Below are 143,829 nucleotides of genomic sequence, written 5' to 3'. Positions count from 1 at the left end.
GAAGCTTTCTTAGAAACTGCTTAGTGTTCTGTGAATTCATCTCACAGAGTTACATCTGTATTTCGTGGATCTCTTTGCTAGCCTTTTTTCTGTGGAATCTGAGAACAGATATTTCGGATCCCTTTGAAGACTATAGGGCCAAAGGAAATATCCTCCGATAACAAAGAGAAAGAAGCTTTCTGAGAAACTCCTTTGTGTTCTGTGAAATCATCTCACAGAGTTACAGCTTTCCCCTCAAGAAGCCTTTCGCTAAGACAGTTCTGGTGGAATTGGCAAAATGATATTTGGAAGCCCATAGAGGGCTATGGTGAAAAGGAAATATCTTCAGATGAAATCTGGAAAGAAGCTTTCTGAGAAACTGCTCTGTGATGTGTGACTTCCACTCACAGAGTTACATCGGATATCGTGCATCTCTCTGCTAGCCTTATTTCTGTGGAATCTGAGAACAGATATTTCGGATTCCTTTGAAGACTACAGGGCCAAAGGAAATATCCTCCGATAACAAAGAGAAAGAAGCTTTCTGAGAAACGTCTTTGTGTTCTGTGAAATCATCTCACAGAGTTACAGCTTTCCCCTCAAGAAGACTTTCTCTAAGACAGTTCTTGCGGAATTGGCAAAGTGATATTTGGAAGCACATAGAGGGCTATGGTGAAAAAGGAAATATCCTCAGATGAAATCTGGAAAGAAGCTTTCTGAGAAACTGCTTGGTGTTCTGTGAATTCATCCCACTGAGTTACAATTGTGTTTCGTAGATCTCTTTGCTAGCCTTCTTTCTGTGGAATCTGAGAACAGATATTTCGGATCCCTTTGAAGACTATAGGGCCAAAGGAAGTATCCTCCGATAACAAAGAGAAAGAAGCTTTCTGAGAAATTTCTTTGTGTTCTGTGAAATCATCTCACAGAGTTACAGCTTTCCCCTCAAGAAGCCTTTCGCTAAGACAGTTCTTGTGGAATTGGCAAAGTGATATTTGGAAGCCCATAGAGGGCTATGGTGAAAAAGGAAATATCCTCAGATGAAATCTGGAAAGAAGCTTTCTGAGAAACTGCTTAGTGTTCTGTGAATTCATCTCACAGAGTTACATCTGTATTTCCTGGATCTCTTTGCTAGCCTTCTTTCTGTGGAATCTGAGAACAGATATTTCGGATCCGTTTGAAGATTATAGGGCCAAAGGACATATCCTCCGATAACAAAGAGAAAGAAGCTTTCTGAGAAACTTCTTTGTGTTCTGTGAAATCATCTCACAGAGTTACAGCTTTCCCCTCAAGAAGCCTTTCGCTAAGACAGTTCTTGTGGATCTGGCAAAGTGATATTTGGAAGTCCTTAGAGGGCTATGGTGAAAAGGAAATATTCTCAGATGAAATCTGGAAAGAAGCTTTCTGAGAAACTGCTTAGTGTTCTGTTAATTCATCTCACAGAGTTACATCTGTATTTCGTGGATCTCTTTGCTAGCCTTATTTCTGTGGAATCTGAGAACAGATGTTTCGGATCTCTTTGAAGACCATAGGGCCAAAGGAAATATCCTCCGATAACAAAGAGAAAGAAGCTTTCTGAGAAACTTCTTTGTGTTCTGTGAAATCATCTCACAGAGTTACAGCTTTCCCCTTAAGAAGCCTTTCGCTAAGACAGTTCTTGTGGAATTGGCAAAGTGATATTTGGAAGCCCATAGAGGGCTATGCTGAAAAAGGAAATATCCTCAGATGAAATCTGGAAAGAAGCTTTCTGAGAAACTGCTTAGTGTTCTGTGAATTCATCTCACAGAGTTATATGTGTGTTTCGTAGATCTCTTTGCTAGTCTTATTTCTGTGGAATCTGAGAACAGATATTTCGGATCTCTTTGAAGACTATACGGCCAAAGGAAATATCCTCCGATAACAAAGAGAAAGAAGCTTTCTGAGAAACTTCTTTTTGTTCTGTGAAATCATCTCACAGAGTTACAGCTTTCCCCTCAAGAAGCCTTTCGCTAAGACAGTTCTTGTGGAATTCGCAAAGTGATATTTGGAAGCCCATAGAGGGCTATGGTGAAAAAGGAAATATCCTCAGATGAAATCTGGAAAGAAGCTTTCTGAGAAACTGCTTAGTGTTCTGTGAATTCATCTCACAGAGTTACATCTGTGTTTAGTAGATCTCTTTGCTAGCCTTCTTTCTGTGGAATCTGAGAAGAGATATTTCGGATCCCTTTGAAGACTATAGGGCCAAAGGAAATATCCTCCGATAACAAAGAGAAAGAAGCTTTCTGAGAAACTTCTTTGTGTTCTGTGAAATCATCTCACAGAGTTACAGCTTTCCCCTCAAGAAGCCTTTCGCTAAGACAGTTCTTGTGGAATTGGCAAAGTGATATTTGGAACCCCATAGAGGGCTATGGTGAAAAAGGAAATATCCTCAGATGAAATCTGGAAAGAAGCTTTCTGAGAAACTGCTCTATGATGTGTGACTTCCACTCACAGAGTTACATCGGATATCGTGGATCTCTTTGCTAGCCTTCTTTCTGTGGAATCTGAGAACAGATATTTCGGATCCCTTTGAAGACTATAGGGCCAAAGGAAATATCCTCCGATAACAAAAAAAAAGAAGCTTTCTGAGAAATTTCTTTGTGTTCTGTGAAATCATCTCACAGAGTTACAGCTTTCCCCTCAAGAAGCCTTTCGCTAAGACAGTTCTTGTGGAATTCGCAAAGTGATATTTGGAAGCCCATAGAGGGCTATGGTGAAAAAGGAAATATCCTCAGATGAAATCTGGAAAGAAGCTTTCTGAGAAACTGCTTAGTGTTCTGTGAATTCATCTCATAGAGTTACATCTGTATTTCGTGGATCTCTTTGCTAGCCTTATTTCTGTGGAATCTGAGAACAGATATTTCGGATCCCTTTGAAGACTATAGGGCCAAAGGAAATATCCTCCGATTACAAAGAGAAAGAAGCTTTCTGAGAAACTTCTTTGTGTTCTGTGAAATCATCTCACAGAGTTACAGCTTTCCCCTCAAGAAGCCTTTCGCTAAGACAGTTCTTGTGGAATTCGCAAAGTGATATTTGGAAGCCCATAGAGGGCTATGGTGAAAAAGGAAATATCCTCAGATGAAATCTGGAAAGAAGCTTTCTTAGAAACTGCTTAGTGTTCTGTGAATTCATCTCACAGAGTTACATCTGTGTTTCGTAGATCTCTTTGCTAGCCTTCTTTCTGTGGAATCTGAGTAGAGATATTTCGGATCCCTTTGAAGACTATAGGGCCAAAGGAAATATCCTCCGATAACAAAGAGAAAGAAGCTTTCTGAGAAACTTCTTTGTGTTCTGTGAAATCATCTCACAGAGTTACAGCTTTCCCCTCTAGAAGCCTTTCGCTAAGACAGTTCTTGTGGAATTGGCAAAGTGATATTTGGAAGCCCATAGAGGGCTATGGTGAAAAAGGAAATATCCTCAGATGAAATCTGGAAAGAAGCTTTCTGAGAAACTGCTTAGTGTTCTGTGAGTTCATCTCACAGAGTTACATCTGTATTTCGTGTATCTCTTTGCTAGCCTTCTTTCTGTGGAATCTGAGAACAGATATTTCGGATCCCTTTGAAGACTATAGGGCCAAAGGAAATATCCTCCGATAACAAAGAGAAAGAAGCTTTCTGAGAAACTCCTTTGTGTTCTGTGAAATCATCTCACAGAGTTACAGCTTTCCCCTCAAGAAGCCTTTCGCTAAGACAGTTCTGGTGGAATTGGCAAAATGATATTTGGAAGCCCATAGAGGGCTATGGTGAAAAGGAAATATCTTCAGATGAAATCTGGAAAGAAGCTTTCTGAGAAACAGCTCTGTGGTGTGTGACTTCCACTCACAGAGTTACATCGGATATCGTGCATCTCTCTGCTAGCCTTATTTCTGTTGAATCTGAGAACAGATATTTCGGATTCCTTTGAAGACTACAGGGCCAAAGGAAATATCCTCCGATAACAAAGAGAAAGAAGCTTTCTGAGAAACGTCTTTGTGTTCTGTGAAATCATCTCACAGAGTTACAGCTTTCCCCTCAAGAAGACTTTCTCTAAGACAGTTCTTGCGGAATTGGCAAAGTGATATTTGGAAGCACATAGAGGGCTATGGTGAAAAAGGAAATATCCTCAGATGAAATCTGGAAAGAAGCTTTCTGAGAAACTGCTTGGTGTTCTGTGAATTCATCCCACTGAGTTACAATTGTGTTTCGTAGATCTCTTTGCTAGCCTTCTTTCTGTGGAATCTGAGAACAGATATTTCGGATCCCTTTGAAGACTATAGGGCCAAAGGAAGTATCCTCCGATAACAAAGAGAAAGAAGCTTTCTGAGAAATTTCTTTGTGTTCTGTGAAATCATCTCACAGAGTTACAGCTTTCCCCTCAAGAAGCCTTTCGCTAAGACAGTTCTTGTGGAATTGGCAAAGTGATATTTGGAAGCCCATAGAGGGCTATGGTGAAAAAGGAAATATCCTCAGATGAAACCTGGAAAGAAGCTTTCTGAGAAACTTCTTATTTTTCTGCGAATTCATCTCACAGAGTTACATCGGTGTTTCGTAGTTCTCTTTGCTAGCCTTCTTTCTGTGGAATCTGAGAACAGATATTTGGGATCCCTTTGAAGACTATAGGGCCAAAGGAAATATCCTCCGATAACAAAGAGAAAGAAGCTTTCTGAGAAACTTCTTTGTGTTCTGTGAAATCATCTCACAGAGCTACAGCTTTCCCCTCAAGAAGTCTTTCGCTAAGACAGTTCTTGTGGAATTGGCAAAGTGATATTTGGAAGCCCATAGAGGGCTATGGTGAAAAAGGAAATATCCTCAGATGAAATCTGGAAAGAAGCTTTCTGAGAAACTGCTTAGTGTTCTGTTAATTCATCTCATAGAGTTACATCTGTATTTCGTGGATCTCTTTGCTAGCCTTATTTCTGTGGAATCTGAGAACAGATATTTGGGATCCCTTTGAAGACTATAGGGCCAAAGGAAATATCCTCCGATTACAAAGAGAAAGAAGCTTTCTGAGAAACTTCTTTGTGTTCTGTGAAATCATCTCACAGAGTTACAGCTTTCCCCTCAAGAAGCCTTTCGCTAAGACAGTTCTTGTGGAATTGGCAAAGTGATATTTGGAAGCCCTTAGAGGGCTATGGTGAAAAAGGAAATATCCTCAGATGAAATCTGGAAAGAAGCTTTCTGAGAAACTGCTTAGTGTTCTGTGAATTCATCTCACAGAGTTATATGTGTGTTTCGTATATCTCTATGCTAGCCGTATTTCTGTGGAATCTGAGAACAGATATTTCGGATCTCTTTGAAGACTATAGGGCCAAAGGAAATATCCTCCGATAACAAAGAGAAAGAAGCTTTCTGAGAAACTTCTTTGTGTTCTGTGAAATCATCTCACAGAGTTACAGCTTTCCCCTCAAGAAGCCTTTCGCTAAGACAGTTCTTGTGGAATTGGCAAAGTGATATTTGGAAGTCCTTAGAGGGCTATGGTGAAAAGGAAATATCCTCAGATGAAATCTGGAAAGAAGCTTTCTTAGAAACTGCTTAGTGTTCTGTGAATTCATCTCACAGAGTTACATCTGTGTTTCGTAGATCTCTTTGCTAGCCTTCTTTCTGTGGAATCTGAGTAGAGATATTTCGGATCCCTTTGAAGACTATAGGGCCAAAGGAAATATCCTCCGATAACAAAGAGAAAGAAGCTTTCTGAGAAACTTCTTTGTGTTCTGTGAAATCATCTCACAGAGTTACAGCTTTCCCCTCTAGAAGCCTTTCGCTAAGACAGTTCTTGTGGAATTGGCAAAGTGATATTTGGAAGCCCATAGAGGGCTATGGTGAAAAAGGAAATATCCTCAGATGAAATCTGGAAAGAAGCTTTCTGAGAAACTGCTTAGTGTTCTGTGAGTTCATCTCACAGAGTTACATCTGTATTTCGTGGATCTCTTTGCTAGCCTTCTTTCTGTGGAATCTGAGAACAGATATTTCGGATCCCTTGGAAGACTATAGGGCCAAAGGAAATATCCTCCGATAACAAAGAGAAAGAAGCTTTCTGAGAAACTCCTTTGTGTTCTGTGAAATCATCTCACAGAGTTACAGCTTTCCCCTCAAGAAAACTTTCGCTAAGACAGTTCTGGTGGAATTGGCAAAATGATATTTGGAAGCCCATAGAGGGCTATGGTGAAAAGGAAATATCTTCAGATGAAATCTGGAAAGAAGCTTTCTGAGAAGCTGCTCTGTGATGTGTGACTTCCACTCACAGAGTTACATCGGATATCGTGCATCTCTCTGCTAGCCTTATTTCTGTGGAATCTGAGAACAGATATTTCGGATTCCTTTGAAGACTACAGGGCCAAAGGAAATATCCTCCGATAACAAAGAGAAAGAAGCTTTCTGAGAAACGTCTTTGTGTTCTGTGAAATCATCTCACAGAGTTACAGCTTTCCCCTCAAGAAGACTTTCTCTAAGACAGTTCTGGCGGAATTGGCAAAGTGATATTTGGAAGCACATAGAGGGCTATGGTGAAAAAGGAAATATCCTCAGATGAAATCTGGAAAGAAGCTTTCTGAGAAACTGCTTGGTGTTCTGTGAATTCATCCCACTGAGTAACAATTGTGTTTCGTAGATCTCTTTGCTAGCCTTCTTTCTGTGGAATCTGAGAACAGATATTTCGGATCCCTTTGAAGACTATAGGGCCAAAGGAAGTATCCTCCGATAACAAAGAGAAAGAAGCTTTCTGAGAAATTTCTTTGTGTTCTGTGAAATCATCTCACAGAGTTACAGCTTTCCCCTCAAGAAGCCTTTCGCTAAGACAGTTCTTCTGGAATTGGCAAAGTGATATTTGGAAGCCCATAGAGGGCTATGGTGAAAAAGGAAATATCCTCAGATGAAATCTGGAAAGAAGCTTTCTGAGAAACTGCTTAGTGTTCTGTGAATTCATCTCACAGAGTTACATCTGTCTTTCCTGGATCTCTTTGCTAGCCTTCTTTCTGTGGAATCTGAGAACAGATATTTCGGATCCGTTTGAAGATTATAGGGCCAAAGGACATATCCTCCGATAACAAAGAGAAAGAAGCTTTCTGAGAAACTTCTTTGTGTTCTGTGAAATCATCTCACAGAGTTACAGCTTTCCCCTCAAGAAGCCTTTCGCTAAGACGTTCTTGTGGATTTGGCAAAGTGATATTTGGAAGTCCTTAGAGGGCTATGGTGAAAAGGAAATATTCTCAGATGAAATCTGGAAAGAAGCTTTCTGAGAAACTGCTTAGTGTTCTGTTAATTCATCTCACAGAGTTACATCTGTATTTCGTGGATCTCTTTGCTAGCCTTATTTCTGTGGAATCTGAGAACAGATGTTTCGGATCTCTTTGAAGACCATAGGGCCAAAGGAAATATCCTCCGATAACAAAGAGAAAGAAGCTTTCTGAGAAACTTCTTTGTGTTCTGTGAAATCATCTCACAGAGTTACAGCTTTCCCCTTAAGAAGCCTTTCGCTAAGACAGTTCTTGTGGAATTGGCAAAGTGATATTTGGAAGCCCATAGAGGGCTATGCTGAAAAAGGAAATATCCTCAGATGAAATCTGGAAAGAAGCTTTCTGAGAAACTGCTTAGTGTTCTGTGAATTCATCTCACAGAGTTATATGTGTGTTTCGTAGATCTCTTTGCTAGTCTTATTTCTGTGGAATCTGAGAACAGATATTTCGGATCTCTTTGAAGACTATAGGGCCAAAGGAAATATCCTCCGATAACAAAGAGAAAGAAGCTTTCTGAGAAACTTCTTTTTGTTCTGTGAAATCATCTCACAGAGTTACAGCTTTCCCCTCAAGAAGCCTTTCGCTAAGACAGTTCTTGTGGAATTGGCAAAGTGATATTTGGAAGCCCATAGAGGGCTATGGTGAAAAAGGAAATATCCTCAGATGAAATCTGGAAAGAAGCTTTCTGAGAAACTGCTTAGTGTTCTGTGAATTCATCTCACAGAGTTACATCTGTGTTTAGTAGATCTCTTTGCTAGCCTTCTTTCTGTGGAATCTGAGAAGAGATATTTCGGATCCCTTTGAAGACTATAGGGCCAAAGGAAATATCCTCCGATAACAAAGAGAAAGAAGCTTTCTGAGAAACTTCTTTGTGTTCTGTGAAATCATCTCACAGAGTTACAGCTTTCCCCTCAAGAAGCCTTTCGCTAAGACAGTTCTTGTGGAATTGGCAAAGTGATATTTGGAACCCCATAGAGGGCTATGGTGAAAAAGGAAATATCCTCAGATGAAATCTGGAAAGAAGCTTTCTGAGAAACTGCTCTATGATGTGTGACTTCCACTCACAGAGTTACATCGGATATCGTGGATCTCTTTGCTAGCCTTCTTTCTGTGGAATCTGAGAACAGATATTTAGGATCCCTTTGAAGACTATAGGGCCAAAGGAAATATCCTCCGATAACAAAAAAAAAGAAGCTTTCTGAGAAACTTCTTTGTGTTCTGTGAAATCATCTCACAGAGTTACAGCTTTCCCCTCAAGAAGCCTTTCACTAAGACAGTTCTTGTAGAATTGGCAAAGTGATATTTGGAAGCCCCCAGAGGGCTATGGTGAAAAAGGAAATATCCTCAGATGAAATCTGGAAAGAAGCTTTCTGAGAAACTGCTTGATGTTCTGGGAATTCATCTCACAGAGTTACATCTGTGTTTCGTATATCTCTTTGCTAGCCTTCTTTCTGTGGAATCTGAGAACAGATATTTCGGATCCCTTTGAAGACTATAGGGCCAAAGGAAATATCCTCCGATAACCAAGAGAAAGAAGTTTTCTGAGAAACTTCTTTGTGTTCTGTGAAATCATCTCACAGAGTTACAGCTTTCCCCTCAAAAAGCCTTTCGGTAAGTCAGTTCTTGTGGAATTGGCAAAGTGATATTTGGAATCCCATAGAGGGCTATGGTGAAAAAGGAAATATCCTCAGACGAAATCTGGAAAGAAGCTTTCTGAGAAACTACTTAGTGTTCTGTAAATTCATCTCACATAGTTACATCTGTTTTTCGTACATCTCTTTGCTAGCCTTATTTCTGTGGAATCTGAGAACAGATATTTCGGATCCCTTTGAAGACTATAGGGCCAAAGGAAATATCCTCCGATGACAAAGAGAAAGAAGCTTTCTGAGAAACTTCTTTGTGTTCTGTGAAATCATCTCACAGAGTTACAGCTTTCCCCTTAAGAAGTCTTTCGCTAAGACAGTTCTTGTGTAATTGGCAAAGTGATATTTGGAAGCCCATAGAGGGGTATGGTGAAAAAGGAAATATCCTCAGATGAAATCTGGAAAGAAGCTTTCTGAGAAACTGCTTAGTGTTCTGTTAATTCATCTCACAGAGTTACATCTGTATTTCGTGGATCTCTTTGCTAGCCTTCTTTCTGTGGAATCTGAGAACAGATATTTCGGATCCCTTTGAAGACTATAGGGCCAAAGGAAATATCCTCCGATAACAAAGAGAAAGAAGCTTTCTGAGAAACTTCTTTGTGTTCTGTGAAATCATCTCACAGAGTTACAGCTTTCCCCTCAAGAAGCCTTTCGCTAAGACAGTTCTTGTGGAATTGGCAAAGTGATATTTGGAAGCCCATAGAGGGCTATGGTGAAAAAGGAAATATCCTCAGATGAAATCTGGAAAGAAGCTTTCTGAGAAACTGCTTAGTGTTCTGTTAATTCATCTCACGAAGTTACATCTGTATTTCCTGGATCTCTTTGCTAGCCTTCTTTCTGTGGAATCTGAGAACAGATATTTCGGATCCCTTTGAAGAACATAGGGCCAAAGGAAATATCCTCCGATAACAAAGAGAAAGAAGGTTTCTGAGAAACTTCTTTGTGTTCAGTGAAATCATCTCACAGAGTTACAGCTTTCCCCTCAAGAAGCCTTTCGCTAAGATAGTTCTTGTGGAATTGGCAAAGTGATATTTGGAAGCCCATAGAGGGCTATAGTGAAAAAGGAAATATCCTCAGATGAAATCTGGAAAGAAGCTTTCTGAGAAACTGCTTAGTGTTCTGTGATTTCATCTCACAGAGTTACATCTGTGTTTCGTAGATCTCTTTGCTAGCCTTATTTCTGCGGAATCTGAGAACAGATATTTCGGATCCCTTTGAAGACTATAGGGGCAAAGGAAATATCCTCCGATAACAAAGAGAAAGAAGCTTTCTGAGAAACTTCTTTGTGTTCTGTGAAATCATCTCACAGAGTTACAGCTTTCCCCTCAAGAAGCCTTTCGCTAAGACAGTTCTTGTGGAATTGGCAAAGTGATATTTGGAAGCCCATAGAGGGCTATGGTGAAAAAGGAAATATCCTCAGATGAAATCTGGAAAGAAGCTTTCTGAAAAACTGCTTAGTGTTCTGTTAATTCATCTCACAGTGTTACATCTGTATTTCGTGGATCCCTTTGCTAGCCTTATTTCTGTGGAATCTGAGAACAGATATTTCGGATCCCTTTGAAGACCATAGGGCCAAAGGATATATCCTCCGATAACAAAGAGAAAGAAGCTTTCTGAGAAACTTCTTTGTGTTCTGTGATATCATCTCACAGAGTTACAGCTTTCCAATCAAGAAGCCTTTCGCTAAGACAGTTCTTGTGGAATTGGCAAAGTGATATTTGGAAGCCCTTAGAGGGCTATGGTGAAAAAGGAAATATCCTCAGATGAAATCTGGAAAGAAGCTTTCTGAGAAACTGCTTAGTGTTCTGTGAATTCATCTCACAGAGTTTTATGTGTGTTTCGTAGATCTCTTTGCTAGCCTTCTTTCTGTGGAATCTGAGAACAGATATTTCGCATCCCTTTGAAGACTATAGGGCCAAAGGAAATATCCTCCGATAACAAAGAGAAAGAAGCTTTCTGAGAAACTCCTTTGTGTTCTGTGAAATCATCTCACAGAGTTACAGCTTTCCCCTCAAGAAGCCTTTCTCTAAGACAGTTCTTGTGGAATTGGCAAAGTGATATTTGGAAGCCCATAGAGGGCTACGGTGAAAAAGGAAATATCCTCAGATGAAATCTGGAAAGAAGCTTTCTGAGAAACTGCTTAGTGTTCTGTGAATTCATCCCACTGAGTTACAATTGTGTTTCGTAGATCTCTTTGCTAGCCTTCTTTCTGTGGAATCTGAGAACAGATATTTCGGATCCCTTTGAAGACTATAGGGCCAAAGGAAATATCCTCCGATAACAAAGAGAAAGAAGCTTTCTGAGAAATTTCTTTGTGTTCTGTGAAATCATCTCACAGAGTTACAGCTTTCCCCTCAAGAAGCCTTTCGCTAAGACAGTTCTTGTGGAATTGGCAAAGTGATATTTGGAAGCCCATGGAGGGCTATGGTGAAAAAGGAAATATCCTCAGATGAAATCTGGAAAGAAGCTCTCTGAGAAACTGCTTAGTGTTCTGTTAATTCATCTCACAGAGTTACATCTGTATTTCGTGGATCCCTTTGCTAGCCTTCTTTCTGTGGAATCTGAGAACAGATATTTCGGATCCCTTTGAAGACCATAGGGCCAAAGGAAATATCCTCCGATAACAAAGAGAAAGAAGCTTTCTGAGAAATTTCTTTGTTTTCTGTGAAATCATCTCACAGAGTTACAGCTTTCCCCTCAAGAAGCCTTTCGCTAAGATAGTTCTTGTGGAATTGGCAAAGTGATATTTGGAAGCCCATAGAGGGCTATGGTGAAAAAGGAAATATCCTCAGATGAAATCTGGAAAGAAGCTTTCTGAGAAACTGCTTAGTGTTCTGTGATTTCATCTCACAGAGTCACATCTGTGTTTCGTAGATCTCTTTGCTAGCCTTATTTCTGCGGAATCTGAGAACAGATATTTCGGATCCCTTTGAAGACTATAGGGGCAAAGGAAATATCCTCCGATAACAAAGAGAAAGAAGCTTTCTGAGAAACTTCTTTGTGTTCTGTGAAATCATCTCACAGAGTTACAGCTTTCCCCTCAAGAAGCCTTTCGCTAAGACAGTTCTTGTGGAATTGGCAAAGTGATATTTGGAAGCCCATAGAGGGCTATGGTGAAAAAGGAAATATCCTCAGATGAAATCTGGAAAGAAGCTTTCTGAAAAACTGCTTAGTGTTCTGTTAATTCATCTCACAGTGTTACATCTGTATTTCGTGGATCCCTTTGCTAGCCTTATTTCTGTGGAATCTGAGAACAGATATTTCGGATCCCTTTGAATACCATAGGGCCAAAGGAAATATCCTCCGATAACAAAGAGAAAGAAGCTTTCTGAGAAGCTTCTTTGTGTTCTGTGATATCATCTCACAGAGTTACAGCTTTCCAATCAAGAAGCCTTTCGCTAAGACAGTTCTTGTGGAATTGGCAAAGTGATATTTGGAAGCCCATAGAGGGCTATGTTGAAAAAGGAAATATCCTCAGATGAAATTTGGAAAGAAGCTTTCTGAGAAACTGCTTAGTGTTCTGTGAATTCATCTCACAGAGTTTTATGTGTGTTTCGTAGATCTCTTTGCTAGCCTTCTTTCTGTGGAATCTGAGAACAGATATTTCGGATCCCTTTGAAGACTATAGGGCCAAAGGAAATATCCTCCGATAACAAAGAGAAAGAAGCTTTCTGAGAAACTCCTTTGTGTTCTGTGAAATCATCTCACAGAGTTACAGCTTTCCCCTCAAGAAGCCTTTCTCTAAGACAGTTCTTGTGGAATTGGCAAAGTGATATTTGGAAGCCCATAGATCGCTATGGTGAAAAAGGAAATATCCTCAGATGAAACCTGGAAAGAAGCTTTCTGAGAAACTTCTTATTTTTCTGCGAATTCATCTCACAGAGTTACATCGGTGTTTCGTAGTTCTCTTTGCTAGCCTTCTTTCTGTGGAATGTGAGAACAGATATTTCGGATCCCTTTGAAGACTATAGGGCCAAAGGAAATATCCTCCGATAACAAAGAGAAAGAAGCTTTCTGAGAAACTTCTTTGTGTTCTGTGAAATCATCTCACAGAGCTACAGCTTTCCCCTCAAGAAGTCTTTCGCTAAGACAGTTCTTGTGGAATTGGCAAAGTGATATTTGGAAGCCCATAGAGGGCTATGGTGAAAAAGGAAATATCCTCAGATGAAATCTGGAAAGAAGCTTTCTGAGAAACTGCTTAGTGTTCTGTTAATTCATCTCATAGAGTTACATCTGTATTTCGTGGATCTCTTTGCTAGCCTTATTTCTGTGGAATCTGAGAACAGATATTTCGGATCCCTTTGAAGACTATAGGGCCAAAGGAAATATCCTCCGATTACAAAGAGAAAGAAGCTTTCTGAGAAACTTCTTTGTGTTCTGTGAAATCATCTCACAGAGTTACAGCTTTCCCCTCAAGAAGCCTTTCGCTAAGACAGTTCTTGTGGAATTGGCAAAGTGATATTTGGAAGCCCTTAGAGGGCTATGGTGAAAAAGGAAATATCCTCAGATGAAATCTGGAAAGAAGCTTTCTGAGAAACTGCTTAGTGTTCTGTTAATTCATCTCACAGAGTTATATGTGTGTTTCGTAGATCTCTTTGCTAGCCGTATTTCTGTGGAATCTGAGAACAGATATTTCGGATCTCTTTGAAGACTATAGGGCCAAAGGAAATATCCTCCGATAACAAAGAGAAAGAAGCTTTCTGAGAAACTTCTTTGTGTTCTGTGAAATCATCTCACAGAGTTACAGCTTTCCCCTCTAGAAGCCTTTCGCTAAGACAGTTCTTGTGGAATTGGCAAAGTGATATTTGGAAGCCCATAGAGGGCTATGGTGAAAAAGGAAATATCCTCAGATGAAATCTGGAAAGAAGCTTTCTGAGAAACTGCTTAATGTTCTGTGAGTTCATCTCACAGAGTTACATCTGTATTTCGTGGATCTCTTTGCTAGCCTTCTTTCTGTGGAATCTGAGAACAGATATTTCGGATCCCTTTGAAGACTATAGGGCCAAAGGAAATATCCTCCGATAACAAAGAGAAAGAAGCTTTCTGAGAAACTCCTTTGTGTTCTGTGAAATCATCTCACAGAGTTACAGCTTTCCCCTCAAGAAGCCTTTCGCTAAGACAGTTCTGGTGGAATTGGCAAAATGATATTTGGAAGCCCATAGAGGGCTATGGTGAAAAGGAAATATCTTCAGATGAAATCTGGAAAGAAGCTTTCTGAGAAACTGCTCTGTGATGTGTGACTTCCACTCACAGAGTTACATCGGATATCGTGCATCTCTCTGCTAGCCTTATTTCTGTGGAATCTGAGAACAGATATTTCGGATTCCTTTGAAGACTACAGGGCCAAAGGAAATATCCTCCGATAACAAAGAGAAAGAAGCTTTCTGAGAAACGTCTTTGTGTTCTGTGAAATCATCTCACAGAGTTACAGCTTTCCCCTCAAGAAGACTTTCTCTAAGACAGTTCTTGCGGAATTGGCAAAGTGATATTTGGAAGCACATAGAGGGCTATGGTGAAAAAGGAAATATCCTCAGATGAAATCTGGAAAGAAGCTTTCTGAGAAACTGCTTGGTGTTCTGTGAATTCATCCCACTGAGTTACAATTGTGTTTCGTAGATCTCTTTGCTAGCCTTCTTTCTGTGGAATCTGAGAACAGATATTTCGGATCCGTTTGAAGATTATAGGGCCAAAGGACATATCCTCCGATAACAAAGAGAAAGAAGCTTTCTGCGAAACTTCTTTGTGTTCTGTGAAATCATCTCACAGAGTTACAGCTTTCCCCTCAAGAAGCCTTTCGCTAAGACAGTTCTTGTGGATCTGGCAAAGTGATATTTGGAAGTCCTTAGAGGGCTATGGTGAAAAGGAAATATTCTCAGATGAAATCTGGAAAGAAGCTTTCTGAGAAACTGCTTAGTGTTCTGTTAATTCATCTCACAGAGTTACATCTGTATTTCGTGGATCTCTTTGCTAGCCTTATTTCTGTGGAATCTGAGAACAGATGTTTCGGATCTCTTTGAAGACCATAGGGCCAAAGGAAATATCCTCCGATAACAAAGAGAAAGAAGCTTTCTGAGAAACTTCTTTGTGTTCTGTGAAATCATCTCACAGAGTTACAGCTTTCCCCTTAAGAAGCCTTTCGCTAAGACAGTTCTTGTGGAATTGGCAAAGTGATATTTGGAAGCCCATAGAGGGCTATGCTGAAAAAGGAAATATCCTCAGATGAAATCTGGAAAGAAGCTTTCTGAGAAACTGCTTAGTGTTCTGTGAATTCATCTCACAGAGTTATATGTGTGTTTCGTAGATCTCTTTGCTAGTCTTATTTCTGTGGAATCTGAGAACAGATATTTCGGATCTCTTTGAAGACTATAGGGCCAAAGGAAATATCCTCCGATAACAAAAAGAAAGAAGCTTTCTGAGAAACTTCTTTTTGTTCTGTGAAATCATCTCACAGAGTTACAGCTTTCCCCTCAAGAAGCCTTTCGCTAAGACAGTTCTTGTGGAATTCGCAAAGTGATATTTGGAAGCCCATAGAGGGCTATGGTGAAAAAGGAAATATCCTCAGATGAAATCTGGAAAGAAGCTTTCTGAGAAACTGCTTAGTGTTCTGTGAATTCATCTCACAGAGTTACATCTGTGTTTAGTAGATCTCTTTGCTAGCCTTCTTTCTGTGGAATCTGAGAAGAGATATTTCGGATCCCTTTGAAGACTATAGGGCCAAAGGAAATATCCTCCGATAACAAAGAGAAAGAAGCTTTCTGAGAAACTTCTTTGTGTTCTGTGAAATCATCTCACAGAGTTACAGCTTTCCCCTCAAGAAGCCTTTCGCTAAGACAGTTCTTGTGGAATTGGCAAAGTGATATTTGGAACCCCATAGAGGGCTATGGTGAAAAAGGAAATATCCTCAGATGAAATCTGGAAAGAAGCTTTCTGAGAAACTGCTCTATGATGTGTGACTTCCACTCACAGAGTTACATCGGATATCGTGGATCTCTTTGCTAGCCTTCTTTCTGTGGAATCTGAGAACAGATATTTCGGATCCCTTTGAAGACTATAGGGCCAAAGGAAATATCCTCCGATAACAAAAAAAAAGAAGCTTTCTGAGAAATTTCTTTGTGTTCTGTGAAATCATCTCACAGAGTTACAGCTTTCCCCTCAAGAAGCCTTTCGCTAAGACAGTTCTTGTGGAATTCGCAAAGTGATATTTGGAAGCCCATAGAGGGCTATGGTGAAAAAGGAAATATCCTCAGATGAAATCTGGAAAGAAGCTTTCTGAGAAACTGCTTAGTGTTCTGTGAATTCATCTCACAGAGTTACATCTGTGTTTAGTAGATCTCTTTGCTAGCCTTCTTTCTGTGGAATCTGAGAAGAGATATTTCGGATCCCTTTGAAGACTATAGGGCCAAAGGAAATATCCTCCGATAACAAAGAGAAAGAAGCTTTCTGAGAAACTTCTTTGTGTTCTGTGAAATCATCTCACAGAGTTACAGCTTTCCCCTCAAGAAGCCTTTCGCTAAGACAGTTCTTGTGGAATTGGCAAAGTGATATTTGGAACCCCATAGAGGGCTATGGTGAAAAAGGAAATATCCTCAGATGAAATCTGGAAAGAAGCTTTCTGAGAAACTGCTCTATGATGTGTGACTTCCACTCACAGAGTTACATCGGATATCGTGGATCTCTTTGCTAGCCTTCTTTCTGTGGAATCTGAGAACAGATATTTCGGATCCCTTTGAAGACTATAGGGCCAAAGGAAATATCCTCCGATAACAAAAAAAAAGAAGCTTTCTGAGAAATTTCTTTGTGTTCTGTGAAATCATCTCACAGAGTTACAGCTTTCCCCTCAAGAAGCCTTTCGCTAAGACAGTTCTTGTGGAATTGGCAAAGTGATATTTGGAAGCCCATAGAGGGCTATGGTGAAAAAGGAAATATCCTCAGATGAAATCTGGAAAGAAGCTTTCTGAGAAACTGCTTAGTGTTCTGTGAATTCATCTCACAGAGTTACATCTGTGTTTCGTAGATCTCTTTGCTAGCCTTCTTTCTGTGGAATCTGAGAAGAGATATTTCGGATCCCTTTGAAGACTATAGGGCCAAAGGAAATATCGTCCGATAACAAAGAGAAAGAAGCTTTCTGAGAAACTTCTTTGTGTTCTGTGAAATCATCTCACAGAGCTACAGCTTTCCCCTCAAGAAGCCTTTCGCTAAGACAGTTCTTGTGGAATTGGCAAAGTGATATTTGAAAGCCCATAGAGGGCTATGGTGAAAAAGGAAATATCCTCAGATGAAATCTGGAAAGAAGCTTTCTGAGAAACTGCTTAGTGTTCTGTTAATTCATCTCACAGAGTTACATCTGTATTTCGTGGATCTCTTTGCTAGCCTTATTTCTGTGGAATCTGAGAACAGATATTTCGGATCCCTTTGAAGACTATAGGGCCAAAGGAAATATCCTCCGATAACAAAGAGAAAGAAGCTTTCTGAGAAACTTCTTTGTGTTCTCTGAAATCATCTCACAGAGTTACAGCTTTCCCCTCAAGAAGCCTTTCGCTAAGACAGTTCTTGTGGAATTGGCAAAGTGATATTTGGAAGCCCATAGAGGGCTATGGTGAAAAAGGAAATATACTCAGATGAAATCTGGAAAGAAGCTTTCTGAGAAACTGCTTAGTGTTCTGTTAATTCATCTCACAGAGTTACATCTGTATTTCGTGGATCTCCTTGCTAGCCTTCTTTCTGTGGAATCTGAGAACAGATATTTCAGATCCCTTTGAAGACTATAGGGCCAAAGGAAATATCCTCCGATAACAAAGAGAAAGAAGCTATCTGAGAAACTTCTTTGTGTTCTGTGAAATCATCTCACAGAGTTACAGCTTTCCCCTCAAGAAGCCTTTCTCTAAGACAGTTCTTGTGGAATTGGCAAAGTGATATTTGGAAGCCCATAGAGGGCTATGGTGAAAAAGGAAATATCCTCAGATGAAATCTGGAAAGAAGCTTTCTGAAAAACTGCTTAGTGTACTGTTAATTCATCTCACAGTGTTACATCTGTATTTCGTGGATCCCTTTGCTAGCCTTATTTTTGTGGAATCTGAGAACAGATATTTCGGATCCCTTTGAAGACCATAGCGCCAAAGGAAATATCCTCCGATAACAAAGAGAAAGAAGCTTTCTGAGAAACTTCTTTGTGTTCTGTGAAATCATCTCACAGAGTTACAGCTTTCCCCTCAAGAAGCCTTTCGCTAAGACAGTTCTTGTGGAATTGGCAAAGGGATATTTGGAAGCCCATAGAGGGCTATGGTGAAAAAGGAAATTTCCTCAGATGAAATCTGGAAAGAAGATTTCTGAGAAACTGCTTAGTGTTCTGTGAATTCATCTCACAGAGTTACATCTGTGTTTCATAGATCCTTTTGCTAGCCTTACTTTTGTGGAATCTGAGAACTGATATTTCGGATCCCTTTGAAGACCATAGGGCCAAAGGAAATATCCTCCGATAACAAAGAGAAAGAAGATTTCTGAGAAACTTCTTTGTGTTCTGTGAAATCATCTCACAGAGTTACAGCTTTCCCCTCAAGAAGCCTTTCGCTAAGACAGTTCTTATGGAATTGGCAAAGTGATATTTGGAAGCCCCCAGAGGGCTATGGTGAAAAAGGAAATATCCTCAGATGAAATCTGGAAAGAAGCTTTCTGAGAAACTTCTTAGTGTCCTGTTAATTCATCTGACAGAGTTACATCTGTAATTCGTGGATCTCTTTGCTAGCCTTCTTTCTGTGGAATTTGAGAACCCATATTTCGGATCCCTTTGAAGACTATAGGGCCAAAGGAAATATCCTCCGATAACAAAGAGAAAGAAGCTTTCTGAGAAACTTCTTTGTGTTCTGTGAAATCATCTCACAGAGTTACAGCTTTCCCCTCAAGAAGCCTTTCGCTAAGCAGTTCTTGTGGAATTGGCAAAGTGATATTTGGAAGACCGTAGAGGGCTATGGTGAAAAAGGAAATATCCTCAGATGAAATCTGGAAAGAAGCTTTCTGAGAAACTGCTTGGTGTTCTCTGAATTCATCTCACAGAGTTACATCTTTGTTTCGTATATCGCTTTGCTAGCCTTATTTCTGTGGAATCTGAGAACAGATATTTCGGATCCCTTTGAAGACTATAGGGCCAAAGGAAATATCCTCCGATAACAAAGAGAAAGAAGCTTTCTGAGAAACTTCTTTGTGTTCTGTGAAATCATCTCACAGAGTTACAGCTTTCCCCTCAAGAAGCCTTTCGGTAAGTCAGTTCTTGTGGAATTGGCAAAGTGATATTTGGAATCCCATAGAGGGCTATGGTGAAAAAGGAAATATCCTCAGATGAAATCTGGAAAGAAGATTTCTGAGAAACTGCTTAGTGTTCTGTGAATTCATCTCACAGAGTTTTATGTGTGTTTCGTAGATCTCTTTGCTAGCCTTCTTTCTGTGGAATCTGAGAACAGATATTTCGGATCCCTTTGAAGACTATAGGGCCAAAGGATATATCCTCCGATAACAAAGAGAAAGAAGCTTTCTGAGAAACTCCTTTGTGTTCCTGAAATCATCTCACAGAGTTACAGCTTTCCCCTCCAGAAGCCTTTCTCTAAGACAGTTCTTGTGGAATTGGCAAAGTGATATTTGGAAGCCCATAGAGGGCTATGGTGAAAAAGGAAATAACCTCAGATGAAATCTGGAAAGAAGCTTTCTGAGAAACTGCTTAGTGTTCTGTTAATTCATCCCACTGAGTTACAATTGTGTTTCGTAGATCTCTTTGCTAGCCTTCTTTCTGTGGAATCTGAGAACAGATATTTCTGATCCCTTTGAAGACTATAGGGCCAAAGGAAATATCCTCCGATAACAAAGAGAAAGAAGCTTTCTGAGAAATTTCTTTGTGTTCTGTGAAATCATCTCACAGAGTTACAGCATTCCCCTCAAGAAGCCTTTCGCTAAGACAGTTCTTCTGGAATTGGCAAAGTGATATTTGGAAGCCCATAGAGGGCTATGGTGAAAAAGGAAAAATCCTCAGATGAAATCTGGAAAGAAGCTTTCTGAGAAACTGCTTAGTGTTCTGTGAATTCATCCCACTGAGTTACAATTGTGTTTCGTAGATCTCTTTGCTAGCCTTATTTCTGTGGAATCTGAGAACAGATATTTCGGATCCCTTTGAAGACTATAGGGCCAAAGGAAATATCCTCCGATAACAAAGAGAAAGAAGCTTTCTGAGAAACTTCTTTGTGTTCTGTGAAATCATCTCACAGAGTTACAGCTTTCCCCTCAAGAAGCCTTTCGCTAAGACAGCTCTTGTGGAATTGGCAAAGTGATATTTGGAAGCCCATAGAGGGCTATGGTGAAAAAGGAAATATCCTCAGATGAAATCTGGAAAGAAGCTTTCTGAGAAACTGCTTAGTGTTCTGTTAATTCATCTCACGGAGTTACATCTGTATTTCGTGGATCTCTTTGCTAGCCTTCTTTCTGTGGAATCTGAGAACACATATTTCGGATCCCTTTGAAGACTATAGGGCCAAAGGAAATATCCTCCGATAACAAAGAGAAAGAAGCTTTCTGAGAAACTTCTTTGTGTTCTGTGAAATCATCTCACAGAGTTACAGCTTTCCCCTCAAGAAGCCTTTCGCTAAGCAGTTCTTGTGGAATTGGCAAAGTGATATTTGGAAGACCGTAGAGGGCTATGGTGAAAAAGGAAATATCCTCAGATGAAATCTGGAAAGAAGCTTTCTGAGAAACTGCTTGGTGTTCTCTGAATTCATCTCACAGAGTTACATCTTTGTTTCGTATATCTCTTTGCTAGCCTTATTTCTGTGGAATCTGAGAACAGATATTTCGGATCCCTTTGAAGACTATAGGGCCAAAGGAAATATCCTCCGATAACAAAGAGAAAGAAGCTTTCTGAGAAACTTCTTTGTGTTCTGTGAAATCATCTCACAGAGTTACAGCTTTCCCCTCAAGAAGCCTTTCGGTAAGTCAGTTCTTGTGGAATTGGCAAAGTGATATTTGGAATCCCATAGAGGGCTATGGTGAAAAAGGAAATATCCTCAGATGAAATCTGGAAAGAAGCTTTCTGAGAAACTGCTTAGTGTTCTGTGAATTCATCTCACAGAGTTTTATGTGTGTTTCGTAGATCTCTTTGCTAGCCTTCTTTCTGTGGAATCTGAGAACAGATATTTCGGATCCCTTTGAAGACTATAGGGCCAAAGGAAATATCCTCCGATAACAAAGAGAAAGAAGCTTTCTGAGAAACTCCTTTGTGTTCTGTGAAATCATCTCACAGAGTTACAGCTTTCCCCTCCAGAAGCCTTTCTCTAAGACAGTTCTTGTGGAATTGGCAAAGTGATATTTGGAAGCCCATAGAGGGCTATGGTGAAAAAGGAAATAACCTCAGATGAAATCTGGAAAGAAGCTTTCTGAGAAACTGCTTAGTGTTCTGTGAATTCATCCCACTGAGTTACAATTGTGTTTCGTAGATCTCTTTGCTAGCCTTCTTTCTGTGGAATCTGAGAACAGATATTTCTGATCCCTTTGAAGACTATAGGGCCAAAGGAAATATCCTCCGATAACAAAGAGAAAGAAGCTTTCTGAGAAATTTCTTTGTGTTCTGTGAAATCATCTCACAGAGTTACAGCATTCCCCTCAAGAAGCCTTTCGCTAAGACAGTTCTTCTGGAATTGGCAAAGTGATATTTGGAAGCCCATAGAGGGCTATGGTGAAAAAGGAAAAATCCTCAGATGAAATCTGGAAAGAAGCTTTCTGAGAAACTGCTTAGTGTTCTGTGAATTCATCCCACTGAGTTACAATTGTGTTTCGTAGATCTCTTTGCTAGCCTTATTTCTGTGGAATCTGAGAACAGATATTTCGGATCCCTTTGAAGACTATAGGGCCAAAGGAAATATCCTCCGATAACAAAGAGAAAGAAGCTTTCTGAGAAACTTCTTTGTGTTCTGTGAAATCATCTCACAGAGTTACAGCTTTCCCCTCAAGAAGCCTTTCGCTAAGACAGCTCTTGTGGAATTGGCAAAGTGATATTTGGAAGCCCATAGAGGGCTATGGTGAAAAAGGAAATATCCTCAGATGAAATCTGGAAAGAAGCTTTCTGCGAAACTTCTTATTTTTCTGCGAATTCATCTCACAGAGTTACATCTGTTTTTCGTAGTTCTCTTTGCTAGCCTTCTTTCTGTGGAATCTGAGAACAGATATTTGGGATCCCTTTGAAGACTATAGGGCCAAAGGAAATATCCTCCGATAACAAAGAGAAAGAAGCTTTCTGAGAAACTTCTTTGTGTTCTGTGAAATCATCTCACAGAGCTACAGCTTTCCCCTCAAGAAGCCTTTCGCTAAGACAGTTCTTGTGGAATTGGCAAAGTGATATTTGGAAGCCCATAGAGGGCTATGGTGAAAAAGGAAATATCCTCACATGAAATCTGGAAAGAAGCTTTCTGAGAAACTGCTTAGTGTTCTGTTAATTCATCTCATAGAGCTACATCTGCATTTCGTGGATCTCTTTGCTAGCCTTATTTCTGTGGAATCTGAGAACAGATATTTCGGATCCCTTTGAAGACTATAGGGCCAAAGGAAATATCCTCCGATAACAAAGAGAAAGAAGCTTTCTGAGAAACTTCTTTGTGTTCTGTGAAATCATCTCACAGAGTTACAGCTTTCCCCTCAAGAAGCCTTTCGCTAAGACAGTTCTTCTGGAATTGGCAAAGTGATATTTGGAAGCCCATAGAGGGCTATCGTGAAAAAGGAAATATCCTCAGATGAAATCTGGAAAGAAGCTTTCTGAGAAACTGCTTAGTGTTCTGTGAATTCATCTCACAGAGTTACATCTGTGTTTCGTAGATCTCTTTGCTAGCCTTATTTCTGTGGAATCTGAGAACAGATATTTCGGATCCCTTTGAAGACTATAGGGCCAAAGGAAATATCCTCCGATAACAAAGAGAAAGAAGCTTTCTGAGAAACTTCTTTGTGTTCTGTGAAATCATCTCACAGAGTTACAGCTTTCCCCTCAAGAAGACTTTCGCTAAGACAGCTCTTGTGGAATTGGCAAAGTGATATTTGGAAGCCCATAGAGGGCTATGGTGAAAAAGGAAATATCCTCAGATGAAATCTGGAAAGAAGCTTTCTGAGAAACTTCTTATTTTTCTGCGAATTCATCTCACAGAGTTACATCTGTGTTTCGTAGTTCTCTTTGCTAGCCTTCTTTCTGTGGAATCTGAGAACAGATATTTGGGATCCCTTTGAAGACTATAGGGCCAAAGGAAATATCCTCCGATAACAAAGAGAAATAAGCTTTCTGAGAAACTTCTTTGTGTTCTGTGAAATCATCTCACAGAGTTACACCTTTCCCCTCAAGAAGCCTTTCGCTAAGACAGTTCTTGTGGAATTGGCAAAGTGATATTTGGAAGCCCCCAGAGGGCTATGGTGAAAAAGGAAATATCCTCAGATGAAATCTGGAAAGAAGCTTTCTGAGAAACTTCTTAGTGTCCTGTTAATTCATCTGACAGAGTTACATCTGTATTTCGTGGATCTCTTTGCTAGCCTTCTTTCTGTGGAATCTGAGAACACATATTTCGGATCACTTTGAAGACTATAGGGACAAAGAAAATATCCTCCGATAACAAAGAGAAAGAAGCTTTCTGAGAAACTTCTTTGTGTTCTGTGAAATCATCTCACAGAGTTACAGCTTTCCAATCAAGAAGCCTTTCGCTAAGACAGTTCTTGTGGAATTGGCAAAGTGATATTTGGAAGACCGTAGAGGGCTATGGTGAAAAAGGAAATATCCTCAGATGAAATCTGGAAAGAAGCTTTCTGAGAAACTGCTTGGTGTTCTGTGAATTCATCTCACAGAGTTACATCTGTGTTTCGTAGATCTCTTTGCTAGCCTTATTTCTGTGGAATCTGAGAACAGATATTTCGGATCCCTTTGAAGACTATAGGGCCAAAGAAAATATCCTCCGATAACAAAGAGAAAGAAGCTTTCTGAGAAACTTCTTTGTGTTCTGTGAAATCATCTCACAGAGTTACAGCTTTCCCCTCAAGAAGCCTTTCGCTAAGACAGCTCTTGTGGAATTGGAAAAGTGATATTTGGAAGCCCATAGAGGGCTATGGTGAAAAAGGAAATATCCTCAGATGAAATCTGGAAAGAAGCTTTCTGCGAAACTTCTTATTTTTCTGCGAATTCATCTCACAGAGTTACATCTGTTTTTCGTAGTTCTCTTTGCTAGCCTTCTTTCTGTGGAATCTGAGAACAGATATTTGGGATCCCTTTGAAGACTATAGGGCCAAAGGAAATATCCTCCGATAACAAAGAGAAAGAAGCTTTCTGAGAAACTTCTTTGTGTTCTGTGAAATCATCTCACAGAGCTACAGCTTTCCCCTCAAGAAGCCTTTCGCTAAGACAGTTCTTGTGGAATTGGCAAAGTGATATTTGGAAGCCCATAGAGGGCTATGGTGAAAAAGGAAATATCCTCACATGAAATCTGGAAAGAAGCTTTCTGAGAAACTGCTTAGTGTTCTGTTAATTCATCTCATAGAGCTACATCTGCATTTCGTGGATCTCTTTGCTAGCCTTATTTCTGTGGAATCTGAGAACAGATATTTCGGATCCCTTTGAAGACTATAGGGCCAAAGGAAATATCCTCCGATAACAAAGAGAAAGAAGCTTTCTGAGAAACTTCTTTGTGTTCTGTGAAATCATCTCACAGAGTTACAGCTTTCCCCTCAAGAAGCCTTTCGCTAAGACAGTTCTTCTGGAATTGGCAAAGTGATATTTGGAAGCCCATAGAGGGCTATGGTGAAAAAGGAAATATCCTCAGATGAAATCTGGAAAGAAGCTTTCTGAGAAACTGCTTAGTGTTCTGTGAATTCATCTCACAGAGTTACATCTGTGTTTCGTAGATCTCTTTGCTAGCCTTATTTCTGTGGAATCTGAGAACAGATATTTCGGATCCCTTTGAAGACTATAGGGCCAAAGGAAATATCCTCCGATAACAAAGAGAAAGAAGCTTTCTGAGAAACTTCTTTGTGTTCTGTGAAATCATCTCACAGAGTTACAGCTTTCCCCTCAAGAAGACTTTCGCTAAGACAGCTCTTGTGGAATTGGCAAAGTGATATTTGGAAGCCCATAGAGGGCTATGGTGAAAAAGGAAATATCCTCAGATGAAATCTGGAAAGAAGCTTTCTGAGAAACTTCTTATTTTTCTGCGAATTCATCTCACAGAGTTACATCTGTGTTTCGTAGTTCTCTTTGCTAGCCTTCTTTCTGTGGAATCTGAGAACAGATATTTGGGATCCCTTTGAAGACTATAGGGACAAAGGAAATATCCTCCGATAACAAAGAGAAAGAAGCTTTCTGAGAAACTTCTTTGTGTTCTGTGAAATCATCTCACAGAGCTACAGCTTTCCCCTCAAGAAGCCTTTCGCTAAGACAGTTCTTGTGGAATTGGCAAAGTGATATTTGGAAGCCCATAGAGGGCTATGGTGAAAAAGGAAATATCCTCACATGAAATCTGGAAAGAAGCTTTCTGAGAAACTGCTTAGTGTTCTGTTAATTCATCTCATAGAGCTACATCTGCATTTCGTGGATCTCTTTGCTAGCCTTATTTCTGTGGAATCTGAGAACAGATATTTCGGATCCCTTTGAAGACTATAGGGCCAAAGGAAATATCCTCCGATAACAAAGAGAAAGAAGCTTTCTGAGAAACTTCTTTGTGTTCTGTGAAATCATCTCACAGAGTTACAGCTTTCCCCTCAAGAAGCCTTTCGCTAAGACAGTTCTTCTGGAATTGGCAAAGTGATATTTGGAAGCCCATAGAGGGCTATGGTGAAAAAGGAAATATCCTCAGATGAAATCTGGAAAGAAGCTTTCTGAGAAACTGCTTAGTGTTCTGTGAATTCATCTCACAGAGTTACATCTGTGTTTCGTAGATCTCTTTGCTAGCCTTATTTCTGTGGAATCTGAGAACAGATATTTCGGATCCCTTTGAAGACTATAGGGCCAAAGGAAATATCCTCCGATAACAAAGAGAAAGAAGCTTTCTGAGAAACTTCTTTGTGTTCTGTGAAATCATCTCACAGAGTTACAGCTTTCCCCTCAAGAAGACTTTCGCTAAGACAGCTCTTGTGGAATTGGCAAAGTGATATTTGGAAGCCCATAGAGGGCTATGGTGAAAAAGGAAATATCCTCAGATGAAATCTGGAAAGAAGCTTTCTGAGAAACTTCTTATTTTTCTGCGAATTCATCTCACAGAGTTACATCTGTGTTTCGTAGTTCTCTTTGCTAGCCTTCTTTCTGTGGAATCTGAGAACAGATATTTGGGATCCCTTTGAAGACTATAGGGCCAAAGGAAATATCCTCCGATAACAAAGAGAAAGAAGCTTTCTGAGAAACTTCTTTGTGTTCTGTGAAATCATCTCACAGAGCTACAGCTTTCCCCTCAAGAAGCCTTTCGCTAAGACAGTTCTTGTGGAATTGGCAAAGTGATATTTGGAAGCCCATAGAGGGCTATGGTGAAAAAGGAAATATCCTCACATGAAATCTGGAAAGAAGCTTTCTGAGAAACTGCTTAGTGTTCTGTTAATTCATCTCATAGAGCTACATCTGCATTTCGTGGATCTCTTTGCTAGCCTTATTTCTGTGGAATCTGAGAACAGATATTTCGGATCCCTTTGAAGACTATAGGGCCAAAGGAAATATCCTCCGATAACAAAGAGAAATAAGCTTTCTGAGAAACTTCTTTGTGTTCTGTGAAATCATCTCACAGAGTTACACCTTTCCCCTCAAGAAGCCTTTCGCTAAGACAGTTCTTGTGGAATTGGCAAAGTGATATTTGGAAGCCCCCAGAGGGCTATGGTGAAAAAGGAAATATCCTCAGATGAAATCTGGAAAGAAGCTTTCTGAGAAACTTCTTAGTGTCCTGTTAATTCATCTGACAGAGTTACATCTGTATTTCGTGGATCTCTTGGCTAGCCTTCTTTCTGTGGAATCTGAGAACACATATTTCGGATCCCTTTGAAGACTATAGGGCCAAAGGAAATATCCTCCGATAACAAAGAGAAAGAAGCTTTCTGAGAAACTTCTTTGTGTTCTGTGAAATCATCTCACAGAGTTACAGCTTTCCAATCAAGAAGCCTTTCGCTAAGACAGTTCTTGTGGAATTGGCAAAGTGATATTTGGAAGACCGTAGAGGGCTATGGTGAAAAAGGAAATATCCTCAGATGAAATCTGGAAAGAAGCTTTCTGAGAAACTGCTTGGTGTTCTGTGAATTCATCTCACAGAGTTACATCTGTGTTTCGTATATCTCTTTGCTAGCCTTATTTCTGTGGAATCTGAGAACAGATATTTCGGATCCCTTTGAAGACTATAGGGCCAAAGGAAATATCCTCCGATAACAAAGAGAAAGAAGCTTTCTGAGAAACTTCTTTGTGTTCTGTGAAATCATCTCACAGAGTTACAGCTTTCCCCTCAAGAAGCCTTTCGGTAAGTCAGTTCTTGTGGAATTGGCAAAGTGATATTTGGAATCCCATAGAGGGCTATGGTGTAAAAGGAAATATCCTCAGATGAAATCTGGAAAGAAGCTTTCTGAGAAACTACTTAGTGTTCTGTAAATTCATCTCACAGAGTTACATCTGTTTTTCGTACATCTCTTTGCTAGCCTTATTTCTGTGGAATCTGAGAACAGATATTTCGGATCCCTTTGAAGACTATAGGGCCAAAGGAAATATCCTCCGATGACAAAGAGAAAGAAGCTTTCTGGGAAACTTCTTTGTGTTCTGTGAAATAATCTCACAGAGTTACATCTTTCCCCTCAAGAAGTCTTTCGCTAAGACAGTTCTTGTGGAATTGGCAAAGTGATATTTGGAAGCCCATAGAGGGGTATGGTGAAAAAGGAAATTTCCTCAGATGAAATCTGGAAAGAAGCTTTCGGAGAAACTGCTTAGTGTTCTGTTAATTCATCTCACAGAGTTACATCTGTATTTCGTGGATCTCTTTGCTAGCCTTCTTTCTGTGGAATCTGAGAACAGATATTTCGGATCCCTTTGAAGAACATAGGGCCAAAGGAAATATCCTCCGATAACAAAGAGAAAGAAGCTTTCTGAGAAACATCTTTGTGTTCTGTGAAATCATCTCACAGAGTTACAGCTTTCCCCTCAAGAAGCCTTTCGCTAAGATAGTTCTTGTGGAATTGGCAAAGTGATATTTGGAAGCCCATAGAGGGCTATGGTGAAAAAGGAAATATCCTCAGATGAAATCTGGAAAGAAGCTTTCTGAGAAACTGCTTAGTGTTCTGTGATTTCATCTCACAGAGTTACATCTGTGTTTCGTAGATCTCTTTTCTAGCCTTATTTCTGCGGAATCTGAGAACAGATATTTCGGATCCCTTTGAAGACTATAGGGCCAAAGGAAATATCCTCCGATAACAAAGAGAAAGAAGCTTTCTGAGAAACTTCTTTGTGTTCTGTGAAATCATCTCACAGAGTTACAGCTTTCCCCTCAAGAAGCCTTTCGCTAAGACAGTTCTTGTGGAATTGGCAAAGTGATATTTGGAAGCCCATAGAGGGCTATGGTGAAAAAGGAAATATCCTCAGATGAAATCTGGAAAGAAGCTTTCTGAGAAACTGCTTAGTGTTCTGTGAATTCATCTCACAGAGTTACATCTGTATTTCGTGAATCCCTTTGCTAGCCTTACTTTTGTGGAATCTGAGAACAGATATTTCGGATCCCTTTGAAGACCATAGGGCCAAAGGAAATAATCTCCGATATCAAAGAGAAAGAAGCTTTCTGAGAAACTTCTTTGTGTTCTGTGAAATCATCTCACAGAGTTACAGCTTTCCCCTCAAGAAGCCTTTCGCTAAGACAGTTCTTGTGGAATTGGCAAAGTGATATTTGGAAGCCCCCAGAGGGCTATGGTGAAAAAGGAAATATCCTCAGATGAAATCTGGAAAGAAGCTTTCTGAGAAACTGCTTAGTGTTCTGTGAATTCATCTCACAGAGTTTTATGTGTGTTTCGTAGATCTCTTTGCTAGCCTTCTTTCTGTGGAATCTGAGAACAGATATTTCGGATCCCTTTGAAGACTATAGGGCCAAAGGAAATATCCTCCGATAACAAAGAGAAAGAAGCTTTCTGAGAAACTCCTTTGTGTTCTGTGAAATCATCTCACAGAGTTACAGCTTTCCCCTCAAGAAGCCTTTCTCTAAGACAGTTCTTGTGGAATTGGCAAAGTGATATTTGGAAGCCCATAGAGGGCTATGGTGAAAAAGGAAATAACCTCAGATGAAATCTGGAAAGAAGCTTTCTGAGAAACTGCTTAGTGTTCTGTGAATTCATTCCACTGAGTTACAATTGTGTTTCGTAGATCTCTTTGCTAGCCTTCTTTCTGTGGAATCTGAGAACAGATATTTCGGATCCCTTTGAAGACTATAGGGCCAAAGGAAATATCCTCCGATAACAAAGAGAAAGAAGCTTTCTGAGAAACTTCTTTGTGTTCTGTGAAATCATCTCACAGAGTTACAGCTTTCCCCTCAAGAAGACTTTCGCTAAGACAGCTCTTGTGGAATTGGCAAAGTGATATTTGGAAGCCCATAGAGGGCTATGGTGAAAAAGGAAATATCCTCAGATGAAATCTGGAAAGAAGCTTTCTGAGAAACTGCTTATTTTTCTGCGAATTCATCTCACAGAGTTACATCTGTGTTTCGTAGTTCTCTTTGCTAGCCTTCTTTCTGTGGAATCTGAGAACAGATATTTGGGATCCCTTTGAAGACTATAGGGCCCAAGGAAATATCCTCCGATAACAAAGAGAAAGAAGCTTTCTGAGAAACTTCTTTGTGTTCTGTGAAATCATCTCACAGAGCTACAGCTTTCCCCTCAAGAAGTCTTTCGCTAAGACAGTTCTTGTGGAATTGGCAAAGTGATATTTGGAAGCCCATAGAGGGCTATGGTGAAAAAGGAAATATCCTCACATGAAATCTGGAAAGAAGCTTTCTGAGAAACTGCTTAGTGTTCTGTTAATTCATCTCATAGAGCTACATCTGCATTTCGTCGATCTCTTTGCTAGCCTTATTTCTGTGGAATCTGAGAACAGATATTTCGGATCCCTTTGAAGACTATAGGGCCAAAGGAAATATCCTCCGATAACAAAGAGAAAGATGCTTTCTGAGAAACTTCTTTGTGTTCTGTGAAATCATCTCACAGAGTTACAGCTTTCCCCTCAAGAAGCCTTTCGCTAAGGCAGTTCTTGTGGAATTGGCAAAGTGATATTTGGAAGCCCCCAGAGGGCTATGGTGAAAAAGGAAATATCCTCAGATGAAATCTGGAAAGAAGCTTTCTGAGAAACTTCTTAGTGTCCTGTTAATTCATCTGACAGAGTTACATCTGTATTTCGTGGATCTCTTTGCTAGCCTTCTTTCTGTGGAATCTGAGAACACATATTTCGGATCCCTTTGAAGACTATAGGGCCAAAGGAAATATCCTCCGATAACAAAGAGAAAGAAGCTTTCTGAGAAACTTCTTTGTGTTCTGTGAAATCATCTCACAGAGTTACAGCTTTCCCCTCAAGAAGCCTTTCGCTAAGACAGTTCTTGTGGAATTGGCAAAGTGATATTTGGAAGACCGTAGAGGGCTATGGTGAAAAAGGAAATATCCTCAGATGAAATCTGGAAAGAAGCTTTCTGAGAAACTGCTTGGTGTTTTGTGAATTCATCTCACAGAGTTACATCTGTGTTTCGTATATCTCTTTGCTAGCCTTATTTCTGTGGAATCTGAGAACAGATATTTCGGATCCCTTTGAAGACTATAGGGCCAAAGGAAATATCCTCCGATAACAAAGAGAAAGAAGCTTTCTGAGAAACTTCTTTGTGTTCTGTGAAATCATCTCAAAGAGTTACAGCTTTCCCCTCAAGAAGCCTTTCGGTAAGTCAGTTCTTGTGAAATTGGCAAAGTGATATTTGGAATCCCATAGAGGGCTATGGTGAAAAAGGAAATATCCTCAGATGAAATCTGGAAAGAAGCTTTCTGAGAAACTACTTAGTGTTCTGTAAATTCATCTCACAGAGTTACATCTGTTTTTCGTACATCTCTTTGCTAGCCTTATTTCTGTGGAATCTGAGAACAGATATTTCGGATCCCTTTGAAGACTATAGGGCCAAAGGAAATATCCTCCGATGACAAAGAGAAAGAAGCTTTCTGAGAAGCTTCTTTGTGTTCTGTGAAATCATCTCACAGAGTTACAGCTTTCCCCTAAAGAAGCCTTTCGCTAAGACAGTTCTTGTGGAATTGGCAAAGTGATATTTGGAAGCCCATAGAGGGCTCTGGTGAAAAAGGAAATATCCTCAGATGAAATCTGGAAAGAAGCTTTCTGAGAAACTGCTTAGTGTTCTGTTAATTCATCTCACGGAGTTACATCTGTATTTCCTGGATCTCTTTGCTAGCCTTCTTTCTGTGGAATCTGTGAACAGATATTTCGGATCCCTTTGAAGAACATAGGGCCAAAGGAAATATCCTCCGATAACAAAGAGAAAGAAGCTTTCTGAGAAACTTCTTTGTGTTCTGTGAAATCATCTCACAGAGTTACAGCTTTCCCCTCAAGAAGTCTTTCGCTAAGATAGTTCTTGTGGAATTGGCAAACTGATATTTGGAAGCCCATAGAGGGCTATGGTGAAAAAGGAAATATCCTCAGATGAAATCTGGAAAGAAGCTTTCTGAGAAACTGCTTAGTGTTCTGTGATTTCATCTCACAGAGTTACATCTGTGTTTCGTAGATCTCTTTTCTAGCCTTATTTCTGCGGAATCTGAGAACAGATATTTCGGATCCCTTTTAAGACTATAGGGCCAAAGGAAATATCCTCCGATAACAAAGAGAAAGAAGCTTTCTGAGAAACTTCTTTGTGTTCTGTGAAATCATCTCACAGAGTTACAGCTTTCCCCTAAAGAAGCCTTTCGCTAAGACAGTTCTTGTGGAATTGGCAAAGTGATATTTGGAAGCCCATAGAGGGCTATGGTGAAAAAGGAAATATCCTCAGATGAAATCTGGAAAGAAGCTTTCTGAAAAACTGCTTAGTGTTCCGTTAATTCATCTCACAGTGTTACATCTGTATTTCGTGGATCCTTTTGCTAGCCTTCTTTCTGTGGAATCTGAGAACAGATATTTCGGATCCCTTTGAATACCATAGGGCCAAAGGAAATATACTCCGATAACAAAGAGAAAGAAGCTTTCTGAGAAACTTCTTTGTGTTCTGTGAAATCATCTCACAGAGTTACAGCTTTCCCCTCAAGAAGACTTTCGCTAAGACAGTTCTTGTTTAATTGGCAAAGTGATATTTGGAAGCCCATAGAGGGCTATGTTGAAAAAGGAAATTTCCTCAGATGAAATCTGGAAAGAAGCTTTCTGAGAAACTGCTTAGTGTTCTGTGAATTCATCTCACAGAGATACATCTGTGTTTCGTAGATCTCTTTGCTAGCCTTACTTTTGTGGAATCTGAGAACAGATATTTCGGATCCCTTTGAAGACCATAGGGCCAAAGGAAATAATCTCCGATAACAAAAAGAAAGAAGCTTTCTGAGAAACTTCTTTGTGTTCTGTGAAATCATCTCACAGAGTTACAGCTTTCCCCTCAAGAAGCCTTTCGCTAAGACAGTTCTTGTGGAATTGGCAAAGTGATATTTGGAAGCCCCCAGAGGGCTATGGTGAAAAAGGAAATATCCTCAGATGAAATCTGGAAAGAAGCTTTCTGAGAAACTTCTTAGTGTCCTGTTAATTCATCTGACAGAGTTACATCTGTATTTCGTGGATCTCTTTGCTAGAATTCTTTCTGTTTAATCTGAGAACACATATTTCGGATCCCTTTGAAGACTATAGGGCCAAAGGAAATATCCTCCGATAACAAAGAGAAAGAAGCTTTCTGAGAAACTTCTTTGTGTTCTGTGAAATCATCTCACAGAGTTACAGCTTTCCCCTCAAGAAGCCTTTCGTTAAGACAGTTCTTGTGGAATTGGCAAAGTGATATTTGGAAGCCCATATAGGGCTATGGTGAAAAAGGATATATCCTCAGATGAAATCTGGAAAGAAGCTTTCTGAGAAACTGCTTAGTGTTCTGTTAATTCCTCTCACGGAGTTACATCTGTATTTCGTGGATCTCTTTGCTAGCCTTCTTTCTGTGGAATCTGAGAACAGATATTTCGGATCCCTTTGAAGACCATTGGGCCAAAGGAAATATCCTCCGATAACAAAGAGAAAGAAGCTTTCTGAGAAACTTCTTTGTGTTCTGTGATATCATCTCACAGAGTTACAGCTTTCCAATCAAGAAGCCTTTCGCTAAGACAGTTCTTGTGGAATTGGCAAAGTGATATTTGGAAGCCCTTAGAGGGCTATGGTGAAAAAGGAAATATCCTCAGATGAAATCTGGAAAGATGCTTTCTGAGAAACTGCTTAGTGTTCTGTGAATTCATCTCACAGAGTTTTATGTGTGTTTCGTAGATCTCTTTGCTAGCCTTCTTTCTGTGGAATCTGAGAACAGATATTTCGGATCCCTTTGAAGACCATAGGGCCAAAGGAAATATCCTCCGATAACAAAGAGAAAGAAGCTTTGTGAGAAACTTCTTTGTGTTCTGTGAAATAATCTCACAGAGTTACAGCTTTCCCCTCAAGAAGCCTTTCGGTAAGTCAGTTCTTGTGGAATTGGCAAAGTGATATTTGGAAGCCCATAGAGGGCTATAGTGAAAAAGGAAATATCCTCAGATGAAATCTGGAAAGAAGCTTTCTGAGAAACTACTTAGTGTTCTGTAAATTCGTCTCACAGAGTTGCATCTGTTTTTCGTACATCTCTTTGCTAGCCTTATTTCTGTGGAATCTGAGAACAGATATTTCGGATCCCTTTGAAGACTATAGGGTCAAAGGAAATATCCTCCGATGACAAAGAGAAAGAAGCTTTCTGAGAAACTTCTTTCTGTTCTGTGAAATCATCTCACAGAGTTACAGCTTTCCCCTCAAGAAGCCTTTCGCTAAGACAGTTCTTGTGGAATTGGCAAAGTGATATTTGGAAGCCCATAGAGGGCTATGGTGAAAAAGGAAATATCCTCAGATGAAATCTGCAAAGAAGCTTTCTGAGAAACTTCGTGGTGTCCTGTTAATTCATCTGACAGAGTTACTTCTGTATTTCGTGGATCTCTTTGCTAGCCTTCTTTCTGTGGAATCTGAGAACACATATTTCGGATCCCTTTGAAGACTATAGGGCCAAAGGAAATATCCTCCGATGACAAAGAGAAAGAAGCTTTCTGAGAAACTTCTTTGTGTTCTGTGAAATAATCTCACATAGTTACAGCTTTCCTCTGAAGAAGTCTTTCGCTAAGACAGTTCTTGTGTAATTGGCAAAGTGATATTTGGAAGCCCATATAGGGGTATGGTGAAAAAGGAAATATCCTCAGATGAAATCTGGAAAGAAGCTTTCTGAGAAACTGCTTAGTGTTCTGTTAATTCATCTCACAGAGTTACATCTGTATTTCCTGGATCTCTTTGCTAGCCTTCTTTCTGTGGAATCTGACAACAGATATTTCGGATCCCTTTGAAGAACATAGGGCCAAAGGAAATATCCTCCGATAACAAAGAGAAAGAAGCTTTCTGAGAAACTTCTTTGTGTTCTGTGAAATCATCTCACAGAGTTAGAGCTGTCCCCTGAAGAAGCCTTTCGCTAAGACAGTTCTTGTGGAATTGGCAAAGTGATATTTGGAAGCCCATAGAGGGCTATGGTGAAAAAGGAAATATCCTCAGATGAAATCTGGAAAGAAGCTTTCTGAGAAACTGCTTAGTGTTCTGTGAATTCATCTCACAGAGTTACATCTGTGTTTCGTAGATCTCTTTGCTAGCCTTCTTTCTGTGGAATCTGAGAAGAGATATTTCTCATCCCTTTGAAGACTGTAGGGCCAAAGGAAATATCCTCCGATAACAAAGAGAAAGAAGCTTTCTGAGAAACTTCTTTGTGTTCTGTGAAATCATGTCACAGAGTTACAGCTTTCCCCCCAGAAGCCTTTCCCTAAGACAGTTCTTGTGGAATTGGCAAAGTGATATTTGGAAGCCGATAGAGGGCTATGGTGAAAAAGGAAATATCCTCAGATGAAACCTGGAAAGAAGCTTTCTGAGAAACTGCTTAGTGTTCTGTTAATTCATCTCACAGAGTTACATCTGTATTTCCTGGATCTCTTTGCTAGTCTTCTTTCTGTGGAATCTGACAACAGATATTTCGGATCCCTTTGAAGAACATAGGGCCAAAGGAAATATCCTCCGATAACAAAGAGAAAGAAGCTTTCTGAGAAACTTCTTTGTGTTCTGTGAAATCATCTCACAGAGTTACAGCTTTCCCCTCAAGAAGCCTTTCGCTAAGATAGTTCTTGTGGAATTGGCAAAGTGATATTTGGAAGCCCATAGAGGGCTATGGTGAAAAAGGAAATATCCTCAGATGAAATCTGGAAAGAAGCTTTCTGAGAAACTGCTTAGTGTTCTGTGATTTCATCTCACAGAGTTACATCTGTGTTTCGTAGATCTCTTTGCTAGCCTTATTTCTGCGGAATCTGAGAACAGATATTTCGGATCCCTTTGAAGACTATAGGGGCAAAGGAAATATCCTCCGATAACAAAGAGAAAGAAGCTTTCTGAGAAACTTCTTTGTGTTCTGTGAAATCATCTCACAGAGTTAGAGCTGTCCCCTCAAGAAGCTTTTCGCTAAGACAGTTCTTGTGGAATTGGCAACGTGATATTTGGAAGACCGTAGAGGGCTATGGTGAAAAAGGAAATATCCTCAGATGAAATCTGGAAAGAAGCTTTATGAGAAACTGCTTGGTGTTCTGTGAATTCATATCACAGAGTTACATCTGTGTTTCGTATATCTCTTTGCTAGCCTTATTTCTGTGGAATCTGAGAACAGATATTTCGGATCCCTTTGAAGACTATAGGGCCAAAGGAAATATCCTCCGATAACAAAGAGAAAGAAGCTTTCTGAGAAATTACTTTGTGTTCTGTGAAATCATCTCACAGAGTTACAGCTTTCCCCTCAAGAAGCCTTTCGCTAAGACAGTTCTTGTGGAATTGGCAAAGTGATATTTGGAAGCCCATAGAGGGCTATGGTGAAAAAGGAATTATCCTCAGATGAAATCTGGAAAGAAGCTTTCTGAGAAACTGCTTAGTGTTCTGTGCATTCATCTCACAGAGTTACATCTGTGTTTCGTAGATCTCTTTGCTAGCCTTCTTTCTGTGGAATCTGAGAAGAGATATTTCGCATCCCTTTGAAGACTGTAGGGCCAAAGGAAATATCCTCCGATAACAAAGAGAAAGAAGCTTTCTGAGAAACTTCTTTGTGTTCTGTGAAATCATCTCACAGAGTTACAGCTTTCCCCCCAGAAGCCTTTCGCTAAGACAGTTCTTGTGGAATTGGCAAAGTGATATTTGGAAGCCGATAGAGGGCTATGGTGAAAAAGGAAATATCCTCAGATGAAATCTGGAAAGAAGCTTTCTGAAAAACTGCTTAGTTTTCTGTTAATTCATCTCACAGTGTTACATCTGTATTTCGTGGATCCCTTTGCTAGCCTTATTTCTGTGGAATCTGAGAACAGATATTTCGGATCCCTTTGAAGAACATAGGGCCAAAGGAAATATCCTCCGATAACAAAGAGAAAGAAGCTTTCTGAGAAACTTCTTTGTGTTCTGTGAAATCATCTCACAGAGTTACAGCTTTCCCCACAAAAAGCCTTTCGCTAAGACAGTTCTTGTGGAATTGGCAAAGTGATATTTGGAAGCCCATAGAGGGCTATGGTGAAAAAGGAAATATCCTCAGATGAAATCTGGAAAGAAGCTTTCTGAGAAACTGCTTAGTGTTCTGTGAATTCATCTCACAGTGTTACATCTGTATTTCGTGGAACCCTTTGCTAGCCTTATTTCTGTGGAATCTGAGAACAGATATTTCGGATCCCTTTGAAGACCATAGGGCCAAAGGAAATATCCTCCGATAACAAAGAGAAAGAAGCTTTCTGAGAAACTTCTTTGTGTTCTGTGAAATCATCTCACAGAGTTACAGCTTTCCCCTCAAGAAGCCTTTCGCTAAGACAGTTCTTGTGGAATTGGCAAAGTGATATTTGGAAGCCCTTAGAGGGCTATGGTGAAAAGGAAATATCCTCAGAGGAAATCTGGAGAGAAGCTTTCTTAGAAACTGCTTAGTGTTCTGTGAATTCATCTCACAGAGTTACATCTGTGTTTCGTAGATCTCTTTGCCAGCCTTATTTCTGTGGAATCTGAGAACAGATATTTCGGGTCCCTTTCAAGACTATAGGGCCAAAGGAAATATCCTCCGATAACAAAGAGAAAGAAGCTTTCTGAGAAGCTTCTTTGTGTTCTGTGAAATCATCTCACAGAGTTACAGCTTTCCCCTCAAGAAGCCTTTCGCTAAGAGAGTTCTTGTGGAATTGGCAAAGTGATATTTGGAAGCCCATAGAGGGCTACGGTGAAAAAGAAATATCCTCAGATGAAATCTGGAAAGAAGCTTTCTGAAAAACAGCTTAGTGTTCTGTTAATTCATCTCACAGTGTTACATCTGTATTTCGTGGATCCCTTCGCTAGCCTTATTTCTGTGGAATCTGAGAACAGATATTTCGGATCCCTTTGAAGACCATAGGGCCAAAGGAAATATCCTCCGATAACAAAGAGAAAGAAGCTTTCTGAGAAACTTCTTTGTGTTCTTTGAAATCATCTCACAGAGTTACAGCTTTCCCCTCAAGAAGCCTTTCGCTAAGACAGTTCTTGTGGAATTGGCAAAGTGATATTTGGAAGCCCATAGAGGGCTATGGTGAAAAAGGAAATTTCCTCAGATGAAATCTGGAAAGAAGCTTTCTGAGAAACTTCTTAGTGTTCTGTGAATTCATCTCACAGAGTTACATCTGTGTTTCGTAGATCTCTTTGCTAGCCTTACTTTTGTGGAATCTGAGAACAGATATTTCGGATCCCTTTGAAGACCATAGGGCCAAAGGAAATATCCTCCGATAACAAAGAGAAAGAAGCTTTCTGAGAAACTTCTTTGTGTTCTGTGAAATCATCTCACAGAGTTACAGCTTTCCCCTCAAGAAGCCTTTCGCTAAGATAGTTCTTGTGGAATTGGCAAAGTGATATTTGGAAGCCCATAGAGGGCTATGGTGAAAAAGGAAATATCCTCAGATGAAATCTGGAAAGAAGCTTTCTGAGAAACTGCTTAGTGTTCTGTGATTTCATCTCACAGAGTTACATCTGTGTTTCGTAGATCTCTTTGCTAGCCTTATTTCTGCGGAATCTGAGAACAGATATTTCGGATCCCTTTGAAGTCTATAGGGGCAAAGGAAATATCCTCCGATAACAAAGAGAAAGAAGCTTTCTGAGAAACTTCTTTGTGTTCTGTGAAATCATCTCACAGAGTTAGAGCTGTCCCCTCAAGAAGCCTTTCGCTAAGACAGTTCTTGTGGAATTGGCAACGTGATATTTGGAAGACCGTAGAGGGCTATGGTGAAAAAGGAAATATCCTCAGATGAAATCTGGAAAGAAGCTTTCTGAGAAACTGCTTGGTGTTCTGTGAATTCATATCACAGAGTTACATCTGTGTTTCGTATATCTCTTTGCTAGCCTTATTTCTGTGGAATCTGAGAACAGATATTTCGGATCCCTTTGAAGACTATAGGGCCAAAGGAAATATCCTCCGATAACAAAGAGAAAGAAGCTTTCTGAGAAACTCCTTTGTGTTCTGTGAAATCATCTCACAGAGTTACAGCTTTCCCCTCAAAAAGCCTTTCTCTAAGACAGTTCTTGTGGAATTGGCAAAGTGATATTTGGAAGCCCATAGAGGGCTATGGTGAAAAAGGAAATATCCTCACATGAAATCTGGAAAGAAGCTTTCTGAGAAACTGCTTAGTGTTCTGTGAATTCATCCCACTGAGTTACAATTGTGTTTCGTAGATCTCTTTGCTAGCCTTAATTCTGTGGAATCTGAGAACAGATATTTCGGATCCCTTTGAAGACTATAGGGCCAAAGGAAATATCCTCCGATAACAAAGAGAAAGAAGCTTTCTGAGAAATTACTTTGTGTTCTGTGAAATCATCTCACAGAGTTACAGCTTTCCCCTCAAGAAGCCTTTCGCTAAGACAGTTCTTGTGGAATTGGCAAAGTGATATTTGGAAGCCCATAGAGGGCTATGGCGAAAAAGGAAATATCCTCAGATGAAATCTGAAAAGAAGCTTTCTGAAAAACTGCTTAGTTTTCTGTTAATTCATCTCACATGTTACATCTGTATTTCGTGGATCCCTTTGCTAGCCTTATTTCTGTGGAATCTGTGAACAGATACTTCGGATCCCTTTGAAGACCATAGGGCCAAAGGAAATATCCTCCGATAACAAAGAGAAAGAAGCTTTCTGAGAAACTTCTTTGTGTTCTTTGAAATCATCTCACAGAGTTACAGCTTTCCCCTCAAGAAGCCTTTCGCTAAGACAGTTCTTGTGGAATTGGCAAAGTGATATTTGGAAGCCCATAGAGGGCTATGGTGAAAAAGGAAATTTCCTCAGATGAAATCTGGAAAGAAGCTTTCTGAGAAACTGCTTAGTGTTCTGTGAATTCATCTCACAGAGTTACATCTGTGTTTCGTAGATCTCTTTGCTAGCCTTACTTTTGTGGAATCTGAGAACAGATATTTCGGATCCCTTTGAAGACTATAGGGCCAAAGGAAATATCCTCCGATAACAAAGAGAAAGAAGCTTTCTGAGAAACTTCTTTGTGTTCTGTGAAATCATCTCACAGAGTTACAGCTTTCCCCCCAGAAGCCTTTCGCTAAGACAGTTCTTGTGGAACTGGCAAAGTGATATTTGGAAGCCCATAGAGGGCTATGGTGAAAAGGAAATATCCTCAGATGAAATCTGGAAAGAAGCTTTCTGAGAAACTGCTTAGTGTTCTGTTAATTCATCTCACAGAGTTACATCTGTATTTCCTGGATCTCTTTGCTAGCCTTCTTTCTGTGGAATCTGACAACAGATATTTCGGATCCCTTTGAAGAACATAGGGCCAAAGGAAATATCCTCCGATAACAAAGAGAAAGAAGCTTTCTGAGAAACTTCTTTGTGTTCTGTGAAATCATCTCACAGAGTTAGAGCTGTCCCCTGAAGAAGCCTTTCGCTAAGACAGTTCTTGTGGAATTGGCAAAGTGATATTTGGAAGCCCATAGAGGGCTATGGTGAAAAAGGAAATATCCTCAGATGAAATCTGGAAAGAAGCTTTCTGAGAAACTGCTTAGTGTTCTGTGAATTCATCTCACAGAGTTACATCTGTGTTTCGTAGATCTCTTTGCTAGCCTTCTTTCTGTGGAATCTGAGAAGAGATATTTCTCATCCCTTTGAAGACTGTTGGGCCAAAGGAAATATCCTCCGATAACAAAGAGAAAGAAGCTTTCTGAGAAACTTCTTTGTGTTCTGTGAAATCATGTCACAGAGTTACAGCTTTCCCCCCAGAAGCCTTTCCCTAAGACAGTTCTTGTGGAATTGGCAAAGTGATATTTGGAAGCCGATAGAGGGCTATGGTGAAAAAGGAAATATCCTCAGATGAAACCTGGAAAGAAGCTTTCTGAGAAACTGCTTAGTGTTCTGTTAATTCATCTCACAGAGTTACATCTGTATTTCCTGGATCTCTTTGCTAGCCTTCTTTCTGTGGAATCTGACAACAGATATTTCGGATCCCTTTGAAGACCATAGGGCCAAAGGAAATATCCTCCGATAACAAAGAGAAAGAAGCTTTCTGAGAAACTTCTTTGTGTTCTGTGAAATCATCTCACAGAGTTACAGCTTTCCCCTCAAGAAGCCTTTCGCTAAGATAGTTCTTGTGGAATTGGCAAAGTGATATTTGGAAGCCCATAGAGGGCTATGGTGAAAAAGGAAATATCCTCAGATGAAATCTGGAAAGAAGCTTTCTGAGAAACTGCTTAGTGTTCTGTGAATTCATCTCACAGAGTTACATCTGTGTTTCGTAGATCTCTTTGCTAGCCTTCTTTCTGTGGAATCTGAGAAGAGATATTTCTCATCCCTTTGAAGACTGTAGGGCCAAAGGAAATATCCTCCGATAACAAAGAGAAAGAAGCTTTCTGAGAAACTTCTTTGTGTTCTGTGAAATCATGTCACAGAGTTACAGCTTTCCCCCCAGAAGCCTTTCCCTAAGACAGTTCTTGTGGAATTGGCAAAGTGATATTTGGAAGCCGATAGAGGGCTATGGTGAAAAAGGAAATATCCTCAGATGAAACCTGGAAAGAAGTTTTCTGAGAAACTGCTTAGTGTTCTGTTAATTCATCTCACAGAGTTACATCTGTATTTCCTGGATCTCTTTGCTAGCCTTCTTTCTGTGGAATCTGACAACAGATATTTCGGATCCCTTTGAAGAACATAGGGCCAAAGGAAATATCCTCCGATAACAAAGAGAAAGAAGCTTTCTGAGAAACTTCTGTGTGTTCTGTGAAATCATCTCACAGAGTTACAGCTTTCCCCTCAAGAAGCCTTTCGCTAAGATAGTTCTTGTGGAATTGGCAAAGTGATATTTGGAAGCCCATAGAGGGCTATGGTGAAAAAGGAAATATCCTCAGATGAAATCTGGAAAGAAGCTTTCTGAGAAACTGCTTAGTGTTCTGTGATTTCATCTCACAGAGTTACATCTGTGTTTCGTAGATCTCTTTGCTAGCCTTATTTCTGCGGAATCTGAGAACAGATATTTCGGATCCCTTTGAAGACTATAGGGGCAAAGGAAATATCCTCCGATAACAAAGAGAAAGAAGCTTTCTGAGAAACTTCTTTGTGTTCTGTGAAATCATCTCACAGAGTTAGAGCTGTCCCCTCAAGAAGCCTTTCGCTAAGACAGTTCTTGTGGAATTGGCAACGTGATATTTGGAAGACCGTAGAGGGCTATGCTGAAAAAGGAAATATCCTCAGATGAAATCTAGAAAGAAGCTTTCTGAGAAACTGCTTGGTGTTCTGTGAATTCATATCACAGAGTTACATCTGTGTTTCGTATATCTCTTTGCTAGCCTTATTTCTGTGGAATCTGAGAACAGATATTTCGGATACCTTTGAAGACTATAGGGCCAAAGGAAATATCCTCCGATAACAAAGAGAAAGAAGCTTTCTGAGAAACTCCTTTGTGTTCTGTGAAATCATCTCACAGAGTTACAGCTTTCCCCTCAAGAAGCCTTTCTCTAAGACAGTTCTTGTGGAATTGGCAAAGTGATATTTGGAAGCCCATAGAGGGCTATGGTGAAAAAGGAAATATCCTCAGATGAAATCTGGAAAGAAGCTTTCTGAGAAACTGCTTAGTGTTCTGTGAATTCATCCCACTGAGTTACAATTGTGTTTCCTAGATCTCTTTGCTAGCCTTAATTCTGTGGAATCTGAGAACAGATATTTCGGATCCCTTTGAAGACTATAGGGCCAAAGGAAATATCCTCCGATAACAAAGAGAAAGAAGCTTTCTGAGAAATTACTTTGTGTTCTGTGAAATCATCTCACAGAGTTACAGCTTTCCCCTCAAGAAGCCTTTCGCTAAGACAGTTCTTGTGGAATTGGCAAAGTGATATTTGGAAGCCCATAGAGGGCTATGGTGAAAAAGGAAATATCCTCAGATGAAATCTGGAAAGAAGCTTTCTGAGAAACTGCTTAGTGTTCTGTGCATTCATCTCACAGAGTTACATCTGTGTTTCGTAGATCTCTTTGCTAGCCTTCTTTCTGTGGAATCTGAGAAGAGATATTTCGCATCCCTTTGAAGACTGTAGGGCCAAAGGAAATATCCTCCGATAACAAAGAGAAAGAAGCTTTCTGAGAAACTTCTTTGTGTTCTGTGAAATCATCTCACAGAGTTACAGCTTTCCCCCCAGAAGCCTTTCCCTAAGACAGTTCTTGTGGAATTGGCAAAGTGATATTTGGAAGCCGATAGAGGGCTATGGTGAAAAAGGAAATATCCTCAGATGAAACCTGGAAAGAAACTTTCTGAGAAACTGCTTAGTGTTCTGTTAATTCATCTCACAGAGTTACATCTGTATTTCCTGGATCTCTTTGCTAGCCTTCTTTCTGTGGAATCTGACAACAGATATTTCGGATCCCTTTGAAGACCATAGGGCCAAAGGAAATATCCTCCGATAACAAAGAGAAAGAAGCTTTCTGAGAAACTTCTTTGTGTTCTGTGAAATCATCTCACAGAGTTACAGCTTTCCCCTCAAGAAGCCTTTCGCTAAGATAGTTCTTGTGGAATTGGCAAAGTGATATTTGGAAGCCCATAGAGGGCTATGGTGAAAAAGGAAATATCCTCAGATGAAATCTGGAAAGAAGCTTTCTGAGAAACTGCTTAGTGTTCTGTGAATTCATCTCACAGAGTTACATCTGTGTTTCGTAGATCTCTTTGCTAGCCTTCTTTCTGTGGAATCTGAGAAGAGATATTTCTCATCCCTTTGAAGACTGTAGGGCCAAAGGAAATATCCTCCGATAACAAAGAGAAAGAAGCTTTCTGAGAAACTTCTTTGTGTTCTGTGAAATCATGTCACAGAGTTACAGCTTTCCCCCCAGAAGCCTTTCCCTAAGACAGTTCTTGGGGAATTGGCAAAGTGATATTTGGAAGCCGATAGAGGGCTATGGTGAAAAAGGAAATATCCTCAGATGAAACCTGGAAAGAAGCTTTCTGAGAAACTGCTTAGTGTTCTGTTAATTCATCTCACAGAGTTACATCTGTATTTCCTGGATCTCTTTGCTAGCCTTCTTTCTGTGGAATCTGACAACAGATATTTCGGATCCCTTTGAAGAACATAGGGCCAAAGGAAATATCCTCCGATAACAAAGAGAAAGAAGCTTTCTGAGAAACTGCTTGGTGTTCTGTGAATTCATATCACAGAGTTACATCTGTGTTTCGTATATCTCTTTGCTAGCCTTATTTCTGTGGAATCTGAGAACAGATATTTCGGATACCTTTGAAGACTATAGGGCCAAAGGAAATATCCTCCGATAACAAAGAGAAAGAAGCTTTCTGAGAAACTCCTTTGTGTTCTGTGAAATCATCTCACAGAGTTACAGCTTTCCCCTCAAGAAGCCTTTCTCTAAGACAGTTCTTGTGGAATTGGCAAAGTGATATTTGGAAGCCCATAGAGGGCTATGGTGAAAAAGGAAATATCCTCAGATGAAATCTGGAAAGAAGCTTTCTGAGAAACTGCTTACTGTTCTGTGAATTCATCCCACTGAGTTACAATTGTGTTTCCTAGATCTCTTTGCTAGCCTTAATTCTGTGGAATCTGAGAACAGATATTTCGGATCCCTTTGAAGACTATAGGGCCAAAGGAAATATCCTCCGATAACAAAGAGAAAGAAGCTTTCTGAGAAATTACTTTGTGTTCTGTGAAATCATCTCACAGAGTTACAGCTTTCCCCTCAAGAAGCCTTTCGCTAAGACAGTTCTTGTGGAATTGGCAAAGTGATATTTGGAAACCCATAGAGGGCTATGGTGAAAAAGGAAATATCCTCAGATGAAATCTGGAAAGAAGCTTTCTGAGAAACTGCTTAGTGTTCTGTGCATTCATCTCACAGAGTTACATCTGTGTTTCGTAGATCTCTTTGCTAGCCTTCTTTCTGTGGAATCTGAGAAGAGATATTTCGCATCCCTTTGAAGACTGTAGGGCCAAAGGAAATATCCTCCGATAACAAAGAGAAAGAAGCTTTCTGAGAAACTTCTTTGTGTTCTGTGAAATCATCTCACAGAGTTACAGCTTTCCCCCCAGAAGCCTTTCGCTAAGACAGTTCTTGTGGAATTGGCAAAGTGATATTTGGAAGCCGATAGAGGGCTATGGTGAAAAAGGAAATATCCTCAGATGAAATCTGGAAAGAAGCTTTCTGAAAAACTGCTTAGTTTTCTGTTAATTCATCTCACAGTGTTACATCTGTATTTCGTGGATCCCTTTGCTAGCCTTATTTCTGCGGAATCTGAGAACAGATATTTCGGATCCCTTTGAAGACCATAGGGCCAAAGGAAATATCCTCCGATAACAAAGAGAAAGAAGCTTTCTGAGAAACTTCTTTGTGTTCTGTGAAATCATCTCACAGAGTTACAGCTTTCCCCACAAAAAGCCTTTCGCTAAGACAGTTCTTGTGGAATTGGCAAAGTGATATTTGGAAGCCCATAGAGGGCTATGGTGAAAAAGGAAATATCCTCAGATGAAATCTGGAAAGAAGCTTTCTGAGAAACTGCTTAGTGTTCTGTGAATTCATCTCACAGTGTTACATCTGTATTTCGTGGATCCCTTTGCTAGCCTTATTTCTGTGGAATCTGAGAACAGATATTTCGGATCCCTTTGAAGACCATAGGGCCAAAGGAAATATCCTCCGATAACAAAGAGAAAGAAGCTTTCTGAGAAACTTCTTTCTGTTCTGTGAAATCAACTCACAGAGTTACAGCTTTCCCCTCAAGAAGCCTTTCGCTAAGACAGTTCTTGTGGAATTGGCAAAGTGATATTTGGAAGCCCTTAAAGGGCTATGGTGAAAAGGAAATATCCTCAGATGAAATCTGGAGAGAAGCTTTCTTAGAAACTGCTTAGTGTTCTGTGAATTCATCTCACAGAGTTACATCTGTGTTTCGTAGATCTCTTTGCCAGCCTTATTTCTGTGGAATCTGAGAACAGATATTTCGGGTCCCTTTCAAGACTATAGGGCCAAAGGAAATATCCTCCGATAACAAAGAGAAAGAAGCTTTCTGAGAAGCTTCTTTGTGTTCTGTGAAATCATCTCACAGAGTTACAGCTTTCCCCTCAAGAAGCCTTTCGCTAAAACAGTTCTTGTGGAATTGGCAAAGTGATATTTGGAAGCCAATAGAGGGCTATGGTGAAAAAGAAATATCCTCAGATGAAATCTGGAAAGAAGCTTTCTGAGAAACTGCTTAGTGTTCTGTGAATTCATCTCACAGAGTTACATCTGTGTTTCGTAGATCTCTTTGCTAGCCTTACTTTTGTGGAATCTGAGAACAGATATTTCGGATCCCTTTGAAGACCATAGGGCCAAAGGAAATATCCTCCGATAACAAAGAGAAAGAAGCTTTCTGAGAAACTTCTTTGTGTTCTGTGAAATCATCTCACAGAGTTACAGCTTTCCCCTCAAGAAGCCTTTCGCTAAGATAGTTCTTGTGGAATTGGCAAAGTGATATTTGGAAGCCCATAGAGGGCTATGGTGAAAAAGGAAATATCCTCAGATGAAATCTGGAAAGAAGCTTTCTGAGAAACTGCTTAGTGTTCTGTGATTTCATCTCACAGAGTTACATCTGTGTTTCGTAGATCTCTTTGCTAGCCTTTTTTCTGCGGAATCTGAGAACAGATATTTCGGATCCCTTTGAAGACTATAGGGGCAAAGGAAATATCCTCCGATAACAAAGAGAAAGAAGCTTTCTGAGAAACTTCTTTGTGTTCTGTGAAATCATCTCACAGAGTTAGAGCTGTCCCCTCAAGAAGCCTTTCGCTAAGACAGTTCTTGTGGAATTGGCAACGTGATATTTGGAAGACCGTAGAGGGCTATGGTGAAAAAGGAAATATCCTCAGATGAAATCTGGAAAGAAGCTTTCTGAGAAACTGCTTGGTGTTCTGTGAATTCATATCACAGAGTTACATCTGTGTTTCGTATATCTCCTTGCTAGCCTTATTTCTGTGGAATCTGAGAACAGATATTTCGGATCCCTTTGAAGACTATAGGGCCAAAGGAAATATCCTCCGATAACAAAGAGAAAGAAGCTTTCTGAGAAACTCCTTTGTGTTCTGTGAAATCATCTCACAGAGTTACAGCTTTTCCCACAAGAAGCCTTTCTCTAAGACAGTTCTTGTGGAATTGGCAAAGTGATATTTGGAAGCCCATAGAGGGCTATGGTGAAAAAGGAAATATCCTCAGATGAAATCTGGAAAGAAGCTTTCTGAGAAACTGCTTAGTGTTCTGTGAATTCATCCCACTGAGTTACAATTGTGTTTCGTAGATCTCTTTGCTAGCCTTAATTCTGTGGAATCTGAGAACAGATATTTCGGATCCCTTTGAAGACTATAGGGCCAAAGGAAATATCCTCCGATAACAAAGAGAAAGAAGCTTTCTGAGAAATTACTTTGTGTTCTGTGAAATCATCTCACAGAGTTACAGCTTTCCCCTCAAGAAGCCTTTCGCTAAGACAGTTCTTGTGGAATTGGCAAAGTGATATTTGGAAGCCCATAGAGGGCTATGGTGAAAAAGGAAATATCCTCAGATGAAATCTTGAAAGAAGCTTTCTGAAAAACTGCTTAGTTTTCTGTTAATTCATCTCACATGTTACATCTGTATTTCGTGGATCCCTTTGCTAGCCTTATTTCTGTGGAATCTGTGAACAGATATTTCGGATCCCTTTGAAGACCATTGGGCCAAAGGAAATATCCTCCGATAACAAAGAGAAAGAAGCTTTCTGAGAAACTTCTTTGTGTTCTGTGAAATCATCTCACAGAGTTACAGCTTTCCCCTCAAGAAGCCTTTCGCTAAGACAGTTCTTGTGGAATTGGCAAAGTGATATTTGGAAGAGCGTAGAGGGCTATGGTGAAAAAGGAAATTTCCTCAGATGAAATCTGGAAAGAAGCTTTCTGAGAAACTGCTTAGTGTTCTGTGAATTCATCCCACTGAGTTACAATTGTGTTTCGTAGATCTCTTTGCTAGCCTTAATTCTGTGGAATCTAAGAACAGATATTTCGGATCCCTTTGAAGACTCTAGGGCCAACGGAAATATCCCCCGATAACAAAGAGAAAGAAGCTTTCTGAGAAATTTCTTTGCGTTCTGTGAAATCATCTCACAGAGTTACAGCTTTCCCCTCAAGAAGCCTTTCGCTAAGACAGTTCTTGTGGAATTGGCAAAGTGATATTTGGAAGCCCATAGAGGGCTATGGTGAAAAAGGAAATATCCTCAGATGAAATCTGGAAAGAAGCTTTCTGAGAAACTGCTTAATGTTCTGTGAATTCATCTCACAGAGTTACATCTGTGTTTCGTAGATCTCTTTGCTAGCCTTCTTTCTGTGGAATCTGAGAAGAGATATTTCGGATCCCTTTGAAGACTATAGGGCCAAAAGAAATATCCTCCGATAACAAAGAGAAAGAAGCTTTCTGAGAAACTTCTTTGTGTTCTGTGAAATCATCTCACAGAGTTACAGCTTTCCCCTCAAGAAGACTTTCGCTAAGACAGTTCTTGTGGAATTGGCAAAGTGATATTTGGAAGCCCATAGAGGGCTATGGTGAAAAAGGAAATATCCTCAGATGAAATCTGGAAAGAAGCTTTCTGAGAAACTGCTTGGTGTTCTGTGAATTCATCTCACAGAGTTACATCTGTGTTTCGTATATCTCTTTGCTAGCCTTATTTCTGTGGAATCTGAGAACAGATATTTCGGATCCCTTTGAAGACTATAGGGCCAAAGGAAATATCCTCCGATAACAAAGAGAAAGAAGCTTTCTGAGAAACTCCTTTGTGTTCTGTGAAATCATCTCACAGAGTTACAGCTTTCCCCTCAAGAAGCCTTTCTCTAAGACAGTTCTTGTGGAATTGGAAAAGTGATATTTGGAAGCTCATAGAGGGCTATGGTGAAAAAGGAAATATCCTCAGATGAAATCTGGAAAGAAGCTTTCTGAGAAACTGCTTAGTGTTCTGTGAATTCATCCCACTGAGTTACAATTGTGTTTCGTAGATCTCTTTGCTACCCTTAATTCTGTGGAACCTGAGAACAGATATTTCGGATCTCTTTGAAGACTCTAGGGCCAAAGCAAATATCCTTCGATAACAAAGAGAAAGAAGCTTTCTGAGAAATTTCTTTGTGTTCTGTGAAATCATCTCACAGAGTTACAGCTTTCCCCTCAAGAAGCCTTTCGCTAAGACAGTTCTTGTGGAATTGGCAAAGTGATATTTCGAAGCCCATAGAGGGCTATGGTGAAAAAGGAAATATCCTCAGATGAAATCTGGAAAGAAGCTTTCTGAGAAACTGCTTAGGGTTCTGTGAATTCATCTCACAGAGTTACATCTGTGTTTCGTAGATCTCTTTGCTAGCCTTCTTTCCGTGGAATCTGAGAAGAGATATTTCGGATCCCTTTGAAGACTATAGGGCCAAAGGAAATATCCTCCGATAACAAAGAGAAAGAAGCTTTCTGAGAAACTTCTTTGTGTTCTGTGAAATCATCTCACAGAGTTACAGCTTTCCCCTGAAGAAGCCTTTCGCTAAGACAGATCTTGTGGAATTGGCAAAGTGATATTTGGAAGCCCATAGAGGGCAATGGTGAAAAAGGAAATATCCTCAGATGAAATCTGGAAAGAAGCTTTCTTAGAAACTTCTTATTTTTCTGCGAATTCATCTCACAGAGTTACATCTGTGTTTCGTAGTTCTCTTTGCTAGCCTTCTTTCTGTGGAATCTGAGAACAGATATTTGGTATCCCTTTGAAGACTATAGGGCCAAAGGAAATATCCTCCGAAAACAAAGAGAAAGAAGCTTTCTGAGAAACTTCTTTGTGTTCTGTGAAATCATCTCACAGAGCTACAGCTTTCCCCTCAAGACGTCTTTCGCTAAGACAGTTCTTGTGGAATTGGAAAAGTGATATTTGGAAGCCCATAGAGGGCTTGGTGAAAAAGGAAATATCCTCAGATGAAATCTGGAAAGAAGCTTTCTGAGAAACTGCTTAGTGTTCTGTTAATTCATCCCACTGAGTTACATCTGTGTTTCGTATATCTCTTTGCTAGCCTTATTTCTGTGGAATCTGAGAACAGATATTTCGGATCCCTTTGAAGACTATAGGGCCAAAGGAAATATCCTCCGATAACAGAGAGAAAGAAGTTTTCTGAGAAGTTTCTTTGTGTTCTGTGAAATCATCTCACAGAGTTACAGCTTTCCCCTCAAGAAGCCTTTCGCTAAGACAGTTCTTGTGGAATTGGCAACTTGATATTTGGAAGCCCATAGAGGGCTATGGTGAAAAAGGAAATATCCTCAGATGAAATCTGGAAAGAAGATTTCTGAGAAACGGCTTAGTGTTCTGTGAATTCATCTCACAGAGTTACATCTGTGTTTCGTAGATCTCTTTGCTAGCCTTCTTTCTGTGGAATCTGAGAACAGATATTTCGGATCCCTTTGAAGACTATAGGGCCAAAGGAAATATCCTCCGATAACAAAGAGAAAGAAGCTTTCTGAGAAACTCCTTTGTGTTCTGTGAAATCATCTCACAGAGCTACAGCTTTCCCCTCAAGAAGCCTTTCTCTAAGACAGTTCTTGTGGAATTGGCAAAGTGATATTTGGAAGCCAATAGAGGGCTATGGTGAAAAAGGAAATATCCTCAGATGAAATCTGGAAAGAAGCTTTGTGAGAAACTGCTTAGTGTTCTGTTAATTCATCCCACTGAGTTACAATTGTGTTTCGTAGATCTCTTTGCTAGCCTTCTTTCTGTGGAATCTGAGAACAGATATTTCGGATCCCTTTGAAGACTATAGGGCCAAAGGAAATATCCTCCGATAACAAAGAGAAAGAAGCTTTCTGAGAAATTTCTTTGTGTTCTGTGAAATCATCTCACAGAGTTACAGCTTTCCCCTCAGGAAGCCTTTCGCTAAGACAGTTCTTGTGGAATTGGCAAAGTGATATTTGGAAGCCCATAGAGGGCTATGGTGAAAAAGGAAATATCCTCAGATGAAATCTGGAAAGAAGCTTTCTGAGAAACTGCTTAGTGTTCTGTGAATTCATCTCAGAGATTTACATCTGTGTTTCGTAGATCTCTTTGCGAGCCTTATTTCTGTGGAATCTGAGAAGAGATATTTCGGATCCCTTTGAAGACTATAGGGCCAAAGGAAATATCCTCCGATAACAAAGAGAAAGAAGCTTTCTGAGAAACTTCTTTGTGTTCTGTGAAATCATCTCACAGAGTTACAGCTTTCCCCTCAAGAAGCCTTTCGCTAAGACAGTTCTTGTGGAATTGGCAAAGTGATATTTGGAAGCCCATAGAGGGCTATGGTGAAAAAGGAAATATCCTCAGATGAAATCTGGAAAGAAGCTTTCTGAGAAAGTTCTTATTTTTCTGCGAATTCATCTCACAGAGTTACATCTGTGTTTCGTAGTTCTCTTTGCTAGCCTTCTTTCTGTGGAATCTGAGAACAGATATTTGGGATCCCTTTGAAGACTATAGGGCCAAAGGAAATATCCTCCGATAACAAAGAGAAAGAAGCTATCTGAGAAACTTCTTTGTGTTCTGTGAAATCATCTCACAGAGTTACAGCTTTCCCCTCAAAAAGCCTTTCGCTAAGACAGTTCTTGTGGAATTGGCAAAGTGATATTTGGAAGCCGATAGAGGGCTATGGCGAAAAAGGAAATATCCTCAGATGAAATCTGGAAAGAAGCTTTCTGAGAAACTGTTTAGTGTTCTGTGAATTCATCTCACAGAGTTACATCTGTATTTCGTGGATCTCTTTGCTAGCCTTCTTTCTGTGGAATCCGAGAACAGATATTTCGGATCCTTTGAAGACCATAGGGCCAAAGGAAATATCCTCCGATAACAAAGAGAAAGAAGCTTTCTGAGAAACTTCTTTGTGTTCTGTGAAATCATCTCAAAGAGTTACAGCTTTCCCCTCAAGAAGCCTTTCGCTAAGACAGTTCTTGTGGAATTGGCAAAGTGATATTTGGAAGCCCATAGAGGGGTATGGTGAAAAAGGAAATATCCTCAGATGAAATCTGGAAAGAAGCTTTCTGAGAAACTGCTTAGTGTTCTGTTAATTCATCTCACAGAGTTACATCTGTATTTCGTGGATCTCTTTGCTAGCCTTCTTTCTGTGGAATCTGAGAACAGATATTACGGATCCTTTTGAAGACTATAGGGCCAAAGGAAATATCCTCCGATAAGAAAGAGAAAGAAGCTTTCTGAGAAACTTCTTTGTGTTCTGTGAAATCATCTCACAGAGTTACAGCTTTCCTCTGAAGAAGCCTTTAGCTAAGACAGTTCTTGTGGAATTGGCAAAGTGATATTTGGAAGCCCATAGAGGGCTATGGTGAAAAAGGAAATATCCTCAGATGTAATCTGGAAAGAAGCTTTCTGAGAAACTGCTTAGTGTTCTGTTAATTCATCTCACAGAGTTACATCTGTATTTCGTGGATCCCTTTGCTAGCCTTATTTCTGTGGAATCTGAGAACAGATATTTCGGATCCCTTTGAAGACCATAGGGCCAAAGGAAATATCCTCCGATAACAAAGAGAAAGAAGCTTTCTGAGAAACTTCATTGTGTTCTGTGAAATCATCTCACAGAGTTACAGCTTTTCCCTCAAGAATCCTTTCGCTAAGATAGTTCTTGTGGAATTGGCAAAGTGATATTTGGAAGCCCATAGAGGGCTATGGTGAAAAAGGAAATATCCTCAGATGAAATCTGGAAAGAAGCTTTCTGAGAAACTGCTTAGTGTTCTGTGATTTCATCTCACAGAGTTACATCTGTGTTTCGTAGATCTCTTTGCTAGCCTTATTTCTGCGGAATCTGAGAACAGATATTTCGGATCCCTCTGAAGACTATAGGGGCAAAGGAAATATCCTCCGATAACAAAGAGAAAGAAGCTTTCTGAGAAACTTCTTTGTGTTCTGTGAACTCATCTCACAGAGTTACAGCTTTCGTCTCAAGAAGCCTTTCGCTAAGACAGTTCTTGTGGAATTGGCAAAGTGATATTTGGAAGCCCATAGAGGGCTATGGTGAAAAAGGAAATATCCTCAGATGAAATATGGAAAGAAGCTTTCTGAGAAACTGCTTGGTCTTATGTGAATTCATCTCACAGAGTTACATCTGTGTTTCGTATATCTCTTTGCTAGCCTTATTTCTGTGGAATCTGAGAACAGATATTTCGGATCCCTTTGAAGACTATAGGGCCAAAGGAAATATCCTCCGATAAGAAAGAGAAAGAAGCTTTCTGAGAAACTTCTTTGTGTTCTGTGAAATCATTTCACAGAGTTACAGCTTTCCTCTGAAGAAGCCTTTAGCTAAGACAGTTCTTGTGGAATTGGCAAAGTGATATTTGGAAGCCCATAGAGGGCTATGGTGAAAAAGGAAATATCCTCAGATGTAATCTGGAAAGAAGCTTTCTGAGAAACTGCTTAGTGTTCTGTTAATTCATCTCACAGAGTTACATCTGTATTTCGTGGATCCCTTTGCTAGCCTTATTTCTGTGGAATCTGAGAACAGATATTTCGGATCCCTTTGAAGACCATAGGGCCAAAGGAAATATCCTCCGATAACAAAGAGAAAGAAGCTTTCTGAGAAACTTCATTGTGTTCTGTGAAATCATCTCACAGAGTTACAGCTTTCCCCTCAAGAATCCTTTCGCTAAGATAGTTCTTGTGGAATTGGCAAAGTGATATTTGGAAGCCCATAGAGGGCTATGGTGAAAAAGGAAATATCCTCAGATGAAATCTGGAAAGAAGCTTTCTGAGAAACTGCTTAGTGTTCTGTGATTTCATCTCACAGAGTTACATCTGTGTTTCGTAGATCTCTTTGCTAGCCTTATTTCTGCGGAATCTGAGAACAGATATTTCGGATCCCTTTGAAGACTATAGGGGCAAAGGAAATATACTCCGATAACAAAGAGAAAGAAGCTTTCTGAGAAACTTCTTTGTGTTCTGTGAACTCATCTCACAGAGTTACAGCTTTCGCCTCAAGAAGCCTTTCGCTAAGACAGTTCTTGTGGAATTGGCAAAGTGATATTTGGAAGCCCATAGAGGGCTATGGTGAAAAAGGAAATATCCTCAGATGAAATCTGGAAAGAAGCTTTCTGAGAAACTGCTTGGTCTTATGTGAATTCATCTCACAGAGTTACATCTGTGTTTCGTATATCTCTTTGCTAGCCTTATTTCTGTGGAATCTGAGAACAGATATTTCGGATCCCTTTGAAGACTATAGGGCCAAAGGAAATATCCTCCGATAACAAAGAGAAAGAAGCTTTCTGAGAAACTTCTTTGTGTTCTATGAAATCATCTCACAGAGTTACAGCTTTCCCCTCAAGAAGCCTTTCGGTAAGTCAGTTCTTGTGGAATTGGCAAAGTGATATTTGGAAGCCCATAGAGGGCTATGGTAAAAAAGGAAATATCCTCAGATGAAATCTGGAAAGAAGCTTTCTGAGAAACTACTCAGTGTTCTGAAAATTCATCTCACAGAGTTACATCTGTTTTTCGTACATCTCTTTGCTAGCCTTATTTCTGTGGAATCTGAGAACAGATATTTCGGATCCCTTTGAAGACTATAGGGCCAAAGGAAATATCCTCCGATAACAAAGAGAAAGAAGCTTTCTGAGAAACTTCTTTGTGTTCTTGAAATAATCTCACAGAGTTACAGCTTTCCTCTCAAGAAGTCTTGCGCTAAGACAGTTCTTGTGGAATTGGCAAAGTGATATTTGGAAGCCCATAGAGGGCTATGGTGAAAAAGGAAATATCCTCAGATGAAATCTGGAAAGAAGCTTTCTGAGAAACTGCTTGGTGTTCTGTGAATTCATCTCACAGAGTTACATCTGTGTTTCGTATATCTCTTTGCTAGCCTTATTTCTGTGGAATCTGAGAACAGATATTTCGGATCCCTTTGAAGACTATAGGGCCAAAGGAAATATCCTCCGATAACAAAGAGAAAGAAGCTTTCTGAGAAACTCCTTTGTGTTCTGTGAAATCATCTCACAGAGTTACAGCTTTCCCCTCAAGAAGCCTTTCTCTAAGACAGTTCTTGTGGAATTGGAAAAGTGATATTTGGAAGCTCATAGAGGGCTATGGTGAAAAAGGAAATATCCTCAGATGAAATCTGAAAAGAAGCTTTCTGAGAAACTGCTTAGTGTTCTGTGAATTCATCCCACTGAGTTACAATTGTGTTTCGTAGATCTCTTTGCTACCCTTAATTCTGAGGAACCTGAGAACAGATATTTCGGATCTCTTTGAAGACTCTAGGGCCAAAGCAAATATCCTTCGATAACAAAGAGAAAGAAGCTTTCTGAGAAATTTCTTTGTGTTCTGTGAAATCATCTCACAGAGTTACAGCTTTCCCCTCAAGAAGCCTTTCGCTAAGACAGTTCTTGTGGAATTGGCAAAGTGATATTTCGAAGCCCATAGAGGGCTATGGTGAAAAAGGAAATATCCTCAGATGAAATCTGGAAAGAAGCTTTCTGAGAAACTGCTTAGTGTTCTGTGAATTCATCTCACAGAGTTACATCTGTGTTTCGTAGATCTCTTTGCTAGCCTTCTTTCCGTGGAATCTGAGAAGAGATATTTCGGATCCCTTTGAAGACTATAGGGCCAAAGGAAATATCCTCCGATAACAAAGAGAAAGAAGCTTTCTGAGAAACTTCTTTTTGTTCTGTGAAATCATCTCACAGAATTACAGCTTTCCCCTGAAGAAGCCTTTCGCTAAGACAGATCTTGTGGAATTGGCAAAGTGATATTTGGAAGCCCATAGAGGGCTATGGTGAAAAAGGAAATATCCTCAGATCAAATCTGGAAAGAAGCTTTCTTAGAAACTTCTTATTTTTCTGCGAATTCATCTCACAGAGTTACATCTGTGTTTCGTAGTTCTCTTTGCTAGCCTTCTTTCTGTGGAATCTGAGAACAGATATTTCGGATCCCTTTGAAGACTATAGGGCCAAAGGAAATATCCTCCGATAACAAAGAGAAAGAAGCTTTCTGAGAAACTCCTTTGTGTTCTGTGAAATCATCTCACAGAGCTACAGCTTTCCCCTCAAGAAGCCTTTCTCTAAGACAGTTCTTGTGGAATTGGCAAAGTGATATTTGGAAGCCAATAGAGGGCTATGGTGAAAAAGGAAATATCCTCAGATGAAATCTGGAAAGAAGCTTTGTGAGAAACTGCTTAGTGTTCTGTTAATTCATCCCACTGAGTTACAATTGTGTTTCGTAGATCTCTTTGCTAGCCTTCTTTCTGTGGAATCTGAGAACAGATATTTCGGATCCCTTTGAAGACTATAGGGCCAAAGGAAATATCCTCCGATAACAAAGAGAAAGAAGCTTTCTGAGAAATTTCTTTGTGTTCTGTGAAATCATCTCACAGAGTTACAGCTTTCCCCTCAGGAAGCCTTTCGCTAAGACAGTTCTTGTGGAATTGGCAAAGTGATATTTGGAAGCCCATAGAGGGCTATGGTGAAAAAGGAAATATCCTCAGATGAAATCTGGAAAGAAGCTTTCTGAGAAACTGCTTAGTGTTCTGTGAATTCATCTCACAGATTTACATCTGTGTTTCGTAGATCTCTTTGCGAGCCTTATTTCTGTGGAATCTGAGAAGAGATATTTCGGATCCCTTTGAAGACTATAGGGCCAAAGGAAATATCCTCCGATAACAAAGAGAAAGAAGCTTTCTGAGAAACTTCTTTGTGTTCTGTGAAATCATCTCACAGAGTTACAGCTTTCCCCTCAAGAAGCCTTTCGCTAAGACAGTTCTTGTGGAATTGGCAAAGTGATATTTGGAAGCCCATAGAGGGCTATGGTGAAAAAGGAAATATCCTCAGATGAAATCTGGAAAGAAGCTTTCTGAGAAAGTTCTTATTTTTCTGCGAATTCATCTCACAGAGTTACATCTGTTGTTTCGTAGTTCTCTTTGCTAGCCTTCTTTCTGTGGAATCTGAGAACAGATATTTGGGATCCCTTTGAAGACTATAGGGCCAAAGGAAATATCCTCCGATAACAAAGAGAAAGAAGTTATCTGAGAAACTTCTTTGTGTTCTGTGAAATCATCTCACAGAGTTACAGCTTTCCCCTCAAGAAGCCTTTCGCTAAGACAGTTCTTGTGGAATTGGCAAAGTGATATTTGGAAGCCCTTAGAGGGCTATGGTGAAAAAGGAAATATCCTCAGATGAAATCTGGAAAGAAGCTTTCTGAGAAACTGTTTAGTGTTCTGTGAATTCATCTCACAGAGTTACATCTGTATTTCGTGGATCTCTTTGCTAGCCTTCTTTCTGTGGAATCTGAGAACAGATATTTCGGATCCTTTGAAGACCATAGGGCCAAAGGAAATATCCTCCGATAACAAAGAGAAAGAAGCTTTCTGAGAAACTTCTTTGTGTTCTGTGAAATCATCTCAAAGAGTTACAGCTTTCCCCTCAAGAAGCCTTTCGCTAAGACAGTTCTTGTGGAATTGGCAAAGTGATATTTGGAAGCCCATAGAGGGGTATGGTGAAAAAGGAAATATCCTCAGATGAAATCTGGAAAGAAGCTTTCTGAGAAACTGCTTAGTGTTCTGTTAATTCATCTCACAGAGTTACATCTGTATTTCGTGGATCTCTTTGCTAGCCTTCTTTCTGTGGAATCTGAGAACAGATATTACGGATCCTTTTGAAGACTATAGGGCCAAAGGAAATATCCTCCGATAAGAAAGAGAAAGAAGCTTTCTGAGAAACTTCTTTGTGTTCTGTGAAATCATCTCACAGAGTTACAGCTTTCCTCTGAAGAAGCCTTTAGCTAAGACAGTTCTTGTGGAATTGGCAAAGTGATATTTGGAAGCCCATAGAGGGCTATGGTGAAAAAGGAAATATCCTCAGATGTAATCTGGAAAGAAGCTTTCTGAGAAACTGCTTAGTGTTCTGTTAATTCATCTCACAGAGTTACATCTGTATTTCGTGGATCCCTTTGCTAGCCTTATTTCTGTGGAATCTGAGAACAGATATTTCGGATCCCTTTGAAGACCATAGGGCCAAAGGAAATATCCTCCGATAACAAAGAGAAAGAAGCTTTCTGAGAAACTTCATTGTGTTCTGTGAAATCATCTCACAGAGTTACAGCTTTCCCCTCAAGAATCCTTTCGCTAAGATAGTTCTTGTGGAATTGGCAAAGTGATATTTGGAAGCCCATAGAGGGCTATGGTGAAAAAGGAAATATCCTCAGATGAAATCTGGAAAGAAGCTTTCTGAGAAACTGCTTAGTGTTCTGTGATTTCATCTCACAGAGTTACATCTGTGTTTCGTAGATCTCTTTGCTAGCCTTATTTCTGCGGAATCTGAGAACAGATATTTCGGATCCCTTTGAAGACTATAGGGGCAAAGGAAATATACTCCGATAACAAAGAGAAAGAAGCTTTCTGAGAAACTTCTTTGTGTTCTGTGAACTCATCTCACAGAGTTACAGCTTTCGCCTCAAGAAGCCTTTCGCTAAGACAGTTCTTGTGGAATTGGCAAAGTGATATTTGGAAGCCCATAGAGGGCTATGGTGAAAAAGGAAATATCCTCAGATGAAATATGGAAAGAAGCTTTCTGAGAAACTGCTTGGTCTTATGTGAATTCATCTCACAGAGTTACATCTGTGTTTCGTATATCTCTTTGCTAGCCTTATTTCTGTGGAATCTGAGAACAGATATTTCGGAACCCTTTGAAGACTATAGGGCCAAAGGAAATATCCTCCGATAACAAAGAGAAAGAAGTTATCTGAGAAACTTCTTTGTGTTCTGTGAAATCATCTCACAGAGTTACAGCTTTCCCCTCAAGAAGCCTTTCGCTAAGACAGTTCTTGTGGAATTGGCAAAGTGATATTTGGAAGCCCTTAGAGGGCTATGGTGAAAAAGGAAATATCCTCAGATGAAATCTGGAAAGAAGCTTTCTGAGAAACTGTTTAGTGTTCTGTGAATTCATCTCACAGAGTTACATCTGTATTTCGTGGATCTCTTTGCTAGCCTTCTTTCTGTGGAATCTGAGAACAGATATTTCGGATCCTTTGAAGACCATAGGGCCAAAGGAAATATCCTCCGATAACAAAGAGAAAGAAGCTTTCTGAGAAACTTCTTTGTGTTCTGTGAAATCATCTCAAAGAGTTACAGCTTTCCCCTCAAGAAGCCTTTCGCTAAGACAGTTCTTGTGGAATTGGCAAAGTGATATTTGGAAGCCCATAGAGGGGTATGGTGAAAAAGGAAATATCCTCAGATGAAATCTGGAAAGAAGCTTTCTGAGAAACTGCTTAGTGTTCTGTTAATTCATCTCACAGAGTTACATCTGTATTTCGTGGATCTCTTTGCTAGCCTTCTTTCTGTGGAATCTGAGAACAGATATTACGGATCCTTTTGAAGACTATAGGGCCAAAGGAAATATCCTCCGATAAGAAAGAGAAAGAAGCTTTCTGAGAAACTTCTTTGTGTTCTGTGAAATCATCTCACAGAGTTACAGCTTTCCTCTGAAGAAGCCTTTAGCTAAGACAGTTCTTGTGGAATTGGCAAAGTGATATTTGGAAGCCCATAGAGGGCTATGGTGAAAAAGGAAATATCCTCAGATGTAATCTGGAAAGAAGCTTTCTGAGAAACTGCTTAGTGTTCTGTTAATTCATCTCACAGAGTTACATCTGTATTTCGTGGATCCCTTTGCTAGCCTTATTTCTGTGGAATCTGAGAACAGATATTTCGGATCCCTTTGAAGACCATAGGGCCAAAGGAAATATCCTCCGATAACAAAGAGAAAGAAGCTTTCTGAGAAACTTCATTGTGTTCTGTGAAATCATCTCACAGAGTTACAGCTTTCCCCTCAAGAATCCTTTCGCTAAGATAGTTCTTGTGGAATTGGCAAAGTGATATTTGGAAGCCCATAGAGGGCTATGGTGAAAAAGGAAATATCCTCAGATGAAATCTGGAAAGAAGCTTTCTGAGAAACTGCTTAGTGTTCTGTGAATTCATCTCACAGTGTTACATCTGTATTTCGTGGATCCCTTTGCTAGCCTTATTTCTGTGGAATCTGAGAACAGATATTTCGGATCCCTTTGAAGACCATAGGGCCAAAGGAAATATCCTCCGATAACAAAGAGAAAGAAGCTTTCTGAGAAACTTCTTTCTGTTCTGTGAAATCAACTCACTGAGTTACAGCTTTCCCCTCAAGAAGCCTTTCGCTAAGACAGTTCTTGTGGAATTGGCAAAGTGATATTTGGAAGCCCTTAAAGGGCTATGGTGAAAAGGAAATATCCTCAGATGAAATCTGGAGAGAAGCTTTCTTAGAAACTGCTTAGTGTTCTGTGAATTCATCTCACAGAGTTACATCTGTGTTTCGTAGATCTCTTTGCCAGCCTTATTTCTGTGGAATCTGAGAACAGATATTTCGGGTCCCTTTCAAGACTATAGGGCCAAAGGAAATATCCTCCGATAACAAAGAGAAAGAAGCTTTCTGAGAAGCTTCTTTGTGTTCTGTGAAATCATCTCACAGAGTTACAGCTTTCCCCTCAAGAAGCCTTTCGCTAAAACAGTTCTTGTGGAATTGGCAAAGTGATATTTGGAAGCCCATAGAGGGCTATGGTGAAAAAGAAATATCCTCAGATGAAATCTGGAAAGAAGCTTTCTGAGAAACTGCTTAGTGTTCTGTGAATTCATCTCACAGAGTTACATCTGTGTTTCGTAGATCTCTTTGCTAGCCTTACTTTTGTGGAATCTGAGAACAGATATTTCGGATCCCTTTGAAGACCATAGGGCCAAAGGAAATATCCTCCGATAACAAAGAGAAAGAAGCTTTCTGAGAAACTTCTTTGTGTTCTGTGAAATCATCTCACAGAGTTACAGCTTTCCCCTCAAGAAGCCTTTCGCTAAGATAGTTCTTGTGGAATTGGCAAAGTGATATTTGGAAGCCCATAGAGGGCTATGGTGAAAAAGGAAATATCCTCAGATGAAATCTGGAAAGAAGCTTTCTGAGAAACTGCTTAGTGTTCTGTGATTTCATCTCACAGAGTTACATCTGTGTTTCGTAGATCTCTTTGCTAGCCTTTTTTCTGCGGAATCTGAGAACAGATATTTCGGATCCCTTTGAAGACTATAGGGGCAAAGGAAATATCCTCCGATAACAAAGAGAAAGAAGCTTTCTGAGAAACTTCTTTGTGTTCTGTGAAATCATCTCACAGAGTTAGAGCTGTCCCCTCAAGAAGCCTTTCGCTAAGACAGTTCTTGTGGAATTGGCAACGTGATATTTGGAAGACCGTAGAGGGCTATGGTGAAAAAGGAAATATCCTCAGATGAAATCTGGAAAGAAGCTTTCTGAGAAACTGCTTGGTGTTCTGTGAATTCATATCACAGAGTTACATCTGTGTTTCGTATATCTCTTTGCTAGCCTTATTTCTGTGGAATCTGAGAACAGATATTTCGGATCCCTTTGAAGACTATAGGGCCAAAGGAAATATCCTCCGATAACAAAGAGAAAGAAGCTTTCTGAGAAACTCCTTTGTGTTCTGTGAAATCATCTCACAGAGTTACAGCTTTTCCCACAAGAAGCCTTTCTCTAAGACAGTTCTTGTGGAATTGGCAAAGTGATATTTGGAAGCCCATAGAGGGCTATGGTGAAAAAGGAAATATCCTCAGATGAAATCTGGAAAGAAGCTTTCTGAGAAACTGCTTAGTGTTCTGTGAATTCATCCCACTGAGTTACAATTGTGTTTCGTAGATCTCTTTGCTAGCCTTAATTCTGTGGAATCTGAGAACAGATATTTCGGATCCCTTTGAAGACTATAGGGCCAAAGGAAATATCCTCCGATAACAAAGAGAAAGAAGCTTTCTGAGAAATTACTTTGTGTTCTGTGAAATCATCTCACAGAGTTACAGCTTTCCCCTCAAGAAGCCTTTCGCTAAGACAGTTCTTGTGGAATTGGCAAAGTGATATTTGGAAGCCCATAGAGGGCTATGGTGAAAAAGGAAATATCCTCAGATGAAATCTGGAAAGAAGCTTTCTGAAAAACTGCTTAGTTTTCTGTTAATTCATCTCACATGTTACATCTGTATTTCGTGGATCCCTTTGCTAGCCTTATTTCTGTGGAATCTGTGAACAGATATTTCGGATCCCTTTGAAGACCATTGGGCCAAAGGAAATATCCTCCGATAACAAAGAGAAAGAAGCTTTCTGAGAAACTTCTTTGTGTTCTGTGAAATCATCTTACAGAGTTACAGCTTTCCCCTCAAGAAGCCTTTCGCTAAGACAGTTCTTGTGGAATTGGCAAAGTGATATTTGGAAGAGCGTAGAGGGCTATGGTGAAAAAGGAAAATTCCTCAGATGAAATCTGGAAAGAAGCTTTCTGAGAAACTGCTTAGTGTTCTGTGAATTCATCCCACTGAGTTACAATTGTGTTTCGTAGATCTCTTTGCTAGCCTTAATTCTGTGGAATCTAAGAACAGATATTTCGGATCCCTTTGAAGACTCTAGGGCCAACGGAAATATCCCCCGATAACAAAGAGAAAGAAGCTTTCTGAGAAATTTCTTTGTGTTCTGTGAAATCATCTCACAGAGTTACAGCTTTCCCCTCAAGAAGCCTTTCGCTAAGACAGTTCTTGTGGAATTGGCAAAGTGATATTTGGAAGCCCATAGAGGGCTATGGTGAAAAAGGAAATATCCTCAGATGAAATCTGGAAAGAAGCTTTCTGAGAAACTGCTTAATGTTCTGTGAATTCATCTCACAGAGTTACATCTGTGTTTCGTAGATCTCTTTGCTAGCCTTCTTTCTGTGGAATCTGAGAAGAGATATTTCGGATCCCTTTGAAGACTATAGGGCCAAAAGAAATATCCTCCGATAACAAAGAGAAAGAAGCTTTCTGAGAAACTTCTTTGTGTTCTGTGAAATCATCTCACAGAGTTACAGCTTTCCCCTCAAGAAGCCTTTCGCTAAGACAGTTCTTGTGGAATTGGCAAAGTGATATTTGGAAGCCCATAGAGGGCTATGGTGAAAAAGGAAATATCCTCAGATGAAATCTGGAAAGAAGCTTTCTGAGAAACTGCTTGGTGTTCTGTGAATTCATCTCACAGAGTTACATCTGTGTTTCGTATATCTCTTTGCTAGCCTTATTTCTGTGGAATCTGAGAACAGATATTTCGGATCCCTTTGAAGACTATAGGGCCAAAGGAAATATCCTCCGATAACAAAGAGAAAGAAGCTTTCTGAGAAACTCCTTTGTGTTCTGTGAAATCATCTCACAGAGTTACAGCTTTCCCCTCAAGAAGCCTTTCTCTAAGACAGTTCTTGTGGAATTGGAAAAGTGATATTTGGAAGCTCATAGAGGGCTATGGTGAAAAAGGAAATATCCTCAGATGAAATCTGGAAAGAAGCTTTCTGAGAAACTGCTTAGTGTTCTGTGAATTCATCCCACTGAGTTACAATTGTGTTTCGTAGTTCTCTTTGCTACCCTTAATTCTGTGGAACCTGAGAACAGATATTTCGGATCTCTTTGAAGACTCTAGGGCCAAAGCAAATATCCTTCGATAACAAAGAGAAAGAAGCTTTCTGAGAAATTTCTTTGTGTTCTGTGAAATCATCTCACAGAGTTACAGCTTTCCCCTCAAGAAGCCTTTCGCTAAGACAGTTCTTGTGGAATTGGCAAAGTGATATTTCGAAGCCCATAGAGGGCTATGGTGAAAAAGGAAATATCCTCAGATGAAATCTGGAAAGAAGCTTTCTGAGAAACTGCTTAGTGTTCTGTGAATTCATCTCACAGAGTTACATCTGTGTTTCGTAGATCTCTTTGCTAGCCTTCTTTCCGTGGAATCTGAGAAGAGATATTTCGGATCCCTTTGAAGACTATAGGGCCAAAGGAAATATCCTCCGATAACAAAGAGAAAGAAGCTTTCTGAGAAACTTCTTTGTGTTCTGTGAAATCATCTCACAGAGTTACAGCTTTCCCCTGAAGAAGCCTTTCGCTAAGACAGATCTTGTGGAATTGGCAAAGTGATATTTGGAAGCCCATAGAGGGCTATGGTGAAAAAGGAAATATCCTCAGATGAAATCTGGAAAGAAGCTTTCTTAGAAACTTCTTATTTTTCTGCGAATTCATCTCACAGAGTTACATCTGTGTTTCGTAGTTCTCTTTGCTAGCCTTCTTTCTGTGGAATCTGAGAACAGATATTTGGTATCCCTTTGAAGACTATAGGGCCAAAGGAAATATCCTCCGAAAACAAAGAGAAAGAAGCTTTCTGAGAAACTTCTTTGTGTTCTGTGAAATCATCTCACAGAGCTACAGCTTTCCCCTCAAGAAGTCTTTCGCTAAGACAGTTCTTGTGGAATTGGAAAAGTGATATTTGGAAGCCCATAGAGGGCTATGGTGAAAAAGGAAATATCCTCAGATGAAATCTGGAAAGAAGCTTTCTGAGAAACTGCTTAGTGTTCTGTTAATTCATCCCACTGAGTTACATCTGTGTTTCGTATATCTCTTTGCTAGCCTTATTTCTGTGGAATCTGAGAACAGATATTTCGGATCCCTTTGAAGACTATAGGGCCAAAGGAAATATCCTCCGATAACAGAGAGAAAGAAGTTTTCTGAGAAGTTTCTTTGTGTTCTGTGAAATCATCTCACAGAGTTACAGCTTTCCCCTCAAGAAGCCTTTCGCTAAGACAGTTCTTGTGGAATTGGCAACTTGATATTTGGAAGCCCATAGAGGGCTATGGTGAAAAAGGAAATATCCTCAGATGAAATCTGGAAAGAAGATTTCTGAGAAACGGCTTAGTGTTCTGTGAATTCATCTCACAGAGTTACATCTGTGTTTCTTAGATCTCTTTGCTAGCCTTCTTTCTGTGGAATCTGAGAACAGATATTTCGGATCCCTTTGAAGACTATAGGGCCAAAGGAAATATCCACCGATAACAAAGAGAAAGAAGCTTTCTGAGAAACTCCTTTGTGTTCTGTGAAATCATCTCACAGAGCTACAGCTTTCCCCTCAAGAAGCCTTTCTCTAAGACAGTTCTTGTGGAATTGGCAAAGTGATATTTGGAAGCCAATAGAGGGCTATGGTGAAAAAGGAAATATCCTCAGATGAAATCTGGAAAGAAGCTTTCTGAGAAAGTTCTTATTTTTCTGCGAATTCATCTCACAGAGTTACATCTGTGTTTCGTAGTTCTCTTTGCTAGCCTTCTTTCTGTGGAATCTGAGAACAGATATTTGGGATCCCTTTGAAGACTATAGGGCCAAAGGAAATATCCTCCGATAACAAAGAGAAAGAAGCTATCTGAGAAACTTCTTTGTGTTCTGTGAAATCATCTCACAGAGTTACAGCTTTCCCCTCAAAAAGCCTTTCGCTAAGGCAGTTCTTGTGGAATTGGCAAAGTGATATTTGGAAGCCGATAGAGGGCTATGGTGAAAAAGGAAATATCCTCAGATGAAATCTGGAAAGAAGCTTTCTGAGAAACTGTTTAGTGTTCTGTGAATTCATCTCACAGAGTTACATCTGTATTTCGTGGATCTCTTTGCTAGCCTTCTTTCTGTGGAATCCGAGAACAGATATTTCGGATCCTTTGAAGACCATAGGGCCAAAGGAAATATCCTCCGATAACAAAGAGAAAGAAGCTTTCTGAGAAACTTCTTTGTGTTCTGTGAAATCATCTCAAAGAGTTACAGCTTTCCCCTCAAGAAGCCTTTCGCTAAGACAGTTCTTGTGGAATTGGCAAAGTGATATTTGGAAGCCCATAGAGGGGTATGGTGAAAAAGGAAATATCCTCAGATGAAATCTGGAAAGAAGCTTTCTGAGAAACTGCTTAGTGTTCTGTTAATTCATCTCACAGAGTTACATCTGTATTTCGTGGATCTCTTTGCTAGCCTTCTTTCTGTGGAATCTGAGAACAGATATTACGGATCCTTTTGAAGACTATAGGGCCAAAGGAAATATCCTCCGATAAGAAAGAGAAAGAAGCTTTCTGAGAAACTTCTTTGTGTTCTGTGAAATCATCTCACAGAGTTACAGCTTTCCTCTGAAGAAGCCTTTAGCTAAGACAGTTCTTGTGGAATTGGCAAAGTGATATTTGGAAGCCCATAGAGGGCTATGGTGAAAAAGGAAATATCCTCAGATGTAATCTGGAAAGAAGCTTTCTGAGAAACTGCTTAGTGTTCTGTGAATTCATCTCACAGAGTTACATCTGTATTTCGTGGATCCCTTTGCTAGCCTTATTTCTGTGGAATCTGAGAACAGATATTTCGGATCCCTTTGAAGACCATAGGGCCAAAGGAAATATCCTCCGATAACAAAGAGAAAGAAGCTTTCTGAGAAACTTCATTGTGTTCTGTGAAATCATCTCACAGAGTTACAGCTTTCCCCTCAAGAATCCTTTCGCTAAGATAGTTCTTGTGGAATTGGCAAAGTGATATTTGGAAGCCCATAGAGGGCTATGGTGAAAAAGGAAATATCCTCAGATGAAATCTGGAAAGAAGCTTTCTGAGAAACTGCTTAGTGTTCTGTGATTTCATCTCACAGAGTTACATCTGTGTTTCGTAGATCTCTTTGCTAGCCTTATTTCTGCGGAATCTGAGAACAGATATTTCGGATCCCTCTGAAGACTATAGGGGCAAAGGAAATATACTCCGATAACAAAGAGAAAGAAGCTTTCTGAGAAACTTCTTTGTGTTCTGTGAACTCATCTCACAGAGTTACAGCTTTCGCATCAAGAAGCCTTTCGCTAAGACAGTTCTTGTGGAATTGGCAAAGTGATATTTGGAAGCCCATAGAGGGCTATGGTGAAAAAGGAAATATCCTCAGATGAAATATGGAAAGAAGCTTTCTGAGAAACTGCTTGGTCTTATGTGAATTCATCTCACAGAGTTACATCTGTGTTTCGTATATCTCTTTGCTAGCCTTATTTCTGTGGAATCTGAGAACAGATATTTCGGATCCCTTTGAAGACTATAGGGCCAAAGGAAATATCCTCCGATAAGAAAGAGAAAGAAGCTTTCTGAGAAACTTCTTTGTGTTCTGTGAAATCATCTCACAGAGTTACAGCTTTCCTCTGAAGAAGCCTTTAGCTAAGACAGTTCTTGTGGAATTGGCAAAGTGATATTTGGAAGCCCATAGAGGGCTATGGTGAAAAAGGAAATATCCTCAGATGTAATCTGGAAAGAAGCTTTCTGAGAAACTGCTTAGTGTTCTGTTAATTCATCTCACAGAGTTACATCTGTATTTCGTGGATCCCTTTGCTAGCCTTATTTCTGTGGAATCTGAGAACAGATATTTCGGATCCCTTTGAAGACCATAGGGCCAAAGGAAATATCCTCCGATAACAAAGAGAAAGAAGCTTTCTGAGAAACTTCATTGTGTTCTGTGAAATCATCTCACAGAGTTACAGCTTTCCCCTCAAGAATCCTTTCGCTAAGATAGTTCTTGTGGAATTGGCAAAGTGATATTTGGAAGCCCATAGAGGGCTATGGTGAAAAAGGAAATATCCTCAGATGAAATCTGGAAAGAAGCTTTCTGAGAAACTGCTTAGTGTTCTGTGATTTCATCTCACAGAGTTACATCTGTGTTTCGTAGATCTCTTTGCTAGCCTTATTTCTGCGGAATCTGAGAACAGATATTTCGGATCCCTTTGAAGACTATAGGGCCAAAGGAAATATCCTCCGATAACAGAGAGAAAGAAGTTTTCTGAGAAGTTTCTTTGTGTTCTGTGAAATCATCTCACAGAGTTACAGCTTTCCCCTCAAGAAGCCTTTCGCTAAGACAGTTCTTGTGGAATTGGCAACTTGATATTTGGAAGCCCATAGAGGGCTATGGTGAAAAAGGAAATATCCTCAGATGAAATCTGGAAAGAAGATTTCTGAGAAACGGCTTAGTGTTCTGTGAATTCATCTCACAGAGTTACATCTGTGTTTCGTAGATCTCTTTGCTAGCCTTCTTTCTGTGGAATCTGAGAACAGATATTTCGGATCCCTTTGAAGACTATAGGGCCAAAGGAAATATCCTCCGATAACAAAGAGAAAGAAGCTTTCTGAGAAACTCCTTTGTGTTCTGTGAAATCATCTCACAGAGCTACAGCTTTCCCCTCAAGAAGCCTTTCTCTAAGACAGTTCTTGTGGAATTGGCAAAGTGATATTTGGAAGCCAATAGAGGGCTATGGTGAAAAAGGAAATATCCTCAGATGAAATCTGGAAAGAAGCTTTGTGAGAAACTGCTTAGTGTTCTGTTAATTCATCCCACTGAGTTACAATTGTGTTTCGTAGATCTCTTTGCTAGCCTTCTTTCTGTGGAATCTGAGAACAGATATTTCGGATCCCTTTGAAGACTATAGGGCCAAAGGAAATATCCTCCGATAACAAAGAGAAAGAAGCTTTCTGAGAAATTTCTTTGTGTTCTGTGAAATCATCTCACAGAGTTACAGCTTTCCCCTCAGGAAGCCTTTCGCTAAGACAGTTCTTGTGGAATTGGCAAAGTGATATTTGGAAGCCCATAGAGGGCTATGGTGAAAAAGGAAATATCCTCAGATGAAATCTGGAAAGAAGCTTTCTGAGAAACTGCTTAGTGTTCTGTGAATTCATCTCAGAGATTTACATCTGTGTTTCGTAGATCTCTTTGCGAGCCTTATTTCTGTGGAATCTGAGAAGAGATATTTCGGATCCCTTTGAAGACTATAGGGCCAAAGGAAATATCCTCCGATAACAAAGAGAAAGAAGCTTTCTGAGAAACTTCTTTGTGTTCTGTGATATCATCTCACAGAGTTACAGCTTTCCCCTCAAGAAGCCTTTCGCTAAGACAGTTCTTGTGGAATTGGCAAAGTGATATTTGGAAGCCCATAGAGGGCTATGGTGAAAAAGGAAATATCCTCAGATGAAATCTGGAAAGAAGCTTTCTGAGAAAGTTCTTATTTTTCTGCGAATTCATCTCACAGAGTTACATCTGTGTTTCGTAGTTCTCTTTGCTAGCCTTCTTTCTGTGGAATCTGAGAACAGATATTTGGGATCCCTTTGAAGACTATAGGGCCAAAGGAAATATCCTCCGATAACAAAGAGAAAGAAGCTATCTGAGAAACTTCTTTGTGTTCTGTGAAATCATCTCACAGAGTTACAGCTTTCCCCTCAAAAAGCCTTTCGCTAAGACAGTTCTTGTGGAATTGGGAAAGTGATATTTGGAAGCCGATAGAGGGCTATGGTGAAAAAGGAAATATCCTCAGATGAAATCTGGAAAGAAGCTTTCTGAGAAACTGTTTAGTGTTCTGTGAATTCATCTCACAGAGTTACATCTGTATTTCGTGGATCTCTTTGCTAGCCTTCTTTCTGTGGAATCCGAGAACAGATATTTCGGATCCTTTGAAGACCATAGGGCCAAAGGAAATATCCTCCGATAACAAAGAGAAAGAAGCTTTCTGAGAAACTTCTTTGTGTTCTGTGAAATCATCTCACAGAGTTACAGCTTTCCCCTCAAGAAGCCTTTCGCTAAGACAGTTCTTGTGGAATTGGCAAAGTGATATTTGGAAGCCCATAGAGGGGTATGGTGAAAAAGGAAATATCCTCAGATGAAATCTGGAAAGAAGCTTTCTGAGAAACTGCTTAGTGTTCTGTTAATTCATCTCACAGAGTTACATCTGTATTTCGTGGATCTCTTTGCTAGCCTTCTTTCTGTGGAATCTGAGAACAGATATTACGGATCCTTTTGAAGACTATAGGGCCAAAGGAAATATCCTCCGATAAGAAAGAGAAACAAGCTTTCTGAGAAACTTCTTTGTGTTCTGTGAAATCATCTCACAGAGTTACAGCTTTCCTCTGAAGAAGCCTTTAGCTAAGACAGTTCTTGTGGAATTGGCAAAGTGATATTTGGAAGCCCATAGAGGGCTATGGTGAAAAAGGAAATATCCTCAGATGTAGTCTGGAAAGAAGCTTTCTGAGAAACTGCTTAGTGTTCTGTTAATTCATCTCACAGAGTTACATCTGTATTTCGTGGATCCCTTTGCTAGCCTTATTTCTGTGGAATCTGAGAACAGATATTTCGGATCCCTTTGAAGACCATAGGGCCAAAGGAAATATCCTCCGATAACAAAGAGAAAGAAGCTTTCTGAGAAACTTCATTGTGTTCTGTGAAATCATCTCACAGAGTTACAGCTTTCCCCTCAAGAATCCTTTCGCTATGATAGTTCTTGTGGAATTGGCAAAGTGATATTTGGAAGCCCATAGAGGGCTATGGTGAAAAAGGAAATATCCTCAGATGAAATCTGGAAAGAAGCTTTCTGAGAAACTGCTTAGTGTTCTGTGATTTCATCTCACAGAGTTACATCTGTGTTTCGTAGATCTCTTTGCTAGCCTTATTTCTGCGGAATCTGAGAACAGATATTTCGGATCCCTCTGAAGACTATAGGGGCAAAGGAAATATACTCCGATAACAAAGAGAAAGAAGCTTTCTGAGAAACTTCTTTGTGTTCTGTGAACTCATCTCACAGAGTTACAGCTTTCGCCTCAAGAAGCCTTTCGCTAAGACAGTTCTTGTGGAATTGGCAAAGTGATATTTGGAAGCCCATAGAGGGCTATGGTGAAAAAGGAAATATCCTCAGATGAAATATGGAAAGAAGCTTTCTGAGAAACTGCTTGGTCTTATGTGAATTCATCTCACAGAGTTACATCTGTGTTTCGTATATCTCTTTGCTAGCCTTATTTCTGTGGAATCTGAGAACAGATATTTCGGATCCCTTTGAAGACTATAGGGCCAAAGGAAATATCCTCCGATAAGAAAGAGAAAGAAGCTTTCTGAGAAACTTCTTTGTGTTCTGTGAAATCATCTCACAGAGTTACAGCTTTCCTCTGAAGAAGCCTTTAGCTAAGACAGTTCTTGTGGAATTGGCAAAGTGATATTTGGAAGCCCATAGAGGGCTATGGTGAAAAAGGAAATATCCTCAGATGTAATCTGGAAAGAAGCTTTCTGAGAAACTGCTTAGTGTTCTGTTAATTCATCTCACAGAGTTACATCTGTATTTCGTGGATCCCTTTGCTAGCCTTATTTCTGTGGAATCTGAGAACAGATATTTCGGATCCCTTTGAAGACCATAGGGCCAAAGGAAATATCCTCCGATAACAAAGAGAAAGAAGCTTTCTGAGAAACTTCATTGTGTTCTGTGAAATCATCTCACAGAGTTACAGCTTTCCCCTCAAGAATCCTTTCGCTAAGATAGTTCTTGTGGAATTGGCAAAGTGATATTTGGAAGCCCATAGAGGGCTATGGTGAAAAAGGAAATATCCTCAGATGAAATCTGGAAAGAAGCTTTCTGAGAAACTGCTTAGTGTTCTGTGATTTCATCTCACAGAGTTACATCTGTGTTTCGTAGATCTCTTTGCTAGCCTTATTTCTGCGGAATCTGAGAACAGATATTTCGGATCCCTTTGAAGACTATAGGGGCAAAGGAAATATACTCCGATAACAAAGAGAAAGAAGCTTTCTGAGAAACTTCTTTGTGTTCTGTGAACTCATCTCACAGAGTTACAGCTTTCGCCTCAAGAAGCCTTTCGCTAAGACAGTTCTTGTGGAATTGGCAAAGTGATATTTGGAAGCCCATAGAGGGCTATGGTGAAAAAGGAAATATCCTCAGATGAAATCTGGAAAGAAGCTTTCTGAGAAACTGCTTGGTCTTATGTGAATTCATCTCACAGAGTTACATCTGTGTTTCGTATATCTCTTTGCTAGCCTTATTTCTGTGGAATCTGAGAACAGATATTTCGGATCCCTTTGAAGACTATAGGGCCAAAGGAAATATCCTCCGATAACAAAGAGAAAGAAGCTTTCTGAGAAACTTCTTTGTGTTCTATGAAATCATCTCACAGAGTTACAGCTTTCCCCTCAAGAAGCCTTTCGGTAAGTCAGTTCTTGTGGAATTGGCAAAGTGATATTTCGAAGCCCATAGAGGGCTATGGTAAAAAAGGAAATATCCTCAGATGAAATCTGGAAAGAAGCTTTCTGAGAAACTACTCAGTGTTCTGTAAATTCATCTCACAGAGTTACATCTGTTTTTCGTACATCTCTTTGCTAGCCTTATTTCTGTGGAATCTGAGAACAGATATTTCGGATCCCTTTGAAGACTATAGGGCCAAAGGAAATATCCTCCGATAACAAAGAGAAAGAAGCTTTCTGAGAAACTTCTTTGTGTTCTTGAAATAATCTCACAGAGTTACAGCTTTCCTCTCAAGAAGTCTTGCGCTAAGACAGTTCTTGTGTAATTGGCAAAGTGATATTTGGAAGCCCATATAGGGGTATGGTGAAAAAGGAAATATCCTCAGATGAAATCTGGAAAGAAGCTTTCTGAGAAACTGCTTAGTGTTCTGTTAATTCATCTCACAGAGTTACATCTGTATTTCCTGGATCTCTTTGCTAGGCTTCTTTCTGTGGAATCTGAGAACAGATATTTCGGATCCCTTTGAAGAACATAGGGCCAAAGGAAATATCCTCCGATAACAAAGAGAAAGAAGCTTTCTGAGAAACTTCTTTGTGTTCTGTGAAATCATCTCACAGAGTTACCGCTTTCCCCTCAAGAAGCCTTTCGCTAAGATAGTTCTTGTGGAATTGGCAAAGTGATATTTGGAAGCCCATAGAGGGCTATGGTGAAAAAGGAAATATCCTCAGATGAAATCTGGAAAGAAGCTTTCTGAGAAACTGCTTGGTGTTCTGTGAATTCATCTCACAGAGTTACATCTGTGTTTCGTATATCTCTTTGCTAGCCTTATTTCTGTGGAATCTGAGAACAGATATTTCGGATCCCTTTGAAGACTATAGGGCCAAAGGAAATATCCTCCGATAACAAAGAGAAAGAAGCTTTCTGAGAAACTCCTTTGTGTTCTGTGAAATCATCTCACAGAGTTACAGCTTTCCCCTCAAGAAGCCTTTCTCTAAGACAGTTCTTGTGGAATTGGAAAAGTGATATTTGGAAGCTCATAGAGGGCTATGGTGAAAAAGGAAATATCCTCAGATGAAATCTGAAAAGAAGCTTTCTGAGAAACTGCTTAGTGTTCTGTGAATTCATCCCACTGAGTTACAATTGTGTTTCGTAGATCTCTTTGCTACCCTTAATTCTGTGGAACCTGAGAACAGATATTTCGGATCTCTTTGAAGACTCTAGGGCCAAAGCAAATATCCTTCGATAACAAAGAGAAAGAAGCTTTCTGAGAAATTTCTTTGTGTTCTGTGAAATCATCTCACAGAGTTACAGCTTTCCCCTCAAGAAGCCTTTCGCTAAGACAGTTCTTGTGGAATTGGCAAAGTGATATTTCGAAGCCCATAGAGGGCTATGGTGAAAAAGGAAATATCCTCAGATGAAATCTGGAAAGAAGCTTTCTGAGAAACTGCTTAGTGTTCTGTGAATTCATCTCACAGAGTTACATCTGTGTTTCGTAGATCTCTTTGCTAGCCTTCTTTCCGTGGAATCTGAGAAGAGATATTTCGGATCCCTTTGAAGACTATAGGGCCAAAGGAAATATCCTCCGATAACAAAGAGAAAGAAGCTTTCTGAGAAACTTCTTTTTGTTCTGTGAAATCATCTCACAGAATTACAGCTTTCCCCTGAAGAAGCCTTTCGCTAAGACAGATCTTGTGGAATTGGCAAAGTGATATTTGGAAGCCCATAGAGGGCTATGGTGAAAAAGGAAATATCCTCAGATCAAATCTGGAAAGAAGCTTTCTTAGAAACTTCTTATTTTTCTGCGAATTCATCTCACAGAGTTACATCTGTGTTTCGTAGTTCTCTTTGCTAGCCTTCTTTCTGTGGAATCTGAGAACAGATATTTGGTATCCCTTTGAAGACTATAGGGCCAAAGGAAATATCCTCCGAAAACAAAGAGAAAGAAGCTTTCTGAGAAACTTCTTTGTGTTCTGTGAAATCATCTCACAGAGCTACAGCTTTCCCCTCAAGAAGTCTTTCGCTAAGACAGTTCTTGTGGAATTGGCAAAGTGATATTTGGAAGCCCATAGAGGGCTATGGTGAAAAAGGAAATATCCTCAGATGAAATCTGGAAAGAAGCTTTCTGAGAAACTGCTTAGTGTTCTGTTAATTCATCCCACTGAGTTACATCTGTGTTTCGTATATCTCTTTGCTAGCCTTATTTCTGTGGAATCTGAGAACAGATATTTCGGATCCCTTTGAAGACTATAGGGCCAAAGGAAATATCCTCCGATAACAGAGAGAAAGAAGTTTTCTGAGAAGTTTCTTTGTGTTCTGTGAAATCATCTCACAGAGTTACAGCTTTCCCCTCAAGAAGCCTTTCGCTAAGACAGTTCTTGTGGAATTGGCAACTTGATATTTGGAAGCCCATAGAGGGCTATGGTGAAAAAGGAAATATCCTCAGATGAAATCTGGAAAGAAGATTTCTGAGAAACGGCTTAGTGTTCTGTGAATTCATCTCACAGAGTTACATCTGTGTTTCGTAGATCTCTTTGCTAGCCTTCTTTCTGTGGAATCTGAGAACAGATATTTCGGATCCCTTTGAAGACTATAGGGCCAAAGGAAATATCCTCCGATAACAAAGAGAAAGAAGCTTTCTGAGAAACTTCTTTGTGTTCGGTGAAATCATCTCACAGAGTTACAGCTTTCCCCTCAAGAAGCCTTTCTCTAAGACAGTTCTTGTGGAATTGGCAAAGTGATATTTGGAAGCCAATAGAGGGCTATGGTGAAAAAGGAAATATCCTCAGATGAAATCTGGAAAGAAGCTTTGTGAGAAACTGCTTAGTGTTCTGTTAATTCATCCCACTGAGTTACAATTGTGTTTCGTAGATCTCTTTGCTAGCCTTCTTTCTGTGGAATCTGAGAACAGATATTTCGGATCCCTTTGAAGACTATAGGGCCAAAGGAAATATCCTCCGATAACAAAGAGAAAGAAGCTTTCTGAGAAATTTCTTTGTGTTCTGTGAAATCATCTCACAGAGTTACAGCTTTCCCCTCAGGAAGCCTTTCGCTAAGACAGTTCTTGTGGAATTGGCAAAGTGATATTTGGAAGCCCATAGAGGGCTATGGTGAAAAAGGAAATATCCTCAGATGAAATCTGGAAAGAAGCTTTCTGAGAAACTGCTTAGTGTTCTGTGAATTCATCTCACAGATTTACATCTGTGTTTCGTAGATCTCTTTGCGAGCCTTATTTCTGTGGAATCTGAGAAGAGATATTTCGGATCCCTTTGAAGACTATAGGGCCAAAGGAAATATCCTCCGATAACAAAGAGAAAGAAGCTTTCTGAGAAACTTCTTTGTGTTCTGTGAAATCATCTCACAGAGTTACAGCTTTCCCCTCAAGAAGCCTTTCGCTAAGACAGTTCTTGTGGAATTGGCAAAGTGATATTTGGAAGCCCATAGAGGGCTATGGTGAAAAAGGAAATATCCTCAGATGAAATCTGGAAAGAAGCTTTCTGAGAAAGTTCTTATTTTTCTGCGAATTCATCTCACAGAGTTACATCTGTTGTTTCGTAGTTCTCTTTGCTAGCCTTCTTTCTGTGGAATCTGAGAACAGATATTTGGGATCCCTTTGAAGACTATAGGGCCAAAGGAAATATCCTCCGATAACAAAGAGAAAGAAGTTATCTGAGAAACTTCTTTGTGTTCTGTGAAATCATCTCACAGAGTTACAGGTTTCCCCTCAAGAAGCCTTTCGCTAAGACAGTTCTTGTGGAATTGGCAAAGTGATATTTGGAAGCCCTTAGAGGGCTATGGTGAAAAAGGAAATATCCTCAGATGAAATCTGGAAAGAAGCTTTCTGAGAAACTGTTTAGTGTTCTGTGAATTCATCTCACAGAGTTACATCTGTATTTCGTGGATCTCTTTGCTAGCCTTCTTTCTGTGGAATCTGAGAACAGATATTTCGGATCCTTTGAAGACCATAGGGCCAAAGGAAATATCCTCCGATAACAAAGAGAAAGAAGCTTTCTGAGAAACTTCTTTGTGTTCTGTGAAATCATCTCAAAGAGTTACAGCTTTCCCCTCAAGAAGCCTTTCGCTAAGACAGTTCTTGTGGAATTGGCAAAGTGATATTTGGAAGCCCATAGAGGGGTATGGTGAAAAAGGAAATATCCTCAGATGAAATCTGGAAAGAAGCTTTCTGAGAAACTGCTTAGTGTTCTGTTAATTCATCTCACAGAGTTACATCTGTATTTCGTGGATCTCTTTGCTAGCCTTCTTTCTGTGGAATCTGAGAACAGATATTACGGATCCTTTTGAAGACTATAGGGCCAAAGGAAATATCCTCCGATAAGAAAGAGAAAGAAGCTTTCTGAGAAACTTCTTTGTGTTCTGTGAAATCATCTCACAGAGTTACAGCTTTCCTCTGAAGAAGCCTTTAGCTAAGACAGTTCTTGTGGAATTGGCAAAGTGATATTTGGAAGCCCATAGAGGGCTATGGTGAAAAAGGAAATATCCTCAGATGTAATCTGGAAAGAAGCTTTCTGAGAAACTGCTTAGTGTTCTGTTAATTCATCTCACAGAGTTACGTCTGTATTTCGTGGATCCCTTTGCTAGCCTTATTTCTGTGGAATCTGAGAACAGATATTTCGGATCCCTTTGAAGACCATAGGGCCAAAGGAAATATCCTCCGATAACAAAGAGAAAGAAGCTTTCTGAGAAACTTCATTGTGTTCTGTGAAATCATCTCACAGAGTTACAGCTTTCCCCTCAAGAATCCTTTCGCTAAGATAGTTCTTGTGGAATTGGCAAAGTGATATTTGGAAGCCCATAGAGGGCTATGGTGAAAAAGGAAATATCCTCAGATGAAATCTGGAAAGAAGCTTTCTGAGAAACTGCTTAGTGTTCTGTGATTTCATCTCACAGAGTTACATCTGTGTTTCGTAGATCTCTTTGCTAGCCTTATTTCTGCGGAATCTGAGAACAGATATTTCGGATCCCTTTGAAGACTATAGGGGCAAAGGAAATATACTCCGATAACAAAGAGAAAGAAGCTTTCTGAGAAACTTCTTTGTGTTCTGTGAACTCATCTCACAGAGTTACAGCTTTCGCCTCAAGAAGCCTTTCGCTAAGACAGTTCTTGTGGAATTGGCAAAGTGATATTTGGAAGCCCATAGAGGGCTATGGTGAAAAAGGAAATATCCTCAGATGAAATATGGAAAGAAGCTTTCTGAGAAACTGCTTGGTCTTATGTGAATTCATCTCACAGAGTTACATCTGTGTTTCGTATATCTCTTTGCTAGCCTTATTTCTGTGGAATCTGAGAACAGATATTTCGGATCCCTTTGAAGACTATAGGGCCAAAGGAAATATCCTCCGATAAGAAAGAGAAAGAAGCTTTCTGAGAAACTTCTTTGTGTTCTGTGAAATCATCTCACAGAGTTACAGCTTTCCTCTGAAGAAGCCTTTAGCTAAGACAGTTCTTGTGGAATTGGCAAAGTGATATTTGGAAGCCCATAGAAGGCTATGGTGAAAAAGGAAATATCCTCAGATGTAATCTGGAAAGAAGCTTTCTGAGAAACTGCTTAGTGTTCTGTTAATTCATCTCACAGAGTTACATCTGTATTTCGTGGATCCCTTTGCTAGCCTTATTTCTGTGGAATCTGAGAACAGATATTTCGGATCCCTTTGAAGACCATAGGGCCAAAGGAAATATCCTCCGATAACAAAGAGAAAGAAGCTTTCTGAGAAACTTCATTGTGTTCTGTGAAATCATCTCACAGAGTTACAGCTTTCCCCTCAAGAATCCTTTCGCTAAGATAGTTCTTGTGGAATTGGCAAAGTGATATTTGGAAGCCCATAGAGGGCTATGGTGAAAAAGGAAATATCCTCAGATGAAATCTGGAAAGGAGCTTTCTGAGAAACTGCTTAGTGTTCTGTGATTTCATCTCACAGAGTTACATCTGTGTTTCGTAGATCTCTTTGCTAGCCTTATTTCTGCGGAATCTGAGAACAGATATTTCGGATCCCTTTGAAGACTATAGGGGCAAAGGAAATATACTCCGATAACAAAGAGAAAGAAGCTTTCTGAGAAACTTCTTTGTGTTCTGTGAACTCATCTCACAGAGTTACAGCTTTCGCCTCAAGAAGCCTTTCGCTAAGACAGTTCTTGTGGAATTGGCAAAGTGATATTTGGAAGCCCATAGAGGGCTATGGTGAAAAAGGAAATATCCTCAGATGAAATATGGAAAGAAGGTTTCTGAGAAACTGGTTGGTCTTATGTGAATTCATCTCACAGAGTTACATCTGTGTTTCGTATATCTCTTTGCTAGTCTTATTTCTGTGGAATCTGAGAACAGATATTTCGGATCCCTTTGAAGACTATAGGGCCAAAGGAAATATCCTCCGATAACAAAGAGAAAGAAGCTTTCTGAGAAACTTCTTTGTGTTCTATGAAATCATCTCACAGAGTTACAGCTTTCCCCTCAAGAAGCCTTTCGGTAAGTCAGTTCTTGTGGAATTGGCAAAGTGATATTTGGAAGCCCATAGAGGGCTATGGTAAAAAAGGAAATATCCTCAGATGAAATCTGGAAAGAAGCTTTCTGAGAAACTACTCAGTGTTCTGTAAATTCATCTCACAGAGTTACATCTGTTTTTCGTACATCTCTTTGCTAGCCTTATTTCTGTGGAATCTGAGAACAGATATTTCGGATCCCTTTGAAGACTATAGGGCCAAAGGAAATATCCTCCGATAACAAAGAGAAAGAAGCTTTCTGAGAAACTTCTTTGTGTTCTTGAAATAATCTCACAGAGTTACAGCTTTCCTCTCAAGAAGTCTTGCGCTAAGACAGTTCTTGTGTAATTGGCAAAGTGATATTTGGAAGCCCATATAGGGGTATGGTGAAAAAGGAAATATCCTCAGATGAAATCTGGAAAGAAGCTTTCTGAGAAACTGCTTAGTGTTCTGTTAATTCATCCCACTGAGTTACATCTGTGTTTCGTATATCTCTTTGCTAGCCTTATTTCTGTGGAATCTGAGAACAGATATTTCGGATCCCTTTGAAGACTATAGGGCCAAAGGAAATATCCTCCGATAACAGAGAGAAAGAAGTTTTCTGAGAAGTTTCTTTGTGTTCTGTGAAATCATCTCACAGAGTTACAGCTTTCCCCTCAAGAAGCCTTTCGCTAAGACAGTTCTTGTGGAATTGGCAACTTGATATTTGGAAGCCCATAGAGGGCTATGGTGAAAAAGGAAATATCCTCAGATGAAATCTGGAAAGAAGATTTCTGAGAAACGGCTTAGTGTTCTGTGAATTCATCTCACAGAGTTACATCTGTGTTTCGTAGATCTCTTTGCTAGCCTTCTTTCTGTGGAATCTGAGAACAGATATTTCGGATCCCTTTGAAGACTATAGGGCCAAAGGAAATATCCTCCGATAACAAAGAGAAAGAAGCTTTCTGAGAAACTCCTTTGTGTTCTGTGAAATCATCTCACAGAGCTACAGCTTTCCCCTCAAGAAGCCTTTCTCTAAGACAGTTCTTGTGGAATTGGCAAAGTGATATTTGGAAGCCAATAGAGGGCTATGGTGAAAAAGGAAATATCCTCAGATGAAATCTGGAAAGAAGCTTTGTGAGAAACTGCTTAGTGTTCTGTTAATTCATCCCACTGAGTTACAATTGTGTTTCGTAGATCTCTTTGCTAGCCTTCTTTCTGTGGAATCTGAGAACAGATATTTCGGATCCCTTTGAAGACTATAGGGCCAAAGGAAATATCCTCCGATAACAAAGAGAAAGAAGCTTTCTGAGAAATTTCTTTGTGTTCTGTGAAATCATCTCACAGAGTTACAGCTTTCCCCTCAGGAAGCCTTTCGCTAAGACAGTTCTTGTGGAATTGGCAAAGTGATATTTGGAAGCCCATAGAGGGCTATGGTGAAAAAGGAAATATCCTCAGATGAAATCTGGAAAGAAGCTTTCTGAGAAACTGCTTAGTGTTCTGTGAATTCATCTCACAGATTTACATCTGTGTTTCGTAGATCTCTTTGCGAGCCTTATTTCTGTGGAATCTGAGAAGAGATATTTCGGATCCCTTTGAAGACTATAGGGCCAAAGGAAATATCCTCCGATAACAAAGAGAAAGAAGCTTTCTGAGAAACTTCTTTCTGTTCTGTGAAATCATCTCACAGAGTTACAGCTTTCCCCTCAAGAAGCCTTTCGCTAAGACAGTTCTTGTGGAATTGGCAAAGTGATATTTGGAAGCCCATAGAGGGCTATGGTGAAAAAGGAAATATCCTCAGATGAAATCTGGAAAGAAGCTTTCTGAGAAACTGTTTAGTGTTCTGTGAATTCATCACACAGAGTTACATCTGTGTTTCGTAGATCTCTTTGCTAGCCTTACTTTTGTGGAATCTGAGAACAGATATTTCGGATCCCTTTGAAGATCATAGGGCCAATGGGAATATCCTCCGATAACAAAGAGAAAGAAGCTTTCTGAGAAACTTCTTTGTGTTCTGTGAAATCATCTCACAGAGTTACAGCTTTCCCCTCAAGAAGCCTTTCGCTAAGACAGTTCTTGTGGAATTGGCAAAGTGATATTTGGAAGCCCATAGAGGGCTATGGTGAAAAAGGAAATATCCTCAGATGAAATCTGGAAAGAAGCTTTCTGAGAAACTTCTTAGTGTCCTGTTAATTCATCTGACAGAGTTACATCTGTATTTCGTGGATCTCTTTGCTAGCCTTCTTTCTGTGGAATCTGAGAACACATATGTCGGATCCCTTTGAAGACTATAGGGCCAAAGGAAATATCCTCCGATAACAAAGAGAAAGAAGCTTTCTGAGAAACTTCTTTGTGTTCTGTGAAATCATCTCACAGAGTTAGAGCTTTCCCCTCAAGAAGCCTTTCGCTAAGACAGTTCTTGTGGAATTGGCAACGTGATATTTGGAAGACCGTAGAGGGCTATGGTGAAAAAGGAAATATCCTCAGATGAAATCTGGAAAGAAGCTTTCTGAGAAACTGCTTGGTGTTCTGTGAATTCATCTCACAGTGTTACATCTGTGTTTCGTATATCTCTTTGCTAGCCTTATTTCTGTGGAATCTGGGAACAGATATTTCGGATCCCTTTGAAGACTATAGGGCCAAAGGAAATATCCTCCGATAACAAAGAGAAAGAAGCTTTCTAAGAAACACCTTTGTATTCTGTGAAATCATCTCACAGAGTTACAGCTTTCCCCTCAAGAAGCCTTTCTCTAAGACAGTTCTTGTGGAATTGGCAAAGTGATATTTGGAAGCCCATAGAGGGCTATGGTGAAAAAGGAAATATCCTCAGATGAAATCTGGAAAGAAGCTTTCTGAGAAACTGCTTAGTGTTCTGTTAATTCATCCCACTGAATTACAATTGTGTTTCGTAGATCTCTTTGCTAGCCTTAATTCTGTGGAATCTGAGAACAGATATTTCGGATCCCTTTGAAGACTATAGGGCCAAAGGAAATATCCTCCGATAACAAAGAGAAAGAAGCTTTCTGAGAAATTTCTTTGTGTTCTGTGAAATCATCTCACAGAGTTACAGCTTTCCCCTCAAGAAGCCTTTCGCTAAGACAGTTCTTGTGGAATTGGCAAAGTGATATTTGGAAGCCCATAGAGGGCTATGGTGAAAAAGGAAATATCCTCAGATGAAATCTGGAAAGAAGCTTTCTGAGAAACTGCTTAGTGTTCTGTGAATTCATCTCACAGAGTTACATCTATGTTTCCTAGATCTCTTTGCTCGCCTTCTTTCTGTGGAATCTGAGAAGAGATATTTCGCATCCCTTTGAAGCCTGTAGGGCCAAAGGAAATATCCTCCGATAACAAAGAGAAAGAAGCTTTCTGAGAAACTTCTTTGTGTTCTGTGAAATCATCTCACAGAGTTACAGCTTTCCCCCGAGAAGCCTTTCGCTAAGACAGTTCTTGTGGAATTGGCAAAGTGATATTTGGAAGCCGATAGAGGGCTATGGTGAAAAAGGAAATATCCTCAGATGAAACCTGGAAAGAAGCTTTCTGAGAAACTGCTTAGTGTTCTGTAAATTCATCTCACAGAGTTACATCTGTATTTCGTGGATCCCTTTGCTAGCCTTCTTTCTGTGGAATCTGAGAACAGATATATCGGATCCCTTTGAAGACCATAGGGCCAAAGGAAATATCCTCCGATAACAAAGAGAAAGAAGCTTTCTGAGAAACTTCTTTTTGTTCTGTGAAATCATCTCACAGAGTTACAGCTTTCCCCTCAAGAAGCCTTTCGCTAAGACAGTTCTTGTGCAATTGGCAAAGAGATATATGGAAGCCCGTAGAGGGCTATGGTGAAAAAGGAAATATCCTCAGATGAAATCTGGAAAGAAGCTTTCTGAGAAACTGCTTGGTGTTCTGTGAATTCATCTCACAGAGTTACATCTGTGTTTCGTATATCTCTTTGCTAGCCTTATTTCAGTGGAATCTGAGAACAGATATTTCGGATCCCTTTGAAGACTATAGGGCCAAAGGAAATATCCTCCGATAACAGAGAGAAAGAAGTTTTCTGAGAAGTTTCTTTGTGTTCTGTGAAATCATCTCACAGAGTTACAGCTTTCCCCTCAAGAAGCCTTTCGCTAAGACAGTTCTTGTGGAATTGGCAACTTGATATTTGGAAGCCCATAGAGGGCTATGGTGAAAAAGGAAATATCCTCAGATGAAATCTGGAAAGAAGATTTCTGAGAAACGGCTTAGTGTTCTGTGAATTCATCTCACAGAGTTACATCTGTGTTTCGTAGATCTCTTTGCTCGTCTTCTTTCTGTGGAATCTGAGAAGAGATATTTCGCATCCCTTTGAAGACTGTAGGGCCAAAGGAAATATCCTCCGATAACAAAGAGAAAGAAGCTTTCTGAGAAACTTCTTTGTGTTCTGTGAAATCATCTCACAGAGTTACAGCTTTCCCCCCAGAAGCCTTTCGCTAAGACAGTTCTTGTGGAATTGGCAAAGTGATATTTGGAAGCCGATAGAGTGCTATGGTGAAAAAGGAAATATCCTCAGATGAAATCTGGAAAGAAGCTTTCTGAGAAACTGCTTAGTGTTCTGTTAATTCATCTCACAGAGTTACATCTGTATTTCGTGGATCCCTTTGCTAGCCTTCTTTCTGTGGAATCTGAGAACAGATATTTCGGATCCCTTTGAAGACCATAGGGCCAAAGGAAATATCCTCCGATAACAAAGAGAAAGAAGCTTTCTGAGAAACTTCTTTTTGTTCTGTGAAATCATCTCACAGAGTTACAGCTTTCCCCTCAAGAATCCTTTCGCTAAGACAGTTCTTGTGGAATTGGCAAAGTGATATTTGGAAGCCCCCAGAGGGCTATGGTGAAAAAGGAAATATCCTCAGATGAAATCTGGAAAGAAGCTTTCTGAGAAACTTCTTAGTGTCCTGTTAATTCATCTGACAGAGTTACATCTGTATTTCGTGGATCTCTTTGCTAGTCTTCTTTCTGTGGAATCTGAGAACACATATTTCGGATCCCTTTGAAGACTATAGGGCCAAAGGAAGTATCCTCCGATAACAAAGAGAAAGAAGCTTTCTGAGAAACTTCTTTGTGTTCTGTGAAATCATCTCACAGAGTTACAGCTTTCCCCTCAAGAAGCCTTTCGCTAATACAGTTCTTGTGGAATTGGCATAGTGATATTTGGAAGCCCTTAGAGGGCTATGGTGAAAAGGAAATATCCTCAGATGAAATCTGGAAAGAAGCTTTCTGAGAAACTGCTTAGTGTTCTGTGAATTCATCTCACAGAGTTACATCTGTGTTTCGTAGATCTCTTTGCTCGTCTTCTTTCTGTGGAATCTGAGAAGAGATATTTCGCATCCCTTTGAAGACTGTAGGGCCAAAGGAAATATCCTCCGATAACAAAGAGAAAGAAGCTTTCTGAGAAACTTCTTTGTGTTCTGTGAAATCATCTCACAGAGTTACAGCTTTCCCCTCAAGAAGCCTTTCGCTAAGACAGTTCTTGTGGAATTGGCAAAGTGATATTTGGAAGCCCATAGAGGGCTATGGTGAAAAAGGAAATATCCTCAGATGAAATCTGGAAAGAAGCTTTCTGAGAAACTTCTTATTTTTCTGCGAATTCATCTCACAGAGTTACATCTGTGTTTCGTAGTTCTCTTTGCTAGCCTTCTTTCTGTGGAATCTGAGAACAGATATTTGGGATCCCTTTGAAGACTATAGGGCCAAAGGAAATATCCTCCGATAACAAAGAGAAAGAAGCTTTCTGAGAAACTTCTTTGTGTTCTGTGAAATCATCTCACAGAGCTACAGCTTTCCCCTCAAGAAGTCTTTCGCTAAGACAGTTCTTGTGGAATTGGCAAAGTGATATTTGGAAGCCCATAGAGGGCTACGGTGAAAAAGGAAATATCCTCAGATGAAATTAGGAAAGAAGCTTTCTGAGAAACTGCTTAGTGTTCTGTTAATTCATCTCACAGAGTTACATCTGTATTTCGTGGATCTCTTTGCTAGCCTTATTTCTGTGGAATCTGAGAACAGATATTTCGGATCCCTTTGAAGACTATAGGGCCAAAGGAAATATCCTCCGATAACAAAGAGAAAGAAGCTTTCGGAGAAACTTCTTTGTGTTCTGTGAAATCATCTCACAGAGTTACAGCTTTCCCCTTAAGAAACCTTTCGCTAAGACAGATCTTGTGCAATTGGCAAAGTGATATTTGGAAGCCCATAAAGGGCTATGGTGAAAAAGGAAATATCCTCAGATGAAATCTGGAAAGAAGCTTTCTGAGAAACTGCTTAGTGTTCTGTTAATTCATCTCACAGAGTTACATCTGTATTTCGTGGATCTCCTTGCTAGCCTTCTTTCTGTGGAATCTGAGAACAGATATTTCAGATCCCTTTGAAGACTATAGGGCCAAAGGAAATATCCTCCGATAACAAAGAGAAAGAAGCTATCTGAGAAACTTCTTTGTGTTCTGTGAAATCATATCACAGAGTCACAGCTTTCCCCTCAAGAAGCCTTTCGCTAAGACAGTTCTTGTGGAATTGGCAAAGTGATATTTGGAAGCCAAGAGGGCTATGGTGAAAAAGGAAATATCCTCAGATGAAATCTGGAAAGAAGCTTTCTGAGAAACTGCTTAGTGTTCTGTGAATTCATCTCACAGAGTTACATCTGTATTTCGTGGATCTCTTTGCTAGCCTTATTTCTGTGGAATCTGAGAACAGATATTTCGCATCCCTTTGAATACTGTAGGGACAAAGGAAATATCCTCCGATAACAAAGAGAAAGAAGCTTTCTGAGAAACTTCTTTGTGTTCTGTGAAATCATCTCACAGAGTTACAGCTTTCCCCCCAGAAGCCTTTCGCTAAGACAGTTCTTGTGGAATTGGCAAAGTGATATTTGGAAGCCGATAGAGGGCTATGGTGAAAAAGGAAATATCCTCAGATGAAACCTGGAAAGAAGCTTTCTGAGAAACTGCTTAGTGTTCTGTTAATTCATCTCACAGAGTTACATCTGTATTTCGTGGATCCCTTTGCTAGCCTTCTTTCTGTGGAATCTGAGAACAGATATTTCGGATCCCTTTGAAGACCATAGGGCCAAAGGAAATATCCTCCGATAACAAAGAGAAAGAAGCTTTCTGAGAAACTTCTTTGTGTTCTGTGAAATCATCTCACAGAGTTACAGCTTTCCCCTCAAGAAGCCTTTCGCTAAGACAGTTATTGTGGAATTGGCAAAGTGATATTTGGAAGCCCGTAGAGGGCTATGGTGAAAAAGGAAATATCCTCAGATGAAATCTGGAAAGAAGCTTTCTGAGAAACTGCTGGGTGTTCTGTGAATTCATCTCACAGAGTTACATCTGTGTTTCGTATTTCTCTTTGCTAGCCTTATTTCTGTGGAATCTGAGAACAGATATTTCGGATCCCTTTGAAGACTATAGGGCCAAAGGAAATATCCTCCGATAACAAAGAGAAAGAAGCTTTCTGAGAAACTCCTTTGTGTTCTGTGAAATCATCTCACAGAGTTACAGCTTTCCCCTCATGGAGCCTTTCTCTAAGACAGTTTTTGTGGAATTGGCAAAGTGATATTTGGAAGCCCATAGAGGGCTATGGTGAAAAAGGAAATATCCTCAGATGAAATCTGGAAAGAAGCTTTCTGAGAAACTGCTTAGTGTTCTGTGAATTCATCCCACTGAGTTACAATTGTGTTTCGTACATCTCTTTGCTAGCCTTAATTCTGTGGAATCTGAGAACAGATATTTCGGATCCCTTTGAAGACTATAGGGCCAAAGGAAATATCCTCCGATAACAAAGAGAAAGAAGCTTTCTGAGAAATTTCTTTGTGTTCTGTGAAATCATCTCACAGAGTTACAGCTTTCCCCTCAAGAAGCCTTTCGCTAAGACAGTTCTTGTGGAATTGGCAAAGTGATATTTGGAAGCCCTTAGAGGGCTATGGTGAAAAAGGAAATATCCTCAGATGAAATCTGGAAAGAAGCTTTCGGAGAAACTGCTTAGTGTTCTGTTAATTCATCTCACAGAGTTACATCTGTATTTCGTGGATCCCTTTGCTAGCCTTCCTTCTGTGGAATCTGAGAACAGATATTTCGGATCCCTTTGAAGACCATAGGGCCAAAGGAAATATCCTCCGATAACAAAGAGAAAGAAGCTTTCTGAGAAACTTCTTTTTGTTCTGTGAAATCATCTCACAGAGTTACAGCTTTCCCCTCAAGAAGCCTTTCGCTAAGACAGTTCTTGTGGAATTGGCAAAGTGATATTTGGAAGCCCCCAGAGGGCTATGGTGAAAAAGGAAATATCCTCAGATGAAATCTGGAAAGAAGCTTTCTGAGAAACTTCTTAGTGTCCTGTTAATTCATCTCACAGAGTTACATCTGTATTTCGTGGATCTCTTTGCTAGCCTTCTTTCTGTGGAATCTGAGAACACATATTTCGGATCCCTTTGTAGACTATAGGGCCAAAGGAAATATCCTCCGATGACAAAGAGAAAGAAGCTTTCTGAGAAACTTCTTTGTGTTCTGTGAAATAATCTCACAGAGTTACAGCTTTCCTCTCAAGAAGTCTTTCGCTAAGACAGTTCTTGTGTAATTGGCAAAGTGATATTTGGAAGCCCATATAGGGGTATGGTGAAAAAGGAAATATCCTCAGATGAAATCTGGAAAGAAGCTTTCTGAGAAACTGCTTAGTGTTCTGTTAATTCATCTCACAGAGTTACATCTGTATTTCCTGGATCTCTTTGCTAGCCTTCTTTCTGTGGAATCTGAGAACAGATATTTCGGATCCCTTTGAAGACCATAGGGCCAAAGGAAATATCCTCCGATAACAAAGAGAAAGAAGCTTTCTGAGAAACTTCTTTGTGTTCTGTGAAATCATCTCACAGAGTTACAGCTTTCCCCTCAAGAAGCCTTTCGCTAAGACAGTTCTTGTGGAATTGGCAAAGTGATATTTGGAAGCCCCCAGAGGGCTATGGTGAAAAAGGAAATATCCTCAGATGAAATCTGGAAAGAAGCTTTCTGAGAAACTTCTTAGTGTCCTGTGAATTCATCTCACAGAGTTACATCTGTATTTCGTGGATCTCTTTGCTAGCCTTCTTTCTGTGGAATCTGAGAACACATATTTCGGATCCCTTTGTAGACTATAGGGCCAAAGGAAATATCCTCCGAAAACAAAGAGAAAGAAGCTTTCTGAGAAACTTCTTTGTGTTCTGTGAAATCACCTCACAGAGTTACAGCTTTCCCCTCAAGAAGCCTTTCGCTAAGACGGTTCTTGTGGAATTGGCAAAGTGATATTTGGAAGACCGTAGAGGGCTATGGTGAAAAAGTAAATATCCTCAGATGAAATCTGGAAAGAAGCTTTCTGAGAAACTGCTTGGTGTTCTGTGAATTCATCTCACAGTGTTACATCTGTGTTTCGTAGATCTCTTTGCTAGCCTTATTTCTCTGGAATCTGAGAACAGATATTTCGGATCCCTTTGAAGACTCTAGGGCCAAAGGAAATATCCTCCGATAACAAAGAGAAAGAAGCTTTCTGAGAAACTTCTTTGTGTTCTGTGAAATCATCTCACAGAGTTAAAGCTTTCCCCTCAAGAAGCCTTTCGCTAAGACAGTTCTTGTGGAATTGGCAAAGTGATATTTGGAAGCCCATAGAGGGCTATGGTGTAAAAGGAAATATCCTCAGATGAAAGCTGGAAAGAAGCTTTCTGAGAAACTGCTCTGTGATGTGTGACTTCCACTCACAGAGTTACATGTGTATTTCGTGGATCTCTTTGCTAGCCTTATTTCTGTGTAATCTGAGAACAGATATTTCGGATCCCTTTGAAGACTATAGGGCCAAAGGAAATATCCTCCGATAACAAAGAGAAAGAAGCTTTCTGAGAAACTTCTTAGTGTTCTGTGAAATCATCTCACAGAGTTACACCTTTCCGCTCAAGAAGCCTTTCGCTAAGACAGTTCTTGTGGAATTGGCAAAGTGATATTTGGAAGCCCATAGAGGGCTATGGTGAAAAAGGAAATATCCTCAGATGAAATCTGGAAAGAAGCTTTCTGAGAAACTGCTTAGTGTTCTGTAAATTCATCTCACAGAGTTACATCTGTGTTTCGTAGATCTCTTTGCTAGCCTTATTTCTGTGGAATCTGAGAACAGATATTTCGGATCCCTTTGAAGACTATAGGGACAAAGGAAATATCCTCCGATAACAAAGAGAAAGAAGCTTTCTGAGAAACTTCTTTGTGTTCTGTGAAATCATCTCACAGAGTTACAGCTTTCCCCTCAAGAAGACTTTCGCTAAGACAGTTCTTGTGGAATTGGCAAAGTGATATTTGGAAGCCCATAGAGGGCTATGGTGTAAAAGGAAATATACTCAGATGAAAGCTGGAAAGAAGCTTTCTGAGAAACTGCTCTGTGATGTGTGACTTCCACTCACAGAGTTACATGTGTATTTCGAGGATCTCTTTGCTGGCCTTATTTCTGTGTAATCTGAGAACAGATATTTCGGATCCCTTTGAAGAGTATAGGGCCAAAGGAAATATCCTCCGATAACAAAGAGAAAGAAGCTTTCTGAGAAACTTCTTTGTGTTCTGTGAAATCATCTCACAGAGTTACAGCTTTCCCCTCAAGAAGCCTTTCGCTAAGACAGTTCTTTTGGAATTGGCAAAGTGATATTTGGGAGCCAATAGAGGGCTATGGTGAAAAAGGAAATATCCTCAGATGAAATCTGGAAAGAAGCTTTCTGAGAAACTGCTTAGTGTTCTGTTAATTCATCTCACAGAGTTACATCTGTGTTTCGTAGATCTCTTTGCGAGCCTTATTTCTGTGGAATCTGAGAACAGATATTTCCGATACCTTTGAAGACTATAGGGCCAAAGGAAATATCCTCCGATAACAAAGAGAAAGAAGCATTCTGAAAAACTTCTTTGTGTTCTGTGAAATCATCTCACAGAGTTACAGCTTTCCCCTCAAGAAGCCTTTCGCTAAGACATTTCTTGTGGAATTGGCAAAGTGATATTTGGAAGCCAAGAGGGCTATGGTGAAAAAGGAAATATCCTCAGATGAAATCTGGAAAGAAGCTTTCTGAGAAGCTGCTTAGTGTTCTGTGAATTCATCTCACAGAGTTACATCTGTATTTCGTGGATCTCTTTGCTAGCCTTATTTCTGTGGAATCTGAGAACAGATATTTCGGATCCTTTGCAGACCATAGGGCCAAAGGAAATATCCTCCGATAACAAAGAGAAAGAAGCTTTCTGAGAAACTTCTTTGTGTTCTGTGAAATCATCTCACAGAGTTACAGCTTTCCCCTCAAGAAGCCTTTCGCTAAGACAGTTCTTGTGGAATTGGCCAGGTGATATTTGGAAGCCCATAGAGGGGTATGGTGAAAAAGGAAATATCCTCAGATGAAATCTGGAAAGAAGCTTTCTGAGAAACTGCTTAGTGTTCTGTTAATTCATCTCACAGAGTTACATCTGTATTTCGTGTATCTCTTTGCTAGCCTTCTTTCTGTGGAATCTGAGAACAGATATTTCGGATCCCTTTAAAGACTATAGGGGCAAAGGAAATATCCTCCGATAACAAAGAGAAAGAAGCTTTCTGAGAAACTTCTTTGTGTTCTGTGAAATCATCTCACAGAGTTACAGCTTTCCCCTCAAGAAGCCTTTCGCTAAGACAGTTCTTGTGGAATTGGCAAAGTGATATTTGGAAGCCCATAGAAGGCTATGGTGAAAAAGGAAATATCCTCAGATGAAATCTGGAAAGAAGCTTTCTGAAAAACTGCTTAGTGTTCTGTTAATTCATCTCACAGTGTTACATCTGTATTTCGTGGATCCCTTTGCTAGCCTTATTTCTGTGGAATCTGAGAACAGATATTTCGGATCCCTTTGAAGACCATAGGGCCAAAGAAATATCCTCCGATAACAAAGAGAAAGAAGCTTTCTGAGAAACTTCTTTGTGTTCTTCGAAATCATCTCACAGAGTTACAGCTTTCCCCTCAAGAAGCCTTTCGCTAAGACAGTTCTTGTGGAATTGGCAAAGTGATATTTGGAAGCCCCTAGAGGGCTATGGTGAAAAAGGAAATTTCCTCAGATGAAATCTGGAAAGAAGCTTTCTGAGAAACTGCTTAGTGTTCTGTGAATTCATCTCACAGAGTTACATCTGTGTTTCGTATATCTCATTGCTAGCCTTATTTCTGTGGAATCTGAGAACATATATTTCGGATCCCTTTGAAGACTATAGGGACAAAGGAAATATCCTCCGATAACAAAGAGAAAGAAGCTTTCTGAGAAACTCCTTTGTGTTCTGTGAAATCATCTCACAGAGTTACAGCTTTCCCCTCAAGAATCCTTTCTCTAAGACAGTTCTTGTGGAATTGGCAAAGTGATATTAGGAAGCCCATAGAGGGCTATGGTGAAAAAGGAAATATCCTCAGATGAAATCTGGAAAGAAGCTTTCTGAGAAACTGCTTATTGTTCTGTGAATTCATCCCACTGAGTTACAATTGTGTTTCGTAGATCTCTTTGCTAGCCTTAATTCTGGGGAAACTGAGAACAGATATTTCGGATCCCTTTGAAGACTATAGGGCCAAAGGAAATATCCTCCGATAACAAAGAGAAAGAAGCTTTCTGAGAAATTTCTTTGTGTTCTGTGAAATCATCTCACAGAGTTACAGCTTTCCCCTCAAGAAGCCTTTCGCTAAGACCGTTCTTGTGGAATTGGCAAAGTGATATTTGGAAGCCCATAGAGGGCTACGGTGAAAAAGGAAATATCCTCAGATGAAATCTGGAAAGAAGCTTTCTGAGAAACTGCTTAGTGTTCTGTGAATTCATCTCACAGAGTTACATCTGTGTTTCGTAGATCTCTTTGCTAGCCTTCTTTCTGTGGAATCTGAGAAGAGATATTTCGCATCCCTTTGAATACTGTAGGGACAAAGGAAATATCCTCCGATAACAAAGAGAAAGAAGCTTTCTGAGAAACTTCTTTGTGTTCTGTGAAATCATCTCACAGAGTTACAGCTTTCCCCCCAGAAGCCTTTCGCTAAGACAGTTCTTGTGGAATTGGCAAAGTGATATTTGGAAGCCGATAGAGGGCTATGGTGAAAAAGGAAATATCCTCAGATGAAACCTGGAAAGAAGCTTTCTGAGAAACTGCTTAGTGTTCTGTTAATTCATCTCACAGAGTTACATCTGTATTTCGTGGATCCCTTTGCTAGCCTTCTTTCTGTGGAATCTGAGAACAGATATTTCGGATCCCTTTGAAGACCATAGGGCCAAAGGAAATATCCTCCGATAACAAAGAGAAAGAAGCTTTCTGAGAAACTTCTTTTTGTTCTGTGAAATCATCTCACAGAGTTACAGCTTTCCCCTCAAGAAGCCTTTCGCTAAGACAGTTCTTGTGGAATTGGCAAAGTGATATTTGGAAGCCCGTAGAGGGCTATGGTGAAAAAGGAAATATCCTCAGATGAAATCTGGAAAGAAGCTTTCTGAGAAACTGCTGGGTGTTCTGTGAATTCATCTCACAGAGTTACATCTGTGTTTCGTATTTCTCTTTGCTAGCCTTATTTCTGTGGAATCTGAGAACAGATATTTCGGATCCCTTTGAAGACTATAGGGCCAAAGGAAATATCCTCCGATAACAAAGAGAAAGAAGCTTTCTGAGAAACTCCTTTGTGTTCTGTGAAATCATCTCACAGAGTTACAGCTTTCCCCTCAAGGAGCCTTTCTCTAAGACAGTTCTTGTGGAATTGGCAAAGTGATATTTGGAAGCCCATAGAGGGCTATGGTGAAAAAGGAAATATCCTCAGATGAAATCTGGAAAGAAGCTTTCTGAGAAACTGCTTAGTGTTCTGTGAATTCATCCCACTGAGTTACAATTGTGTTTCGTAGATCTCTTTGCTAGCCTTAATTCTGTGGAATCTGAGAACAGATATTTCGGATCCCTTTGAAGACTATAGGGCCAAAGGAAATATCCTCCGATGACAAAGAGAAAGAAGCTTTCTGAGAAACTTCTTTGTGTTCTGTGAAATAATCTCACAGAGTTACAGCTTTCCTCTCAAGAAGTCTTTCGCTAAGACAGTTCTTGTGTAATTGGCAAAGTGATATTTGGAAGCCCATAGAGGGCTATGGTGAAAAAGGAAATATCCTCAGATGAAATCTGGAAAGAAGCTTTCTGAGAAACTGCTTAGTGTTCTGTTAATTCATCTCACAGAGTTACATCTGTATTTCCTGGATCTCTTTGCTAGCCTTCTTTCTGTGGAATCTGAGAACAGATATTTCGGATCCCTTTGAAGAAAATAGGGCCAAAGGAAATATCCTCCGATAACAAAGAGAAAGAAGCTTTCTGAGAAACTTCTTTTTGTTCTGTGAAATCATCTCACAGAGTTACAGCTTTCCCCTCAAGAAGCCTTTCGCTAAGACAGTTCTTGTGGAATTGGAAAAGTGATATTTGGAAGCCCCCAGAGGGCTATGGTGAAAAAGGAAATATCCTCAGATGAAATCTGGAAAGAAGCTTTCTGAGAAACTTCTTAGTGTCCTGTGAATTCATCTCACAGAGTTACATCTGTATTTCGTGGATCTCTTTGCTAGCCTTCTTTCTGTGGAATCTGAGAACACATATTTCGGATCCCTTTGTAGACTATAGGGCCAAAGGAAATATCCTCCGAAAACAAAGAGAAAGAAGCTTTCTGAGAAACTTCTTTGTGTTCTGTGAAATCACCTCACAGAGTTACAGCTTTCCCCTCAAGAAGCCTTTCGCTAAGACGGTTCTTGTGGAATTGGCAAAGTGATATTTGGAAGACCGTAGAGGGCTATGGTGAAAAAGTAAATATCCTCAGATGAAATCTGGAAAGAAGCTTTCTGAGAAACTGCTTGGTGTTCTGTGAATTCATCTCACAGTGTTACATCTGTGTTTCGTAGATCTCTTTGCTAGCCTTATTTCTCTGGAATCTGAGAACAGATATTTCGGATCCCTTTGAAGACTCTAGGGCCAAAGGAAATATCCTCCGATAACAAAGAGAAAGAAGCTTTCTGAGAAACTTCTTTGTGTTCTATGAAATCATCTCACAGCGTTACCGCTTTCCCCTCAAGAAGCCTTTCGGTAAGTCAGTTCTTGTGGAATTGGCAAAGTGATATTTGGAAGCCCATAGAGGGGTATGGTGAAAAAGGAAATATCCTCAGATGAAATCTGGAAGGAAGCTTTCTGAGAAACTACTTAGTGTTCTGTGAATTCATCTCACAGAATTACATCTGTTTTTCGTACATCTCTTTGCTAGCCTTATTTCTGTGGAATCTGAGAACAGATATTTCAGATCCCTTTGAAGACTATAGGGCCAAAGGAAATATCCTCCGATGACAAAGAGAAAGAAGCTTTCTGAGAAACTTCTTTGTGTTCTGTGAAATAATCTCACAGAGTTACAGCTTTCCTCTCAAGAAGTCTTTCGCTAAGACAGTTCTTGTGTAATTGGCAAAGTGATATTTGGAAGCCCATATAGGGGTATGGTGAAAAAGGAAATATCCTCAGATGAAATCTGGAAAGAAGCTTTCTGAGAAACTGCTTAGTGTTCTGTTAATTCATCTCACAGAGTTACATCTGTATTTCCTGGATCTCTTTGCTAGCCTTCTTTCTGTGGAATCTGAGAACAGATATTTCGGATCCCTTTGAAGACCATAGGGCCAAAGGAAATATCCTCCGATAACAAAGAGAAAGAAGCTTTCTGAGAAACTTCTTTTTGTTCTGTGAAATCATCTCACAGAGTTACAGCTTTCCCCTCAAGAAGCCTTTCGCTAAGACAGTTCTTGTGGAATTGGCAAAGTGATATTTGGAAGCCCCTAGAGGGCTATGGTGAAAAAGGAAATATCCTCAGATGAAATCTGGAAAGAAGCTTTCTGAGAAACTTCTTAGTGTCCTGTTAATTCATCTCACAGAGTTACATCTGTATTTCGTGGATCTCTTTGCTAGCCTTCTTTCTGTGGAATCTGAGAACACATATTTCGGATCCCTTTGAAGAGTATAGGGCTAAAGGAAATATCCTCCGATAACAAAGAGAAAGAAGCTTTCTGAGAAACTTCTTTTGTTCAGTGAAATCATCTCACAGAGTTACAGCTTTCCCCTCAAGAAGCCTTTCGCTAAGACAGTTCTTGTGGAATTGGCAAAGTGATATTTGGAAGCCCATAGAGGGCTATGGTGAAAAAGGAAATATCCTCAGATGAAATCTGGAAAGAAGCTTTCTGAGAAACTGCTTAGTGTTCTGTTAATTTATCTCACAGAGTTACATCTGTATTTCGTGGATCTCTTTGCTAGCCGTATTTGTGTGGAATCTGAGAACACATATTTCGGATCCCTTTGAAGACTATAGGGCCAAAGGAAATATCCTCCGATAACAAAGAGAAAGAAGCTTTCTGAGAAAATTCTTTGTGTTCTGTGAAATCATCTCACAGAGTTACAGCTTTCCCCCGAAGAAGCCTTTCGCTAAGACAGTTCTTGTGGAATTGGCAAAGTGATATTTGGAAGCCCATAGAGGGCTATGGTGAAAAAGGAAATATCCTCAGATGAAATCTGGAAAGAAGCTTTCTGAGAAACTGCTTAGTGTTCTGTGAATTCATCTCACAGAGTTACATCTGTGTTTCGTAGATATCTTTGCTAGCCTTCTTTCTGTGGAATCTGAGAACAGATATTTCGGATCCCTTTGAAGACTATAGGGCCAAAGGAAATATCCTCCGATAACAAAGAGAAAGAAGCTTTCTGAGAAACTTCTTTGTGTTCTGTGAAATCATCTCACAGAGTTAAAGCTTTCCCCTCAAGAAGACTTTCGCTAAGACAGTTCTTGTGGAATTGGCAAAGTGATATTTGGAAGCCCATAGAGGGCTATGGTGTAAAAGGAAATATCCTCAGATGAAAGCTGGAAAGAAGGTTTCTGAGAAACTGCTCTGTGATGTGTGACTTCCACTCACAGAGTTACATGTGTATTTCGTGGATCTCTTTTCTAGCCTTATTTCTGTGTAATCTGAGAACAGATATTTCGGATCCCTTTGAAGACTATAGGGCCAAAGGAAATATCCTCCGATAACAAAGAGAAAGAAGCTTTCTGAGAAACTTCTTAGTGTTCTGTGAAATCATCTCACAGAGTTACACCTTTCCGCTCAAGAAGCCTTTCGCTAAGACAGTTCTTGTGGAATTGGCAAAGTGATATTTGGAAGCCCATAGAGGGCTATGGTGAAAAAGGAAATATCCTCAGATGAAATCTGGAAAGAAGCTTTCTGAGAAACTGCTTAGTGTTCTGTAAATTCATCTCACAGAGTTACATCTGTGCTTCGTAGATCTCTTTGCTAGCCTTATTTCTGTGGAATATGAGAACAGATATTTCGGATCCCTTTGAAGACTATAGGGACAAAGGAAATATCCTCCGATAACAAAGAGAAAGAAGCTTTCTGAGAAACTTCTTTTTGTTCTGTGAAATCATCTCACAGAGTTACAGCTTTCCCCTCAAGAAGACTTTGGCTAAGACAGTTCTTGTGGAATTGGCAAAGTGATATTTGGAAGCCCATAGAGGGCTATGGTGTAAAAGGAAATATCCTCAGATGAAAGCTGGAAAGAAGCTTTCTGAGAAACTGCTCTGTGATGTCTGACTTCCACTCACAGAGTTACATGTGTATTTCGAGGATCTCTTTGCTGGCCTTATTTCTGTGTAATCTGAGAACAGATATTTCGGATCCCTTTGAAGAGTATAGGGCCAAAGGAAATATCCTCCGATAACAAAGAGAAAGAAGCTTTCTGAGAAACTTCTTTGTGTTCTGTGAAATCATCTCACAGAGTTACAGCTTTCCCCTCAAGAAGCCTTTCGCTAAGACAGTTCTTTTGGAATTGGCAAAGTGATATTTGGGAGCCAATAGAGGGCTATGGTGAAAAAGGAAATATCCTCAGATGAAATCTGGAAAGAAGCTTTCTGAGAAACTGCTTAGTGTTCTGTTAATTCATCTCACAGAGTTACATCTGTGTTTCGTAGATCTCTTTGCGAGCCTTATTTCTGTGGAATCTGAGAACAGATATTTCCGATACCTTTGAAGACTATAGGGCCAAAGGAAATATCCTCCGATAACAAAGAGAAAGAAGCTTTCTGAAAAACTTCTTTGTGTTCTGTGAAATCATCTCACAGAGTTACAGCTTTCCCCTCTAGAAGCCTTTCGCTAAGACATTTCTTGTGGAATTGGCAAACTGATATTTTGAAACCCATAGAGGGCTAGGGTGAAAAAGGAAATATCCTCAGATGAAATCTGGAAAGAAGCTTTCTGAGAAACTGCTTAGTGTTCTGTAAATTCATCTCACAGAGTTACATCTGTTTTCGTAGATCTCTTTTCTAGCCTTATTTCTGTGGAATCTGAGAACACATATTTCCGATCCCTTTGAAGACTACAGGACCAAAGGAAATATCCTCCGATAACAAAGAGAAAGAAGCTTTCTGAGAAACTTCTTTTTGTTCTGTGAAATCATCTCACAGAGATACAGCTTTCCCCTCAAGAAGCCTTTCGCTAAGACAGTTCTTGTGGAATTGGCAAAGTGATATTTGGAAGCCCCCAGAGGGCTATGGTGAAAAAGGAAATATCCTCAGATGAAATCTGGAAAGAAGCTTTCTGAGAAACTTCTTAGTGTCCTGTTAATTCATCTGACAGAGTTACATCTGTATTTCGTGGATCTCTTTGCTAGCCTTCTTTATGTGGAATCTGAGAACAGATATTTCGGATCCCTTTGAAGACTATAGGGCCAAAGGAAATATCCAACGATAACAAAGAGAAAGAAGCTTTCTGAGAAACTTCTTTGTGTTCTGTGAAATCATCTCACAGAGTTACAGCTTTCCCCTCAAGAAGCCGTTCGCTAAGACAGTTCTTGTGGAATTGGCAAAGTGATATTTGGAAGACCGTAGAGGGCTATGGTGAAAAAGGAAATATCCTCAGATGAAATCTGGAAAGAAGCTTTCTGAGAAACTGCTTGGTGTTCTGTGATTTCATCTCACAGTGTTACATCTGTGTTTCGTAGATCTCTTTGCTTGCCTTATTTCTCTGGAATCTGAGAACAGATATTTCGGATCCCTTTGAAGACTATAGGGCCAAAGGAAATATCCTCCGATAACAAAGAGAAAGAAGCTTTCTGAGAAACTTCTTTGTGTTCTGTGAAATCATCTCACAGCGTTACCGCTTTTCCTTCAAGAAGACTTTCGGTAAGTCAGTTCTTGTGGATTTGGCAAAGTGATATTTGGAAGCCCATAGAGGGCTATGGTGAAAAAGGAAATATCCTCAGATGAAATCTGGAAAGAAGCTTTCTGAGAAACTACTTAGTGTTCTGTAAATTCATCTCACAGAATTACATCTGTTTTTCGTATATCTCTTTGCTAGCCTTATTTCTGTGGAATCTGAGAACACATATTTCGGATCCCTTTGTAGACTATAGGGCCAAAGGAAATATCCTCCGATGACAAAGAGAAAGAAGCTTTCTGAGAAACTTCTTTGTGTTCTGTGAAATAATCTCACAGAGTTACAGCTTTCACCTCAAGAAGTCTTTCGCTAAGACAGTTCTTGTGTAATTGGCAAAGTGATATTTGGAAGCCCATATAGGGGTATGGTGAAAAAGGAAATATCCTCAGATGAAATCTGGAAAGAATCTTTCTGAGAAACTGCTTAGTGTTCTGTGAATTCATCCCACTGAGTTACATCTGTATTTCGTGGATCTGTTTGCTAGCCTTATTTGTGTGGAATCTGAGAACAGATATTTCGGATCCCTTTGAAGACTATAGGGCCAAAGGAAATATCCTCCGATAACAAAGAGAAAGAAGCTTTCTGAGAAACTTCTTTGTGTTCTGTGAAATCATATCACAGAGTTACAGCTTTCCCCTGAAGAAGCCTTTCGCTAAGACAGTTCTTGTGGAATTGGCAAAGTGATATTTGGAAGCCCATAGAGGGCTATGGTGAAAAAGGAAATATCCTCAGATGAAATCTGGAAAGAAGCTTTCTGAGAAACTGCTTAGTGTTCTGTGAATTCATCTCACAGCGTTACATCTGTGTTTCGTAGATCTCTTTGCTAGCCTTATTTCTGTGGAATCTGAGAACAGATATTTCGGATCCCTTTGAAGACTATAGGGCCAAAGGAAATATCCTCCGATAACAAAGAGAAAGAAGGTTTCTGAGAAACTTCTTTGTGTTCTGTGAAATCATCTCACAGAGTTAAAGCTATCCCCTCAAGAAGACTTTCGCTAAGACAGTTCTTGTGGAATTGTCAAAGTGATATTTGGAAGCCCATAGAGGGCTATGGTGTAAAGGAAATATCTTCAGATGAAAGCTGGAAAGAAGCTTTCTGAGAAACTGCTCTGTGATGTGTGACTTCCACTCACAGAGTTACATGTGTATTTCGTGGATCTCTTTGCTAGCCTTATTTCCGTGTAATCTGAGAACAGATATTTCGGATCCCTTTGAAGACTATAGGGCCAAAGGAAATATCCTCCGATAACAAAGAGAAAGAAGCTTTCTGAGAAACCTCTTAGTGTTCTGTGAAATCATCTCACAGAGTTACACCTTTCCGCTCAAGAAGCCTTTCGCTAAGACAGTTCTTGTGGAATTGGCAAAGTGATATTTGGAAGCCCATAGAGGGCTATGGTGAAAAAGGAAATATCCTCAGATGAAATCTGGAAAGAAGCTTTCTGAGAAACTGCTTAGTGTTCTGTTAATTCATCTCACAGAGTTACATCTGTGTTTCGTAGATCTCTTTGCTAGCCTTATTTCTGTGGAATCTGAGAACAGATATTTCGGATCCCTTTGAAGACTATAGGGCCAAAGGAAATATCCTCCGATAACAAAGAGAAAGAAGCTTTCTGAGAAACTTCTTTGTGTTCTGTGAAATCATCTCACAGAGTTACAGCTTTCCCCTCAAGAAGACTTTCGCTAAGACAGTTCTTGTGGAATTGGCAAAGTGATATTTGGAAGCCCATAGAGGGCTATGGTGTAAAAGGAAATATCCTCAGATGAAAGCTGGAAAGAAGCTTTCTGAGAAACTGCTCTGTGAAGTGAGACTTCCACTCACAGAGTTACATGTGTATTTCGTGGATCTCTTTGCTAGCCTTATTTCTGTGTAATCTGAGAACAGATATTTCGGATCCCTTTGAATACTATAGGGCCAAAGGAAATATCCTCCGATAACAAAGAGAAAGAAGCTTTCTGAGAAACTTCTTTGTGTTCTGTGAAATAATCTCACAGAGTTACAGCTTTTCCCTCAAGAAGTCTTTCGCTAAGACAGTTCTTGTGTAATTGGCAAAGTGATATTTGGAAGCCCATAGAGGGCTATGGTGAAAAAGGAAATATCCTCAGATGAAATCTGGAAAGAAGCTTTCTGAGAAACTGCTTAGTGTTCTGTGAATTCATCTCACAGAGTTACATCTGTATTTCGTGGATCTCTTTGCTAGCCTTATTTGTGTGGAATCTGAGAACAGATATTTCGGATCCCTTTGAAGACTATAGGGCCAAAGGAAATATCCTCCGATAACAAAGAGAAAGAAGCTTTCTGAGAAACTTCTTTGTGTTCTGTGAAATCATCTCACAGAGTTACAGCTTTCCCCTGAAGAAGCCTTTCGCTAAGACAGTTCTTGTGGAATTGGCAAAGTGATATTTGGAAGCCCATAGAGGGCTATGGTGAAAAAGGAAATATCCTCAGATGAAATCTGGAAAGAAGCTTTCTGAGAAACTGCTTAGTGTTCTGTGAATTCATCTCACAGAGTTACATCTGTGTTTCGTAGATCTCTTTGCTAGCCTTATTTCTGTGGAATCTGAGAACAGATATTTCGGATCCCTTTGAAGATTATAGGGCCAAAGGAAATATCCTCCGATAACAAAGAGAAAGAAGCTTTCTGAGAAACTTCTTTGTGTTCTGTGAAATCATCTCACAGAGTTAAAGCTTTCCCCTCAAGAAGACTTTCGCTAAGACAGTTCTTGTGGAATTGTCAAAGTGATATTTGGAAGCCCATAGAGGGCTATGGTGTAAAAGGAAATATCCTCAGATGAAAGCTGGAAAGAAGCTTTCTGAGAAACTGCTCTGTGATGTGTGACTTCCACTCACAGAGTTACATGTGTATTTCGTGGATCTCTTTGCTAGCCTTATTTCTGTGTAATCTGAGAACAGATATTTCGGATCCCTTTGAAGACTATAGGGCCAAAGGAAATATCCTCCGATAACAAAGAGAAAGAAGCTTTCTGAGAAACTTCTTAGTGTTCTGTGAAATCATCTCACAGAGTTACACCTTTCCGCTCAAGAAGCCTTTCGCTAAGACAGTTCTTGTGGAATTGGCAACGTGATATTTGGAAGCCCATAGAGGGCTATGGTGAAAAAGGAAATATCCTCAGATGAAATCTGGAAAGAAGCTTTCTGAGAAACTGCTTAGTGTTCTGTGAATTCATCTCACAGAGTTACATCTGTGTTTCGTAGATCTCTTTGCTAGCCTTATTTCTGTGGAATCTGAGAACAGATATTTCGGATCCCTTTGAAGACTATAGGGCCAAAGGAAATATCCTCCGATAACAAAGAGAAAGAAGCTTTCTGAGAAACTTCTTTGTGTTCTGTGAAATCATCTCACAGAGTTACAGCTTTCCCCTCAAGAAGCCTTTCGCTAAGACAGTTCTTGTGGAATTGGCAAAGTGATATTTGGGAGCCCATAGAGGGCTATGGTGAAAAAGGAAATATCCTCAGATGAAATCTGGAAAGAAGCTTTCTGAGAAACTGCTTAGTGTTCTGTGAATTCATCTCACCGAGTTACATCTGTGTTTCGTAGATCTCATTGCGAGCCTTATATCCGTGGAATCTTAGAACAGATATTTCCTTTGAAGACTATAGGGCCAAAGGAAATATCCTCCGATAACAAAGAGAAAGAAGCTTTCTGAAAAAATTCTTTGTGTTCTGTGAAATCATCTCACAGAGTTACAGCTTTCCCCTCAAGAAGTCTTTCGCTAAGACAGTTCTTGTGGAATTGGCAAAGTGATATTTGGAAGCCCCCACAGGGCTATGGTGAAAAAGGAAATATCCTCAGATGAAATCTGGAAAGAAGCTTTCTGAGAAACTTCTTAGTGTCCTGTTAATTCATCTGACAGAGTTACATCTGTATTTCGTGGATCTCTTTGCTAGCCTTCTTTATGTGGAATCTGAGAACACATATTTCGGATCCCTTTGAAGACTATAGGGCCAAAGGAAATATCCTCCGATAACAAAGAGAAAGAAGCTTTCTGAGAATCTTCTTTGTGTTCTGTGAAATCATCTCACAGAGTTACAGCTTTCCCCTCAAGAAGCCTTTCGCTAAGACAGTTCTTGTGGAATTGGCAAAGTGATATTTGGAAGACCGTAGAGGGCTATGGTGAAAAAGGAAATATCCTCAGATGAAATCTGGAAAGAAGCTTTCTGAGAAACTGCTTGGTGTTCTGTGATTTCATCTCACAGTGTTACATCTGTGTTTCGTAGATCTCTTTGCTAGCCTTATTTCTCTGGAATCGGAGAACAGATATTTCGGATCCCTTTGAAGACTATAGGGCCAAAGGAAATATCCTCCGATAACAAAGAGAAAGAAGCTTTCTGAGAAACTTCTTTGTGTTCTATGAAATCATCTCACAGCGTTACCGCTTTTCCCTCAAGAAGACTTTCGGTAAGTCAGTTCTTGTGGAATTGGCAAAGTGATATTTGGAAGCCCATAGAGGGCTATGGTGAAAAAGGAAATATCCTCAGATGAAATCTGGAAAGAAGCTTTCTGAGAAATTACTTAGTGTTCTGTAAATTCATCTCACAGAATTACATCTGTTTTTCGTATATCTCTTTGCTAGCCTTATTTCTGTGGAATCTGAGAACAGATATTTCGGATCCCTTTCAAGACTATAGGGCCAAAGGAAATATCCTCCGATAACAAAGAGAAAGAAGGTTTCTGAGAAACTTCTTTGTGTTCTTGAAATCATCTCACAGAGTTAAAGCTTTCCCCTCAAGAAGACTTTCGCTAAGACAGTTCTTGTGGAATTGTCAAAGTGATATTTGGAAGCCCATAGAGGGCTATGGTGTAAAAGGAAATATCCTCAGATGAAAGCTGGAAAGAAGCTTTCTGAGAAACTGCTCTGTGAAGTGAGACTTCCACTCACAGAGTTACATGTGTATTTCGTGGATCTCTTTGCTAGCCTTATTTCTGTGTAATCTGAGAACAGATATTTCGGATCCCTTTGAATACTATAGGGCCAAAGGAAATATCCTCCGATAACAAAGAGAAAGAAGCTTTCTGAGAAACTTCTTTGTGTTCTGTCAAATAATCTCACAGAGTTACAGCTTTTCCCTCAAGAAGTCTTTCGCTAAGACAGTTCTTGTGTAATTGGCAAAGTGATATTTGGAAGCCCATACAGGGGTATGGTGAAAAAGGAAATATCCTCAGATGAAATCTGGAAAGAAGCTTTCTGAGAAACTGCTTAGTGTTCTGTGAATTCATCTCACAGAGTTACATCTGTATTTCGTGGATCTCTTTGCTAGCCTTATTTGTGTGGAATCTGAGAACAGATATTTCGGATCCCTTTGAAGACTATAGGGCCAAAGGAAATATCCTCCGATAAGAAAGAGAAAGAAGCTTTCTGAGAAACTTCTTTGTGTTCTGTGAAATCATCTCACAGAGTTACAGCTTTCCCCTCAAGAAGCCTTTCGCTAAGACAGTTCTTGTGGAATTGGCAAAGTGATATTTGGGAGCCCATAGAGGGCTATGGTGAAAAAGGAAATATCCTCAGATGAAATCTGGAAAGAAGCTTTCTGAGAAACTGCTTAGTGTTCTGTGAATTCATCTCACCGAGTTACATCTGTGTTTCGTAGATCTCATTGCGAGCCTTATATCCGTGGAATCTTAGAACAGATATTTCCGATACCTTTGAAGACTATAGGGCCAAAGGAAATATCCTCCGATAACAAAGAGAAAGAAGCTTTCTGAAAAACTTCTTTGTGTTCTGTGAAATCATCTCACAGAGTTACAGCTTTCCCCTCAAGAAGCCTTTCGCTAAGACCTTTCTTCTGGAATTGGCAAACTGATATTTGGAAGCCCATAGAGGGCTATGGTGAAAAAGGAAATATCCTCAGATGAAATCTGGAAAGAAGCTTTCTGAGAAACTGCTTAGTGTTCTGTGATTTCATCTCACAGAGTTACATCTGTGTTTCGTAGATCTCTTTGCTAGCCTTATTTCTGCGGAATCTGAGCGCAGATATTTCGGATCCCTTTGAAGACTATAGGGCCAAAGGAAATATCCTCCGATAACAAAGAGAAAGAAGCTTTCTGAGAAACTTCTTTGTGTTCTGTGAAATCATCTCACAGAGTTACAGCTTTCCCCTCAAGAAGCCTTTCGCTAAGACAGTTCTTGTGGAATTGGCAAAGTGATATTTGGAAGCCCATAGAGGGCTATGGTGAAAAAGGAAATATCCTCAGATGAAATCTGGAAAGAAGCTTTCTGAAAAACTGCTTAGTGTTCTGTTAATTCATCTCACAGTGTTACATCTGTATTTCGTGGATCCCTTTGCTAGCCTTATTTCTGTGGAATCTGAGAACAGATATTTCGGATCCCTTTGAAGACCATAGGGCCAAAGGAAATATCCTCCGATAACAAAGAGAAAGAAGCTTTCTGAGAAACTTCTTTTTGTTCTGTGAAATCATCTCACAGATTTACAGCTTTCCCCTCAAGAAGCCTTTCGCTAAGACAGTTCTTGTGGAATTGGCAAAGTGATATTTGGAAGCCCATAGAGGGCTATGGTGAAAAAGGAAATATCCTCAGATGAAATCTGGAAAGAAGCTTTCTGAGAAACTTCTTAGTGTCCTTTTAATTCATCTGACAGAGTTACATCTGTATTTCGTGGATCTCTTTGCTAGCTTTCTTTCTGTGGAATCTGAGAACAGATATTTCCGATACCTTTGAAGACTATAGGGCCAAAGGAAATATCCTCCGATAACAAAGAGAAAGAAGCTTTCTGAAAAACTTCTTTGTGTTCTGTGAAATCATCTCACAGAGTTACAGCATTCCCCTCTAGAAGCCTTTCGCTAAGACATTTCTTGTGGAATTGGCAAACTGATATTTTGAAACCCATAGAGGGCTAGGGTGAAAAAGGAAATATCCTCAGATGAAATCTGGAAAGAAGCTTTCTGAGAAACTTCTTAGTGTTCTGTAAATTCATCTCACAGAGTTACATCTGTTTTCGTAGATCTCTTTTCTAGCCTTATTTCTGTGGAATCTGAGAACACATATTTCGGATCCCTTTGAAGACTACAGGGCCAAAGGAAATATCCTCCGATAACAAAGAGAAAGAAGCTTTCTGAGAAACTTCTTTTTGTTCTGTGAAATCATCTCACAGAGTTACAGCTTTCCCCTCAAGAAGCCTTTCGCTAAGACAGTTCTTGTGGAATTGGCAAAGTGATATTTGGAAGCCCCCACAGGGCTATGGTGAAAAAGGAAATATCCTCAGATGAAATCTGGAAAGAAGCTTTCTGAGAAACTTCTTAGTGTCCTGTTAATTCATCTGACAGAGTTACATCTGTATTTCGTGGATCTCTTTGCTAGCCTTCTTTATGTGGAATCTGAGAACACATATTTCGGATCCCTTTGAAGACTATAGGGCCAAAGGAAATATCCTCCGATAACAAAGAGAAAGAAGCTTTCTGAGAAACTTCTTTGTGTTCTGTGAAATCATCTCACAGAGTTACAGCTTTCCCCTCAAGAAGCCTTTCGCTAAGACAGTTCTTGTGGAATTGGCAAAGTGATATTTGGAAGACCGTAGAGGGCTATGGTGAAAAAGGAAATATCCTCAGATGAAATCTGGAAAGAAGCTTTCTGAGAAACTGCTTGGTGTTCTGTGATTTCATCTCACAGTGTTACATCTGTGTTTCGTAGATCTCTTTGCTAGCCTTATTTCTCTGGAATCGGAGAACAGATATTTCGGATCCCTTTGAAGACTATAGGGCCAAAGGAAATATCCTCCGATAACAAAGAGAAAGAAGCTTTCTGAGAAACTTCTTTGTGTTCTATGAAATCATCTCACAGCGTTACCGCTTTTCCCTCAAGAAGACTTTCGGTAAGTCAGTTCTTGTGGAATTGGCAAAGTGATATTTGGAAGCCCATAGAGGGCTACGGTGAAAAAGGAAATATCCTCAGATGAAATCTGGAAAGAAGCTTTCTGAGAAACTACTTAGTGTTCTGTAAATTCATCTCACAGAATTACATCTGTTTTTCGTATATCTCTTTGCTAGCCTTATTTCTGTGGAATCTGAGAACAGATATTTCGGATCCCTTTCAAGACTATAGGGCCAAAGGAAATATCCTCCGATAACAAAGAGAAAGAAGGTTTCTGAGAAACTTCTTTGTGTTCTGTGAAATAATCTCACAGAGTTAAAGCTTTCCCCTCAAGAAGACTTTCGCTAAGACAGTTCTTGTGGAATTGTCAAAGTGATATTTGTAAGCCCATAGAGGGCTATGGTGTAAAGGAAATATCCTCAGATGAAAGCTGGAAAGAAGCTTTCTGAGAAACTGCTCTGTGATGTGTGACTTCCACTCACAGAGTTACATGTGTATTTCGTGGATCTCTTTGCTAGCCTTATTTCCGTGTAATCTGAGAACAGATATTTCGGATCCCTTTGAAGACTATAGGGCCAAAGGAAATATCCTCCGATAACAAAGAGAAAGAAGCTTTCTGAGAAACCTCTTAGTGTTCTGTGAAATCATCTCACAGAGTTACACCTTTCCGCTCAAGAAGCCTTTCGCTAAGACAGTTCTTGTGGAATTGGCAAAGTGATATTTGGAAGCCCATAGAGGGCTATGGTGTAAAAGGAAATATCCTCAGATGAAAGCTGGAAAGAAGCTTTCTGAGAAACTGCTTAGTGTTCTGTTAATTCATCTCACAGAGTTACATCTGTGTTTCGTAGATCTCTTTGCTAGCCTTATTTCTGTGGAATCTGAGAACAGATATTTCGGATCCCTTTGAAGACTATAGGGCCAAAGGAAATATCCTCCGATAACAAAGAGAAAGAAGCTTTCTGAGAAACTTCTTTGTGTTCTGTGAAATCATCTCACAGAGTTACACCTTTCCCCTCAAGAAGACTTTCGCTAAGACAGTTCTTGTGGAATTGGCAAAGTGATATTTGGAAGCCCATAGAGGGCTATGGTGTAAAAGGAAATATCCTCAGATGAAAGCTGGAAAGAAGCTTTCTGAGAAACTGCTCTGTGAAGTGAGACTTCCACTCACAGAGTTACATGTGTATTTCGTGGATCTCTTTGCTAGCCTTATTTCTGTGTAATCTGAGAACAGATATTTCGGATCCCTTTGAATACTATAGGGCCAAAGGAAATATCCTCCGATAACAAAGAGAAAGAAGCTTTCTGAGAAACTTCTTTGTGTTCTGTGAAATAATCTCACAGAGTTACAGCTTTTCCCTCAAGAAGTCTTTCGCTAAGACAGTTCTTGTGTAATTGGCAAAGTGATATTTGGAAGCCCATACAGGGGTATGGTGAAAAAGGAAATATCCTCAGATGAAATCTGGAAAGAAGCTTTCTGAGAAACTGCTTAGTGTTCTGTGAATTCATCTCACAGAGTTACATCTGTATTTCGTGGATCTCTTTGCTAGCCTTATTTGTGTGGAATCTGAGAACAGATATTTCGGATCCCTTTGAATACTATAGGGCCAAAGGAAATATCCTCCGATAACAAAGAGAAAGAAGCTTTCTGAGAAACTTCTTTGTGTTCTGTGAAATCATCTCACAGAGTTACAGCTTTCCCCTCAAGAAGCCTTTCGCTAAGACAGTTCTTGTGGAATTGGCAAAGTGATATTTGGAAGCCCATAGAGGGCTATGGTGAAAAAGGAAATATCCTCAGATGAAATCTGGAAAGAAGCTTTCTGAGAAACTACTTAGTGTTCTGTGAATTCATCTCACAGAGTTACATCTGTGTTTCGTAGATCTCTTTGCTAGCCTTATTTCTGTGGAATCTGAGAACAGATATTTCGGATCCCTTTGAAGACTATAGGGCCAAAGGAAATATCCTCCGATAACAAAGAGAAAGAAGCTTTCTGAGAAACTTCTTTGTGTTCTGTGAAATCATCTCACAGAGTTACAGCTTTCCCCTCAAGAAGCCTTTCGCTAAGACAGTTCTTGTGGAATTGGCAAAGTGATATTTGGGAGCCCATAGAGGGCTATGGTGAAAAAGGAAATATCCTCAGATGAAATCTGGAAAGAAGCTTTCTGAGAAACTGCTTAGTGTTCTGTGAATTCATCTCACCGAGTTACATCTGTGTTTCATAGATCTCATTGCGAGCCTTATATCCGTGGAATCTTAGAACAGATATTTACGATACCTTTGAAGACTATAAGGGCAAAGGAAATATCCTCCGATAACAAAGAGAAAGAAGCTTTCTGAAAAACTTCTTTGTGTTCTGTGAAATTATCTCACAGAGTTACAGCTTTCCCCTCAAGAAGCCTTTCGCTAAGACCTTTCTTCTGGAATTGGCAAACTGATATTTGGAAGCCCATAGAGGGCTATGGTGAAAAAGGAAATATCCTCAGATGAAATCTGGAAAGAAGCTTTCTGAAAAACTGCTTAGTGTTCTGTGATTTCATCTCACAGAGTTACATCTGTGTTTCGTAGATCTCTTTGCTAGCCTTATTTCTGCGGAATCTGAGAGCAGATATTTCGGATCCCTTTGAAGACTATAGGGCCAAAGGAAATATCCTCCGATAACAAAGAGAAAGAAGCTTTCTGAGAAACTTCTTTGTGTTCTGTGAAATCATCTCACAGAGTTACAGCTTTCCCCTCAAGAAGCCTTTCGCTAAGACAGTTCTTGTGGAATTGGCAAAGTGATATTTGGAAGCCCATAGAGGGCTATGGTGAAAAAGGAAATATCCTCAGATGAAATCTGGAAAGAAGCTTTCTGAAAAACTGCTTAGTGTTCTGTTAATTCATCTCACAGTGTTACATCTGTATTTCGTGGATCCCTTTGCTAGCCTTATTTCTGTGGAATCTGAGAACAGATATTTCGGATCCCTTTGAAGACCATAGGGCCAAAGGAAATATCCTCCGATAACAAAGAGAAAGAAGCTTTCTGAGAAACTTCTTTTTGTTCTGTGAAATCATCTCACAGAGTTACAGCTTTCCCCTCAAGAAGCCTTTCGCTAAGACAGTTCTTGTGGAATTGGCAAAGTGATATTTGGAAGCCCATAGAGGGCTATGGTGAAAAAGGAAATATCCTCAGATGAAATCTGGAAAGAAGCTTTCTGAGAAACTTCTTAGTGTCCTTTTAATTCATCTGACAGAGTTACATCTGTATTTCGTGGATCTCTTTGCTAGCTTTCTTTCTGTGGAATCTGAGAACAGATATTTCCGATACCTTTGAAGACTATAGGGCCAAAGGAAATATCCTCCGATAACAAAGAGAAAGAAGCTTTCTGAAAAACTTCTTTGTGTTCTGTGAAATCATCTCACAGAGTTACAGCATTCCCCTCTAGAAGCCTTTCGCTAAGACATTTCTTGTGGAATTGGCAAACTGATATTTTGAAACCCATAGAGGGCTAGGGTGAAAAAGGAAATATCCTCAGATGAAATCTGGAAAGAAGCTTTCTGAGAAACTTCTTAGTGTTCTGTAAATTCATCTCACAGAGTTACATCTGTTTTCGTAGATCTCTTTTCTAGCCTTATTTCTGTGGAATCTGAGAACACATATTTCGGATCCCTTTGAAGACTACAGGGCCAAAGGAAATATCCTCCGATAACAAAGAGAAAGAAGCTTTCTGAGAAACTTCTTTTTGTTCTGTGAAATCATCTCACAGAGTTACAGCTTTCCCCTCAAGAAGCCTTTCGCTAAGACAGTTCTTGTGGAATTGGCAAAGTGATATTTGGAAGCCCCCACAGGGCTATGGTGAAAAAGGAAATATCCTCAGATGAAATCTGGAAAGAAGCTTTCTGAGAAACTTCTTAGTGTCCTGTTAATTCATCTGACAGAGTTACATCTGTATTTCGTGGATCTCTTTGCTAGCCTTCTTTATGTGGAATCTGAGAACACATATTTCGGATCCCTTTGAAGACTATAGGGCCAAAGGAAATATCCTCCGATAACAAAGAGAAAGAAGCTTTCTGAGAAACTTCTTTGTGTTCTGTGAAATCATCTCACAGAGTTACAGCTTTCCCCTCAAGAAGCCTTTCGCTAAGACAGTTCTTGTGGAATTGGCAAAGTGATATTTGGAAGACCGTAGAGGGCTATGGTGAAAAAGGAAATATCCTCAGATGAAATCTGGAAAGAAGCTTTCTGAGAAACTGCTTGGTGTTCTGTGATTTCATCTCACAGTGTTACATCTGTGTTTCGTAGATCTCTTTGCTAGCCTTATTTCTCTGGAATCGGAGAACAGATATTTCGGATCCCTTTGAAGACTATAGGGCCAAAGGAAATATCCTCCGATAACAAAGAGAAAGAAGCTTTCTGAGAAACTTCTTTGTGTTCTATGAAATCATCTCACAGCGTTACCGCTTTTCCCTCAAGAAGACTTTCGGTAAGTCAGTTCTTGTGGAATTGGCAAAGTGATATTTGGAAGCCCATAGAGGGCTACGGTGAAAAAGGAAATATCCTCAGATGAAATCTGGAAAGAAGCTTTCTGAGAAACTACTTAGTGTTCTGTAAATTCATCTCACAGAATTACATCTGTTTTTCGTATATCTCTTTGCTAGCCTTATTTCTGTGGAATCTGAGAACAGATATTTCGGATCCCTTTCAAGACTATAGGGCCAAAGGAAATATCCTCCGATAACAAAGAGAAAGAAGGTTTCTGAGAAACTTCTTTGTGTTCTGTGAAATAATCTCACAGAGTTAAAGCTTTCCCCTCAAGAAGACTTTCGCTAAGACAGTTCTTGTGGAATTGTCAAAGTGATATTTGTAAGCCCATAGAGGGCTATGGTGTAAAGGAAATATCCTCAGATGAAAGCTGGAAAGAAGCTTTCTGAGAAACTGCTCTGTGATGTGTGACTTCCACTCACAGAGTTACATGTGTATTTCGTGGATCTCTTTGCTAGCCTTATTTCCGTGTAATCTGAGAACAGATATTTCGGATCCCTTTGAAGACTATAGGGCCAAAGGAAATATCCTCCGATAACAAAGAGAAAGAAGCTTTCTGAGAAACCTCTTAGTGTTCTGTGAAATCATCTCACAGAGTTACACCTTTCCGCTCAAGAAGCCTTTCGCTAAGACAGTTCTTGTGGAATTGGCAAAGTGATATTTGGAAGCCCATAGAGGGCTATGGTGTAAAAGGAAATATCCTCAGATGAAAGCTGGAAAGAAGCTTTCTGAGAAACTGCTTAGTGTTCTGTTAATTCATCTCACAGAGTTACATCTGTGTTTCGTAGATCTCTTTGCTAGCCTTATTTCTGTGGAATCTGAGAACAGATATTTCGGATCCCTTTGAAGACTATAGGGCCAAAGGAAATATCCTCCGATAACAAAGAGAAAGAAGCTTTCTGAAAAACTTCTTTGTGTTCTGTGAAATTATCTCACAGAGTTACAGCTTTCCCCTCAAGAAGCCTTTCGCTAAGACCTTTCTTCTGGAATTGGCAAACTGATATTTGGAAGCCCATAGAGGGCTATGGTGAAAAAGGAAATATCCTCAGATGAAATCTGGAAAGAAGCTTTCTGAAAAACTGCTTAGTGTTCTGTGATTTCATCTCACAGAGTTACATCTGTGTTTCGTAGATCTCTTTGCTAGCCTTATTTCTGCGGAATCTGAGAGCAGATATTTCGGATCCCTTTGAAGACTATAGGGCCAAAGGAAATATCCTCCGATAACAAAGAGAAAGAAGCTTTCTGAGAAACTTCTTTGTGTTCTGTGAAATCATCTCACAGAGTTACAGCTTTCCCCTCAAGAAGCCTTTCGCTAAGACAGTTCTTGTGGAATTGGCAAAGTGATATTTGGAAGCCCATAGAGGGCTATGGTGAAAAAGGAAATATCCTCAGATGAAATCTGGAAAGAAGCTTTCTGAAAAACTGCTTAGTGTTCTGTTAATTCATCTCACAGTGTTACATCTGTATTTCGTGGATCCCTTTGCTAGCCTTATTTCTGTGGAATCTGAGAACAGATATTTCGGATCCCTTTGAAGACCATAGGGCCAAAGGAAATATCCTCCGATAACAAAGAGAAAGAAGCTTTCTGAGAAACTTCTTTTTGTTCTGTGAAATCATCTCACAGAGTTACAGCTTTCCCCTCAAGAAGCCTTTCGCTAAGACAGTTCTTGTGGAATTGGCAAAGTGATATTTGGAAGCCCATAGAGGGCTATGGTGAAAAAGGAAATATCCTCAGATGAAATCTGGAAAGAAGCTTTCTGAGAAACTTCTTAGTGTCCTTTTAATTCATCTGACAGAGTTACATCTGTATTTCGTGGATCTCTTTGCTAGCTTTCTTTCTGTGGAATCTGAGAACAGATATTTCCGATACCTTTGAAGACTATAGGGCCAAAGGAAATATCCTCCGATAACAAAGAGAAAGAAGCTTTCTGAAAAACTTCTTTGTGTTCTGTGAAATCATCTCACAGAGTTACAGCATTCCCCTCTAGAAGCCTTTCGCTAAGACATTTCTTGTGGAATTGGCAAACTGATATTTTGAAACCCATAGAGGGCTAGGGTGAAAAAGGAAATATCCTCAGATGAAATCTGGAAAGAAGCTTTCTGAGAAACTTCTTAGTGTTCTGTAAATTCATCTCACAGAGTTACATCTGTTTTCGTAGATCTCTTTTCTAGCCTTATTTCTGTGGAATCTGAGAACACATATTTCGGATCCCTTTGAAGACTACAGGGCCAAAGGAAATATCCTCCGATAACAAAGAGAAAGAAGCTTTCTGAGAAACTTCTTTTTGTTCTGTGAAATCATCTCACAGAGTTACAGCTTTCCCCTCAAGAAGCCTTTCGCTAAGACAGTTCTTGTGGAATTGGCAAAGTGATATTTGGAAGCCCCCACAGGGCTATGGTGAAAAAGGAAATATCCTCAGATGAAATCTGGAAAGAAGCTTTCTGAGAAACTTCTTAGTGTCCTGTTAATTCATCTGACAGAGTTACATCTGTATTTCGTGGATCTCTTTGCTAGCCTTCTTTATGTGGAATCTGAGAACACATATTTCGGATCCCTTTGAAGACTATAGGGCCAAAGGAAATATCCTCCGATAACAAAGAGAAAGAAGCTTTCTGAGAAACTTCTTTGTGTTCTGTGAAATCATCTCACAGAGTTACAGCTTTCCCCTCAAGAAGCCTTTCGCTAAGACAGTTCTTGTGGAATTGGCAAAGTGATATTTGGAAGACCGTAGAGGGCTATGGTGAAAAAGGAAATATCCTCAGATGAAATCTGGAAAGAAGCTTTCTGAGAAACTGCTTGGTGTTCTGTGATTTCATCTCACAGTGTTACATCTGTGTTTCGTAGATCTCTTTGCTAGCCTTATTTCTCTGGAATCGGAGAACAGATATTTCGGATCCCTTTGAAGACTATAGGGCCAAAGGAAATATCCTCCGATAACAAAGAGAAAGAAGCTTTCTGAGAAACTTCTTTGTGTTCTATGAAATCATCTCACAGCGTTACCGCTTTTCCCTCAAGAAGACTTTCGGTAAGTCAGTTCTTGTGGAATTGGCAAAGTGATATTTGGAAGCCCATAGAGGGCTACGGTGAAAAAGGAAATATCCTCAGATGAAATCTGGAAAGAAGCTTTCTGAGAAACTACTTAGTGTTCTGTAAATTCATCTCACAGAATTACATCTGTTTTTCGTATATCTCTTTGCTAGCCTTATTTCTGTGGAATCTGAGAACAGATATTTCGGATCCCTTTCAAGACTATAGGGCCAAAGGAAATATCCTCCGATAACAAAGAGAAAGAAGGTTTCTGAGAAACTTCTTTGTGTTCTGTGAAATAATCTCACAGAGTTAAAGCTTTCCCCTCAAGAAGACTTTCGCTAAGACAGTTCTTGTGGAATTGTCAAAGTGATATTTGTAAGCCCATAGAGGGCTATGGTGTAAAGAAATATCCTCAGATGAAAGCTGGAAAGAAGCTTTCTGAGAAACTGCTCTGTGATGTGTGACTTCCACTCACAGAGTTACATGTGTATTTCGTGGATCTCTTTGCTAGCCTTATTTCCGTGTAATCTGAGAACAGATATTTCGGATCCCTTTGAAGACTATAGGGCCAAAGGAAATATCCTCCGATAACAAAGAGAAAGAAGCTTTCTGAGAAACCTCTTAGTGTTCTGTGAAATCATCTCACAGAGTTACACCTTTCCGCTCAAGAAGCCTTTCGCTAAGACAGTTCTTGTGGAATTGGCAAAGTGATATTTGGAAGCCCATAGAGGGCTATGGTGTAAAAGGAAATATCCTCAGATGAAAGCTGGAAAGAAGCTTTCTGAGAAACTGCTTAGTGTTCTGTTAATTCATCTCACAGAGTTACATCTGTGTTTCGTAGATCTCTTTGCTAGCCTTATTTCTGTGGAATCTGAGAACAGATATTTCGGATCCCTTTGAAGACTATAGGGCCAAAGGAAATATCCTCCGATAACAAAGAGAAAGAAGCTTTCTGAGAAACTTCTTTGTGTTCTGTGAAATCATCTCACAGAGTTACAGCTTTCCCCTCAAGAAGACTTTCGCTAAGACAGTTCTTGTGGAATTGGCAAAGTGATATTTGGAAGCCCATAGAGGGCTATGGTGTAAAAGGAAATATCCTCAGATGAAAGCTGGAAAGAAGCTTTCTGAGAAACTGCTCTGTGAAGTGAGACTTCCACTCACAGAGTTACATGTGTATTTCGTGGATCTCTTTGCTAGCCTTATTTCTGTGTAATCTGAGAACAGATATTTCGGATCCCTTTGAATACTATAGGGCCAAAGGAAATATCCTCCGATAACAAAGAGAAAGAAGCTTTCTGAGAAACTTCTTTGTGTTCTGTGAAATAATCTCACAGAGTTACAGCTTTTCCCTCAAGAAGTCTTTCGCTAAGACAGTTCTTGTGTAATTGGCAAAGTGATATTTGGAAGCCCATACAGGGGTATGGTGAAAAAGGAAATATCCTCAGATGAAATCTGGAAAGAAGCTTTCTGAGAAACTGCTTAGTGTTCTGTGAATTCATCTCACAGAGTTACATCTGTATTTCGTGGATCTCTTTGCTAGCCTTATTTGTGTGGAATCTGAGAACAGATATTTCGGATCCCTTTGAATACTATAGGGCCAAAGGAAATATCCTCCGATAACAAAGAGAAAGAAGCTTTCTGAGAAACTTCTTTGTGTTCTGTGAAATCATCTCACAGAGTTACAGCTTTCCCCTCAAGAAGCCTTTCGCTAAGACAGTTCTTGTGGAATTGGCAAAGTGATATTTGGAAGCCCATAGAGGGCTATGGTGAAAAAGGAAATATCCTCAGATGAAATCTGGAAAGAAGCTTTCTGAGAAACTACTTAGTGTTCTGTGAATTCATCTCACAGAGTTACATCTGTGTTTCGTAGATCTCTTTGCTAGCCTTCTTTCTATGGAATCTGAGAACAGATATTTCGGATCCCTTTGAAGATTATAGGGCCAAAGGAAATATCCTCCGATAACAAAGAGAAAGAAGCTTTCTGAGAAACTTCTTTGTGTTCTGTGAAATCATCTCACAGAGTTAAAGCTTTCCCCTCAAGAAGACTTTCGCTAAGACAGTTCTTGTGGAATTGTCAAAGTGATATTTGGAAGCCCATAGAGGGCTATGGTGTAAAAGGAAATATCCTCAGATGAAAGCTGGAAAGAAGCTTTCTGAGAAACTGCTCTGTGATGTGTGACTTCCACTCACAGAGTTACATGTGTATTTCGTGGATCTCTTTGCTAGCCTTATTTCTGTGTAATCTGAGAACAGATATTTCGGATCCCTTTGAAGACTATAGGGCCAAAGGAAATATCCTCCGATAACAAAGAGAAAGAAGCTTTCTGAGAAACTTCTTAGTGTTCTGTGAAATCATCTCACAGAGTTCCACCTTTCCGCTCAAGAAGCCTTTCGCTAAGACAGTTCTTGTGGAATTGGCAACGTGATATTTGGAAGCCCATAGAGGGCTATGGTGAAAAAGGAAATATCCTCAGATGAAATCTGGAAAGAAGCTTTCTGAGAAACTGCTTAGTTTTCTGTGAATTCATCTCACAGAGTTACATCTGTGTTTCGTAGATCTCTTTGCTAGCCTTATTTCTGTGGAATCTGAGAACAGATATTTCGGATCCCTTTGAAGACTATAGGGCCAAAGGAAATATCCTCCGATAACAAAGAGAAAGAAGCTTTCTGAGAAACTTCTTTGTGTTCTGTGAAATCATCTCACAGAGTTACAGCTTTCCCCTCAAGAAGCCTTTCGCTAAGACAGTTCTTGTGGAATTGGCAAAGTGATATTTGGGAGCCCATAGAGGGCTATGGTGAAAAAGGAAATATCCTCAGATGAAATCTGGAAAGAAGCTTTCTGAGAAACTGCTTAGTGTTCTGTGAATTCATCTCACCGAGTTACATCTGTGTTTCATAGATCTCATTGCGAGCCTTATATCCGTGGAATCTTAGAACAGATATTTACGATACCTTTGAAGACTATAGGGCCAAAGGAAATATCCTCCGATAACAAAGAGAAAGAAGCTTTCTGAAAAACTTCTTTGTGTTCTGTGAAATTATCTCACAGAGTTACAGCTTTCCCCTCAAGAAGCCTTTCGCTAAGACCTTTCTTCTGGAATTGGCAAAGTGATATTTGGAAGCCCATAGAGGGCTATGGTGAAAAAGGAAATATCCTCAGATGAAATCTGGAAAGAAGCTTTCTGAAAAACTGCTTAGTGTTCTGTGATTTCATCTCACAGAGTTACATCTGTGTTTCGTAGATCTCTTTGCTAGCCTTATTTCTGCGGAATCTGAGAGCAGATATTTCGGATCCCTTTGAAGACTATAGGGCCAAAGGAAATATCCTCCGATAACAAAGAGAAAGAAGCTTTCTGAGAAACTTCTTTGTGTTCTGTGAAATCATCTCACAGAGTTACAGCTTTCCCCTCAAGAAGCCTTTCGCTAAGACAGTTCTTGTGGAATTGGCAAAGTGATATTTGGAAGCCCATAGAGGGCTATGGTGAAAAAGGAAATATCCTCAGATGAAATCTGGAAAGAAGCTTTCTGAAAAACTGCTTAGTGTTCTGTTAATTCATCTCACAGTGTTACATCTGTATTTCGTGGATCCCTTTGCTAGCCTTATTTCTGTGGAATCTGAGAACAGATATTTCGGATCCCTTTGAAGACCATAGGGCCAAAGGAAATATCCTCCGATAACAAAGAGAAAGAAGCTTTCTGAGAAACTTCTTTTTGTTCTGTGAAATCATCTCACAGAGTTACAGCTTTCACCTCAAGAAGCGTTTCGCTAAGACAGTTCTTGTGGAATTGGCAAAGTGATATTTGGAAGCCCCCAGAGGGCTATGGTGAAAAAGGAAATATCCTCAGATGAAATCTGGAAAGAAGCTTTCTGAGAAACTTCTTAGTGTCCTGTTAATTCATCTGACAGAATTACATCTGTATTTCGTGGATCTCTTTGCTAGCTTTCTTTCTGTGGAATCTGAGAACACATATTTCGGATCCCTTTGAAGACTATAGGTCCAAAGGAAATATCCTCCGATAACAAAGAGAAAGAAGCTTTCTGAGAAACTTCTTTGTGTTCTGTGAAATCATCTCACAGAGTTACAGCTTTCCCCTCAAGAAGCCTTTCGATAAGACAGTTCTTGTGGAATTGGCAAAGTGATATTTGGAAGACCGTAGAGGGCTATGGTGAAAAAGGAAATATCCTCAGATGAAATCTGGAAAGAAGCTTTCTGAGAAACTGCTTGGTGTTCTGTGAATTCATCTCACAGTGTTACATCTGTGTTTCGTAGATCTCTTTGCTAGCCTTATTTCTCTGGAATCTGAGAACAGATATTTCGGATCCCTTTGAAGACTATAGGGCCAAAGGAAATATCCTCCGATAACAAAGAGAAAGAAGCTTTCTGAGAAACTTCTTTGTGTTCTATGAAATCATCTCACAGCGTTACCGCTTTCCCCTCAAGAAGCCTTTCGCTAAGGCAGTTCTTGTGGAATTGGCAAAGTGATATTTGGAAGCCCATAGAGGTCTATGCTGATAAAGGAAATATCCTCGGATGAAATCTGGAAAGAAGTTTTCTGAGAAACTACTTAGTGTTCTGTAAATTCATCTCACAGAATTACATCTGTTTTTCGTACATCTCTTTGCTAGCCTTATTTCTGTGGAATCTGAGAACAGATATTTCGGATCCCTTTGAAGACTATAGGGCCAAAGGAAATATCCTCCGATGACAAGGAGAAAGAAGCTTTCTGAGAAACTTCTTTGTGTTCTGTGAAATAATCTCACAGAGTTACAGCTTTCCCCTCAAGAAGTCTTTCGCTAAGACAGTTCTTGTGTACTTGGCAAAGTGATATCTGGAAGCCCATATAGGGGTATGGTGAAAAAGGAAATATCCTCAGATGAAATCTGGAAAGAAGCTTTCTGAGAAACTGCTTAGTGTTCTGTTAATTCATCTCACAGAGTTACATCCGTATTTCGTGGATCTCTTTGCTAGCCTTCTTTCTGTGGAATCTGAGAACAGATATTTCAGATCCCTTTGAAGACTATAGGGCCAAAGGAAATATCCTCCGATAACAAAGAGAAAGAAGCTTTCTGAGAAACTTCTTTGTGTTCTGTGAAATCATCTCACAGAGTTACAGCTTTCCCCTCAAGAAGCCTTTCGCTAAGACAGTTCTTGTGGAATTGGCAAAGTGATATTTGGAAGCCCATAGAGGGCTATGGTGAAAAAGGAAATATCCTCAGATGAAATCTGGAAAGAAGCTTTCTGAGAAACTGCTTAGTGTTCTGTGAATTCATCTCACCGATTTACATCTGTGTTTCGTAGATCTCTTTGCGAGCCTTATTTCTGTGGAATCTGAGAACAGATATTTCCGATACCTTTGAAGACTATAGGGCCAAAGGAAATATCCTCCGATAACAAAGAGAAAGAAGCTTTCTGAAAAACTTCTTTGTGTTCTGTGAAATCATCTCACAGAGTTACAGCTTTCCCCTCAAGAAGCCTTTCGCTAAGACATTTCTTGTGGAATTGGCAAACTGATATTTTGAAACCCATAGAGGGCTAGGGTGAAAAAGGAAATATCCTCAGATGAAATCTGGAAAGAAGCTTTCTGAGAAACTGCTTAGTGTTCTGTGAATTGATCTCACAGAGTTACATCTGTGTTTCGTAGATCTCTTTTCTCGCCTTATTTCTGTGGAATCTGAGAACAGATATTTCGGATCTCTTTGAAGACTACAGGGCCAAAGGAAATATCCTCCGATAACAAAGAGAAAGAAGCTTTCTGAGAAACTTCTTTGTGTTCTGTGAAATCATCTCACAGAGTTACAGCTTTCCCCTCAAGAAGTCTTTCGCTAAGACAGTTCTTGTGGAATTGGCAAAGTGATATTTGGAAGCCGATAGAGGGCTATGGTGAAAAAGGAAATATCCTCAGATGAAATCTGGAAAGAAGCTTTCTGAGAAACTGCTTAGTGTTCTGTTAATTCATCTCACAGAGTTACATCTGTATTTCGTGGATCTCTTTGCTAGCCTTCTTTCTGTGGAATCTGAGAACAGATATTTCAGATCCCTTTGAAGACTATAGGGCCAAAGGAAATATCCTCCGATAACAAAGAGAAAGAAGCTTTCTGAGAAACTTCTTTGTGTTCTGTGAAATCATCTCACAGAGTTACAGCTTTCCCCTGAAGAAGCCTTTCGCTAAGACAGTTCTTGTGGAATTGGCAAAGTGATATTTGGAAGCCCGTAGAGGGCTATGGTGAAAAAGGAAATATCCTCAGATGAAATCTGGAAAGAAGCTTTCTGAGAAACTGCTTAGTGTTCTGTTAATTCATCTCACAGAGTTACATCCTTATTTCGTGGATCCCTCTGCTAGCCTTCTTTCTGTGGAATCTGAGAACAGATATTTCGGATCCCTTTGAAGACCATAGGGCCAAAGGAAATATCCTCCCATAACAACGAGAAAGAAGCTTTCTGAGAACCTTCTTTGTGTTCTGTGAAATCATCTCACAGAGTTACAGCTTTCCCCTCAAGAAGCCTTTCACTGAGATAGTTCTTGTGCAATTGGCAAAGTGATATTTGGAAGCCCATAGAGGGCTATGGTGAAAAAGGAAATATCCTCAGATGAAATCTGGAAAGAAACTTTCGGAGAAACTGCTTAGTGTTCTGTTATTTCATCTCTCAGAGTTACATCTGTGTTTCGTAGATCTCTTTGCTAGCCTTATTTCTGCGGAATCTGAGAACAGATATTTCGGATCCCTTTGAAGACTATAGGGCAAAGGAAATATCCTCCGATAACAAAGAGAAAGAAGCTTTCTGAGAAACTTCATTGTGTTCTGTGAAATCATCTGACAGAGTTACAGCTTTCCCCTCAAGAAGCCTTTCGCTAAGACAGTTCTTGTGGATTTGGCAAAGTGATATTTGGAAGCCCATAGAGGGATATGGTGAAAAAGGAAATATCCTCAGATGAAATCTGGAAAGAAGCTTTCTGAAAAACTGCTTAGTGTTCTGTTAATTCATCTCACAGTGTTACATCTGTATTTCGTGGATCCCTTTGCTAGCCTTATTTCTGTGGAATCTGAGAACAGATATTTCGGATCCCTTTGAAGACCATAGGGCCAAAGGAAATATCCTCCGATAACAAAGAGAAAGAAGCTTTATGAGAAACTTCTTTTTGTTCTGTGAAATCATCTCACAGAGTTACAGCTTTCCCCTCAAGAAGCCTTTCGCTAAGACAGTTCTTGTGGAATTGGCAAAGTGATATTTGGAAGCCCCCAGAGGGCTATGGTGAAAAAGGAAATATCCTCAGATGAAATCTGGAAAGAAGCTTTCTGAGAAACTTCTTAGTGTCCTGTTAATTCATCTGACAGAGTTACATCTGTAATTCGTGGATCTCTTTGCTAGCCTTCTTTCTGTGGAATCTGAGAACACATATTTCGGATCCCTTTAAAGACTATAGGACCAAAGGAAATATCCTCCGATAACAAAGAGAAAGAAGCTTTCTGAGAAACTTCTTTGTGTTCTGTGAAATCATCTCACCGAGTTACAGCTTTCCCCTCAAGAAGCCTTTCGCTAAGACAGTTCTTGTGGAATTGGCCAAGTGATATTTGGAAGACCGTAGAGGGCTATGGTGAAAAAGGAAATATCCTCAGATGAAATCTGTAAAGAAGCTTTCTGAGAAACTGCTTGGTGTTCTGTGAATTCATCTCACAGTGTTACATCTGTGTTTCGTAGATCTCTTTGCTAGCCTTCTTTCTGTGGAATCTGAGAACAGATATTTCGGATCCCTTTGAAGACTATAGGGCCAAAGGAAATATCCTCCGATAACAAAGAGAAAGAAGCTTTCTGAGAAACTTCTTTGTGTTCTGTGAAATCATCTCACAGAGTTACAGCTTTCCCCTCAAGAAGCCTTTCGCTAAGACAGTTCTTGTGGAATTGGCAAAGTGATATTTGGAAGCCCATAGAGGGCTATGGTGAAAAAGGAAATATCCTCAGATGAAATCTGGAAAGAAGCTTTCTGAAAAACTGCTTAGTGTTCTGTTAATTCATCTCACAGTGTTACATCTGTATTTCGTGGATCCCTTTGCTAGCCTTATTTCTGTGGAATCTGAGAACAGATATTTCGGATCCCTTTGAAGACCATAGGGCCAAAGAAAATATCCTCCGATAACAAAGAGAAAGAAGCTTTCTGAGAAACTTCTTTTTGTTCTGTGAAATCATCTCACAGAGTTACAGCTTTCACCTCAAGAAGCGTTTCGCTAAGACAGTTCTTGTGGAATTGGCAAAGTGATATTTGGAAGCCCCCAGAGGGCTATGGTGAAAAAGGAAATATCCTCAGATGAAATCTGGAAAGAAGCTTTCTGAGAAACTTCTTAGTGTCCTGTTAATTCATCTGACAGAATTACATCTGTATTTCGTGGATCTCTTTGCTAGCTTTCTTTCTGTGGAATCTGAGAACACATATTTCGGATCCCTTTGAAGACTATAGGTCCAAAGGAAATATCCTCCGATAACAAAGAGAAAGAAGCTTTCTGAGAAACTTCTTTGTGTTCTGTGAAATCATCTCACAGAGTTACAGCTTTCCCCTCAAGAAGTCTTTCGCTAAGACAGTTCTTGTGGAATTGGCAAAGTGATATTTGGAAGACCGTAGAGGGCTATGGTGAAAAAGGAAATATCCTCAGAAGAAATCTGGAAAGAAGCTTTCTGAGAAACTGCTTGGTGTTCTGTGAATTCATCTCACAGTGTTACATCTGTGTTTCGTAGATCTCTTTGCTAGCCTTATTTCTCTGGAATCTGAGAACAGATATTTCGGATCCCTTTGAAGACTATAGGGCCAAAGGAAATATCCTCCGATAACAAAGAGAAAGAAGCTTTCTGAGAAACTTCTTTGTGTTCTATGAAATCATCTCACAGCGTTACCGCTTTCCCCTCAAGAAGCCTTTCGCTAAGGCAGTTCTTGTGGAATTGGCAAAGTGATATTTGGAAGCCCATAGAGGTCTACGCTGATAAAGGAAATATCCTCGGATGAAATCTGGAAAGAAGTTTTCTGAGAAACTACTTAGTGTTCTGTAAATTCATCTCACAGAATTACATCTGTTTTTCGTACATCTCTTTGCTAGCCTTATTTCTGTGGAATCTGAGAACAGATATTTCGGATCCCTTTGAAGACTATAGGGCCAAAGGAAATATCCTCCGATGACAAAGAGAAAGAAGCTTTCTGAGAAACTTCTTTGTGTTCTGTGAAATAATCTCACAGAGTTACAGCTTTCCCCTCAAGAAGTCTTTCGCTAAGACAGTTCTTGTGTACTTGGCAAAGTGATATCTGGAAGCCCATATAGGGGTATGGTGAAAAAGGAAATATCCTCAGATGAAATCTGGAAAGAAGCTTTCTGAGAAACTGCTTAGTGTTCTGTGAATTCATCTCACCGATTTACATCTGTGTTTCGTAGATCTCTTTGCGAGCCTTATTTCTGTGGAATCTGAGAACAGATATTTCCGATACCTTTGAAGACTATAGGGCCAAAGGAAATATCCTCCGATAACAAAGAGAAAGAAGCTTTCTGAAAAACTTCTTTGTGTTCTGTGAAATCATCTCACAGAGTTACAGCTTTCCCCTCAAGAAGCCTTTCGCTAAGACATTTCTTGTGGAATTGGCAAACTGATATTTTGAAACCCATAGAGGGCTAGGGTGAAAAAGGAAATATCCTCAGATGAAATCTGGAAAGAAGCTTTCTGAGAAACTGCTTAGTGTTCTGTGAATTGATCTCACAGAGTTACATCTGTGTTTCGTAGATCTCTTTTCTCGCCTTATTTCTGTGGAATCTGAGAACAGATATTTCGGATCTCTTTGAAGACTACAGGGCCAAAGGAAATATCCTCCGATAACAAAGAGAAAGAAGCTTTCTGAGAAACTTCTTTGTGTTCTGTGAAATCATCTCACAGAGTTACAGCTTTCCCCTCAAGAAGTCTTTCGCTAAGACAGTTCTTGTGGAATTGGCAAAGTGATATTTGGAAGCCGATAGAGGGCTATGGTGAAAAAGGAAATATCCTCAGATGAAATCTGGAAAGAAGCTTTCTGAGAAACTGCTTAGTGTTCTGTTAATTCATCTCACAGAGTTACATCTGTATTTCGTGGATCTCTTTGCTAGCCTTCTTTCTGTGGAATCTGAGAACAGATATTTCAGATCCCTTTGAAGACTATAGGGCCAAAGGAAATATCCTCCGATAACAAAGAGAAAGAAGCTTTCTGAGAAACTTCTTTGTGTTCTGTGAAATCATCTCACAGAGTTACAGCTTTCCCCTGAAGAAGCCTTTCGCTAAGACAGTTCTTGTGGAATTGGCAAAGTGATATTTGGAAGCCCGTAGAGGGCTATGGTGAAAAAGGAAATATCCTCAGATGAAATCTGGAAAGAAGCTTTCTGAGAAACTGCTTAGTGTTCTGTTAATTCATCTCACAGAGTTACATCCTTATTTCGTGGATCCCTCTGCTAGCCTTCTTTCTGTGGAATCTGAGAACAGATATTTCGGATCCCTTTGAAGACCATAGGGCCAAAGGAAATATCCTCCCATAACAACGAGAAAGAAGCTTTCTGAGAACCTTCTTTGTGTTCTGTGAAATCATCTCACAGAGTTACAGCTTTCCCCTCAAGAAGCCTTTCACTGAGATAGTTCTTGTGCAATTGGCAAAGTGATATTTGGAAGCCCATAGAGGGCTATGGTGAAAAAGGAAATATCCTCAGATGAAATCTGGAAAGAAACTTTCGGAGAAACTGCTTAGTGTTCTGTTATTTCATCTCTCAGAGTTACATCTGTGTTTCGTAGATCTCTTTGCTAGCCTTATTTCTGCGGAATCTGAGAACAGATATTTCGGATCCCTTTGAAGACTATAGGGCAAAGGAAATATCCTCCGATAACAAAGAGAAAGAAGCTTTCTGAGAAACTTCATTGTGTTCTGTGAAATCATCTGACAGAGTTACAGCTTTCCCCTCAAGAAGCCTTTCGCTAAGACAGTTCTTGTGGATTTGGCAAAGTGATATTTGGAAGCCCATAGAGGGATATGGTGAAAAAGGAAATATCCTCAGATGAAATCTGGAAAGAAGCTTTCTGAAAAACTGCTTAGTGTTCTGTTAATTCATCTCACAGTGTTACATCTGTATTTCGTGGATCCCTTTGCTAGCCTTATTTCTGTGGAATCTGAGAACAGATATTTCGGATCCCTTTGAAGACCATAGGGCCAAAGGAAATATCCTCCGATAACAAAGAGAAAGAAGCTTTATGAGAAACTTCTTTTTGTTCTGTGAAATCATCTCACAGAGTTACAGCTTTCCCCTCAAGAAGCCTTTCGCTAAGACAGTTCTTGTGGAATTGGCAAAGTGATATTTGGAAGCCCCCAGAGGGCTATGGTGAAAAAGGAAATATCCTCAGATGAAATCTGGAAAGAAGCTTTCTGAGAAACTTCTTAGTGTCCTGTTAATTCATCTGACAGAGTTACATCTGTAATTCGTGGATCTCTTTGCTAGCCTTCTTTCTGTGGAATCTGAGAACACATATTTCGGATCCCTTTAAAGACTATAGGACCAAAGGAAATATCCTCCGATAACAAAGAGAAAGAAGCTTTCTGAGAAACTTCTTTGTGTTCTGTGAAATCATCTCACCGAGTTACAGCTTTCCCCTCAAGAAGCCTTTCGCTAAGACAGTTCTTGTGGAATTGGCCAAGTGATATTTGGAAGACCGTAGAGGGCTATGGTGAAAAAGGAAATATCCTCAGATGAAATCTGGAAAGAAGCTTTCTGAGAAACTGCTTGGTGTTCTGTGAATTCATCTCACAGTGTTACATCTGTGTTTCGTAGATCTCTTTGCTAGCCTTCTTTCTGTGGAATCTGAGAACAGATATTTCGGATCCCTTTGAAGACTATAGGGCCAAAGGAAATATCCTCCGATAACAAAGAGAAAGAAGCTTTCTGAGAAACTTCTTTGTGTTCTGTGAAATCATCTCACAGAGTTACAGCTTTCCCCTCAAGAAGCCTTTCGCTAAGACAGTTCTTGTGGAATTGGCAAAGTGATATTTGGAAGCCCATAGAGGGCTATGGTGAAAAAGGAAATATCCTCAGATGAAATCTGGAAAGAAGCTTTCTGAAAAACTGCTTAGTGTTCTGTTAATTCATCTCACAGTGTTACATCTGTATTTCGTGGATCCCTTTGCTAGCCTTATTTCTGTGGAATCTGAGAACAGATATTTCGGATCCCTTTGAAGACCATAGGGCCAAAGAAAATATCCTCCGATAACAAAGAGAAAGAAGCTTTCTGAGAAACTTCTTTTTGTTCTGTGAAATCATCTCACAGAGTTACAGCTTTCACCTCAAGAAGCGTTTCGCTAAGACAGTTCTTGTGGAATTGGCAAAGTGATATTTGGAAGCCCCCAGAGGGCTATGGTGAAAAAGGAAATATCCTCAGATGAAATCTGGAAAGAAGCTTTCTGAGAAACTTCTTAGTGTCCTGTTAATTCATCTGACAGAATTACATCTGTATTTCGTGGATCTCTTTGCTAGCTTTCTTTCTGTGGAATCTGAGAACACATATTTCGGATCCCTTTGAAGACTATAGGTCCAAAGGAAATATCCTCCGATAACAAAGAGAAAGAAGCTTTCTGAGAAACTTCTTTGTGTTCTGTGAAATCATCTCACAGAGTTACAGCTTTCCCCTCAAGAAGTCTTTCGCTAAGACAGTTCTTGTGGAATTGGCAAAGTGATATTTGGAAGACCGTAGAGGGCTATGGTGAAAAAGGAAATATCCTCAGAAGAAATCTGGAAAGAAGCTTTCTGAGAAACTGCTTGGTGTTCTGTGAATTCATCTCACAGTGTTACATCTGTGTTTCGTAGATCTCTTTGCTAGCCTTATTTCTCTGGAATCTGAGAACAGATATTTCGGATCCCTTTGAAGACTATAGGGCCAAAGGAAATATCCTCCGATAACAAAGAGAAAGAAGCTTTCTGAGAAACTTCTTTGTGTTCTATGAAATCATCTCACAGCGTTACCGCTTTCCCCTCAAGAAGCCTTTCGCTAAGGCAGTTCTTGTGGAATTGGCAAAGTGATATTTGGAAGCCCATAGAGGTCTACGCTGATAAAGGAAATATCCTCGGATGAAATCTGGAAAGAAGTTTTCTGAGAAACTACTTAGTGTTCTGTAAATTCATCTCACAGAATTACATCTGTTTTTCGTACATCTCTTTGCTAGCCTTATTTCTGTGGAATCTGAGAACAGATATTTCGGATCCCTTTGAAGACTATAGGGCCAAAGGAAATATCCTCCGATGACAAAGAGAAAGAAGCTTTCTGAGAAACTTCTTTGTGTTCTGTGAAATAATCTCACAGAGTTACAGCTTTCCCCTCAAGAAGTCTTTCGCTAAGACAGTTCTTGTGTACTTGGCAAAGTGATATCTGGAAGCCCATATAGGGGTATGGTGAAAAAGGAAATATCCTCAGATGAAATCTGGAAAGAAGCTTTCTGAGAAACTGCTCTGTGATGTGTGACTTCCACTCACAGAGTTACATGTGTATTTCGTGGATCTCTTTGCTAGCCTTATTTCCGTGTAATCTGAGAACAGATATTTCGAATCCCTTTGAAGACTATAGGGCCAAAGGAAATATCCTCCGATAACAAAGAGAAAGAAGCTTTCTGAGAAACCTCTTAGTGTTCTGTGAAATCATCTCACAGAGTTACACCTTTCCGCTCAAGAAGCCTTTCGCTAAGACAGTTCTTGTGGAATTGGCAAAGTGATATTTGGAAGCCCATAGAGGGCTATGGTGAAAAAGGAAATATCCTCAGATGAAATCTGGAAAGAAGCTTTCTGAGAAACTGCTTAGTGTTCTGTTAATTCATCTCACAGAGTTACATCTGTGTTTCGTAGATCTCTTTGCTAGCCTTATTTCTGTGGAATCTGAGAACAGATATTTCGGATCCCTTTGAAGACTATAGGGCCAAAGGAAATATCCTCCGATAACAAAGAGAAAGAAGCTTTCTGAGAAACTTCTTTGTGTTCTGTGAAATCATCTCACAGAGTTACAGCTTTCCCCTCAAGAAGCCTTTCGCTAAGACAGTTCTTGTGGAATTGGCAAAGTGATATTTGGGAGCCCATAGAGGGCTATGGTGAAAAAGGAAATATCCTCAGATGAAATCTGGAAAGAAGCTTTCTGAGAAACTGCTTAGTGTTCTGTGAATTCATCTCACCGAGTTACATCTGTGTTTCGTAGATCTCATTGCGAGCCTTATATCCGTGGAATCTTAGAACAGATATTTACGATACCTTTGAAGACTATAGGGCCAAAGGAAATATCCTCCGATAACAAAGAGAAAGAAGCTTTCTGAAAAACTTCTTTGTGTTCTGTGAAATCATCTCACAGAGTTACAGCTTTCCCCTCAAGAAGCCTTTCGCTAAGACCTTTCTTCTGGAATTGGCAAAGTGATATTTGGAAGCCCAAAGAGGGCTATGGTGAAAAAGGAAATATCCTCAGATGAAATCTGGAAAGAAGCTTTCTGAGAAACTGCTTAGTGTTCTGTGATTTCATCTCACAGAGTTACATCTGTGTTTCGTAGATCTCTTTGCTAGCCTTATTTCTGCGGAATCTGAGAGCAGATATTTCGGATCCCTTTGAAGACTATAGGGCCAAAGGAAATATCCTCCGATAACAAAGAGAAAGAAGCTTTCTGAGAAACTTCTTTGTGTTCTGTGAAATCATCTCACAGAGTTACAGCTTTCCCCTCAAGAAGCCTTTCGCTAAGACAGTTCTTGTGGAATTGGCAAAGTGATATTTGGAAGCCCATAGAGGGCTATGGTGAAAAAGGAAATATCCTCAGATGAAATCTGGAAAGAAGCTTTCTGAAAAACTGCTTAGTGTTCTGTTAATTCATCTCACAGTGTTACATCTGTATTTCGTGGATCCCTTTGCTAGCCTTATTTCTGTGGAATCTGAGAACAGATATTTCGGATCCCTTTGAAGACCATAGGGCCAAAGGAAATATCCTCCGATAACAAAGAGAAAGAAGCTTTCTGAGAAACTTCTTTTTGTTCTGTGAAATTATCTCACAGAGTTACAGCTTTCACCTCAAGAAGCCTTTCGCTAAGACAGTTCTTGTGGAATTGGCAAAGTGATATTTGGAAGCCCCCAGAGGGCTATGGTGAAAAAGGAAATATCCTCAGATGAAATCTGGAAAGAAGCTTTCTGAGAAACTTCTTAGTGTCCTGTTAATTCATCTGACAGAATTACATCTGTATTTCGTGGATCTCTTTGCTAGCTTTCTTTCTGTGGAATCTGAGAACACATATTTCGGATCCCTTTGAAGACTATAGGTCCAAAGGAAATATCCTCCGATAACAAAGAGAAAGAAGCTTTCTGAGAAACTTCTTTGTGTTCTGTGAAATCATCTCACAGAGTTACAGCTTTCCCCTCAAGAAGCCTTTCGATAAGACAGTTCTTGTGGAATTGGCAAAGTGATATTTGGAAGACCGTAGAGGGCTATGGTGAAAAAGGAAATATCCTCAGATGAAATCTGGAAAGAAGCTTTCTGAGAAACTGCTTGGTGTTCTGTGAATTCATCTCACAGTGTTACATCTGTGTTTCGTAGATCTCTTTGCTAGCCTTATTTCTCTGGAATCTGAGAACAGATATTTCGGATCCCTTTGAAGACTATAGGGCCAAAGGAAATATCCTCCGATAACAAAGAGAAAGAAGCTTTCTGAGAAACTTCTTTGTGTTCTATGAAATCATCTCACAGCGTTACCGCTTTCCCCTCAAGAAGCCTTTCGCTAAGGCAGTTCTTGTGGAATTGGCAAAGTGATATTTGGAAGCCCATAGAGGTCTATGGTGATAAAGGAAATATCCTCGGATGAAATCTGGAAAGAAGTTTTCTGAGAAACTACTTAGTGTTCTGTAAATTCATCTCACAGAATTACATCTGTTTTTCGTACATCTCTTTGCTAGCCTTATTTCTGTGGAATCTGAGAACAGATATTTCGGATCCCTTTGAAGACTATAGGGCCAAAGGAAATATCCTCCGATGACAAAGAGAAAGAAGCTTTCTGAGAAACTTCTTCGTGTTCTGTGAAATAATCTCACAGAGTTACAGCTTTCCCCTCAAGAAGTCTTTCGCTAAGACAGTTCTTGTGTACTTGGCAAAGTGATATCTGGAAGCCCATATAGGGGTATGGTGAAAAAGGAAATATCCTCAGATGAAATCTGGAAAGAAGCTTTCTGAGAAACTGCTTAGTGTTCTGTTAATTCATCTCACAGAGTTACATCTGTATTTCGTGGATCTCTTTGCTAGCCTTCTTTCTGTGGAATCTGAGAACAGATATTTCAGATCCCTTTGAAGACTATAGGGCCAAAGGAAATATCCTCCGATAACAAAGAGAAAGAAGCTTTCTGAGAAACTTCTTTGTGTTCTGTGAAATCATCTCACAGAGTTACAGCTTTCCCCTCAAGAAGCCTTTCGCTAAGACAGTTCTTGTGGAATTGGCAAAGTGATATTTGGAAGCCCATAGAGGGCTATGGTGAAAAAGGAAATATCCTCAGATGAAATCTGGAAAGAAGCTTTCTGAGAAACTGCTTAGTGTTCTGTGAATTCATCTCACCGATTTACATCTGTGTTTCGTAGATCTCTTTGCGAGCCTTATTTCTGTGGAATCTGAGAACAGATATTTCCGATACCTTTGAAGACTATAGGGCCAAAGGAATTATCCTCCGATAACAAAGAGAAAGAAGCTTTCTGAAAAACTTCTTTGTGTTCTGTGAAATCATCTCACAGAGTTACAGCTTTCCCCTCAAGAAGCCTTTCGCTAAGACATTTCTTGTGGAATTGGCAAACTGATATTTTGAAACCCATAGAGGGCTAGGGTGAAAAAGGAAATATCCTCAGATGAAATCTGGAAAGAAGCTTTCTGAGAAACTGCTTAGTGTTCTGTGAATTGATCTCACAGAGTTACATCTGTGTTTCGTAGATCTCTTTTCTCGCCTTATTTCTGTGGAATCTGAGAACAGATATTTCGGATCTCTTTGAAGACTACAGGGCCAAAGGAAATATCCTCCGATAACAAAGAGAAAGAAGCTTTCTGAGAAACTTCTTTGTGTTCTGTGAAATCATCTCACAGAGTTACAGCTTTCCCCTCAAGAAGTCTTTCGCTAAGACAGTTCTTGTGGAATTGGCAAAGTGATATTTGGAAGCCGATAGAGGGCTATGGTGAAAAAGGAAATATCCTCAGATGAAATCTGGAAAGAAGCTTTCTGAGAAACTGCTTAGTGTTCTGTTAATTCATCTCACAGAGTTACATCTGTATTTCGTGGATCTCTTTGCTAGCCTTCTTTCTGTGGAATCTGAGAACAGATATTTCAGATCCCTTTGAAGACTATAGGGCCAAAGGAAATATCCTCCGATAACAAAGAGAAAGAAGCTTTCTGAGAAACTTCTTTGTGTTCTGTGAAATCATCTCACAGAGTTACAGCTTTCCCCTGAAGAAGCCTTTCGCTAAGACAGTTCTTGTGGAATTGGCAAAGTGATATTTGGAAGCCCGTAGAGGGCTATGGTGAAAAAGGAAATATCCTCAGATGAAATCTGGAAAGAAGCTTTCTGAGAAACTGCTTAGTGTTCTGTTAATTCATCTCACAGAGTTACATCCTTATTTCGTGGATCCCTCTGCTAGCCTTCTTTCTGTGGAATCTGAGAACAGATATTTCGGATCCCTTTGAAGACTATAGGGCCAAAGGAAATATCCTCCCATAACAACGAGAAAGAAGCTTTCTGAGAACCTTCTTTGTGTTCTGTGAAATCATCTCACAGAGTTACAGCTTTCCCCTCAAGAAGCCTTTCACTAAGATAGTTCTTGTGGAATTGGCAAAGTGATATTTGGAAGCCCATAGAGGGCTATGGTGAAAAAGGAAATATCCTCAGATGAAATCTGGAAAGAAACTTTCGGAGAAACTGCTTAGTGTTCTGTTATTTCATCTCTCAGAGTTACATCTGTGTTTCGTAGATCTCTTTGCTAGCCTTATTTCTGCGGAATCTGAGAAGAGATATTTCGGATCCCTTTGAAGACTATAGGGGCAAAGGAAATATCCTCCGATAACAAAGAGAAAGAAGCTTTCTGAGAAACTTCATTGTGTTCTGTGAAATCATCTGACAGAGTTACAGCTTTCCCCTCAAGAAGCCTTTCGCTAAGGCAGTTCTTGTGGAATTGGCAAAGTGATATTTGGAAGCCCCCAGAGGGCTATGGTGAAAAAGGAAATATCCTCAGATGAAATCTGGAAAGAAGCTTTCTGAGAAACTTCTTAGTGTCCTGTTAATTCATCTGACAGAGTTACATCTGTAATTCGTGGATCTCTTTGCTAGCCTTCTTTCTGTGGAATCTGAGAACACATATTTCGGATCCCTTTAAAGACTATAGGGCCAAAGGAAATATCCTCCGATAACAAAGAGAAAGAAGCTTTCTGAGAAACTTCTTTGTGTTCTGTGAAATCATCTCACAGAGTTACAGCTTTCCCCTCAAGAAGCCTTTCGCTAAGACAGTTCTTGTGGAATTGGCCAAGTGATATTTGGAAGACCGTAGAGGGCTATGGTGAAAAAGGAAATATCCTCAGATGAAATCTGGAAAGAAGCTTTCTGAGAAACTGCTTGGTGTTCTGTGAATTCATCTCACAGTGTTACATCTGTGTTTCGTAGATCTCTTTGCTAGCCTTCTTTCTGTGGAATCTGAGAACAGATATTTCGGATCCCTTTGAAGACTATAGGGCCAAAGGAAATATCCTCCGATAACAAAGAGAAAGAAGCTTTCTGAGAAACTTTTTTGTGTTCTATGAAATCATCTCACAGCGTTACCGCTTTCCCCTCAAGAAGCCTTTCGGTAAGTCAGTTCTTGTGGAATTGGCAAAATGATATTTGGAAGCCCATAGAGGGCTATGGTGAAAAAGGAAATATCCTCAGATGAAGTCTGGAAAGAAGCTTTCTGAGAAACTACTTAGTGTTCTGTAAATTCATCTCACAGAATTACATCTGTTTTTCGTCCATCTCTTTGCTTGCCTTATTTCTGTGGAATCTGAGAACAGATATTTCGGATCCCTTTGAAGACTATAGGGCCAAAGGAAATATCCTCCGATGACAAAGAGAAAGAAGCTTTCTGAGAAACTTCTTTGTGTTCTGTGAAATCATCTCACAGAGTTACAGCTTTCCCCTCAAGAAGCCTTTCGCTACGACAGTTCTTGTGGAATTGGCAAAGTGATATTTGGAAGACCGTAGAGGGCTATGGTGAAAAAGGAAATATCCTCAGATGAAATCTGGAAAGAAGCTTTCTGAGAAACTGCTTGGTGTTCTGTGAATTCATCTCACAGTGTTACATCTGTGTTTCGTAGATCTCTTTGCTAGCCTTATTTCTCTGGAATCTGAGAACAGATATTTCGGATCCCTTTGAAGACTATAGGGCCAAAGGAAATATCCTCCGATAACAAAGAGAAAGAAGCTTTCTGAGAAACTTCTTTGTGTTCTATGAAATCATCTCACAGCGTTACCGCTTTCCCCTCAAGAAGCCTTTCGCTAAGGCAGTTCTTGTGGAATTGGCAAAGTGATATTTGGAAGCCCATAGAGGTCTATGGTGAAAAAGGAAATATCCTCGGATGAAATCTGGAAAGAAGCTTTCTGAGAAACTACTTAGTGTTCTGAAAATTCATCTCACAGAATTACATCTGTTTTTCGTACATCTCTTTGCTAGCCTTATTTCTGTGGAATCTGAGAACAGATATTTCGGATCCCTTTGAAGACTATAGGGCCAAAGGAAATATCCTCTGATGACAAAGAGAAAGAAGCTTTCTGAGAAACTTCTTTGTGTTCTGTGAAATAATCTCACAGAGTTACAGCTTTCCCCTCAAGAAGTCTTTCGCTAAGACAGTTCTTGTGTACTTGGCAAAGTGATATCTGAAAGCCCATATTGGTGTATGGTGAAAAAGGAAATATCCTCAGATGAAATCTGGAAAGAAGCCTTCTGAGAAACTGCTTAGTGTTCTGTTAATTCATCTCACAGAGTTACATCTGTATTTCGTGGATCTCTTTGCTAGCCTTCTTTCTGTGGAATCTGAGAACAGATATTTCGGATCCCTTTGAAGACTATAGGGCCAAAGGAAATATCCTCCGATAACAAAGAGAAAGAAGCTTTCTGAGAAACTTCTTTGTGTTCTGTGAAATCATCTCACAGAGTACAGCTTTCCCCTGAAGAAGCCTTTCGCTAAGACAGTTCTTGTGGAATTGGCAAAGTGATATTTGGAAGCCCATAGAGGGCTATGGTGAAAAAGGAAATATCCTCAGATGAAATCTGGAAAGAAGCTTTCTGAGAAACTGCTTAGTGTGCTGTGAATTCATCTCACCGATTTACATCTGTGTTTCGTAGATCTCTTTGCGAGCCTTATTTCTGTGGAATCTGAGAACAGATATTTCCGATACCTTTGAAGACTATAGGGCCAAAGGAAATATCCTCCGATAACAAAGAGAAAGAAGCTTTCTGAAAAACTTCTTTGTGTTCTGTGAAATCATCTCAAAGAGTTACAGCTTTCCCCTCAAGAAGCCTTTCGCTCAGACATTTCTTGTGGAATTGGCAAACTGATATTTTGAAACCCATAGAGGGCTAGGGTGAAAAAGGAAATATCCTCAGATGAAATCTGGAAAGAAGCTTTCTGAGAAACTGCTTAGTGTTCTGTGAATTGATCTTACAGAGTTACATCTGTGTTTCGTAGATCTCTTTTCTAGCCTTATTTCTGTGGAATCTGAGAACAGATATTTCGGATCTCTTTGAAGACTACAGGGCCAAAGGAAATATCCTCCGATAACAAAGAGAAAGAAGCTTTCTGAGAAACTTCTTTGTGTTCTGTGAAATCATCTCACAGAGTTACAGCTTTCCCCTCAAGAAGTCTTTCGCTAAGACAGTTCTTGTGGAATTGGCAAAGTGATATTTGGAAGCCGATAGAGGGCTATGGTGAAAAAGGAAATATCCTCAGATGAAATCTGGAAAGAAGCTTTCTGAGAAACTGCTTAGTGTTCTGTTAATTCATCTCACAGAGTTACATCTGTATTTCGTGGATCTCTTTGCTAGCCTTCTTTCTGTGGAATCTGAGAACAGATATTTCAGATCCCTTTGAAGACTATAGGGCCAAAGGAAATATCCTCCGATAACAAAGAGAAAGAAGCTTTCTGAGAAACTTCTTTGTGTTCTGTGAAATCATCTCACAGAGTTACAGCTTTCCCCTCAAGAAGCCTTTCGCTAAGACAGTTCTTGTGGAATTGGCAAAGTGATATTTGGAAGCCCGTAGAGGGCTATGGTGAAAAAGGAAATATCCTCAGATGAAATCTGGAAAGAAGCTTTCTGAGAAACTGCTTAGTGTTCTGTTAATTCATCTCACAGAGTTACATCCTTATTTCGTGGATCCCTCTGCTAGCCTTCTTTCTGTGGAATCTGAGAACAGATATTTCGGATCCCTTTGAAGACCATAGGGCCAAAGGAAATATCCTCCGATAACAAAGAGAAAGAAGCTTTCTGAGAAACTTCTTTTTGTTCTGTGAAATCATCTCACAGAGTTACAGCTTTCCCTCAAGATGCCTTTCGCTAAGACAGTTCTTGTGGAATTGGCAAAGTGATATTTGGAAGCCCCCAGAGGGCTATGGTGAAAAAGGAAATATCCTCAGATGAAATCTGGAAAGAAGCTTTCTGAGAAACTTCTATGTGTCCTGTTAATTCATCTGACAGAGTTACATCTGTAATTCGTGGATCTCTTTGCTAGCCTTCTTTCTGTGGAATCTGAGAACACATATTTCGGATCCCTTTAAAGACTATAGGGCCAAAGGAAATATCCTCCGATAACAAAGAGAAAGAAGCTTTCTGAGAAACTTCTTTGTGTTCTGTGAAATCATCTCACAGAGTTACAGCTTTCCCCTCAAGAAGCCTTTCGCTAAGACAGTTCTTGTGGAATTGGCAAAGTGATATTTGGAAGACCGTAGAGGGCTATGGTGAAAAAGGAAATATCCTCAGATGAAATCTGGAAAGAAGCTTTCTGAGAAACTGCTTGGTGTTCTGTGAATTCATCTCACAGTGTTACATCTGTGTTTCGTAGATCTCTTTTCTAGCCTTATTTCTGTGGAATCTGAGAACAGATATTTCGGATCCCATTGAAGAGTATAGGGCTAAGGGAAATATCCTCCGATAACAAAGAGAAAGAAGCTTTCTGAGAAACTTCTTTTGTTCAGTGAAATCATCTCACCGAGTTACAGCTTTCCCCTCAAGAAGCCTTTCGCTAAGACAGTTCTTGTGGAATTGGCAAAGTGATATTTGGAAGCCCATAGAGGGCTGTGGTGAAAAAGGAAATATCCTCAGATGAAATCTGGAAAGAAGCTTTCTGAGAAACTGCTTAGTGTTATGTGAATTCATCTGACAGGGTTACATCTGTGTTTCGTAGATCTCTTTGCTAGCCTTATTTCTGTGGAATCTGAGAACAGATATTTCGGATCCCTTTGAAGATTATAGGTCCAAAGAAAATATCCTCCGATAACAAAGAAAAAGAAGCTTTCTGAGAAACTTCTTTGTGTTCTGTGAAATCATCTCACAGAGTTACAGCTTTCCCCCCAGAAGCCTTTCGCTAAGACAGTTCTTGTGGAATTGGCAAAGTGATATTTGGAAGCCCATAGAGGGCTATGTTGAAAAAGGAAATATCCTCAGATGAAATCTGGAAAGAAGCTTTCTGAGAAACTGCTTAGTGTTCTGTTAATTCATCTCACAGAGTTACATCTGTATTTCGTGGATCTCTTTGCTAGCCTTATTTGTGTGGAATCTGAGAACAGATATTTCGGATCCCTTTGAAGACTAAAGGGCCAAAGGAAATATCCTCCGATAACAAAGAGAAAGAAGCTTTCTGAGAAACTTCTTTGTGTTCTGTGAAATCATCTCACAGAGTTACAGCTTTCCCCGGAAGAAGCCGTTCGCTAAGACAGTTCTTGTGGAATTGGCAAAGTGATATTTGGAAGCCCATAGAGGGCTATGGTGAAAAAGGAAATATCCTCAGATGAAATCTGGAAAGAAGCTTTCTGGGAAACTGCTTAGTGTTCTGTGAATTCATCTCACAGAGTTACATCTGTGTTTCGTAGATATCTTTGCTAGCCTTCTGTCTGTGGAATCTGAGAACAGATATTTCGGATCCCTTCGAAGACTATAGGGCCAAAGGAAATATCCTCCGATAACAAAGAGAGAGAAGCTTTCTCAGAAACTTCTTTGTGATCTGTGAAATCATCTCACAGAGTTAAAGCTTTCCCCTCAAGAAGACTTTCGCTAAGACAGTTCTTGTGGAATTGGCAAAGTGATATTTGGAAGCCCATAGAGGGCTATGGTGTAAAAGGAAATATCCTCAGATGAAAGCTGGAAAGAAGCTTTCTGAGAAACTGCTCTGTGATGTTTGACTTCCACTCACAGAATTACATGTGTATTTCGTGGATCTCTTTGCTAGCCTTAATTCTGTGTAATCTGAGAACAGATATTTCGGATCCCTTTTAAGACTATAGGGCCAAAGGAAATATCCTCCGATAACAAAGAGAAAGAAGCTTTCTGAGAAACTTCTTTGTGTTCTGTGAAATCATCTCACAGAGTTACACCTTTCCGTTCAAGAAGCCTTTCGCTAAGACAGTTCTTGTGGAATTGGCAAAGTGATATTTGGAAGCCCATAGAGGGCTATGGTGAAAAAGGAAATATCCTCAGATGAAATCTGGAAAGAAGCTTTCTGAGAAACTGCTTAGTGTTCTGTGAATTCATCTCACCGAGTTACATCTGTGTTTCGTAGATCTCTTTGCGAGCCTTATTTCTGTGGAATCTGAGAACAGATATTTCCGATACCTTTGAAGACTATAGGGCCAAAGGAAATATCCTCCGATAACAAAGAGAAAGAAGCTTTCTGAAAAACTTCTTTGTTTTCTGTGAAATCATCTCACAGAGTTACAGCTTTCCCCTCAAGAAGCCTTTCGTTAAGACAGTTCTTGTGGAATTGACAAACTGATATTTTGAAACCCATAGAGGGCTATGGTGAAAAAGGAAATATCCTCAGATGAAATCTGGAAAGAAGCTTTCTGAGAAACTGCTTAGTGTTCTGTTAATTCATCTCACAGAGTTACATCTGTGTTTCGTAGATCTCTTTTCTAGCCTTATTTCTGTGGAATCTGAGAACAGATATTTCGGATCCCTTTGAAGACTACAGGGCCAAAGGAAATATCCTCCGATAACAAAGAGAAAGAAGCTTTCTGAGAAACTTCTTTGTGTTCTGTGAAATCATCTCACAGAGTTACAGCTTTCCCCCCAGAAGCCTTTCGCTAAGACAGTTCTTGTGGTATTGGCAAAGTGATATTTGGAAGCCCATAGAGGGCTATGGTGAAAAAGGAAATATCCTCAGATGAAATCTGGAAAGAAGCTTTCTGAGAAACTGCTTAGTGTTCTGTGAATTCATCTCACAGAGTTACATCTGTATTTCGTGGATCTCTTTGCTAGCCTTATTTGTGTGGAATCTGAGAACAGATATTTCGGATCCCTTTGAAGACTATAGGGCCAAAGGAAATATCCTCCGATAACAAAGAGAAAGAAGCTTTCTGAGAAACTTCTTTGTGTTCTGTGAAATCATCTCACAGAGTTACAGCTTTCCCCTCAAGAAGCCTTTCGCTAAGACAGTTCTTGTGGAATTGGCAAAGTGATATTTGGAAGCCCATAGAGGTCTATGGTGAAAAAGGAAATATCCTCAGATGAAATCTGGAAAGAAGCTTTCTGAGAAACTGCTTAGTGTTCTGTTAATTCATCTCACAGAGTTACATCTGTGTTTCGTAGATCTCTTTGCTAGCCTTATTTCTGTGGAATCTGAGAACAGATATTTCGGATCCCTTTGAAGACTACAGGGCCAAAGGAAATATCCTCCGATAACAAAGAGAAAGAAGCTTTCTGAGAAACTTCTTTGTGTTCTGTGAAATCATCTCACAGAGTTACAGCTTTCCCCCCAGAAGCCTTTCGCTAAGACAGTTCTTGTGGTATTGGCAAAGTGATATTTGGAAGCCCATAGAGGGCTATGGTGAAAAAGGAAATATCCTCAGATGAAATCTGGAAAGAAGCTTTCTGAGAAACTGCTTAGTGTTCTGTGAATTCATCTCACAGAGTTACATCTGTATTTCGTGGATCTCTTTGCTAGCCTTATTTGTGTGGAATCTGAGAACAGATATTTCGGATCCCTTTGAAGACTATAGGGCCAAAGGAAATATCCTCCGATAACAAAGAGAAAGAAGCTTTCTGAGAAACTTCTTTGTGTTCTGTGAAATCATCTCACAGAGTTACAGCTTTCCCCTGAAGAAGCCTTTCGCTAAGACAGTTCTTGTGGAATTGGCAAAGTGATATTTGGAAGCCCATAGAGGTCTATGGTGAAAAAGGAAATATCCTCAGATGAAATCTGGAAAGAAGCTTTCTGAGAAACTGCTTAGTGTTCTGTTAATTCATCTCACAGAGTTACATCTGTGTTTCGTAGATCTCTTTGCTAGCCTTATTTCTGTGGAATCTGAGAACAGATATTTCGGATCCCTTTGAAGACTGTAGGGCCAAAGGAAATATCCTCCGATAACAAAGAGAAAGAAGCTTTCTGAGAAACTTCTTTGTGTTCTGTGAAATCATCTCACAGAGTTACAGCTTTCCCCTCAAGAAGACTTTCGCTAAGACAGTTCTTGTGGAATTGGCAAAGTGATATTTGGAAGCCCATAGAGGGCTATGGTGTAAAAGGAAATATCCTCAGATGAAAGCTGGAAAGAAGCTTTCTGAGAAACTGCTCTGTGATGTGTGACTTCCTCTCACAGAGTTACATGTGCATTTCGTGGATCTCTTTGCTAGCCTTATTTCTGTGTAATCTGAGAACAGATATTTCGGATCCCTTTGAAGACTATAGGGCCAAAGGAAATATCCTCCGATAACAAAGAGAAAGATGCTTTCTGAGAAACTTCTTAGTGTTTTGTGAAATCATCTCACAGAGTTACACCTTTCCGCTCAAGAAGCCTTTCGCTAAGACAGTTCTTGTGGAATTGGCAAAGTGATATTTGGAAGACCATAGAGGGCTATGGTGAAAAAGGAAATATCCTCAGATGAAATCTGGAAAGAAGCTTTCTGAGAAACTGCTTAGTGTTCTGTGAATTCATCTCACAGAGTTACATCTGTGTTTCGTAGATCTCTTTGCTAGCCTTATTTCTGTGGAATCAGAGAACAGATATTTCGGATCCCTTTGAAGACTATAGGGCCAAAGGAAATATCCTCCGATAACAAAGAGAAAGAAGCTTTCTGAGAAACTTCTTTGTGTTCTGTGAAATCATCTCACAGAGTTACAGCTTTCCCCTCAAGAAGACTTTCGCTAAGACAGTTCTTGTGGAATTGGCAAAGTGATATTTGGGAGCCCATAGAGGGCTATGGTGAAAAAGGAAATATCCTCAGATGAAATCTGGAAAGAAACTTTCTGAGAAACTGCTTCGTGTTCTGTGAATTCATCTCATCGAGTTACATCTGTGTTTCGTAGATCTCTTTGCGAGCCTTATTTCAGTGGAATCTGAGAACAGATATTTCCGATACCTTTGAAGAATATAGGGCCAAAGGAAATATCCTCCGATACAAAGAGAAAGAAGCTTTCTGAAAAACTTCTTTGTGTTCTGTGAAATCATCTCACAGAGTTACAGCTTTCCCCTCAAGAAGCCTTTCGCTAAGACATTTCTTGTGGAATTGGCAAACTGATATTTTGAAACCCATAGAGGGCTATTGTGAAAAAGGAAATATCCTCAGATGAAATCTGGAAAGAAGCTTTCTGAGAAACTGCTTAGTGTTCTGTGAATTCATCTCACAGAGTTACATCTGTGTTTCGTAGATCTCTTTGCTAGCCTTATTTCTGTGGAATCTGAGAACAGATATTTCGGATCCCTTTGAAGACTATAGGGCCAAAGGAAATATTCTCCGATAACAAAGAGAAAGAAGCTTTCTGAGAAACTTCTTTGTGTTCTGTGAAATCATCTCACAGAGTTACAGCTTTCCCTTCAAGAAGACTTTCGCTAAGACAGTTCTTGTGGAATTGGCAAAGTGATATTTGGAAGCCCATAGAGGGCTATGGTGTAAAAGGAAATATCCTCAGATGAAAGCTGGAAAGAAGCTTTCTGAGAAACTGCTCTGTGATGTGTGACTTCCACTCACAGAGTTACATGTGTATTTCGTGGATCTCTTTGCTAGCCTTATTTCTGTGTAATCTGAGAACAGATATTTCGGATCCCTTTGAAGACTATAGGGCCAAAGGAAATATCCTCCGATAACAAAGAGAAAGAAGCTTTCTGAGAAACTTCTTAGTGTTCTGTGAAATCATCTCACAGAGTTACACCTTTCCGCTCAAGAAGCCTTTCGCTAAGACAGTTCTTGTGGAATTGGCAAAGTGATATTTGGAAGCCCATAGAGGTCTATGGTGAAAAAGGAAATATCCTCAGATGAAATCTGGAAAGAAGCTTTCTGAGAAACTGCTTAGTGTTCTGTTAATTCATCTCACAGAGTTACATCTGTGTTTCGTAGATCTCTTTGCTAGCCTTATTTCTGTGGAATCTGAGATCAGATATTTCGGATCCCTTTGAAGACTATACGGCCAAAAGAAATATCCTCCGATAACAAAGAGAAAGAAGCTTTCTGAGAAACTTCTTTGTGTTCTGTGAAATCATCTCACAGAGTTACAGCTTTCCCCTCAAGAAGCCTTTCGCTAATACAGTTCTTGTGGAATTGGCAAACTGATATTTTGAAACCCATAGAGGGCTATGGTGAAAAAGGAAATATCCTCAGATGAAATCTGGAAAGAAGCTTTCTGAGAAACTGCTTAGTGTTCTGTTAATTCATCTCACAGAGTTACATCTGTGTTTCGTAGATCTCTTTTCTAGCCTTATTTCTGTGGAATCTGAGAACAGATATTTCGGATCCCTTTGAAGACTACAGGGCCAAAGGAAATATCCTCCGATAACAAAGAGAAAGAAGCTTTCTGAGAAACTTCTTTGTGTTCTGTGAAATCATCTCACAGAGTTACAGCTTTACCCCCAGAAGCCTTTCGCTAAGACAGTTCTTGTGGAATTGGCAAAGTGATATTTGGAAGCCCATAGAGGGCTATGGTGAAAAAGGAAATATCCTCAGATGAAATCTGGAAAGAAGCTTTCTGAGAAACTGCTTAGTGTTCTGTGAATTCATCTCACAGAGTTACATATGTCTTTCGTAGATTTCTTTGCTAGCCTTATTTCTGTGGAATCTGAGAAGAGATATTCGGATCAGTTTGAAGACTCTAGGGCCAAAGGAAATATCCTCCGATAACAAAGAGAAAGAAGCTTTCTGAGAAACTTCTTTTTGTTCTGTGAAATCATCTCACAGAGTTACAGCTTTCCCCTCAAGAAGCCTTTCTCTAAGACAGTTCTTGTGGAATTGGCAAAGTGATATTTGGAAGCCCATAGAGGGCTATGGTGTAAAAGGAAATATCCTCAGATAAAAGCTGGAAAGAAGCTTTCTGAGAAACTGCTCTGTGATGTGTGACTTCCACTCACAGCGTTACATGTGTATTTCGTGGATCTCTTTGCTAGCCTTATTTCTGTGGAATCTGAGAACAGATATTTCGGATCCCTTTGAAGACTATAGGGCCAAAGGAAATATCCTCCGATAACAAAGAGAAAGAAGCTTTCTGAGAAACTTCTTTGTGTTCTGTGAAATTATCTCACAGAGTTACACCTTTCCGCTCGAGAAGCCTTTCGCTAAGACAGTTCTTGTGGAATTGGCAAAGTGATATTTGGAAACCCATAGAAGGCTATGGAGAAAAAGGAAACATCCTCAAATGAAATCTGGAAAGAAGCTTTCTGAGAAACTGCTTACTGTTCTGTTAATTCATCTCACAGAGTTACATCTGTGTTTCGTAGATCTCTTTGCTAGCCTTATTTCGGTGGAATCTGAGAACAGATATTTCGATTCCTTTGAAGACTATAGGGCCAAAGGAAATATCCTCCGATAACAAAGAGAAAGAAGCTTTCTGAGAAACTTCTTTGTGTTCTGTGAAATCATCTCACAGAGTTACAGCTTTCCCCTCAAGAAGCCTTTCGCTAAGACAGTTCTTGTGGAATTGGCAAAGTGATATTTGGGAGCCCATAGAGGGCTATGGTGAAAAAGGAAATATCCTCAGATGAAATCTGGAAAGAAGCTTTCTGAGAAACTGCTTAGTGTTCTGTGTATTCATCTCACCGAGTTACATCTGTGTTTCGTAGATCTCTTTGCGAGCCTTATTTCTGTGGAATCTGAGAACAGATATTTCCGATGCCTTTGAAGACTATAGGGCGAAAGGAAATATCCTCCGATAACAAAGAGAAAGGAGCTTTCTGAAAAACTTCTTTGGGTTCTGTGAAATCATCTCACAGAGTTACAGCTTTCCCCTCAAGAAGCCTTTCGTTAAGACAGTTCTTGTGGAATTGGCAAACTGATATTTTGAAACCCATAGAGGGCTATGGTGAAAAAGGAAATATCCTCAGATGAAATCTGGAAAGAAGCTTTCTGAGAAACTGCTTAGTGTTCTGTGAATTCATCTCACAGAGTTACAACTGTGTTTCTTAGATCTCTTTGCTAGCCTTATTTCTGTGGAATCTGAGAACAGATATTTCGGATCCCTTTGAAGACTACAGGGCTGAAGGAAATATCCTCCGATAACAAAGAGAAAGAAGCTTTCTGAGAAACTTCTTTGTGTTCTGTGAAATCGTCTCACAGAGTTACAGCTTTCCCCTCAAGAAGACTTTCGCTAAGACAGTTCTTGTGGAATTGGCAAAGTGATATTTGGAAGCCCATAGAGGGCTATGGTGTAAAAGGAAATATCCTCAGATGAAAGCTGGAAAGAAGCTTTCTGAGAAACTGCTCTGTGATGTGTGACTTCCACTCACAGAGTTACATGTGTATTTCGTGGATCTCTTTGCTAGCCATATTTCTGTGGAATCTGAGAAGAGATATTTCGGATCCCTTTGAAGACTATAGGGCCAAAGGAAATATCCTCCGATAACAAAGAGAAAGAAGCTTTCTGAGAAACTTCTTAGTGTTCTGTGAAATCATCTCACAGAGTTACAGCTTTCCCCTCAAGAAGCCTTTCGCTAAGACAGTTCTTGTGGAATTGGCAAACTGATATTTTGAAACCCATAGAGGGCTATGGTGAAAAAGGAAATATCCTCAGATGAAATCTGGAAAGAAGCTTTCTGAGAAACTGCTTAGTGTTCTGTTAATTCATCTCACAGAGTTACATCTGTGTTTCGTAGATCTCTTTTCTAGACTTATTTCTGTGGAATCTGAGAACAGATATTTCGGATCCCTTTGAAGACTACAGGGCCAAAGGAAATATCCTCCGATAACAAAGAGAAAGAAGCTTTCTGAGAAACTTCTTTGTGTTCTGTGAAATCATCTCACAGAGTTACAGCTTTACCCCCAGAAGCCTTTCGCTAAGACAGTTCTTGTGGAATTGGCAAAGTGATATTTGGAAGCCCATAGAGGGCTATGGTGAAAAAGGAAATATCCTCAGATGAAATCTGGAAAGAAGCTTTCTGAGAAATTGCTTAGTGTTCTGTGAATTCATCTCACAGAGTTACATATGTGTTTCGTAGATTTCTTTGCTAGCCTTATTTCTGTGGAATTCGAGAAGAGATATTCGGATCCCTTTGAAGACTCTAGGTCCAAAGGAAATATCCTCCGATAACAAAGAGAAAGAAGCTTTCTGAGAAACTTCTTTGTGTTCTGTGAAATCATCACACAGAGTTAAGGCTTTCCCCTCAAGACGCCTTTCGCTAAGACAGTTCTTGTAGAATTGGCAAAGTGATATTTGGAAGCCCATAGAGGGCTATGGTGTAAAAGGAAATATCCTCAGATGAAAGCTGGAAAGAAGCTTTCTGAGAAACTGCTCTGTGATGTGTGACTTCCACTCACAGAGTTACATGTGTATTTCGTGGATCACTTTGCTATCCTTATTTCTGTGTAATCTGAGAACAGATATTTCGGATCCCTTTGAAGACTATAGGGCCAAAGGAAATATCCTCCGATAACAAAGAGAAAGAAGCTTTCTGAGAAACTTCTTAGTGTTCTGTGAAATCATCTCACAGAGTTACAGCTTTCCGCTCAAGAAGCCTTTCGCTAAGACAGTTCTTGTGGAATTGGCAAAGTGATATTTGGAAGCCCATAGAGGGCTATGGTGAAAAAGGAAATATCCTCAGATGAAATCTGGAAAGAAGCTTTCTGAGAAACTGCTTAGTGTTC

Source organism: Macaca nemestrina, chromosome 10, assembly GCF_043159975.1.
Source record: "Macaca nemestrina isolate mMacNem1 chromosome 10, mMacNem.hap1, whole genome shotgun sequence".
NCBI lineage: Eukaryota > Metazoa > Chordata > Mammalia > Primates > Cercopithecidae > Macaca > Macaca nemestrina.
The sequence above is the reverse complement of the archived record's forward strand: the minus strand, read 5'-3'. Positions refer to the sequence as shown.